Consider the following 144179-nt stretch of genomic DNA (forward strand, 5'->3'; position numbering starts at 1 on the left):
AATTCTAAAAGGGATCGACCACAGTAGGCTGGAAGGATGCCGAGGACTCTGTTCTTAAAATACTGATGCGAAAAGATGCAAGAAGTCCAATCACTAGATCTGAGTTTATCTGTCTTGGAGCGATATGTGGGAGAATTGAACTCTAGATATGGCACCATTTTCAAAGAGTTTGATAATGAAATTTCAGAGAAAGACTCACTCCTGGAGAAAATCAGATCAGATATAAATGATATTGTGGACAGCAAGGAGATCATTGCACCGGATTTAAGGTTCCGAAGTAAAAATCTGTCTGTCTCTGTCTCTCTCTCTCTCTCTTCTTATCCATCTCAAATCCAAGTTCTGTGAGATGCATCTCTCAACGCTGAAATTGATGTGGCTGCTTCCCTTTCATCGTTTGAAATGAATGAAACGATTGCCTCTGATGCTGTAATTTCTAAAAGTTTAATGGCGGCTCTGTTTTGTAGGAAAAAATGGGTTTCTGAGGCTGCAGCTGCATGCCTCCATTACCCTCCCATTCCAATCGCAACCCCACCGTAACACCAGTCATTGCCCATCGCCAGCTACGCCAACTGCTGGACTGCGCATCACCGCTGCAACACCAGTCGTTGCTTCGACTTAAAAACCAATCAATTTAGTTTAACATTGTTAAACTGTTGGACCGCCTCTGATGCTGCAATTTCTGAAAGTTTAATGGTGACTCTTTTTTGTAGCAGCTTTTGGAGATACAGTAGGAAGAAGAAGAATGGTGGGGGCGGCATTTTGGTCACTCAGAGGTGCAGAGTGGAGGCCGGTGGGGTTACTGGGGGAAAGAAAAAGAAGAAAGAAGTGAGGTTAGAGATGAGGGCAATATCGTCTTTTGAACTGCTGTTCTAACACATTTAGCCACTTAAGGCACGGTTGATAGAATCTTTCAAAATTAGAGGTAGGAATTATCATTATTCAAAACATGGGGAAGGGATTTGATATTATGGATACTTAGAGGGGTGGGGGATGATATTTACTCTTTTTAATTTTTATTTTATAATTAGGTGCTCAATCTTTGTGAAAAGGACCTTTGGGATGCCCCCTTCTTAGAAAAATGTCGTTTGAGGTTCCTTGTGAGCTTAGTTCTACCCTAATTTAGGTGCATTCCCAATCGTACCCATCAATCTCATTTCCACCTCTAACCCATCTTCACTTCTACTTCGGCTTCCACCTCTGTCGCCGCCACCACTAACATCGTCGCCATGTCTACTCACTCCCTCCCTCCCCTACTTCTTTGCCCTCCCCTGCAACCCGGTGCACCCTCTTCGCCACCCCTCTATGCTCCCTGCCTCTGCCCAACCCCACTTCTAACCCTATCCCGCCAAGCCCCAGCCCAACCCCTAATTCGTTTACTGTTTAATTTGTCTGGTTGTTGTCACTATCGACCTTGAGATTGAGTAATCCACAATTCAGTGGTTCCAATAGGAGCTAGAAGCTAATCGGCTCACCGTCAAGGAGTGAAACCTCCTCTCTGACGCTTACAAGAACATAATTAGTGCAAGCTACCCACTCATAAGATCAAGTTCGAGTTTACCTTGATCTGTGATGGAATCTTGCGTCTCCTTGATTCAAGACTCATTCCTTTTGCCACCTCTAGTGATTTCAAGGTTTTTTTTTACCTCAAGATGAAGGGAGATAAACACTGTTATCTTGCAGAGTTTAAGACTTGTGCGGAGCACAAAGAGGTTGCCAAGAGTAGCCTCGCTGAAGTCAGCGTAGGGTATTGCAATTGTAGAGCTAGCTCCAACCAATCTGTCGATTGCAGGCTTCGCTTAGCTGCTACATCGATCGTGCGCATTTGCCAGCCCTTCCAATTGTCCAACCCAACCCCATCCATGCAACATTCCACAACCCAACCCACCACACACCAAGAATACCGAGATGGGTGGGGCGGGGAATGGGGCAAGAAGGTGGGGGCGGCAGAGGAGGGGAGAGTGAGAATGAGAGAGAGGGAGGGGTGTTACAGTTGATGGCAGAGGATGTGGTGGTGATGAGGTGAAAGCGAAAGTGGACTTGAAGATGGGTGAGGGGTGTTTTAAGTTATAATATTCGGCAAACTCTGTTGGGGATAAAGCTTGACACTTGAGTAGCGGACACAAGGGACTATCGGTCCGCAAAATGTGGTCCCATTATGCTTTGCCACGTGGAAGAAAGAGATGCTTGTCATGAACATATCCCAATAGATCCATCTCAGATAACATCTACATCGCCCATGAGCTCTTCCACTACATCAATCACAAGAAGAAAAGAAAACAGAAATCCCTTGCGCTCAAACTGGACATGAGGAAGGCTTATGATTGAGTGGAATGAAAATTCATTGATAAGATGCTCCATCGTTTTGGCTTTGCAGATCATTGGTCAGATGGTGTTGTCATGCTTGCGGTCGATTTCCTACACACTAATGATAAATGGTGCGATGTGTGGCAAGGTAATCCCTTCTAGGGGCATAAGGCAAGGTGATCCTCTCTCCCCAACACTATTTATACTATGTTTACAGGCGTTGAGCAGCCTCATAGTAAAAGCAGGAAATGAAGGTCTTCTCAAGGGAATCCGTGTGCGAAACCGATCAGAATCCATTACACATCTTTTCTTTGCTGACGGCTGCTTCTTGTTCTTTGAGATGAAGCTTGAAGAGGTGTGCCATCTTCGAGAGTGTTTGGATATCTATTGCAAAGAAAGTGGCCAAGCAGTAAACTTGCAGAAGTCTACTCTCTTTCAGCCCCAATGTTCCTTCTAAGTTCTGTCGGTGGTTTTCCCGCATACTTGAGGTTAAATATGGCAAAGGACCGGCTAAGTATTTGGGTCTACCAACGGACTTTGGGACTTCAAAGGCAAAGCTATTTCAAGAGATATCAGACTAGGCAAGGAAACAGTTTGAGGGTTGGAAGAATCGCTTTCTATCAAATGCAGGTAAGGAAATAATGATGAAATCAGTGACTTTCTCTGTACCTAATTATGCATCTTCCCATTTAAGTTACTTGGCTCCCACCATACACACTTGAAGAGGGCAGCAACAAAATTTTTGGGGCGATGGTTCTGATAAGAGAGGTTCACTGGATATCCTGGCTTCGCTTATGCTTATCAAAAGAAAAAACAGCTTGGGGTTTAGGGACCCTGCATTGCATAACAAAGTGCTACTAGCAAAAGTGGCTTGGAAATTATGGAGTGATCCAGATACTCCTTGGGCCAAAATGATGAAGAGTATTTATTTCCCAAGCAGAGATTTTATGGAGGCAAAAGTAGGCTCAAACCCTTCTTGGGTGTGGAGAAGTATCCTAGTTAGTCGCTAGGTTTTAAAATTAGGTCTTATTTGGCATGTTGGTACGGGTGAGCGTATTCGTATATGGGAGGATGATTGGATCCCTAATGTACCTGATTTTAAGTCACAATACCCGCCTATTGAAGATTGCCCATTCACTATGGTACGATTGTTGATTGACTAGGAAAATCGATGTTGGAGGAAGGAGCTTGCGGAGCACTATTTCGTTCTTGCCAACTATGTAGCTATTTATCAGATTCAACTTAGCTTATTCCAACCTAAGGATTGGCTGGCTTGGGGAGTCTCTAAGCAAGGTATCTTCTTTGTTAAGAGTGCATACCATTTGTTATGTAATCAACGGTTGTCAACAGAGAAGGCAAAACCCTCTACTTCAAATACACATGTTTGGGAGGATGTACCAGATATGGTGTGGAAGCTGTTTTGGAATTGTGACACTATGACCAAAATTAGGAGCTTTATGTGGAGGGCTTGTGCAAGGGGACTAGCATCAACTTCGGCTTTGCATCAATGGCAGATTCCCATTGATAAGAAATGTCAGCGATGTGGTTTATATGCTGAAACTAATGCACATTTTTTTTATTAACTTGTCCTTTTGCACGAAGGGTGTGGTTTGGATGTAGCTTATCACATATGGTGCCAGAAGGAGAGGAAGTAAAGCTATACAAATGGATAGCAGATTGGTCGAAGTTCTCCATACAAGGTAAGCAGAAAGCTAAGAGGATTACCACTCTATGTTCTATGATTATGTGGTATCTGTGGACGACACAGAATGAGTTGATATGGATTACCACTCTATGTTCTTTTATTATGTGGTATCTGTGGACGACATAGAATGAGTTGATATTTGGAAAGAGAACCTGGGCATCAGAGGGAGTTTTCCTAGCAATTGAGAGGGCATGTGATGAGTACCTAGATGCTAATCATTCGTTAGTGGCTCAGACTCCTACAATGAGGCAAACAGCAGACAAGACCTGGAATCTCCCACCTATTGGTTACTATAAGTTGAATTGTGATGCATCCTACCATATGGATGGTAACCGTAGAGGGGTGGCTTTGTTCTACGAGATCACCAAGGACGATGTAAGTTAGCTGTGTCTAATCCTTTGTGCTTTACTGATGTTATGTTGGGGGAGCCGTTAGCAATAAGAAGTGGTTTGCTTGACCATAAGGGTGGAGAGCGATAACCAAGATGTCATCTTTGCTCTGCAGAATCCAAAGGAGAACTCTAATCTCTCCATCCGACCTATTGTGGAAGATATGTTGTATCTTGTGGAGATACTTTGGACCTTCAAACTCCATGTAGTGTTGGAGGTTTTTCAACATAATGGCATTGAGAATAGTCCCACATCGAAAATGTAAAGTTGATTCTTTGGTATATGTGCGAGGACTTTCGTCCGAGCGCGCACACGCAGTGGGCTGTAGAGGCGTTAGTGACGACGCTCGAGAGGGTGCCGGAGAGCGGCAAGAGGGATATTTGGGTTTACTTCAGAGGGAAGATGGATGAAACCACTCTGATTCAAGTAACAAGGGAAGTAGAGGTTGTGAAGTTAGGGATGATGCCCTATGGGCAAAATGGTACGTTCACCCTAAAGGGAGTATATTAGTCATTTGAGGGTAGACTTAACCAACATTGTAACACCTAACTAACGGAGTGGGAATTTAGGAGGTGCGGCTGTATAATTTAGAAACATAGGGGGCCACTCTGTATTTAGTACAAACCTCCGGGGTGGCATGCCACGTGTCTTATGGATACAAAGGATCTGACTTCCAGTGCACAGTACAGATTAGTTTTCCTTGTAACAAACACTCTCGTTGTGCGCCGATTGCTCCGATTGTTTTTACTGGCAAATTCATCAACTTCCATGATTTGACAATCAGAAACGAGTACTCCCTCTGTCCGGCCAACCAAGACTTCTTTGATTAAATGGTAAGTGATTGACTCTGGCGGCATGCCCAGCCTCCCTTTCCCTCCCTCCCTCCCCCTCCCCCTCCCCCTCCCCCTCCCCACCCCCACCCCTAAAGAAAAAAAAGAAAAGAAAAGTTTTTATGAATTTCAGAAGTATTGATATCATCAAAAACTTCTAACAATCGCAAAAGGAGAATAAGAATTGTTCCTCGACATCTGTGGCCTCCAATAGTCAAAGAACAACGCACTATTTTCCTTTTCTGTGTATTTACAAATTCTATGAATTAACCTACAGGATGAAATGAAAATAATCATCCTACATTCCTACCTATGACATTGATGTAGCATCGAAGTGGATACTCTGATCTGAGCGATTAATGACAAATGGATTTCCAGCAGCATCCACATCTATAACAGCGTTGTCACCAGGCTTGTAATCGCCTCCAAGAAGCGCTTCACTTAAGACATCCTCGATTAGAAGCGTGACTGCCCTTCTGAGAGGCCGTGCACCATAGCTCTGGTCATAGCCCTGCTGGCAAACAAGGTCCTTAATTGCTTCCGACACCTCCAAGCCAATTCCCATAGATATTAGTCTTCCCCTCACCTCTTTGAGCATTATGTCTAGAATCTGTAGCATCTGAAATGAAGCATCCCACAATGGTGCAATGGAATTGAGAAAACTTAAGTTACTGAACGAACACCTGATTCTAGAGATTCTACACCATGTTCACTCACCCAAGATTTTGAGCACCTAGGGTGACAGACAGACAGAGAACTGTTCTCATGTACAACCAAGAAAAGAGACAAACCTGAGTCTTATCAAGGGGCCGGAATACGACTACTTCATCTATCCTGTTGAGTAACTCTGGCCGGAAATATGCCTTTAACTCTTCCATTACTAAAGTTCTCATCCTAGCATATGACCTTGACTCACCAGCATCTGAAATCAAGAAGCCAACAGAACCGCTTCCACCCCTTGTAATGGCAGTAGACCCGACATTTGATGTCAGGACAATCAATGCATTTTTAAATGATACTCTTCTTCCCTGTTGAATCCAAGTATTGTAGAATAAGAAGTGGTACACATTTGATTAAATTGAGTAAGCCTGCCCAACAAAAAATTTGGAAGCTTTCCCTTGACTACCAAGTCAAATTGTTTAATTTCATAAATGCGAGGAGGACAAACCTGAGAATCAGTTAGGTGGCCATCTTCAAAAATTTGGAGGAGGATGTTGAAAATATCTGGATGAGCTTTCTCAATTTCGTCAAGCAATACAACTGTGAAAGGTTTTCTTCTAATGGCTTCCGTCAGCATGCCTCCCTCTCCATATCCAACATAACCTGGTGGTGACCCTATCAACTTGCTCACAGTGTGTCGCTCCATATATTCGCTCATGTCCAGTCTAAGCATTGTTGCTTCCTACAGTAATAATATGGTGAACCATTTGCAGAGCAATAAAAAGAACTAATCTATCAAAAAATGCAATAAAAAGAAGTTTTGTAGTAGTAACAAAACTTGACTTTCCAAGAACTGATATCATAGTACACATTGGAGATGATTTGAGTAAAGAATATGAGTTTTGGTGTTGTTGAGCATTGCATACGGGATTTGTATCCCATAACTGATTTCTTCTCCTCTTCTGCTCTCTTCTTCCTCCCAAGCAGATCAATCTCATCTCTTTTCCCTCCCCTTAACAACGCAATTGCTTCCTTCTTGTCAGATCTGATCACAGATTGATCATTGGGTCTGCTTGCATCTGAGATCCAAAATCTGGATTTTCAGGTTGCACTATTTGATATCAGAGCCAAACCTCAACTCGTGCAAGAGAACTTGTGAATAGCTGAAGCGAATGTTGAAAACTTGGTAACAAAGCAAAGAATTTAAGAACCAATTTCTGATCACATCTGGTGATATGGGATCTTCGTTAACCGAGGGGGAATTGATGCAGTTTCATTGGACATTAATCCCATGTGGATGCCTATTTGTAAGTTTAGAAGGCCCCCAAGGAGCAGTTGGCAGTCCAATGACCTTTCTTTTATAAGTCAATTCAGTATGTAATACACCCTCTATCAATTGGAGATGATTTGAGTAAAGAATATAAGTTCTTTCTAAGAGTTTTGGTGTTGTTGAACAATGCATAAGGGAGAAAAAAATTCAGACAAATTAAGTTCAACAGGCTTGCTTCAGTTTCTGTTGTCCTGTATATTTTTTTTGTATAGAGGAATTTGGAACTGTGGTTTTTTATATAGATGACCAGTTTAACGAGTTCAACATTGTGCCAGGATTATGACTTCTCAGCCCCATGGATGCATAGTCTGACACTGACAGAACCAATACTGTGTCTGGAAAGCGTCACCTTATGGGTGGCACTTCTCAACCTGACCTTTTAAACCCAACCAGTTAACCAATACTGTGTCCGGAAAGCGTCACCTTATGGGTGGCAGTTCTCAACCTGACCTTTCAAACCCAACCAGTTTAATACCGGCTCAACTGCTTAACAGGTTAGGTTAAGGATAAGGCTCTGGCTCATCGGATTGTTGCACCCAAGCTCAACCTGCATGAACCCACCCAACAATATCCATTTGATGGGGTTAAATCTTCACAAAGTGCTTTTATTGGATTTAATCTAGCCCATAATTTACCAAAACTGCCCAATCATACCTGATTATACCCAAATATGGAGGATTTTAAAAATCATTATCTTGGATGAGTCCAACCTGAACCAGGCTGATAATTAATGGATTGGCTTCGGTTACACCTCTAACAACTGATATTACAATAAATGACTTAGGGATGGACCCATACCCCTTGATACCCAAGCTCAACCCATGCGGACCAACCCAATTGCCGCCCTCATGAAGGCAGGGATTAAAACCTGCCTGCCGTAATGAGCCCAAAAGTGGAAAACAGATGTGGAATTAACCCAGATTCAAATGTTCAGATCTATCACTGTAAAGTGACAGAAGAAAAACTGTAACCAACAGAAATGAGAGTCATTCAACCACGTTTCCATAAGGTGATAAAATCATATTCATTCATCTAAAAAAAATCAAATTACACCAGTATATAGACCATGATTAGACTGATGCCTAAACTCTAGGACTCTAAGAAAGACCAAAGTCATACTCTAACCTACTGAGTACCGACATTAAACAACAAACCTATAACCTCCCACACATAAAGAGAGAAGTCTCATCCTGTACAAAAAGAGTATGTAAAAGTCTCCCTTATCCAGCAACTTAATCAAATTAAATCTACTGCTAGGCCTCACGGTATACCTACTAATTAAAATTTGTGCTCTCCTTTTAGACCCCTTATACAGGCTTTATAATTCAGCGAGATACAATAAAGAACTGTTTACAACAAATCCAATAAAGGCTAACATCAAATAATCCATCATAATACCGTAGCCCCTGAAAACATCAAATGCTAGAATTAAAAAAAAAAAAAAACAAAACAAAACAAAAAGGAAAAGAGAGAGAGAGGATCTGAATTTTTTCATATTAAGCTTCGACAAGGACCCCATCTAACAAACATTATGTGTCAAAAGCAACACTTAGTCAGAGATGTAATCATAACAGTGAGAAAATTTTTCTACACTACAGTAGGTGTCAAAGGGTTAAAAAAGATCGAGCTTTTCCATGTTAATTTTCAAGTTAAATGTAAGAAGTCAATAAAGAATACACAAAATTTTCCATGATTGTCAAAGGGTTAAAAAAGATCGAGCTTTTCCATGTTAATTTTTGTTGGAATAGGCTGCTTACACGATTGGGGTAAGCAGTCCTAGTTTGATTAGGATTAGAGCTACTAGTCCTAGCTGATTAGGATTAGTCCTAGTCATGTTAGGAGTAGTGCTAGTCAGATTAGATTCTTTTCTTTTATTTTATTTTTATTGTTTTACACTCAGCCGAGTCCTATTTTGGCATTCCTAGTTGTATTAGGAATTCCTAGTAGGACTAGGACTGAGGTGTTATTATTCCTATTTGTACTTTGATCAGATGTACTTCAAGTTAATATAAATAAAGGGGCTTGGGTGATCGATACTAATCACTCAAGCATTCATTCCAAGGCTGTTAACATGGTATCAGAGCAGAATCTGATCTAAGAACAGCTTTCTCAATTTCTGGTTCTCTCCTCAGTTTTCTCTTTTTTTTTTTTTTTTTTTTTTTTTGTCTGATCTTCTTCACTTTTTTTTTGGTTTCTTCTTCTGAATTAGGGCAGATCTAATGAGGCGATCTGTTGTTTAGATGCTGCCCTAATTAATCACCTCATCCCTTGATGCTTTAAGAAGCCTTTTTTTGGATCGATAGCTGCGGCACCTTCCTCTGCGATTTTGTTTGGAGTTCTCCCCACCTGCAGATCAGTCTCCTCTATCAATTTGACACTGGTTTGATTATTGGGATCCATTCCTGCAGTTACTATTGGACAGCTGCTATCACATCTACTTCATCAACAATCAGTACCATCAATGCAGATTTTTTCTCAGCCTTTGAAGACTTTATATCTGCAGATTTTTCTCAGCCTTTGAAGACCTTATATCTGCAGATTTTTTTTTCTCAGCACTTGAAGACCCCTAAAACCAGATCGATTACCTTTCTTAGGGTTTTTGTTGGTTGCTGTATTCCAGCCTTTGTTTTTGTTACCACAGGGCAGCTCTGATTTTTTCTGCCTGGCTGAATCATGGGTGACTCAGAGATGACTACTGCTACTTCTGGAGGAGATCAAACTAGGTCTGATTTTCTCCCTTATGCTGCTGCCATCAAGCTTGATGGTACAAACTACTTAATTTGGGCCAGATCATTATCCCTAACAGTGGCTGGAAGGGGACTCACTGGCCAACTTACTGGCACCACCAAACAACCTACTGAAGAAGGGGCTGCTCGTACTAAATGGGCTGCCAATGATGCAATGGTAATGTCCTTTATTCTCAACTTTATGACCACTGACCTCTCTAGTCAATATCTTCTCCTTGACACTGCTACACAGATATGGACAGCTGTCAAGGGCACTTATGGTCGTTCAGGTAGTGGTGCTCAGGTTTATGAAATCAGGAAGACACTCCAAACCACTACCCAGAAGGAGATGACTGTCACCAAATACTATGCTGCCCTCAAGTGTTTATGGTAGCAATTGGATCACTATGCTCGGTTCCAGCCTACTACTACTACTAATATTACTGCCTACCACACCTATGTAGACCAATTCCGTGTCTATGATTTTCTGGCTGGCTTCAATGATGACTATGACCCTATTCGGGTGCAAGTCCTTGGACGGGTTCCTTTCCCTATACTAGAGGAGACTTTTTCTTATGTTCACAGTGAAGAGACACGAAGGGCTGCCATGATGAGTACTCCCAAAGTTGAGAGATCAGCCTTACAGACTACTGGTTCCACTCCTGTTGCTTCTGCTAACAGTGTTGCTACTTCTACTACCAAAGAGCCTGTTAAGTGTGAGCATTGTCACAAACCATATCACACTAAGGCTCAGTGTTGGAAATTACATAGAAAGCCAGCTGATTTTGAGACCAAACGTGGTCGTGCTAAGTCTAAAAACAAAGCCAATCATACTGAAAGTGTAGCTCCAACTCCCACTGCTGACATTGGTTTCTCCCAGGAAGAACTCCAGGCTTTGCGTCGTATGTTGAACACATCAACTGCCTCTACTACGTCTGCTGCCAATTCAGGTTCCTTCTTTACCCGTACAGGTATTTCTTTTGCTGGCCATTGTGCATCAGTAGTATCCACTCCATGAATCATAGACTCCGGTGCTACTGATCACATGACAGGTTCTTTTAGCCTTTTTAATACATATTCTCCTGCCTCTGGTAAGGATAAAGTCAAAATTGTTGATGGTTCCCTCTCCTCCATCTCAGGGAAAGGATCCATTGGTTGTTCTCCTTCCCTTACACTGTCATCTGTGTTGCATATTCCCAAATTTACAACTAACCTTCTTTCCATTAGCAGTATCACTAAATCCCTGAATTGTAAAGTGACCTTTTTTCCCACTCACTGTGTTTTTCAAGAGCTGGACTAGGGGAAGACGATTGGATCGGGTAAAGTGCATGGCGGATTGTACCTGCTTGATGGCGATCCTCCTCAGGCTTTACCTTCGGCATCTTTCTCTTCTGATTTACATAAATGGCACTCTAGACTAGGCCATCCCCCCTTAGGTACTTTATCAAATTTATTTCCAGCATTAGTTAAAGACTGTAATAAGGAAGAATTTTTTTGTGAGCCTTGTGTCTTGGCTAAACAGACACGTTCAACTTATCCTATTTCTAATAAAAGATCCTCTTCCTTATTTCATATTGTTCATACTGATGTGTGGGGGCCTAGTAGGAAAGCTTCCCTGACTAGCCATCGGTGGTATGTCACTTTCATTGACAGCTATTCTAGGTTCACCTGGGTATACCTTATGCACACAAAAAGTGAAGTTTTTTTATGTTTTCAACACTTTCATCACATGATTAAGACCCAGTTTAATGCCACTCTTCAAATTTTGAGGAGTGACAATGGAAAAGAGTATATGGAAGGTCAGTTCCAAAAATACCTTGCTGCACATGGAATCCTCCATCAGACCAGCTGTGTCGACACTCCAGCCCAAAATGGTGTAGCTGAGAGAAAAAACCGCCACCTCTTGGAGGTGGCTAGGGCCCTTATGTTTGCTCGAAATGTCCCTTCCCTTTATTGGGGGGATGCTGTCCTTACTGCAGCCTATTTAATTAATAGGCTGCCCAGTCGGGTTCTTATTTCAAAAGCCCCTAATGAGCTATTACTTGGCTCTCTTTCCTTTATAGTCCCACCTAAGGTGTTTGGCTGTGTTTGTTATGCTAGGGATACTAGGTACCCTAGTAAACTTGACCCACGTAGCCTCCGCTGCATTTTCTTAGGTTACTTTGCTACCCAAAAGGGGTACAAATGCTACTACCCTCCATCCCGCAGGACTTTTGTCAGCATGGATGTTGTCTTTCATGAAAATGTTCCATATTTTATGTCCCCACCTCTTCAGGGGGAGAGTGTTAGTGAAGATGTGCTGACTATTGACTCTCCACCTCCACTTCAGTCTGTTTACCATGAGTTTGAACCAGTTCGGCCTGCCCCTAGTACTCCCCCTGAGTCAGGGGGAGAGGTTCCTATACAGGGGGAGACCATTTCTATTCAGGGGGAGCAATCTACCGCGGTCCAGACTCCTATCCAGAGGACTATTAGTGAATTTCAGAGGAGGATTGATGCCAGTAATGTGAAGACCTATGCAAGGAAACATAAGCAGGTTCAATCAACTGTTGCTCCAGTACCCATCCAATTGCCGGACCCAGATCCAGAACCTACCTCTCCACCTGGTAATGATCCTGACTTACCTATTGCTCTTCGCAAAGGTGTCAGAACTTGCACTCAGCATCCCATATCTCATGTTGTTTCTGATGATTCCCTTTCCCCATCCTTTCGTGCCTTTGTTTCCTCTCTTTCTTCTGTTTGTATTCCTAACAATTGGCAGGAAGCTTTATCAGACGAAAAGTGGAAGGCAGCTATGATAGAAGAAATGGACGCTTTGAAGAAAAATAACACATGGGAGCTTGTGGTTCTTCCACCTGGGAAGAAAACCGTTGGATGTAAATGGGTGTTTGTGGTGAAACAGAAGGTGGGTGGCACTGTGGATAGGTATAAGGCACGACTCGTGGCCAAGGGGTTCACTCAGACATACGGCATTGATTACCAGGAAACTTTTGCACCTGTTGCAAAGTTAAATACTGTTCGTGTGTTTTTATCTTGTGCAGTCAACCTTGGATGGGATTTGCAGTAGCTAAATGTAAAAAATGCCTTCCTAAATGGAACACTGGATGAGGAGGTGTATATGGACATTCCACCAGGGTTCTCTTGTGACAGAAACCAAGGAAAAGTATGCAGACTGAAGCGTGCACTTTATGGGCTGAAGCAGTCACCTCGAGCATGGTTTGGCCGGTTCCACAAGACCATGATTTCTGTGGGCTATAAGCAGAGTAATGCTGATCACACACTCTTTATAAAGAGGGTTGGTGAAAAACTCACTGTTCTTATAGTCTACGTTGATGATATAGTAGTTACTGGCAATGATGGTGATGAGATCAGACGGTTGAAGACCTTCCTTGGACAAGAATTTGAGATTAAAGATCTAGGGAAACTACGATACTTTCTTGGGATTGAAGTAGCCAGATCTTCTAAAGGCATTTTTCTCTCCTAAAGGAAGTATGTCCTAGACTTATTGACTGAGACCGGGTTGCTAGGCTGTCATCCTTCAGATACTCCTATGGACCCTACTGTTCGACTCAAGGAGAAAGAGGGTGAGCTTGTTGATAAAGGCCGGTACCAAAGACTTGTAGGGAAGCTGATTTATCTTTCACACACACGTCCTGACATTGCTGTCGCCGTGAGTACTGTGAGCCAGTTTATGCATGATCCCTACTCTTCTCATATGGAGGTTGTTCTTCGTATCTTGCACTATTTGAAGTCAGCTCCTGGAAAAGGAATTCTTTTGTCTACGCATGGTCATCTACGGATAAAAGCATACACTGATGCTGATTGGGCTGGTTCTGCAGATCGAAAGTCTATTTCTGGGTATTGCTCCTTTGTAGGTGGAAATCTTGTCACATGGTGTAACAAGAAGCAAAATGTGGTTGCTCGTTCTAATGCCGAAGCTGAGTTTCGAGCTATGGCACAAGGTATTTGTGAGTTACTATGGCTTAAAGGTTTGCTACAAGATCTTGGTGTTCCTATTCGTCTTCCTATGATGCTGTACTGCGACAACAAGGCTGCCATCAGCATAGCACACAACCTAGTACAGCATGATCGTACCAAGCATGTTGAGGTAGATAGGCATTTCATCAAAGAGAAGTTAGAAGCTGGGCTGATTTGTATGCCCTTTGTGACATCTGCGGATCAACTTGCTGATATCTTCACCAAGGGATTGTCTGGAAAATTGTTCCATCCCAATCTAGTCAAGTTGGGCATGATCGACATCTTTGCTCCAACTTAAGGGGGAGTGTTGGAATAGGCTGCTTACACGATTGGGGTAAGCAGTCCTAGTTTGATTAGGATTAGTGCTACTAGTCCTAGTCATGTTAGGAGTAGTGCTAGTCAGATTAGATTCTTTTCTTTTATTTTATTTTTATTGTTTTACACTCAGCCGAGTCCTATTCTGGCATTCCTAGTTGTATTAGGAATTCCTAGTAGGACTAGGACTGAGGTGTTATTATTCCTATTTGTACTTTGATCAGATGTACTTCAAGTTAATATAAATAAAGGGGCTTGGGTGATCGATACTAATCACTCAAGCATTCATTCCAAGGCTGTTAACAATTTTCAATGTTAATTTTCAAGTTAAATGTAAGAAGTCAATAAATAATACACAAAATTTTTCATGATACCAAGTTCAGGTGGATTTTCAAGGAATCTAGATATTGCAGGAGACTCGCAAAAATGCCAAAGTGCTGGGGTAAAGGAAGAAGCAGCAAAACCAACAGGCATACATCCTAGCCAAAGAGGGGGATGGGGAGGGGGAAGCATGGTATCCATAAAGCAGAACCCATAGATTACTTCACTGTTTTACAAATAAATACAAATCTTGTTTGTGTGTGTTAATACTTACCGATCCAAAATAGCATGCTGCCAAGGCTTTTGCAAGTTCAGTTTTACCGACTCCAGTAGGGCCACAGAAAAGCATAGCTGCAATGGGTCTGTCAGGGTCCTTCAGGCCAACACGGGACCTTTTCATCGCACGAGAGATAGCAACAATGGCATCATCTTGACCAATAACACGTTTCCTAAGCTGCTCATCAAGTCCAACTAAAAGCATTCGTTCTTCCACCGTGATCTGCTGAACTGGGATCCCTGACCAAAGTGACGTAACTGCAGCTATTTCATTCAGTCCCACCACTGCAGGTCTAAAAAGAATCAAAGCAAGAAACTGACTTTAAAATCGATCCCAGGTTACTCAGGAGTTAGGCTTTCTAGTTCCTTAGTCATTACAAAATTCAGGAACCCAGAATCATACTCATCATCATCAAATGCGGGAGCCAAAAGGGGATCTGATATGAGTTTGCCCTCGTCATCGATGACTGAAGCATCATCATCATAATTCATTTTATTCACCAGCACCTGCATCTAAATAAAAACAAATACAGATGAATCTAACAGATCAAGAAAAAAAAAACTATCCCAATCCAGAAGCAAAGCCATTACCATATCATGCATGGCCTGAACAGCTCTTATTTCTTGCCAATAATCATTTGGTGACTTAGTGAGTATAGAAGTTTGCTGCTCCTTCCTCCTTTTGAAGGCATCCATGCTAGCTCTACTTCCAGCCTCATCGATGAGATCAATAGCTTTATCAGGTAGGTACCTATCTGGTATATATCTAGCTGAAAGATATACAGCAGCATTTATAGCTTCCATAGTGAATCTGCATTTGTGATGAGACTCATACTTCTCTCGTAGGCCCAACAATATCCTCACTGCATCCTCCTGCGACATGTACCAAAAAGTATAAGTGGCTAATCAAGACTGTCTAATTGAACAGCTCTCATTTACCGGTTTAGCAGGACCGGCAGCTTGATCTGTGGCCCATCAACACCACTGGATGGATAGAAAACCCTCCATTAGGCATATGTCAAAGTTCAGGCCTCCCTTCAATGACATAAGCCCACCATGCATGTGACCCTTCCCTTTTATATTTTTGGTCTTGACTTCTTTACATCAAAACAGCCAAAAAAGAGAAATTTACTTTCACTTACCACCCAGGGAAATTTTTTTTTTTTCCTTTCAGTACATGTCATAGTCATTTCGGGCTGAAAATTTGACGAGAGGGTAATGCAACCGGGTTCCAAAACCTTAGTTCTGGGTCGCTATGGGCCCACCAAAGCAATAGAAATCCAATTATAGAGGCGTGGTAATTCTGCAAATAAATGGAAGTTTTGGACCCCTGGAATATAAATGAGAATGGGAACAAAAACAGAACAGAACTAATGAAAGGAGGGGTTTTGTGCAATTTACACAACATATGGCCTTTACTTGCAAATATGAAGGCTGTATGTCTTCTTCCTCATATTAAACAGAAAATCAGCTGTAACACCTATCGATTCCAATCCATAAAACTCCCTCAACAGCCAACATCAAAGCCAATTGGGTTCAAATTTTAGGATATGATCCCTCACCATCGTCGACATTGCAAGATGAGGCAAACAACAGATCAGATTCCAACAAATCTGGGAGAGATCACCGTGTACCTTCTCGCGGGCAACTTGACCTTGGGGACCATCCCAACCAAATCAGTAATGATCGAGAGCAATCTCAACAGCAGGCACTGGCTGGAAACGACCAACAACAAAATCACCAAAAGGAGACTCTTCCAGAGCAAACTTCAGAAAGAGAAGGCCAACCAGATCTGGCCAGAAGAATTCAAGAAGAGCAGCTCCAGAAGATCCAACAAGTTCAGAACCCCCAGCCAAAGGAGACCAAGGAGGTAAACTTCTCCACCGAGACAGCTTTGTCTGACGCTATAGTGAAAGGCATGCTCCCCAAGGTTTCAAAATGCCGACGATCGGGAATTAGGACCGAACCACAGATCTTATGGAGCACCTCAAGAATTTCAAAACCGTGATGCTACTTCATGGAGCTGTCAAACCAGTCATGTGCAGAGCCTTCCCAGTCACTCTTACGGCAGGGGCTAGAACTTGATTCGATCGCCTGGAGCCGGGATCCATAAACAACTTCGCCAAATTGGGGAAGACCTTTGTCAATAACTTCCTGAGTAGTAGGAATCACAAGAAAAATATCTCAAGCTTGATGATGATCAAACAACAGAAAGGAGAGTCTCTCCACTCCTACTTGATGCGATTCAACAAAGAAGCTATGGAGGTGGATTGTGGAAGACCTGAACCTTATGGTAAGGTTAACAGCTCTGAAATGCGGGATCACGAACAGATTACTCAACGTTTAAAGAAGAGTCCAGAGAACATGACGGACCTCATGGAATGCTGTGATAAATACATCAGCGTGGAATAAACTATAGCCGCCATGAATGAACAGGAAGGAGGTCAAAATGTGAAAAGAATGGATCGGAACAATAAAGAGGCCCGATCCAGTTACAGAAAGAGGTATTCACCTCGATCCAGGTCCTGGCCGATACGAGAATCCTCCTTGGCTGGAAAGGTTTACTCCTCTCAACTAGAGAAGATCAAAGATCCTGACGCAAGTAGAAGAAGCCAACCTCTTGCAACAATCGGAGAGGATGATATCACATCCAACTAAACGAGACAAAGGTCTATATTGCCGATTCCAGCGGGATCACAGCCACGACACTGATGGCTAGTTGAAAGTTGAAATAGTGAGGCCGATCCAGAGAGGATATCTGGAATGTTTAAAGAAAAGTCCAAAGAACATGACGGACCTCATGGAACACTGTGATAAATACATTAGCATAGAATAAAATTTAGCCACCATGAATGAACAGGAAGGAGGTCAAAATGTGAAAAGAATGGATCGGAACGATAAAGAGGCCCGATCCAGTTACAGTAAGAGGTATTCACCTCGATCTAGGTCCTAGCAGATACGAGAATCCTCCTCGGCCGAAAAGGTTTACTCCTCTCAACTAGAGAAGATCTAAGATCCTGATGCAAGTAGAAGAAGCCAACCTCTTGCAATAACCGGAGAGGATGATATCACATCCGACGAAATGGGACAAAGGTCTATATTGCCGATTCCATCGGGATGACGTTCATGACACTGACTACTACTACCAGTTGAAAGTTGAAATTGAGAGGCTGATCCATAGAGGATATCTGAGAGAATTCGTCGGCAATCAAGATTAACGATGGGGTGATCGAGACAATCAAGGACAGAGAGATACTATCGCCCGGATCGTCGAGAACCAGCTCGTTAAGGACAGGGTTATGACCAGAGAAGAGATAATAGAGGGAGACAAGGAAAAGAACACAAACAAGGAAGAGGCGTGGATGATAGAGAAGGACGAGCCGAAGAAATAGCTTGAGAAGCCCCCGCGAGGGTCATCACAACCATAAGCGGAGGACTGGCGACAGGAGGAAAGTCAGGCAACTCAAGGAAGGTCATGCAGACCCGGGTTCAAAACCCTTATTAGGTTGCTTGTGCGTTAGAGTTTATGTTATAAGGGGTATATTTGTAACTGGCTTGTTATAAGTAAGATTAAGTTGTATTTTTCATCTTTTGTTCTTATTTCCTTTTACCTCCTCAGGGAGCCATATGTAATTTCAAGAATATTGTTAATGAAGAAAATAGGTGAGTGGAGAAGTCTCTCCCTCACAATCGATTCTCTCCCAACTCCTCTTCTCCTCTTCTCCTCTTCTCCTCCTCCTAGCTGTAAACCCTTGTTCCTTTGCTAGAATCATCCATTCTCCATTTCCAACTTGGTATCAGAGCAGGTTTGAGAGTCGACCAAGCTCATTCGTTGTCCTCACCTCTCTTTGGAACCCTAGAAAGGTAGAGGATTCCAAACTTCCAATAGAGGCTATACTATGTTAAATACTACACATAATAGATTTAATGGAGTCATATTATTCAAACCAACATACAATGGAGGGAGTTTAGGAGCTGCTGAAGTGGATTGAAAAAGTTTGAAGTTCAAAAAGGAACCAGTCAAGTTACCGCCAGCCAGTCACTATTTTGTTTGATTCTCAGTCATCTCTCTACCATTTGAGATGAGACCAGGTGCATTTGGATCGCCCACAGGTACCCTTTCAGATCCCCAAGCACTTGATTAGTGAAAGGAGCTGGTTGAGGAGCACAGCTCCACATTTTTCTGCCGCACAGGTACCGCCAGGTTGTGTTTCTTTCTCCCTATGTGAATGTTATTAGCTGTAATGAGTAGAATGGTTAATTAATATCAGTTGAAGGTTTCTACTATTTGAATGTCATTGATTGTTGAGGACTGACGTTATGGTGCATATTATGTTCTTCCTTTGGTTATCATAAAAAAACTGCTCTCGGTTTGCTTGCTGTTGGGTGTTTTAGTTGCTGGTTTGTCTTCTTCTTTGGGTGGAGTGTACTCTCCATTTGTACAAGGTACTACATTGATTTGTTGAGTACTTGCATACCATGGCTACCATGTCTGGATCTGAATCTGTGGTCAGTGGACCTTGTTGCTGGTTTGTCTTCTTCTTTGGGTGGAGTGTACTCTCCATTTGTACAAGGTACTACATTGATTTGTTGAGTACTTGCATACCATGGCTACCATGTCTAGATCTGAATCTGTGGTCAGTGGACCTTTGGAAGCTTCAGCTAGTGTTTTGGGTGGTATTCCTTCCACTGTGACTCCATTTGATAACCCCAATACCCAAATAGCTCTTGTGAAGTTGGATAATACCAACTATTTGGATTGGTTGGTCTCATTCTGTGAAGTTGTCTTTGAGAAGTAGGGGGAAACTGAGGTATATTACTGGTTCTATCAAGGCGCTTGAAATGACTGATCCAGGATACCTGAAATGGGAGACTGAGAACTCCACCGTTATGACCTGGTTGATTTTCTCTATGAAACTTGAGATAGGTAGGAGATTTATGAGGAAGGAGACTGCAAAAGAAATTTAGGACAATGTCTCCAGGACATTTGATCGAGTAGGTGACATAGTTATCAAGGCGTCTGGCGTCCAGGCTCCTTGGTTGCCTTGGACGCCTTGGACGCCATGGCGGGCGCCTTGCCGCCACGGCGTTGTCGCCTTGATTTTTTACCCTCTAAAACGCCATGGTCGCCTTCACGCCTTGATAACTATGGTAGGTGATTCAGCAAAGGTTTATCAAATCCTCCAAAAGGTCATCACTATGAAACAGGGTGACCAAAGCATGACTATTATAACACTGTTATTGGTCTTTGGGAGAAATATGATCACTACAGGGATCTCCATTTGACCAACCCAGAGGATGAAGCAAAGGTATATAGGACACTTGAAAAGGAACGTATCCTTATTTTATTTGGTGGACTTAACCCGGAATATTAGCCAATCCAACTACAAATCTTAGGGTGATCACCTCTTCCATCCTTAGATTAAGTGTGTAGCTACTTACAAAATGAGGAGACTAGAAGAGTATCCATGGATATTGCACCATCCCTGGAGAGATCTGCTCTTACTTCTAGTTCTCACAGAGATTGGCGAGGTGGGGGGAGAGGCCAAGGGCTAACCCGTGGAGATAACAGAGAAAGATTTAGATGTGACCATTATGGGAAGCTGGGGCACACTAAAGAAAGGTGTTGGGTACTTCATGGCCAACCCCCTGGTATGCGTGGTGGATCCAATGGTTCGCGTGGTGGTAGGAGAGGGGGTGCTAGAGCCCATACTGTGATAGCTGAGACTGAGTCATCTGGACCAAGGTTCGAGAACTCGCGAGATCTCGGTTTTTCAAAATCTCGAGTCGAGATCACATACGCATTCTAAAAGTGCATTTTCTCGGCGAGATCTCGGCGAGATCTCTCCGAGATCTCCGAGTTTCTCGGTTTGACATAGGAAAATGCCCATCTAGGTCCTTTACATGAGTGTCAGATCTCGAGATCTTGCTGGAAATTCTTGGTATACAGACACCTATCTATGCCCGGAATCTATGCCAGGAACCAAGACAGACACTTATTTATGCCTAATACACTTATTTATGCCTAATATCATTTAAGTAACTGCTTTTGTATTTGTATTTCATTTACTTAAGATACTTAAGATATTATTCATAAATAAGAAAATACCCCCCATTTGAATCCAATAAAAATAGTTAAAAAATCAAATTCCAAAAGGAAAAAAAGTCAACTCCCCAGTTCAAGAACAAAAACTGGATTTTCGGTGGTAGGTGCAATTTTCAACTTTCTAATGCTGGGGTTTTTCTCAAATAGAAAAATTCCATAAATCTTATTATGGTAAAACATTGCTAAAAACCAAAAGTGCGGTAAAATATTCATTTGTTTTGATGTCCAAAAAATTATTTCCATTCAAAGCAATTTTGACAGCATTTGCGCACACCGAATTAAGTTTGACCGGTACATAACTCTTTCAATATAAATCAGATTTTAGCAATCTTGGACTTGTTGGAAAGCTTTCAAAACAAAGCTTTCCAACAAGTCCAAGATTGCTAAAATCTGATTTATATTGAAAGAGTTATGTACCGTCAAACTTAATTCGATGAGCAAGAAGGTCACAAAATCCAATATGATAGAAAGTTTGAAAATTGCACCTATCACTAAAATCCAGCTTTTGTTCTGAACCGGATGACTTTTTTCTTTTGGAATTTGATTTTTTAACTATTTTTATTGGATTCAAATAGGGGGGTATTTGCTTATTTATGAATAATATCTTAAGTAAATGCAATATCATTTACTTAAATGATATTAGGCATAAATAAGTGTGTTTGTCCTGTGTCTGTCCTGGTTTCTAGCATAAGTAAGTGTCTGTCCTGCTTTTCTACTAACTGAAACTCCTATTTGGACTTAGTTTTTGCAAAATCTGATAGTGTCATTGTGTTTAAATGGCCTAAAATAGGCTGAATACCAAGTTTCAGACCCAAACTAGGTCTAAAACCCACCGAGATGAGGCTTCGAGTCGAGAAAAAAAAAAGTGCAACAACTCGGCGAGATCTTGACTCGACTCGGTTTTTCAAGGGTCCGAGTTGGCACCGAGACCCGAGTTCTCGAACCTTGATCTGGACTACAGACTGACCCTAATTATCTTTCCAGAGAGGATATTGCAACAATACGTAGGATGATGTCTCGCCTTGGCCACTCCTCTACTACTCCTGCAGAGTCAGATTCTTCTTCAGCCTCCGCCTTACAAGCCTCTACTTTTGCACTCTCCATTGCTCCTTAGGTCATCGACTCTGGTGCCACCGATCACATGACTGGTATGTCTCAGTGTTATGATTCCTATTCTATATGCTCTGGTAGGGATAAGGTTAGAATTGCCGATGGTTCTCGTTCTTCTATTTTTGGTAAGGGTAATAATCGAGTCACTCCTCTTTCTCTTGACTCCGTTCTTCATGTTCCTAATTTTGCCACTAACCTATTATCTGTAAGTCATCTAACCAAATCCTTAAATTGTTGTGACACCTTCTTCCCTTCCTATTGTCTTTTTCAGGATTTAATGACGAAGAGGATCATTGGCAGTGGACGTGAGGAGAGAAGCCTCTACCTTCTTGAGTCTCGGACACCTACTTTGACACCTGTTTTGCCTATTGCTCATTCTTATGTTTGTGGCCAAAGTGACAACGGTACTATGGATTCTGTGATGCTTTGGCATCAACGTTTGGCCCATCTCTCTTTTGCTGTTATGAGAAAACAATTACCAAATTTGTTTATTTCTTTTTCTTCTTTGTATGTGTTTCAGTGTGAACCATGTAATTTTGTTAAACATTGTTGTTCATCTTATCCTTATCATGGTAATAGATCCACTGTTCCATTCAATATTGTTCATTCTGATGTTTGGGGACCTTCTCCCACTACTTCTTTGTCTGGATATCGTTATTTTGTTTCTTTTGTTGATGACTATTCCCTGTCTACTTGGATTTTTTTGATGAAACAAAAGAGTGATAATTATGATGTACTTAATTCAGTACTCACATTCAAATCATTCGTTCTGATAAGGGGGTGAGTACATGTATGGTGGGCTTTAACAATTTTTTACTGACAATGGAATCATTCATCAAGTTGCTTGTGTTGACACTCCTCAACAGAATGGGTGGCTGAGACAAAAAAACTGTCATTTGTTGGAAGTTACTAGAAGCTTCTTTGGCATACATGTTCCTAAGACTTTTTGGTCCGATGCCCTTCTTAATGCTGCCTTCCTTATCAATCGAATGCCAACTCAACTCCTTGGCTCCAAATCCCCTTTGGAAATCCTTCCACCTCAAGCTTCTGCATTTTCTCTTCCTCCTAAAGTGTTTGGGTGTGTTTGTTATGTTCATGTCAACAAATCAACTCGAACAAAGCTTGACCCCAAAGCACTCAAATGTATTTTCCTTGGCTATTCAGCTTCTACTAAAGGGTATAAATACTACCATCCTTCCTCCTGAAGGTGACTTCTCTCCAAAGATGTCACCTTCTTCGAGTTTGTTCCTTTCTTTCTTCCTCATCAGCATCCTCTTCAGGGGGAGAGCCATGAAAGTGAACAGGCTGCTAATGCCACTCCTTTTCTGTCTCCTTTGCCTACCTCCACCTCCCCATTTCTTCTTGGCATTGGGAAATACAAAGAAGTGGATGTTAGCATTGGTACTCATTCAGGTGTTTATGCTATTGTTGATGCTAGCAAAGAAAAAGAGTTGGTTATGTACAAAAGAGGTAAATGCTTGAAGGGAAAGGGAAAGAAGACCTGCCAAGAGTCCTCTTTGGATCCACATCCTGAGCCTCAACCTCCTCAGTCAGGTAACACTACTTCCTCTCCTTCCTCTGAGTTAGATCTCCCCATTGCTATTCGAAAGGGGAAAAGAGCTTGTACTAATCTCATAGCCAAGTTTGTTTCCTATGATGCTATTTCTCCTATAGGTATTGCTTTTTCCGCTGCTCTTGCTTCTTCTTCCATTCCCAAAAATGTTATAGAGGCTATGTCTAACCCAATGTGAAAGGAGGCAATGTCTCAGAAAATGATGCCTCTTGACAAGAGTGGTACTTGGACACTTTAAGATCTTCCTAGGGGGAGAGTTCCAGTTGGATGCAGGTGGGTCTATACCATTAAGTACCGATCACAGATTGTACTATGGAAAGATACAAGGCTCAGTTGGTAGCTAAAGGGTACAATCAGGTGTATGGCATTGACTACCAAGAGACATTTGCTCCTGTGGCCAAGCATAACTCAATTAGAGTTCTCCTATCAGTGGCAACCAATAGAGACTGGTCATTGTACCAATTAGATGTGAAGAATGTCTTTCTCCATGGTCACTTAGAAGAAGAAATGTATATGCAACCTCTACCCAGTTTAAGTTTCCCTCAGCAGAAGGGAAAGTGTGTCTTCTAAAAAAAGCACTTTATGGCCTCAAGCAATCTCCCAAGGCCTGGTTTGAGAGATTTAGGCAAGCCATTCTTAGGAATGGGTATTCCTAGAGCCAGGCTGATCAAACTTTGTTTATCCGACGAGGAAATGGTACGGTCACAGCTCTCATTGTTTATGTTGATGACATTGTAGTGACTGGGAATGACAATGTCGAGATAAGTAGATTGAAATCTTACCTGGCCCAACAATTTGAAATTAAAGATCTTGGACTTATAGGCTGGTTCTCATCAAATCAGTTTTGGAGTCATCCAATATTTATTGGTCTAGCATATATGGTCTCCCCCAAACCACTATCAAATCCATGGAATCCCTCTTGGCTTCCTTTCTTTGGAAGGGTACTGAATCTTCAAGATTTCTACATCCTCTAAGTTGGGCTGTTGTTTGCCTCCCTAAGAAGGAAGGTGGCTTGGGTATTAGAATAATCAAAGAAGTAAACTTGGCTGGCATCATCAAGCTCATATGGAAGATTGTTACAAAAAAGAAAAGCATTTGGGTTGACTGGATTTACTCGGGCCTCCTTCGTCAAGACTCCATTTGGACCGCATTGCCCTCTTCAAAATGCTTCTTGGGTTTGGCGAAAGATCCTCGCTACTCGCCACTTGGTGCTACAGGTCATTCGTTCTCAGATTGGCGATGGGCTCTCTTCTTTTCTTTGGCTGGATCTTTGACACCCAAGGGGGATCCTCCTCCATTCTGTTTCCCCTAGAATCATTTATGCCTCGGGCCTCCCTCGGCTCTCTTTGGTGGTTGACATCTTGAATCAGGCCGGCTGGGCTCCTCCCCCTACTTCTGCTCCTTTGCTTAACATTATCTGGAATGACCTCCATTCCATCTCCAGAAGACCTCTGGGAAAGGGGGATTGTATTACTTGGTCGTCTAACAACTCCAGCTCTTTCTCCTCTAAAGCAGCTTGGGATTTCATTCGTCAGAAAGGTTAATTGGTTACTTGGAGGAAGCTTCTTTGGTTCAAGCATCACATTCCCCGCCATTGTTTCACGGCCTAGAGGGTCTTCACCAACTGTCTTTCAACCCAGTCTTTACTTCGCAATCACCAGATCTCAGTCTCTCCCTCATGCTGCCAATATTGGAACAATGTGGAAGACTCTAATCACCTCTTCTTCGACTGTCCTACCTCGGCTGCCATTTGGAAAGGCATTTTGTCCAAGTGCTGGCCGGCCCCTAGAAGAATCCTTCCTTTCTCTCGTGAGTGGATCTGGATTGATATGACATTTGCTGGCTCCTCTATCTGTGACACGGTTGGAAAGATGGCTTTTTGTGCTACTCTCAATCATATTTGGATGGAGCGTAATATCAGGAAATGGACCTCCAACTCTCGGTCTTATCAACAGATTTGGGACTCCATTTCTTTCGAAATTCAAGTGAAATTGTCGTCAACCCCTCCCTCTTCTTGTCCTGACACCCCAAGGAACAGGCTCATTGTTGTATCCTGGGGTCTCCCCTCTGTTTCTTTTGTTGGCCCAGCCTCCTCTTAGTTGTGGCCTTGGATTGCTTGTTTGTTGCTACCTCTAAGGGGCTCTAGTATTCTTGTTCCTCTTAGAAATTTAATTCTTTTATTCACCCCAAAAAAAAAAAAAAAAAAAAGATCTTGGACTTCTGAAGTACTTCTTGGGTATTGAAGTATCAAGACCAAAGATGCTAGAGAAAGTTTGTCTTGGATCTATGGAAAGAAACAGGAATGTTGGGGTGTAAACCAGCAAACTCCCCAATTGATCCAAGCTTGGAGACAAGTGTGGTTCTCTTATGGAAGCAGGTAAGTACCCGAGACTAGTTGGGAAAATGATTTATCTCTCATTGACTCGGCCAGACATAACTTATGCAGTTACAGTGGTCAGCCAGTTCATGCATGCTCCCAAGAGTAGGCACTTGGATGTTGTTTATCACATCATTAGATACTTGAAATCTTCCCCAAGAAAAGGTCTTCTATATGCTAGGCATAATCATTAGAGGATAGGGGGTTACACTAATGCTGATTGGGCTGGTTCAGTTTCTGACAGACGATCTACATCTGGTAACTGTACCTTTATAGGTGGTAATTTGGTTACATAGAGGAGTAAAAAACAACCAGCTGTAGCTAGATTCAGCGCTGAGGAATAATTTAGAGCCATGGCTCATGGGGTGTGTGAACTCATTTAGCTGAGGTGGTTGATTCAAGAGTTGGGATTTGACATCAAGGGACCTATGTGGCTTTATTGTGATAACAAGGCTGCTATAAGTATTGCTCATAATCCCGTGCAACACGACCGAACGAAGCACATTGAGGTTGATAGGAACTTCATCAAAGAAAAGTTGGATTCTGCCATTGTGGTTACATTTGTGCTCCCTTTGTGAAGACAGGTGATCAAGTGGCAGATATCTTTACCAAGGGTCTCATCCCTAACCAGTTCAGTACCCTCTTATGCAAGCCGGGAATGCAGGACATTTATTCTCCAGCTTGAGGGGGAGTGTTAGAGTTTTTGTTATAAGAGGTATATTCGTAACTAGCTTGTTACAAGTAAGATTAAGTTGTATTTTTCATCTTTTGTTCTTATTTCCTTTTACCTCCTCAGGGAGTCATATGTAATTTCAAGAATCTCCTCAAAGTTTATGGCAAAACAAGTAAATATTTGAAGTCTCACGAGAAATTGCAGAATGGTAATTAATTGAAAGTCTAATGGAATGACAATATTTTAGTTTTTAGTAACTTAACTTGAAAAAAGACAGAATATGGGTGTGAGTAACGAATGGTCAAGGGACGAACTGGGAAATAAAACAAATCTGAGAAGTAAAGGAGATGATGGTAAAAGGGAGGGTATTAAGGGAAACTAAAATGCACAAGAGGGGAAATCGAATTGCAGCCTCTGGAACCATCTCAAACAGTTCGAAATCTCCAGATTTCGTGTCGCCTAGGTCTCTGGAACGATCCAAATCACCACAGCTCTAGAAATCAAGTGGTCTTTGGACTACATATTTCTGAAATTGAAATCAGCGGTAACTGCAGGCTTAGTTTCGGTTCTAGTAGGTTACAGATGTTGCTAGAAATTGGGTTTCTAATATCGAACGAACGGATTAAGAGAAAGAGTAAGGGACGAAGAGAGAGGAGATGATAATTGCGCACTCAGCTCTTGGCAGCAACATGGTAAACCTTTTCATTCAATTTTCAAATCTCAAATCTGTCCCCAGTTGTTGGGTTACATGCCCTTTTATAAAATAAAATTCCTAATCCTATTGTGAAACTGAAATCAAAACTAAACTCAGTTCTATCTAATCCAAAACATAAGACAAAATCAAATTGGACTCTTACCTTCCTACGATTCTAATAACATTAATAAGATAAGAATGTCGCAATGCGCCAACGAGGTGACTAGGCAAGGCACATGGTACTGTAATGGCCCAAACTGTAGGTGTATTCAAACTACTGCAGTGACCTCTTCTCGAGCTGTAGGTCCAAAACCCCGCACATGAATGTTCTTGAAAAGCTGCTTCTGTGGATAGTTATGTGCTCGAACAAAATCAGCAGAGATGAAATTGGCTTCTGCCCCGGTATCAACAACTGTATGAACATCTGTAGAACCAGTACTGTATAGAACCCTTTTGCCTGAAGAAGGGAGCTTTATCAACAAGTTCATTTGTGAATGATGTGAGGCTGGCAGAGTGAGCTTCAACTTCATCATCATCATAAGTATAGTCATTCTCATCAAAAGGGTAAGGGTATAAGTTTATATCATCAGCATCATCCTTCTCTGTTGGTTGTTTCTCTGCTACATTTATGGGGAGAGTTCTATTGGGACATTTGTTGCCAAAGTGACCCTTTTCACCACAATTATGGCACACAATGTTCTTCACCCAATCATTGCCTTTGTTAGGTTCCGGCTTATTTTCTTCCACTCTGCGGGCTTCAGGCTTCTTTTCTTCGATCTGTGGTGGGGGGTTTACAAGCTGAAGGAGTCTTGAGCATATTCTTCATATAACTATACTTTTCTTCAGTTGTGTTGGCATGAGCTGCAGCCAAATCAACGGACCTGAATTCTATGTTAGCCAACTCTAATCAAATCTCAGTATTTAACCCGTTGATATATCTCAAAACCCGCTGTCGGTCTGTCTCTTGGAGTCGGCACCTGAATTCAATGTTAGCCAACTCTAATCAAATCTCAGTTCTATCTCCTGAACTCTAGAGTGTAGGTATCCACATCCTTGTTTGCCTTGCTGGAAATTGAACAATTTGTGAAACAATTACTTCTCATTATTAGGAGGAACAAATTTCTCGTTCAGAATCTATTTCATGACCTCGCAATTGGTAATGGGTCCAAGTCGCCTAATAAGCCTCGAGTGTAATACATCAACCCACCATGTGTTAAGAATGGTTGTATTGTTTCAGAGGTATATGTGTAAATATCCCCTTGTATTATTTTCTTATTTTTTGTCATTTGTATAAGGCCAAGGGCCTAGGTGTAATTTACTATTCTTTTCAATATAAGCATGTTAGTCTCTAGGTTAGAGACATAACACTTGAACACCAAAACCGTGGCTGCTCTCTTCTCTTTCTTCAACCTAAAATCTAACATGGTATCAGAGCTGTTTGCTCCTGGAGTTTGAAGGTGATTGAAGATTGTTTGGAAGGTGAAGAACAGTCTCTGTGAAGGAAAATAGCATACCTTCTCAGACCTGTTTCTCTCTTGTCTGCAGTCCAAATACTGAGCAACCAAGTGCTCTAGTTTCGTGCGGAGGTGTTATTTCTTCTCATTGTGTCCTCCCACATCTCTTGGAAGCACCCAAGGAGTAGAAGGAAATCTCGGCCAGGCTGTTCTGCCTCTGTTTTCCGCCAGCTGCAGTGTTTTTTGGCTCTTGTTGCTTCAATAGGTTCTTGTTTGACCAGTTTCTTTGGTCTATTTGAATTGTTTTTTGGTAAGGAACAATACTCATCCTTACTCCATGGTTGTTTGATCAGTTTTTAGGGATTTAAAGGCCTATTTTCAGGCTATGTATCTCTGTTTTTCCTGGTTTTCTATTGCTGTATTTGTGGGACTGTTGTTGTGGTTGAGATATTTGTTATTTGGGCCTATCAAGTGTTTGATTAAAGGTCAAAATGGGTGACAAAGATGCTGTAACACCCCTGCCTCTTGTAGACACAGCCCAAACAGCCCCATTTCTTCCTTCCTCCTTTGAGAGTCCCAATATCCAACTCCTTATTGCCAAACTTGAGAACCACAACTATTTGGATTGGTCCCGGTCCATGAAATTGATTCTCCGGTGTAGGGGAAAGATGGGTTACATCAATGGTAGTATACAGGCCCCTCTTCCGACTGAGCAAGGGTATCCCAAGTGGGACTCTGAGAATTCCCTGGTGATGGCCTGGCTTCTTTTCTCCATGAAGCCTGAGATTGGAAGAAGATTTATGGGCAAGGAGACTGCCAAGGACATTTGGGATAGTGTGGCCCGTATTTTTGATCGGGTTGGGGACTCTACTAAGGTGTACCAACTTCTCCAACAGATTGTCAGCTTGCGCCAGGGTGAGAGAAGTATCTCTGAATACTATAGCCTTGTTGTGGGCCTGTGGGAAGAGTATGACCATTATAGAGATCTCCAGTTATGCCCTACTGATGAGGTCAAGGTGCATCGGTTGTTTGAGCGAGAGAGGGTCTTATTTCTTCTTGGAGGTCTTAATGCTGATTTTGAGCCTCTTAGGGTGCAAATCCTTGGCCGTCCAAGTCTTCCCTCACTAGAGGAGGTGTGTGGATATCTACAGAGTGAGGAGACCTGTAGGGGTGCCATGGGGACTGCCCCCACTGTTGAGCACTCTGCACTTGTTTCTTCCATCCCTCAGGACTCCACCAAGGGGGCCGATAAGGGGGTTGCTAAGGGAGTTGTGAAGGGTCGATTCCTATGTGACCATTGTGGCAAGAATGGGCATACTAAGGATTTTGCTGGGATCTCCATGGGAAGCCCCCTGCTGGTTCATCTGGAGGGCGAGGACAGCGGAAGAAAGGGCCTAAGGCTCATGTTGGAGTTGTTGAATCTGATGAATCCTCTCTTTCCAAGGAGGACATTGCTGCATTTCGCCGGATTGTGGCTCATTTGGATGGTTCCACTGCCACTTCCTCAGGTTCCTCTGCCACCGGTTCTTCCACTGCATTGCAGGCTTCCTCCTCCGGCCTCACCTCTTGGGTCATTGACTCAGGTGCCACAGATCATATGACTGGTAGGTCACACCTATATAATTCCTATTCTGTTTGTTCTGGGAAAGATAAGGTAAAAATTGTTGATGGTACCTTCTCTTCTATTTCTGGTAAGGGAGATATCCATGTTGCACCTTTTTTACCCTTGAAGTCTGTTTTTCATGTTCCCAACTTTGCCACTAACCTTCTTTCTGTTAGTCAATTGACTAGATCTTTAAACTGCTTTGTCACCTTCTTTCCTACCCATTGTCTTTTTCAGGATTTGGTGACGAAGAGGGTGATTGGCAGTGGTCGTGAAGCTAATGGCTTGTATGTTTTGGAGACTGGTACTTCCCTGCTGCAAGCTCAGTCCTATGTTTGTGGGCAAGACGGTGGACGAACTCAGGAGGATATTCTGCTATGGCACCGTCGCTTGGAGCACCCCTCCTTTTCTGTTATGAGGAAACAGTTGCCACATTTGTTTACTTCTTTTCCTGTCTCGCATGTTTTTCATTGTGAACCTTGTCTATTTGCCAAAAGTTGTAAAACAGTTTATGCATCTAATGGTAATAGATCTACTGCACCTTTTCATCTTATCCATAGTGATGTTTGGGGGCCCTCCCCTGTTACTTCTTTTCGTAACTTCCGCTACTTTGTTTCTTTTATTGATGACTTTTCTCGGGTTACTTGGGTTTTTCTTTTGAACATAAGAGTGATGTCCATGTTGCATTTACAAACTTTTATGAGTTAGTGTATACCCAATTTCAAACTCGGATCCAAATTGTCCGCTCAGACAAAGGTGGGGAGTATATGTATAGTGGTTTGGAAACCTTTTTTTCTGACCATGGCATTATTCATCAGGTGGCTTGTGTTGACCCTCAATAAAATGGGGTGGTTGAAAGAAAAAATCGTCATCTCCTTGAAGTAGCTAGATCACTTTGGTTTACCATGCATGTTCCAAAAACTTTTTGGTCTGATGCTTTACTCACTGCTGTCTTTCTTATTAATCACATGCCTTTTAGTGTCTTGAACTTCCAGGTTCCTCTTGATCTCTTGCCTTCAAGGTCCTCTTCTTTTTCTCTCCCTCCAAGGGTGTTTGGGTGTATTTGCTATGTCCATATTAGCAAATCTGCCCGCACTAAATTGGATCCTAAGGCCCTGAAGTGCATCTTTCTTGGGTATTCCTCCACCTCAAAGGGGTATAAATGCTATCACCCTCCTACCCGTCGGTGGCTCCTCTCCAAGGATGTTTATTTCTTTGAAAACATTCCGTATTTTCAGTCCCCTCTTCAGGGAGAGTGTGGTGGTGGTGTTGAAGGTAAAGAGGTTCCCGAGTTTGTGTCATTTCCTCTCTCCTCTCTTGTTCCTATTTCTCCTTTTCAGCTTGACAAAGGGAAGAAAAATTCTGTGGATATTGTTGTTGAGGGGGAGCTTCCTGTTGAGGGGGAGCTTCCTAGTGCACAGGAAAACAGAGAACAGGGGGAGTTATTGGTGTATACGAAGGATAGGAGAAATCCTGCTTCATGACTTCCTATAAAGAAGACCTGCCAAAATCCTTCTTCGTCTCCTCATCCTGGGCCTTCATCAGTTGAGACAGGTATACCTTCCTCTAATTCTCCATTCTCAGACTTAGATCTTCCTATTGCTCACCGAAAGGGAACTCGGGCATGCACCAATCCTATTGCCAAGTTTGTTTCCTATGATTCTATCTCCCTTACAGGTAAAACCGTTAATGTGGCTATCTCATCCATCTCTATTCCCAAGAATGTAACAGAGGCTATGGCAGATCCAAAATGGAGAGAAGCAATGAACACAGAGATGTTGGCTCTTGAGAAGAATCACACTTGGGATCTTGTTGAACTCCCTAAAGGGAGAATCCCGGTTGGGTGCAGATGGGTATTCACAGTCAAGTTCAAGTCTGATGGTACTGTGGAAAGGTATAAGGCAAGACTTGTCGCCAAGGGGTATACACAAGTGTATGGCATTGACTATCAGGAAACCTTTGCTCCAGTGGCCAAGCATAACTCCATCCGTGTACTTCTCTCAATGGCTGCAAATCTTGATTGGCCATTGTACCAACTTGATGTGAAGAATGCATTCTTACATGGTGACCTAGAAGAAGAAGTATATATGTACTCTCCTCCTGGGTTCAAGCATCCTGGTGATAATGGGAAAGTGTGTCGACTTAGGAAGGCTCTCTATGGACTCAAACAGTCTCCTAAGGCTTGGTTTGAGAGGTTCAGACAAGCCCTCCTACAGAATGGCTACACTCAAAGTCAAGCTGACCACACATTGTTTATACAGAGGAAGGGCAGCACTATTACAGCTCTCATTGTTTATGTTGATGAGATTGTGGTCACGGGAAACAATGAAGCTGAAATCTCAAAGCTTAAGCTTTATTTGGCTCGGCAGTTTGAGATCAAAGATCTTGGTCTATTGAAGTATTTTCTGGGGATTGAAGTTTCAAGATCTAAGCAAGGGATCAATGTTTGCCAAAGGAAGTTTGTTCTTGATCTACTTAAGGAGACAGGCTACTTAGGATGCAAACCAATCTCCTCCCCTATTGAGCAAAACCACAAACTAGGGGAAGATTGTGGTGAACCTTTGGTGGATGCTGAAAAGTATCAGAGGCTAGTAGGTAAACTTATCTACCTTTCACTCACCCGACCTGACATCACCTATGCTGTTGGAGTAGTGAGTCAGTTTATGCATGCACCCAAAGATGGGACATCTTGATGCAGTTTATAGGATCCTCAGGTATTTGAAGTCATGCCTTGAAAAGGACTTCTCTTCTCTAGGAATGGTCACTTTGAAGTCATGCCCTAGAAAAGGTCTTCTCTTCTCTAGGAATGGTCACTTGAGAATTGAAGTATATACAGATGCTGATTGGGCTGGGTCTATCTCTGATAGGAGATCCACATCTGGATCTTGTACCTTTGTTGGAGGCAATTTGGTCACCTGGAGGAGTAAGAAACAACCGGTGGTAGCGGTCAAGTCTTGAAGCGAGTTTAAAGCCATGGCTCATGGTGTGTGTGAAGTCTTATGGTTGAAGAAGCTTGTCCAAGAATTGGGGTTTGAGACAACTGAACCTATGAGTCTATATTGCGACAACAATGCAGCCATCAGTACTGCTCACAACCCAGTTCAACATGATAGGACAAAGCATGTTGAGGTTGACAGACACTTTATTAAGGAGAAAATAGACTCTAAGGCTATTTGTACTTCCTTTGTGAAGACGAATGAACAAGTGGCTGATAACTTCCCCAAAGGACTTGGCTCCAATCACTTTAGTTTTATGTTAGACAAGCTGGGTTTGTATGACATATACCACCCAGCTTGAGGGGGAGTGTTAAGAATGGTTGTATTGTATCAGGGGTATATGTGTAAATATCCCCTTGTATTATTTTCTTATTTTTTATCATTTGTATAAGGCCAAGGGCCTAGGTGTAATTTACTATTCTTTTCAATATAAGCATGTTAGTCTCTAGGTTAGAGACATAACACTTGAACACCAAAACCGTGGCTGCTCTCTTCTCTTTCTTCTCTTCTCCTTCTTCAACCTAAAATCTAACACCATGAACATGCATACCCCTTAAATTTGGTGAGGATAAGTTCACACTTTTTCTCGTCCGGAAAGGATTTATAAGCAAAGATCCTTTCAACCTTGGTAAGCCAATCAAGAAATTCCTCTGGCCCCTTCTCACCACTGAAATCTGGAACCTCAACTTTGATGCCATAGTCCCTATCAGAAAATTGTCAATGATGTTCTAGGGTATAAGTGGATCAGGTTGTCTTTGAGATGTACCTTCAATTTATAAGGTATGAAACTGAGGAGTGGTGCAGACGTTCCTACTTCAACTTGTTTGTGGATTCTCCTCATAAAAGCAAACATCTCTTCCATAAAATTGTCAAGTTTAGCCTCATTCCTTTCAAATCTGGCCTCAAGCTTGGCTTCACCTCTCTCAATTCTAGCCTCACGTCTGGCCTCACTCTTCTGTTGATTCTCAGCCAATTCCCGATATAATTTGTGCAACTCAGTGTTTGTGATGTGACCACCTACCATAGTTAGTAACTGCCAAAAATTTGGCTCTGATACCAATTTGGTGCAGACCTAGGTTCAAAATAACCCTTATTGGGTTGCTTGTGGACCCACCCAAGCAAAGGAGCACTCAAATTCAAAGTTGATGGCAAAATAGTAAATATTAAAAGTCCCACAAGAGAAATGGCAGAATTGTAATAAATGGAAAGTTAAATGGAATGGCAATATTGTAGTTTTTAGTAACTTACCATTCGTTACTCACACCCATAAATGGCATTATGTGTTTTGTCTGCACACACAGAGTATGGGAGGAAGAGAGAGGAGCAGATAATTTGCACTCAGCTCTTGGCAACAACACGGTAAACCTTTTCATTCAATTTTCAAATCTCAAATCTGTCCCAAGTTGTTGGGTTACATGCCCTTTTAGAAAATAAAATTCTTAATCCTATTGTGAAACTGAAATCAGAACTAAACTTTAACTCTATCTAATCCAAAACAGAAGATTGTAAACAATAATGGATTAGAAGAAGAGAAGAGAAAGAAGAAGCCGATGGACTGTAATCCTTTGGGGAGAACAATCGAATGAATTGTTCTCCCCTCTTCACCAATATTATTAATAATAGGGTAGAGCTAACACACAAGAGAAATTCCCAAACTGCCCCTGACTAACAACTCTCATCTCTAGTTACTATTCACGTAAACAGTGTATGGTACTGTTCACGTGAACAGTACCCAAAACACATTAACACTCCCCCTCAAGCTGGAGCATAGATGTTAATCATGCCCAGCTTGTTACAAATGTAATCAATTCTCCCAATCCCAAAAGACTTAGTAAAAACATCAGCTAGTTGCTCTCCTGTATGAACATGTTGAGGGGGCAATTAGACCTTCTTGTAGTTTTTCTCGAACAAAATGACAGTCAACCTCTCTGTGTTTTGTTCTTTCATGGAACACAAGGTTGGAAGCAATGTGGATAGTAGCTTGATTATCACACCACAACTGTATAGGTGTCTTGTCCACAAACTTCAACTAAGCCAACAACTGCTTCATCCACATCAACTCACAAATAACCTGGGCCATAGCCCGATACCCCGATTCTGCACTAGATCTGGCTACCACTGGCTGTTGCTTACTCTTCCAAGACACCAGATTTCCTCCTACAAAGACACAATACCCAGTAGTAGATCTCCTATCCACAGGGGAACTAGCCCAATCAGCATAACAAAATCCCTCAACACGCCCATGACCATGGTTAGTATAGAGTAGACCACAGCCTGGGGCCATCTTAAGGTATCTCAAAATCCGAATCACAGCATCCCAATGTGATGTCCTGGGAGAGGACAGAAACTGACTCACTACACTGACTGGAAAGGCAATGTCCGGTCGAGTCACAGTGAGAGAGTTTAATTTACCAACAAGTCTTCGATATTTTTCCGGATCATCAAGAGCATCACCACTGTCACCTATTAACTTCAAATTCTGATCCATTGTAGTATCCAAAGGTTTAGACCCAAGCATACTTGTTTCTGTAAGCAGGTCAAGAACATATTTTCTTTGGGAAAAAGAAATACCTTTGCTAGACTGAGCAACCTCAACTCCAAGAAAATACTTCAACCTACCAAGATCCTTGGTCTGAAACTTATGCTGCAAGTGTATTTTCAGCTGCTTAATACCTTCAGCATCATCAACAGTGATGACTATATCATCAACATATACTACCAAAAATATCCTGCCACCCTTGCTATGTCGGTAGAACACCGAATGATCACTACCACACCGAATCAGCCCAAACTCAAAAACCACATCAGAAAACTTCACAAACCAGGCTCTAGGAGATTGCTTCAAACCATACAATGATTTCTTGAGTTTGCAAACCAGACTAGACTCCCCCTGAGCAACAAACCCCGGAGGTTGCTCCATATAAACCTCCTCATGGAGATCACCATAAGGAAACGCATTCTTCACATCCAACTGAAAAGGAGGCCAGTGATGTGAAGCCGTAAGAGAAATCAAGAGACAAATGGAGGCAAGCTTGGCAACCGGTGAAAAAGTATCAAGATAGTCAATCCCATAAACTTGGGTATAACCCTTTGCAACCAACCATGCCTTCAAATGAGCCAAGGAGCCATCCGGATTCACCTTCACAACATATACCCACCGACAACCAACGGCCTTTGCACCTGCAGGTAAAGACACCAAATCCCAAGTGTGATTTTCAGCCAAAGCTGACAATTCCTCCTCCATAGCTATCTGTTAGAATATATGGGCCAGAATACCATAGAGGTATTCTGGACCTTTCCCACTTATATTTTTCCCTTTCTTTTTCCTGGTTCATATTATGTCGGCTATGTAAGGGCATATATGTCCATGTAATTCTGGTTCTATTATTATAAATAAAGGGCTTAGGGAATCATATCGATTCACTTAAGCATTATTCTCAAAGCTGTTTTGTTAACATGGCATTAGAGCCACGATTTCTCTGACCTGTTTTCAAAACCCCCACCCTCCCATTGTTTTTCCTTCTCTTTCCCTTCTCTCGATTTTTTTTTTCTCCCCTTTCTCCTTGCTTCTTCTCCCTCTCTAAGGGCAGCACTGCAGAGGTGATCAGATGATCTAGTTGCTGCCCTATTCCCACCTCTTTTTTCCTTTTTCAATGTACTAAATATTCTGCTCGATAGCTGGTGGTTCTCTCTTACGATATTTGGAGTTTCCAGATTTTGAAGATCAGGCCACGATAATTATTGGGACTGATTCTCCCTCTATTGGAGACTCTTTTGCGACATTGAATTGCTGCTATCAAGTCTACCACAGGTGCTGAAGACCCCTTCTCCCAATCGATCGCTTACTTTCAAGGCTCTTGGACAGATTCCCTCAGGCTTCTATAGCAACAATTTTTTTTTGGTTCCACTCCCCACACCGATCTCTATTTTTGACACCATCGATCTTGGGGAAGGCTCTTCTATTGCTGCTGCTTTTTTGGGAGGTGTGTTTCCCATCACAGAGGGGCACTCGGCTGCCCTAGGCTTGGCTTCTTTGTTGGGTTTATCTACCCAACAGCCCTTCTCTGCACTATGGGTGACTCCACTGCTACTTCAACTGCCACTTCTGATCAAGGTAGCCATGACAAATCAGACTATCGTGATCTTCATCCTAATCCTATCAAGTTAGATGGCAGCAACTATCTGTTGTGGTCTCGATTTGCCTCTTTTGCTATTGCTGGACGTGGCCTCACTGGCCATATTGATGGCACTATACCTATGCCGACTGCCCCTGGTGCTGCTTAGACTAGATGGCTTGCCAACAATGGTATTCTTATGTCCTATTTGGTTGGCTCTATGAATTCAGACCTTGCACAGGGATTTCTCCTCCTTGATACAGCTTCTCAGATTTGGTCAGCATGTAAGGAGACATATGGGCAGCTTGACAATGATGCTCAGGTTTATAAACTTCGCAAGAAGGTCCTTCATACTACTCAAGGGGAATTAACTGTCTCTAAATATTATGCTACTCTCCGCAGCCTTTGGCAGCAATTGGACCATTTTTCAAATTATCACCCTAATACAGCTGCCAACATAGCTGCCTATAAAAAACATGTTGACAAAATCAGGGTTTATGACTTCTTGGCCGGGTTAAATGTTGAGTATGACCAGATTCGTGTTCAGGTGTTGGGCCATTCTCCTTTTCCCACACTTGAACAGTCCTATGCCTTGGTCTCTTCAGAAGAAAACCGCAGGGCTGCTATGTTACATCCTCCTGTTTTGGACAGATCTGCTCTCCAGACTGCTGCCCAAGCTCCTGCTGCACCTGTTGGTACTTTATCTGTTGGTGGTTCTACTCCAAACCCTGTTACTTGTGACCATTGTCACAAGCCTTATCACACCAAGGACAAGTGTTGGAAGCTACATGGGAAACCAGCTGACTTTGAAGCCAAACGGATTGCCAAGAAGAAGCCGAAAGGCAAAGCAAACCAATCGGAAACTATTCCTACAGCCCCGGCTACAGACATTGGCCTATCCCAGGAAGATCTACAGGCCTTCCTACGTGTACTAAGGTCTTCTGCTGCTGCTGCCTCTACTACTTCCACTGCTACTGCCAATTCCTCTGCCCCTTCAGGTTCAAAAATTTGCCCGGTCAGGTATCCCATTTAGTGGCCATTGTGCTTCTGTAGCTTCCCATCCCTGGATCAGTGATTTCGGGGCTACAGATCACATGACTGGTTCCTCTAGCTTATTTCATAGATATTCTCCCACTTCTAGGAAAGACAAAGTCAAAGTGGCTGATGGTTCCCTTCCTTCCATATCTAGAAAAGGAATCATCAATTGCACTTCCACCCTTCCTTTGTCTTCTGTTTTACTTATTCCTAATTTTACTACTAACCTTCTTTCCATTAGTAGTATTACTCGTGATCTTAACTGCAAGGTAACTTTTTTTCCTTCCCATTGTGTTTTTCAGGATCTGGCATCTGGGAAGACGATTGGATTGGGTAAAGTACACGATGGTCTGTATCTGCTTGATGATGGTCGTCTCTCTCCATCGGTACCTGCTCCACTACATCAGAACTCCTTGCTCTCTTCTGAACTTTACCAATGACACTCTAGATTAGGTCACCCTCCATTAGGAATTTTTGCCCATTTGTTTCCATCTTTGGTCACCAAATGTAATAAGGATAACTTTATTTATGAGGCTTATATTCTGGCCAAACAGACACGTTCAACTTATTCTTTATCAAATAAAAGAAGTTCTTCTTGTTTTCATTTGGTGCATTCGGATGTTTGGGGACCTAGTCGTAAAACCTCTATTTCTGGCCATCGTTGGTTTGCCTCATTTATTGATTGTCATTCTCGAAATACTTGGGTTTATCTTCTTCACACTAAAATCAGGTTTTTTCATATTTTCAGCATTTTCATAAAATGATCCAGACCCAGTTCCAGGCTACTCTCAAGGTTTTACGGAGTGATAATGGAACTAAGTATAAGGAATCTCAATTCCAAGAGTACCTTGCTGATCATGGGATTATACATCAGACTAGTTGTGTTGATACCCTGGCCCAAAATGGTGTGGCTAAAAGAAAGAACCGCTACTTATTAGAAGTGGCAAGAGCATTAATGTTTGCTCGGCATGTTCCATCCCAATATTGGGGTGATGCTGTCCTTACTGCAACTTACTTTATTAATAGCTTACCTTCACGGGTTCTTGATTTCCGTAGCCCATCTGATATTTTACTTGGAGATTCCTCCTCTATGGTACTTCCCAAGGTATTTGGCTGTGTCTGTTGTGCTAGGGATACTAAATCCCCTGGCAAGCTTGAACTCCGTGGGTTACGGTGCATTTTTTTAGGTTATTCTCCAACCCAGAAAGGTTACAAGTGTTACCACCCTCCTTCCCGTCGTACTATGATCAATATGGATGTGGTTTTTCATGAAAACCTTTCCTATTATTCTTCTCCACCTCTTCAGGGGGAGAGTTCCAGTGAAGATGTGGTTCCCGCTCTTGAGTTTCCCCTCCCTTCATCACCTATTGTTACTGCCCAACCTTCCCCGACTGATGACCAGCCTCCCTTGGCTACTGTCCAGCCTCCCTTGGCTGCTGTCCAGCCTCCCGTGGCTGCAGTCCAGCCTCCCGCGGCTGCTGTCCAGCCTTCTTTGACTGCTGTCCCTTCACCCGAGGGGAATCCAATACAAGGGGAGATCATGGAAACAAGTGGTGGTAATGTTCCTATTTAGGGGGAGCTGACTCCAGTACAGAGGACCATTAGTAGGTTTCAGAAGGCCATTGACAATTCCAACATTCTCACTTATAACCGGAAATGTTCTAGCAAAGGGCAGCTTCAGTCCACCGTAGCACCGATACCCATCCAGTTGCCGACTCAGGATCCAGATCCTCCTTCTCCTGGTGAGCCTTCCTCTTCTGATCTACCCATTACTCATCGCAAAGGTACTAGGACCTGCACTTTACATCCCATTTCTCGTTTTGTTTCTTATAGTTCTCTTTCTCCTTCTTTTCGTACCTTTGTTTCTTCCTTTTCTTCTGTTTCCATTCCTAAAAATTGACAGGAAGCATCTATAGATGGAAAGTGGAAGGTAGCAATGTTGGAAGAAATGAGCGCATTAAACAAAAATAATACGTGGGATCTTGTAGCTCTTCCTCCAGAGAAAAAACCAGTGGGATGTAAATGGGTGTTTGTGGTCAAGCAGAAGGCAGATGGTACAGTGGATCGGTACAAGGCACGTCTGGTTGTTAAAGGTTTCACTCAGACATATGGCATTGACTACCAGGAGACTTTCGCACCAGTAGCAAAACTCAATACTGTAAGGGTATTGCTATCCTGTGCCATGAACCTTGGATGGGATCTTCAGCAGTTGGATGTGAAGAATGCCTTCCTCCATGGTGAACTGAAGGAAGAAGTATATATGGACATTCCTCCAGGTTTTTCAAGTCCTGCTACCAAGCGTAAGGTGTGTAAACTGAAGCGTGCCCTCTATGGCTTGAAGCAATCACCTAGAGCTTGGTTCAGTAGATTTCACAAGGCTATGCTTTCAGTGGGATACCAGCAAAGCAATGCTGATCATACCTTGTTCATCAAACGAGTGGGTGATAAGGTAACTCTCTTCATAGTCTATGTTGATGATATTGTAGTAACCGGCAATGATGGTGATAAGATAAAAAAGTTGAAGCTATTTCTTGGTCGTGAGTTTGAAAGCAAAGATCTGGGGACTCTAAAATATTTTTTAGGGATAGAGGTTGCTCGCTTTTCAAAGGGCATTTTTCTGTCTCAAAGAAAGTATGTCCTGGATCTACTGTCTGAAACAGGGCTGCTAGGGTGTCATCCTTCAGACACTCCCATAGAAGCTACGACAAGACTCAAGGAGAAAGAAGGCACACCAGTTGACAAAAGTCGTTATCAGAGATTGGTGGGCAAACTTATCTACCTCTCTCACACTCGACCAGACATTGCCATTGCAGTTAATATGGTCAGCCAATTTATGCATGACCCTTATTCCTCTCATATGGAGGTAGTCCTCCGTATTTTACGCTATTTGAAGTCTGCTCTGGGACAAGGAATACTTTTATCTCCCAATGGTCATCTGAAGGTTGAAGCGTACACTGATGCAGATTGGGCTGGTTCAAGTGGTAGGAAATCCATCTCTGGATATTGCTCTTTTGTAGGTAGGAACCTTGTCACCAAGCGTAGTAAAAAACAGAATGTGGTGGCGAGATCCAGTGCTGAGGCAAAATTCCGTGCGATGGCTCATAGTATCTGTGAATTGTTATGGCTTAAGGGGTTGTTGCAAGACATTGGGGTTGCTGTCCAACTTCCAATGCTGTTATATTGTGACAATAAGGCTGCCATTAGCATTACTCATAATCCTGTCCAGCATGACCGAACTAACCATATGGAGGTGGACAGACATTTCATCAAGGAGAAACTTGAAGCTGGACTAATCTGTGTTCCCTATGTGAAGTCTACTGATCAGCTGGCTGATGTGTTCACGAAGGGGCTGAGTAGCAAAGTATTTCATCCTTTTCTAGCCAAGTTGGGCATGTGTGACATTTTTGCACCAACTTGAGGGGGAGTGTTAGAATATATGGGCCAGAATATTGTAGGGGTATTCTGGACCTTTCCCACTTATGTTTTTCCCTTTCTTTTTCCTAGTTCATATTATGTCGGCTATGTAAGGGCAATTATGTCCATATAATTCTGATTCTATTATTATAAATAAAGGGCTTAGGGAATCATATCGATTCACTTAAGCATTATTCTCAAAGCTGTTTTGTTAACACTATCCTCCAGCCAAAATGGGATAATGCCTCTGTAACAAACTTAGGAGTAGGATAAGACTCAATAGTAGAAAGACAAGAAGAGAAGTTAGTAGACAAACCAACATAAGACACAAAATGAGACAAAGGATGTTGAGTACAGCTACGAACACCCTTATGATGGACAATAGGAATATCCAAATCTGAAATAGGAATACTTAACTGAGGGGCTGAATTTGTAGACAAAGCAGGTGCCGGAGGAGCAGCAGAGGTCGGGGGTGCTACATCAACATGAGGTCGACGAACAAAAGTGAACTGAACCGGAGGAGGTGCTGGCCGAACAGGTGGAGGTGGAGGTGGAGGTGGAGGTGGGGGAGGAGGTGGGGGAAGAGGTGATGGAAGTCATGGAACCACAGTCGGTGGAACCTGTGAAATAGAGCACTGAACCACATACAAAGTGTTGAAATAGGCTGCTTACTACTTACCCGATTGGGGTAAGCAGTCCTAGTTCCACTAGGATTGGTCCTACCTGTCCTAGCTTACTAGGATTAGTCCTAGTCGAGTTAGGGTGGTTAGTCCCACTTTATTTATGTTTCTTTTTCTTTATTTTTTAGTTCCTTTTATTGTTTTTCCCCAGCCGAGTCCTAGTTTGGGATTCCTAGTTGTATTAGGAATTCCTAGTAGGACTAGGACTGAGTTAAGTTTCTATTTTCAGTTGTAATTCTGTTCTCTATATAAACAGGGCCTGAATGATCGAATTAATCATTCAAGCATTCTCTACATCTCTCTTTTAACATGGTATCAGAGCTAGTCTCTCAGATCTAGCCTGGTTCCTAGCCCACCACCCTCCTTCCATTATCACTCGATCTCCATCTTCCCCCCCCCCCCACTCAACTCTCTTCACTTTTTCTGGTTTTTTCTCCACTTAGGGCAGATCTAATGAGGTGATTTGTAGATGCTGCCCTAATTTTTCACCTCAACAATTGATGATTTAAGAAGTTCTTTGATTGATAGCTGCTGCCCACACTTCTGCAATTTTTTTTTGGAGTTCTCCCTTATTGAAGATCAGATTATCTTACAATTACAGGCTGGTTTTCTTGGGATCCAACACTGCAGGTTTTTCTGGACAGCTGCTGTCTCTGTTTCTCTTCCTACCATTGAGGCATATATCCATATCACTCTCCAGGTTTTTTTGGAACAAATATTCAAGACCTGCTGCTTCTCAATCTGGTTTATTTCTCCTCTCTGCGTGGGCAGTGTGTTGCACAGATCTGCATCAACTTTGAAGACAGATTCTGCAATTTTTTTTTACGACTTGAAGACCCCTGAATCTCAATCGACTTCTCTTCTAGGGTTTCCTCAAAACCCTAACTATCGATTTTTATTTAGGGCTGGTTCTTGTTACTACAGAAGGGACTCATCTTTCAGTTTTTATACTGTTTTGTCTGCAATATGGGGGACTCAGATGTAACCACGGCCAACTCTGGAGTTGATTCTCAGCCGTGGACAGAATTTCTCCCTTGTGCTGCAGCTATTAAACTTGAGGGATCAAATTACCTCATCTGGGCCAGATCTATCTCTTGACTGTGGCTAGTAGGGGACTCACTGGCCATCTTACTGGCACCACCACACAGCCTACTGAAGAAGGTGCTGCCCGTACTAAATGGGCTGCCAATGATGCTATGGTGATGTCCTTTATTACGAATTCTATGACCACTGACCTCTCCAGTCAATATCTACTCCTTGACACTGCTACTCAGATCTGGACTGCTGTCAAGGGAACTTATGGCCGTTCAGGTAATGATGCTCAGGTGTATGACATTAGGAAGACACTCCAACATACCACTCAGCAGGAGCTATCTGTCACTAAATACTATGCTGCCCTCAAGTGTTTATGGCAGCAATTGGATCACTATGCTAGGTTTTCACCTACTACTACTACTAACATCACTGCCTATCATTCCTATGTTGATAAGTTTCGGGTCTATGATTTCCTGGCTGGCCTCAATGATGATTATGATCCTATCCGGGTACAAGTCCTTGGTCGGATTCCTTTCCCCACTTTAGAGGAAACTTTTTCTTATGTTCACAGTGAAGAGACAAGAAGGGCTGCCATGATGATTACTCCCAAAGTTGAGCGATCAGCATTTTTGACTGCTGCCTCCACTCCCGTTACTTCTTTTGACAGTGTTGGTGCTACCACTACTAAAGAGCCTGTGAAATGTGAGCATTGTCACAAACCATATCACACGAAGGCTCAGTGTTGGAAATTACATGGCAAGCCTGCTGATTTTGAGGCCAGGCGAGGACGTGCCAAGTCTAAAAGCAAAGCCAATCACACTGAAAGTGTAGCCCAAACTCCTACTGCTGACATCGGTTTCTCTCAGGAAGAACTCCAGGCTCTCCGTCGTATGTTGAACGCATCCGCTGCCTCTACTACGTCTGCTGCCAATTCAGGTTCCTTCTTTGCCCGTATAGGTATTTCTTTTGCTGGTCATTGTGCATCGGTAGTATCCACTCCATGGATCATAGACTCCGGTGCTACTGATCACATGACAGGTTCTTCTAGCCTTTTTGATACATATTCTCCTGCTTCTGGTAAGGATAAAGTCAAAATTGCTGATGGGTCCCTCTCCTCCATCTCAGGGAAAGGATCCATTGGTTATTCTCCTTCCCTTACCCTGCCATCTGTGTTGCATATTCCCAAATTTACAACTAACCTTCTTTCCATTAGCAGTATCACTAAATCCCTAAATTGTAAAGTGACTTTTTTTCCAACTCACTGTGTTTTTCAGGAGCTGGACTCGGGGAAGACGATTGGATCGGGTAAAGTGCATGGCGGATTGTACCTGCTTGATGGAGATCCTACACCTACTCAGTCTTTACCTTCGGCATCTTTCTCTTCTGAAATACATAAATGGCACTCTAGACTAGGCCATCCCCCCTTAGGAACTTTATCAAATTTATTTCCAGCATTAGTTAAAGATTGTAATAAGGAAGATTTTTTTTGTGAACCTTGTGTCTTGGCTAAACAGACACGTTCAACTTATCCTATTTCTAATAAGAGATCATCTTCCTTATTTCATACTGTTCATACTGATGTATGGGGGCCTAGTAGGAAAGCTTCCCTGACTGGCCATCGGTGGTATGTCACTTTCATTGACTGCTATTCTAGGTTCACTTGGGTATACCTTATGCACACAAAAAATGAAGTTTTTTCTTGCTTTCAGCACTTTCATCAATTAATTAAGACCCAATTTACTGCCACTCTTAAAATTTTGAGGAGTGACAATGGGAAAGAGTATACGGAAGGTCAGTTCCAAAAATACCTTGCTGCCCATGGAATCCTCCATCAGACCAGCTGTGTTGACACTCTAGCCCAAAATGGTGTGGCTGAGAGGAAAAATCGCCACCTCTTGGAGGTGGCTAGAGCTCTTATGTTTGCTCGTAATGTCCCTTCCCTTTATTGGGGAGATGCAGTTCTTACTGCAGCCTATTTAATTAATAGGCTGCCCAGTCGGGTTCTTCTTTCCAAGGCCCCTATTGAGCTATTACTTGGCTCTTCTTCCTTCATAGTCCCACCTAAGGTGTTTGGCTGCGTTTGTTATGCCAGGGATACAAGGTCCCCTGGTAAACTTGACCCACGTAGTCTCCGCTGCATTTTCTTGGGTTACTCTGCTACCCAGAAGGGGTACAGGTGTTATTACCCTCCTTCCCGCCGGACTTTTGTTAGCATGGATGTTGTTTTTCATGAACATGTTTCATATTATGTGCCCCCACCTCTTCAGGGAGAGAGTGTTAGTGAAGATGTGCTGACTATTGACTCTCCACCTCCACTTCAGTCTGTTTACCACGAGTCTGAACCAGTTCGGCCTGTCCCTAGTGCTTCCCCTGACTCAGGGGGAGAGGTTCCTATACAGGGGGAGACTATCTCTATTCAAGAGGAGCAACCTACCCCGGTCCAGACTCCTATCCAAAGGACTATTAGTGAATTTCAGAGGAGGATTGATGACCGTCCTGTGAAGACCTATGGAAGGAAACATAAGCAGGTTCAATCAACTGTTGCTCCAATACCCATCCAATTGCCGAACCCGGATCTAGAACCTGCCTCTCCACCTGGTAATATTCCTTCTCCTGAATTACCTATTGCTCTTCGCAAAGGTGTCAGGACTTGAACACAGCATCCCATATCTCATGTTGTTTCTTATAACTCACTTTCCCCATCCTTTCATGCTTTTGTTTCCTCTCTTTCCTCTGTTCGTATTCCTAACCATTGGCAGGAAGCTCTATCAGACAGAAAGTGGAAGGCAGCTATGATGGAAGAAATGGAGGCCTTGAAGAAAAATAACACATGGGAGCTTGTGGTTCTTCCACCTGGGAAGAAAACCGTTGGATGCAAATGGGTGTTTGTGGTGAAACAGAAGGTTGATGGCACTGTGGATAGGTATAAGGCACGGCTCGTGGCCAAGGGGTTTACTCAGACATACGGCATTGATTACCAGGAAACTTTTACACCTGTTGCAAAGTTGAATACTGTTCGTGTGTTATTATCTTGTGCAGTCAACCTTGGATGGGATTTGCAGCAGCTAGATGTAAAAAATGCCTTCCTAAATGGAGCACTGGATGAGGAGGTGTATATGGACGTCCCACCAGGGTTCTCTTGTGATGAGAAACCAAGGAAAAGTGTGTAAATCAAGCGTGCACTTTATGGGCTGAAGCGATCACCTCGAGCATCGTTTGGCCGGTTCCACAAAGCTATGATTTCTGTGGGCTATAAGCAGAGTAATGCTGATCACACACTCTTCATAAAGAGGACTGGTGAAAAACTTGTTGTTCTTGTAGTCTACGTCGATGATATAGTAGTTACTGGTAATGATGGTGATGAGATCAAACGACTGAAGACCTTCCTTAGACAAGAATTTGAGATTAAAGATCTAGGGAAATTACGATTCTTTCTTGGGATTGAAGTGGCCAGATCTTCTAAAGGCATTTTTCTCTCCCAGAGGAAGTATGTCCTAGACTTATTAGCTGAAACCGGGTTGTTAGGCTGCCATCCTTCAGATACTCCTATGGACCCTACTGTTCGACTCAAGGAGAAAGAAGGGGAGCCTGTGATAAAGGCCGGTACCAAAGACTTGTAGGGAAGTTGATTTATCTCTCACACACTCGTCCCGACATTGCCGTCCGTGAGTACCTGCAAGCCGCTTTATGTATGATCCCTATTCTTCTCATATGGAGGTTGTTCTTCGTATCTTACACTATTTGAAGTCGCTCCTGGAAAAGGAATTCTTTTGTCTATGCATGGTCATCTACGGATGAAGCATACACCGATTCGATTGGGCTGGTTCGCAGATCGCAAGCCTATTCGGTATTGCTCCTTTAGAGGTGGAAATCTTGTCACGTGGCGTAGCAAGAAGCAAAATGTTGTTGTCGTTCTAGGCCAAGCGAGTTTCGAGCTACGGCACAGGTATTTGTGAGTTACTCGGCTTAAAGGATTGTTACAAGATCTTGGTGTTCCTATTCGTCTTCCTATGATGTTGTACTGTGACAACAAGACTGCAATCAGTATAGCACACAATCCTGTACAGCATGATCGTACCAAGCATGTTGAGGTGGATAGGCAATTCATCAAAGAGAAGTTAGAAGATGGGCTGATTTGTATTCCTTTTGTGACATCTGCGGATCAACTTGCTGATATCTTCACCAAGGGATTGTCTGGAAAATTGTTTCATCCCAATTTAGTCCAGTTGGGCATAATCGACATCGTTGCTCCAACTTGAGGGGGAGTGTTGAAATAGGCTGCTTACTGCTTACCCGATTGGGGTAAGCAGTCCTAGTTCCACTAGGATTGGTCCTACCTGTCCTAGCTTACTAGGATTAGTCCTAGTCGAGTTAGGGTGGTTAGTCCCACTTTATTTATGTTTCTTTTTCTTTATTTTTTATTTCCTTTTATTGTTTTTCCCCCAGCCGAGTCCTAGTTTGGGATTCCTAGTTGTATTAGGAATTCCTAGTAGGACTAGGACTGAGTTAAGTTTCTATTTTCAGTTGTAATTTTGTTCTCTATATAAACAGGGCCTGAATGATCGAATTAATCATTCAAGCATTCTCTACATCTCTCTTTTAACACAAAGGTATCTCATCGTTTAACTCAGAAGAAACAAAAGAATCAGCAGTATAGGAGGTGGACTCAAAAAAGGAAACATCGGCAGTGACAAAATATTTTTGAAGAACAGGAGAATAACACCGATTACCTTTTTGAGTCTGTGAATATCCTAAGAAAATACACTTAATGGCTTTGGGATCTAAGTCATCTAACTTGGACAGCCCTAGAAGATGATCATGAATAAAGCAAACACAGCCAAAAACACGAGGTGGTAAAATAAAAAGCGGTTTAGTCGGAAATAAAAGAGAATGAGGAACCCCCCTTGTAACACAGAAGATGGCATACGATTTATAAGAAAACAGGCAGTCAAAACAGCATCAGCCCAAAATATTTTAGGAACCTTCATTTAAAAAAGGATGGAGCGAGTCATCTCCCTTAGATGTCGATTCTTCCGTTCAGCCACACCATTTTGTTGGGGCGTAGCTGGACAGGAAGATTGATGCAACATACCACGGTTAGCCATAAAAGAATTAAAAGGTGTTGAAAAGTACTCAAGTGCATTATCACTATGCAAAACACGAATATTAGTATTGAATTGAGTCTGAATTTCATTAACAAAGGTATGAAAGATGTCAAATAACTCAGAACGATGCTTCATTAAATAAATCCATATGACTCTAGAATAGTCATCAACAAAGGTAAAAAAATATTTAAGGGAAATTTACACATACCACCCCTGAGGTTTGACGAAAGGATATTTTTACCCCCCAGTTTTGGAAAATTCTTGCGTACCCCCCTGAGGTTTGCAAACAGTAACAAATAAGCCCATTCCGTCAGTTCATGACTACCAGTGTTAAAAACATGGGATAAAATGACAAAATTACCCTTACCAAAAAAAAAAAACTGCAACTACTCATCTTCCCCAAAAAAACCTGCAACTCGTTCACCGGCGCCGATGCCATCCCACTCTTCCATTTCTTCGATTTCTTTCTCTTAGGCCTCCGTTATGCTTAAGAGAAATATTGAGCTCTAATTCTTCATCTAGTTGTACTTCAATAATACATCATAAAATGGGGCTTGTGAAATTGCAGAAGCCCTTTTTTTGAAATTGCACCTCACTATAGTCAGGTGCACGCCTTGCTACGTTCGTTGCACTAGTCACTCTCTCTCTCTCTCTCTCTCTCTCTCTCTCTGTAGTTCTCTACCTACCTAGGGTTACATGCTTTCCTTAATTATTATTGTAGGGTTACATGCTTTCTTTAAACGAATGAGCCCAGTGATTTTCGAGGGATGGAAAGAAGAAATCGAAGAAGAGGGTTTCAGATCCTTAAACGAATGCGCCCAGTGATTTTCGAGGGATGGAAGGAAGAAATTGAAGAAGAGGGTTTCAGATCCTTAAACGAATTCGCCCCACCCCCAACTCAAAGCGAAGAAATACAGTTTCCCCTTACTGAGCAGAAAGAAGAAGAATGGGTTGAGTTGCAATCATAGGTGTTCTTCTGGTGGCCTTAATGGTCATGGCAGAAGCCTAAGTGCTCATCGTCACCGAAGAGGGTAACCAATCCCGCATAGGGAGGTGTCGTGAGGAGTTGCGTTGCCACTTGCAGAGGTTTCTCTCTTTTTAAAAGAATAAAAAAAAAATCACTGAAAATCATTGCTTTATTTTGAAATTGGAATCTGAATCCAAGATTTTGTTTTTATTGTTTTCTACGTGAAGTTGCCAGCGATACCTGCAGAGAGGAGGAGGAGGAAGAGGGTGGGTGATGTACAGAAGTGGCCGTGAGTACGAAGAAGAGTCACTAGAAGACTGCTGCAGAGAGCTGAGGCGGGTGGACGACAGGGTGGCAAGGTGCAGGTGTCAGGCCATAGAGAGGGCACTGGACGAGGCGCAAAGGGAAGGGGAAGAGGACGAGGACGAGAAGGGAAATTGTATTTCTTCGTTTTGAGTTGGGATCTTTTGAGTTGCAGGGTTTTTTTTTCTTTGCAAGGGTAATTTTGTCATTTCATCCCATGTTTTTAACACTGTTAGTCATGAACTGACGGAATGGATTTATTTGTTACCGTTTGCAAACCTCAGGGGGGTACGCAGAATTTTCCAAAACTGGGGGGTAAAAATATCCTTTCATCAAACCTCAGGGGTGGTATGTGTAAATTTCCCAATATTTAAATCCCAACTTAGAAGTTACAGGACAAAGTCCCCATACATCAAAATGCACTAAAGAAAAAGGGATCACAGACCGTTTATTGACTCTAGGGGAATAACTCACACAGTGGAGCTTTCCAAACTAACATGACTCACACTCTAAACTAGAAAGAGAACGAACACGACGATCCAACTTCTGTAAACTTTGCAACGATGGATAGCCTAACCAACAATGAACTTGGTGTGGAGACAGAACACTACAGCAAGCAACGGAAGGAGACTTGTCAAGAAGATACAGCCCCCCTTTCTCACGTCCCCTACCAAGCATCTTCTTCGTCGTAAGATCCTGACAAACACAAGAATCAAGAAAGAATATCAAGGAACAATTATAGGCTTTAGTGATTCTACTGACAGAAAGTAAGTTACACGGGAAGTCAGGTAAATGAAGAACAGAAGACAAGGACAAAAAATTAGTGGGACAAATAGTGTCAGTGCTAATGACTTTGGCAAAGGAACCATCAGCCAAGGTAACACTAGATTCGGTAGATTGAAAGGAAGAAAAATTACCTGATACACTAGACATAGGATCAGATGAACCCGAATCAATGATCCAAGAGCGAGAAGAGGAGAAACACACAGGGGCATTACCTGTCTGGGCAAAAGTAGCAGTGGAGGATGTAGAAAGCTGAGATATCGAAAACTGAGTGAACCGAGCATAATCCTCATCTGACAACCTCACCACCTTACCCTCAGAAGATGGAATAGAAGCCTCGGTATTAGTTGCTGAATTGGCATATTGTTGCTGTGGTGGTTTACCATGAAGCTTCCAACAAAAATGTTGGATATGTCCTGGGCGACCACAATGATTACAGGTCTTTACAGGACCAAAAATCTCACCACTCTGACCACCATCATTACCACCACTAGTGCCTCTTCCACCACCACGACCACCAATGCCACCACCGCGGCCCCCACCATGGCCACCATTGCCTCTCCCTTGGCTAGATGCAACAAGAGCTGAACTCTCACCATTACCAGGGGTTGGTTCATGAGAACTATCACGAGAAACACGCAGAACACGAGAAAAACTATTAACAAGGGAGGCAACTCGATCACCTCCAAGAATGGTGGACCGTACGGAGTCATATTCCTGATGCATTTGTTCCACATCAAAACTGATAGGCAGCAGTGCATTTAACTCTTCAAACATCCTCTTATAATCAGCAAAATATCGGGTCAATGGACGACCCTTCCTGTCTGAACGATTGAACTCCTGCGATAGTTCATAAATACGAGACAAATTATTCTGTCCAGAATACAGAATATGCAAATAATCCCACAACTCCTTTAAAGTATCTATGTGAGTCACTAAATCAACGAACTAGGAAGCCATACTGTTCAGCATCTGGCCCAAAATACGCGCATCAACAATTTCCCAAGCTTCATCATCCTCTGGTTTGGCTTTGATAAGATGTTTCTGTTGCCCACAACCAGTTAGAACCACCCAGACAATCTTCCTGCAATGCTGGAAATTACTAACACCCTCCAATTTCTTCTCTATGATAGACTTGAAAGAACCCGAGATAACCTCGGCAACAACCTCCTTCGATTCTCCACTTGTATCAACCATCTCGATCAAATAAAAGAAATGTGCAGCTGCAAACAACGTCCTTCCAAGGAGAAAAATACTGATTTCAAAAAAAAATCAGATCTTCAACAAGTCAAAATCGAGCCTGAACATCAAATCATCAATTGATCCAGGGAAAAAAAAAAGGTCGAACAACATCAATTGAATTCTCTATCAAACAACTTCAATTGATAGCCCTGAATCGATATCAACCACCAAAAAAAGGAGACCTAGTTCTTCTTATATCTTCATGAACTAGTCTCAAACATCCTCCAAAAATCGCAGCATAGGGTGCTTGCTGCCTCCCCTTCAAACAAGACCCACAAAAAACTTCAAACCTGGAAACAAAACTTTAGATCACCACTTCAATGAGAACCAAAAGTGATAGAGTAGGTCCTAGGAAGTTAATCGATTCCTAAGAGCCTAGCTTTGATACCATGTAAACAATAATGGATTAGAAGAAGGGAGAAGAGGGGGAAGAAGAAGAAGCCGATGGGCAGTAATCCTTTGGGGAGAATAATCGAATGAATTGTTCTCCCTCTTCACCAATATTATTAATAATAAGGTAGAGCTAACTCACAAGAGAAATTCCCAAACTGCCCCTGACTAACAACTCTCATCTCTAGTTACTGTTCATGTGAACAGTGTACGATACTATTCACGACACCGTTCACGTGAACAGTACCCAAAGCACATTAACAAAGACAAAATAAAATTGGACTCTTACCTTCGTACGATTCTAATAACATGAATAAAATAAGAAAATTTTAAAAAAAAAATCCCTATTTGATCCATCTTCTAACTGCATCAGAAGACCTATGCGAGGGGCATCAACGTGACTGAATGGTAGAGTAAAAGAGTGAAGAGTCAGTTTGCAGTATCATTCACAGAATATGACCTTGAAGATGTTCAATTTCCACACAATGACACCGTCGTAGTGACAAGGTGAATTACGAACTGTGATGTTCAAAGAATTTTGGTCAACAGTGGAAGCTCTGCAGACATCCTCTTCCTTTCTGCTTACGACCAAATGAAGCTCGGAAAGGACAAGCTCAAGCAGGTCGACTACCCCCTACAAGGATTCTTTGGAGCCCCGGTGAAGATCATAGGATCGATTGAGCTCCTAACGATTGCGGGGGAGGCCCGTTGTAAGTCCTATGTCATGACTAATTTTATGGTAGTTGATGTACCCTCGGCGTACAACGCTATTATTGGAAGGCCCAACCTGAACATGCTCAAAGTTGTGGTATCAACATACCACCTCAAAATGAAGTTCCCAACCAATTCAGGGATCGAGATATGTAGGGGAGACCAAATAGCATCTCGATGATGCTACGTTAATACTCTGAAGGTGAAAAGTAAAGCAGAAGAGGGGCGCCCCGAACAACCACCACCGGAGCATGGGGAACGAAGTAAGGAACTCGTGTTGGCTGAATCATCCCCCATCAAGCTCTAAGACCTTCGGGATGGGAGGAGCTAGTGGAGGAGCGAACCTGCCTAGGAGATAGTCGAAATTGAGCTCAAAGAAGGAAACAAGAACCGAAAAGTCCAAATTGGAGTGAAGTTAAAGGGCATGCAACATCAAGCCTTGATCAAATTCCTTCGAGCCAACACAGATGTCTTTGCCTGGTTGGCAGCCAATATGCCGGGCATCGACAAAGACGTAACCGAGCACAAATTGAGTGTCAATCAGAAGAGGAAACCGATTCAATAGAGAAGGAGAGCTTTCGCCCCTGAGATGCAGGCTGCCATATACGAAGAGGTCGACACTCTCCTGAGGGCAGGATTTATTCATGAAATCTTCTATCCCGAATGGATAGCTAATGTTGTAATGGTCAAAAAACTTAATGGGAGATGGAGAATTTGTGTTGACTACACCAACCTTAACAAAGCCTGTCCAAAAGAAAACTACCCCTCCAGCGGATTAAACTTTTGATTGACGCAACCTCGGGACATTAACTGTTAGGTTTCATAGAGTACTCCAGCTACAATCCCATATGAATTATCCTACTGAAAAACTCCATGGCTACAATGTTGTTTATTTTTGCCCTAACGATTTCAGCTATTAAAAAAAAAAGCTGAAGCCAAACACAGATTTAAAAAGAAAAAGTTTATATTTTTCCATGCAGTCACTAATACAGCAGATACAACAAATGCACACACTACTATATTTATACACCAAGCATTACCTGGCTTGGTTCACTAATCAGCACAGGCTGGAACCGTCGAGCTAGTGCTTTATCCTTCTCAAAATGCTTCCGGTGTTCATCCACAGTAGTAGATGCAATACACTGTCAAGGAATGAACTGTTAGGGTATTTGACTCCGATGTGAAATACAGAACATGCAGAAACTGAATAAGATAAAAAAGGTCAAACTAAGTAGAGGGAAGGTGATGACTACCAAGAAATAAAACACAAGCTCTAGGATAGAAATCACCACCAACAAGAAAAGGAGCAATATATAGAAACATTAAATGGAAATAGAAATCACCAGCAACAAGAAAAGCACAGATAGCATGGCTGCATGTCTCAAACAGCTGCTGCCTAGCAGTGAAAACAGTTGCCCCCTCTCATTCCAACCCCAACTTCAAACATACAGAAACTTTTTTTTTTTTAATTTCTCATGTCTGTTGTAAGAACAATCCATGTGTGCTGCATCTACAAGCACCAAGATAAGCCTAGGCTATTACCTGTAATTTGCCTCTCCCAAGAGAAGGCTTGAATAGATTGGCAATGTCAAGACCAGATCCCCTGCTTCCTCTTCCAACCGTGCCAGATCCGACAATTGTATGAACTTCATCAATAAATAGAATGACGTTACCTGCAAATTTTCACAAAATAAAAATTTAAGACATAGCATAGGGCATTTAAATTCATCGGGGAAAAGCAACGAATATGATGACCTGCTTTTTGTATCTCACTGATTAAGGTAGTAACCCGTGCCTCTAGCTCTCCCCTCTCCTTTGCACCTGCCATCAATAGACCTATATCCAAGGACATTATGTGTTTTGTCTGCACATAAATAGTGAAGTTCAGCAAGCTAATTTTATGCAATTATCTTTTAAAAATCAGATGATGTCTAGAGATGATCAAAGAGTAAAAGCAAAGGAATATAAATAACTCACGAAGGAGAACACCCACCAAAAGAAAAATTGGAACATCACAGTTTGCAATACAAATTGCAAGACCCTCTGCAATGGCCGTCTTACCCACCCCTGGTTCACCCAGAAGAATTGGGTTATTCTTGGTTCTTCGACCAAGGATCTCAACAACTCTCTGAATTTCACCGTTGCGACCAATTACAGGATCAATAAGTCCTTCACTAGCTCGAGCGGTAAGATCCACACAGAATTGGGCCAGAGCACTTTTCTCTGAGGGAAACAGTCCACTAGTTTAGCATTTCACAAGATGTTGTAATTAGTTAACTAAACATTAACCTCAATAAATAGAATAAGCAAACAACCTTTTCTTTTCTCGGAGGGTCTTGAAATTGTTGTTTTTCCAGAAGAAGATTTTCCACGCATCCTTCTGGCTGCTGAAAATGGTTCTCTACCATCTGTGGCAAGCTCCCCCTGAAGTCTGGACACTGCCACAATTGCTAAATGATTGGCATTTGCTCCTAATCTGTAACCGTTGTCATCTTATCTCCATAAGTTGCAATAAAAAACCTTCATCAATCATGAACCTTGAAGCATTTACACATTATAACAAATTCACCACATGTTTGATCTTTTAAAAGGTTGTCATGTTGGGCAAACACATCAATTACACATCAGAAAAGAAGATGTTAATATTTTTAAATTGACAAGCTTGATCCCAGATTGTAAAGGAGGTTGAATCCAGTGAAATATTAAAATCATTAGATATTTGTCCAATGAATCACATGACAGACATTGGGTGGATCCATGTCATACACCATGCACCCATCTCATCGTTCAAATTTCAGCCAAAATTAGGTTAATGAGCATGCCACAAATGTAGGTCCATGTGCATCCAAAATTGCAGAAATTACAAAATGTCAATAACCTCCACTAACTTTTTCTGGCCTTCCGCAAAATTTTATCAACTTCAAAACCACATTTCACTCCCACTAAATAAAAAACAGTAGAACTGATAGGGTTCTAGTACAACAATCAACAAGTTGTACAATTAATGCAGTCCTAGGTTTGAATAGTCAAACTAGGAGCCAAACCATAATCTTTTATCAAAAGATGAATCAGTTTTAGGGTAAAACCAGGAGAACAATGGGGTGAGAAATCGTATGAGGAAACCAAGAGAACAATGGGAAATAAATCATATGAGGAAACCAAGAGAACAATGGGAAATAAAACATATGGGGAAACCAAGAGAACAATGGGAACCCAATTATATTAGGTTAGGGATGGGGTAATAAATCATAGATTTTGTTAGCAGAAGAATTACCGCCAACCTCAACCATAGAGTCAAATTCTTCAATGGAAGAGAGCTGCAAAAAGCCTTTTCATTAAAATTATATTAGGTTAGGGATGGGGTAATAAATCATAGATTTTGTTAGCAGAAGAATTACCGCCAACCTCAACCATAGAGTCAAATTCTTCAATGGAAGAGAGCTGCAAAAAGCCTTTTCATTAATCAAAATTCGTGTTCAATACTTGCCCCCCTTACAACCTTTATATAAAAGACTCAAAAATCGACTCCACTAAAAATGGAAGCCCTAACCCAATCCTTAACCTATTAGGTTAAGTATGGAACTAAAACAACTAATCCCACATGCAACCCTATTACCAATACTTTAGGTCCATAAAAGTGACCTATTACATGGAAAACCCATGGGATCAAAGGCCCAACATGTATAGAACCCAACCCTAGACTTATTCCTAATAAAACAAGCATATTTCAGTGATGAATCTGCATGAAGAATCCTCCCACAGGGTATATACAGAACCAGAATAGAAGACATTCTGACATCTAACAGAATAGATGGTACAGTACCTATAAGGCTGCTGCCAAGATCGAATCTGGTTCTATTTTTTTATAACCGAAAGGAAAAAAAAATAATGTATATGTAAGGTTTCCAAAGTCTTTCTGGACATTTTAGGATTGAGATGATGAAAAATCTTACAAGAATACATTAATATATACTAAAGTGCCTAGGGCCTAGGCAGGCACCTTGTCCCTAGTGCTTAGCTGGCCCTCCAACACCTAAAATGCAAGCCTTCGAGAGGAGTCTGACCATATAGAGGAGGAGCCAGACCCTATCTGATTAACAGGAGAGACTCAGTTTGATCATGCTACCCAAGATGCCAACCATGGTGCATGTGCCCCTACACACGCAGGTTATACCAGAGGCTCGCGTAACAGGTTCAGACCAGATGAGGAGCATGACAACGTTAACATGCAAATAAATGTTTATTTCCTATTTGACACACTTGGAGGCCTCAGTCTGGAGGGTAGTAGTGGGTTTGGGCAGCCAGAACAGCGGCATGCACCACATTTCCCCCAGACACATCCAGTATCGGGTATGGTGAGTATGATGGGCATGGCTCTTCATCATCTTCATTCCGCACTACTAATGATGATCAGTCATAGGGGGTGGTATCATTCATCGATAGAATCTTCTCCTTCCCAGGTCCCCAACAACCCTATCAGTCCGGTCCACCGAGCAACTACAGTGGAGGCACGTTCACATCATCTTCCAGACCCGGTGATATATCCGAGGTTGATGTACCTACTACCTAGAGTATGTAGATGATGAGACATATCAGGCTGTTGTGATGGAGTTTGAGTGTTGCTTCTCATAGTTTCTTCTCATATACCATGATATGGCCATCTTTTGTGATCGAGTCAAAGGAAATGTTTCGTTGGCGGCAGCAATCTTCCTCATATTTCAAACCAGCCCAGAACTCTTTGTCGTGGTATTGACATAGAGTAGGAGACTAGGAGGAAGGGTAGGGAACTTTTGCTTATTTGCACTTTTGGGCTTTGATGTGAACTTGTGAAGTCAATGGTAGTACACTTGCACCATTGATGTAATATTCTGGAATTTAATAATATTAAATGATTTTTCTCCATTTGTCACTCGTAATTGCATATTTTAATTGGTTTCTTTACATTTTGTATGTTATAGTACTAAATCATGTGTAGCATAGGCTATCTTTGAGAAATATAAAGGCAAAGGTATGGCGTACACTGCCAACCTAGGGTATGAAACCAAACTATCAATTTGAGTGTGTTTTTCAACAATCTAGAGGATTCACTGTGTTAGGGATGCTTAATTAGGGTCTCTACAAGTATCAGCCAAAAATATGGCTGTTTGACCACCAAAATTGTCAAACAAAACCAACCACCGTCCCCTGCAGAATTTCGACCAGTTCAAAACCCAAAATAAATTTGGTTTTGACCAGGAAACCGACTACTTGAATCTTGGTGTTGGTGTTAACCTCAAAAACCTAACACACGGACATTTCTCTATATGTACAGGAAAGTTATATTGATGTAGATCACAAGTCCATATGTACCTACAGGAACAAGCCCCAAAATCAGCCCAGCAAGGTTGTGGATTCGACTGCTGTGAGAGGCAGCTTGGTCTGATGATGTGGCAAGCTTTTGTTGGTTCGATGGAGCATCACCTAAGGCAGCCCCAGCCCAGAGAGAAGCATGAAGAACAAGACAAAACAGACTTACAAAAAAAAAAAGTTACTGTTCACATGAACAGTATCCGAACTACTGTTCATGTGAACAGTGTTGTGGGTCCATAAGCCTTGTATGGAGAAGGAAATCCAAGCAAATATTTGAGATTCTGTGGGGCCCCCTGAAGATAGCAAGACAAGGCAGATTTTATTGCTGATTTAGTTAGTATTTACTTAAGTTTCTATTTTTAAGAGGGTGGACCTTGGTGGAACAGTTAAGTTGCTCCATTGTGACCAAGTGGTCACAGCTTCGAGTCTTTGGAAATAGACTCTCTGCGAAGTAGGGTAAGGCTGCGTACATTATGAACCTCCCCAGACCCCGCAGTGGCGGGAGCCTCATGCACTGGGTATGCCTTTTTTTTTACTTAAGTTTCTATTTTTGTCTACTTTCTAATTTTATTTCAGTTTACTTAGTTAAGTCTTACTTAGTCAAGTCTTAGATTACTTGATTGGTTTGTTGGAAAGCAAACATATAATTGGCTGATCATGTCCTCTTGAATTGTCAGTCCAGCTCTGCTGCTTCTAGTTTCTAGTTTCCATTGGGTGGAAGCATTTTGATATTGAGTTAGTCTTATGTCTAATTTTCAAACGTTCCCATATTATTACTGGTATATGAGTAGCATTTTAAAAAAAAAAACCTTTATATATTCTCATGGAGATGACAGATACTGAACCAAGAAGCTCATGCTTCTTTGAAATGCACTTAAAGGTTACCTCAAGGAGCGTCTACAAGATTTAAATTGATTAACTACAAGACATCCACAATGTGCCATCAATGAATATACTGTTGTTTTCAAGTTGATACTATCACTTCTAAATACATCTTTGTATGAAGTTAGTAAAGAAAAAGGAAAGTAGCAACAAAAGAGGAGAAATGGAAAAAGACATGGTGTTGACTGAGAGCGAACTATTTCTATCCAATCCTGCATGATAGAGCACATGGGGTTCCTTAAACATCTCAACTGTTGTAGCTCCATATACAATTCCGATCATAATCATGTAGATGGACTAAATGGGTCAGCTGCACCCTCAAACATAGTTATGATGGACAAAACAAAGTATCAGGCTGGAGCAAACGTATAACTAATTCCACCATGTGAAATATCCTTTGAAATGGATTATTGCCAAGAGTTTCAGCGACTTCACAATGGTGATCTCTTTACAAGTAACTTCTTCATGAACAGAGTGGTCATCCACTTAACTGTGTCATCCTTCCGTTGGAAATGGGTTTCTACTTTCTAGCAGTAATTCCATAATACTAAACTGCACAACCAAGAAAGCTACAACTACTTCTAGGTTTTCATCAGATGGGGATCAAAATCTATTAAATCAGTGCACCTTTCAGAACTTAATAGAAAAGTATATGTGCCATAGTTGTCACGGCGGTTAGGCGACCCAAGGCGGTGGAGAGGGCCAAAGTTTAAGGAGACACCAACTAGGCGAACAAGGCGTCCAAGGAGCCCACATAGGCGACCAAGGCGCCCAAATCGACCAAGGCGCCGCCTTGACAACTATGATATGTGCAGATCGCCAACAGGTGGATACAAGCTTATTTGAGGTCTTTGGCTTGTTGGACCCACATGCATGCCCGCTGGATGTGGTTTTTTGTCAGTTCTAAATGCTTAGTTAGTTCTATGTGGTTCCAGCAGGTTCTGAAAATAGTTGGTAGTTGCCTAGTTGGTATTTAGGTTCAATTTAAGTTGTTATTGTTCGACAGGCAATAGTTGGCGCTTAGGTTCAATTTTAATTTGTTATTGCTTGACAGGCGATATTTTACTAGGGGAAAATTACTTGTACACCCTCTGTACTTTGCCTTAAGTACAAATCGACCTGAGGTTTCACAAAATGAACGTGTACACCCCTCGAACTTTTAAAACCATGCTAAACTAACCGTCCGTTAGGCCAACCACGTTAAGTGATGACGTGGTGTTTATAATGGACATGGAAATACCTTTTTAGCCTTGGATACCCACTAACCTAAGCAGTGGGTGAAGAGATTCCCCCTTCTTCCATCTTCCTTCCCACAACCCTAATTTGCAACTTTTCGAATCACACAACCCTAATCTGCACATATGTTGTTGAGGCTCATGCCTAAAGTTGTAATCATCGGCAAAAAAGGATTCATGAGCACAAAAACCATTGTCGATCAAAATATCAGGAATCGTAACTTAGCTACTGCATTCCATTAAACTGCAAGATAAAGCCTTCAGCTCTGTTTTGTTAGCAAAAGAGAAGCGAAAGTGGAGAGATAAGGAAAAGAAATAAAGAGTGTTTTCCTCAGAACCATATAGTTTTTTGCCATTTGATCAGTGAACAAATCTCGTGCTAACCCTAGGAAATCTGACAACCACAAGTAATATTATCAATAGATTATCCCCAGATTAGCATTTTGGCACATTCTTCCTTACCAGCAACAACCCAGGTATGAAGCCACCCTGCTGCGCAAATTTTGTTATGACTCATGCCCAGTGTTGTCATCATCGGCAACCGGGTTCATTAGCAATGAAATGCATAAATCTTCAGGTGTCAGTTATGAAGGTTGGTGAATGAGCTTCCTAAGAACACTGAATACTTGAAAACGTGGTCTCTGTTATAAGTAAATGGTGAAACTTTATCTCAGTCCCTTTATTCAAACATCTGCAGGCCGAGGGTAACGCCACACCTACTTTTTGTCTCGATCTCAGCTATATGAAACGGGAAAGGAAAACAATAAAAGGGGGGAAGAGATGGAAAGGTTGGAAGGGATAGAATCAAGAAAAAAATCCAATCAAGTCAAAAATTGAGAGGAAAACCAGTTATTTCCTAAGCTCGGAAAAAGAAAACGAAGGAGAAGAAGTTGGGATGAAAAGAAATCTCTTGTGCGGACACCATTGATCTGCGACGAATTGGATGACACCATAAAGATTAAAGAGAAGATGGTAAGTGAGATGACGCCACAACCAATCGAAGCTCGAGAGTATATTCGAGAGAATAGGGTTGTGTGATTCGAAAAGTTGCAAATTAGGGTTGTGGGAAGGAAGATGGAAGACAGGGGAATCTCTTCACCCACTGCTTAGGTTAGTGAATATCTAAGGGTAAAAAGGTATTTTCATGTCCAATATAAACACCACGTCATTACTTAACGTGGTTGGCCTAATGGACAGTTAGTTTAGCATGGTTTTAAACATTCAGGGGGTGTACACATTCATTTTTTGAAACCGTCGGTCGATTTGCACTTAAGGCAAAGTACAGGGGGTGTACGCATAATTTTCCCTTTTAATTATGGGAACTGAGAAGTGGAGCAACCTTATGGTTACCTCCAGTCTTCTGGTTATATTTGCAATTTCCTTTCCGTTTAACCAAATTGGAACATAGGGACAAGTATCGAACTAAAGTGCTCCAAGGAAGTCTCAAGGAGGGTTTCAGTTAATGGGGTAATCTTATGGGAAAGCTGTTAGAATCAATTGTAGAACTCCTTCATTGAGAGGAGCCAATGCCAGAAACTTTACAGTCAAAAGTCCATGTAGTGCTTTCTTTGATTTATTCTATTTCTTTCTTCCTTACTTTTGGTGCTCTAGTGTGTGCCCCCAAAGAAGGTGAGAGAGGAGAGGTAGAGGATTATGGGCATCTATGTATTTTTTGCTGATCAGGTAGCAGGATGGATTAGCATTTTTGGGGGGGGCTGGAGGCCTGGAACTGCCATATGTATAAGCATATACTTTTGTTTACATTTTCTTTCTTAGCCAAGAATTTTTGCTCTCCTTAAATTGTATAGCCCTCCTTTACTATTTAACCAATGGTTTCATTTTCTTGTGTGTCTGTGGTCTTACATTTCGCATACATTTTTAGGGATTCGTACAGGTCCCCCCTCCCTGAGAACGCAAAATTGTATGCTAAGGAAAGAGATGTTTGAATGAGGATTCTACTTAGGGTGTCTAATTTTCCATTCTCATTATGAGTAATGCTTGGCTGCAAGAAATTGGCATTTAGTTGCTTTTAGTAAAGCTCAGGTGCAAATTTAAATCACTTTAAAAGGAATAAAATGGATTTGTATTTATCTCAGAAGAGAAAAAGGATATAAGGTGCCTGGTGCAATGGCCCACCTAGCTTTGGGCCTCATGGAGGATAATGTGGTCAATTTCAAGCATTGGTTCGGTGATGTTTGCTGGCTTGGACACATGTCAATTTGGTGGTTCAACTCAACCATATGTCCTGCCTTGTGTTGAACTTTTCCCTATAGACATATAGACATAATTAAATATATGTGTAATGGCATGGTGACTAGTGTGAAAACCGTGGGAGTCAGCGTAGTGAATTTCCAATTACAATTGGATTACATCAAGGTCAGCTTTAAGCCCTTAGTTGTTTGCACTTATCTTGGATGATTTAACCAAGGACATTCAAGATGAGGGGTCAGCTTTAAGCTCTTAATTGTTTGCACTTATCTTGGATGATTTAACCAAGGACATTCAAGATGAGGTCCCTTGGTGTATGCTTTTTGCTGATATTTTTTTCCCCGATGGGGGGAGAGAAGAAAAAGCCAAATAAATACAAAGAACCTGAAGCCTCAAACAGAGGAGGCAGAGGCTTGGATAGAGACAGAAGGAAGATCCCGGAATACAACAATACGTCTGTTCCTTGGGGGGTGTCACTACAAATAGAGGGAACAGCCGAAACTTTGACTTTAATTTTAAAAGAAATGGAATCCCAAATCTGATGGAGAGACCGAGAGTTGGAGATCCATTTCCTGATATTACGTTCCATCCAAGTGTGGTTGATGACATCACAAAAAGCCAACTTGCCAACAATATCGCATATAGAGGATCCGATGAAGGACATATCTACCCAAATCCACTCTCTATTAAAGGGCAGAATTCTCCGACTTCTTGGCCAACATTTAGTTAAGATGCCTTTCCAAATCGAAGAGGAGAGAGGGTAAGCGAAGAAGAGATGGTCAATATCTTCCATAGCATTCCAACAAAGACAGCACATAGGAGAGACAACAATCTGACAATGACGAAGAAAGGACTGCGTTGGAAGATAGTTAGAAAAACCTCGCCAAGCCGTAAAGCAACGATGGAGAATGTGATGCTTGAACCAAACAAGCTTCCTCCAGGGAGCCAAAGAGCCTCTAGTGCGAATGAAATCCAAGGCAGCTTTAGAGCTAAACGAACCTGAAGAATTCGGCGACCAGATAACACAATCACCTGTCCCAGGGGGTCTTCTAGAAATAAATGACAGGGCATTCCAAATATCACTAAGCAAAGGATGTATGGTGTAGGGAGGAACCCATCCAACAAGATCTAAGATATCAGCAACCTTAGAACATCTTGGAAGACCTGAGCAATAAATGGTTCTAGACCTGACCTAGTGGAGAAGGATTCCCATGGGGTGCCAATGGTCCAGCCAAAGAGAAGTAGAGCTACCATCATCAATACGAGAGCAGACAGCTCCAAGAGCAACATGACGAGTAACTAATATCTTACGCAACTATTTTTTACCCAAGACGCATCAGACGTGGCAGAGACTAACCATAGAGAATCAGAACGACGGAGCCCTGAGTAGATTCAATCTACTCAAATACTTCTATTTTTAGAAACAATCTTCCAAATTAATTTAATGATACCTGCCGAGTTCACCTCCTTGATTCGTCTTATACCCAAACCCTCCTCCTCCTTTAGAAGGCAGACTGAAGCCCAACTAATGGGATGAAGAAACCTTGAGGAGTCAGAACCTTTCTAGAGGAAGGAAGACATGAGAGATTCCAAGGACTTGATGGTAGATTGGGATAACGCAAAAATGCCGGACCAGTATATATAAGAGTATTCCAAAACAGATTTGATGAGCACCAAACGCCCAACATAAAAGAGAAGCTTGTCTTTCCAAAGTTGAAGCCTTTTCCTAATGAGATCCAGCATAGGAGTGCAATGATGAGTTCAGAGCTTGGTCAGAATCATAGGTAACCCCAAATACTTGACCGGAAGATGGCCAACAGAAAGCCAGATTTTTCAATCAAAGCAACTTTGTCCATATCAGAAATACATAATAGTCTCAAAGGATCTAATAGAGGCCTTAGAGAATATCATAAGATCATCTGCGAAAGCCAAATGGGAGAGCTTGAGAACTTTAAAGGTCGCCTCCTCTCTCTCTTTTGCTTCCTGGTGGGATGCCGTCATCTTCTAGGACCGCTTGCTCTCCTCCCCCTCTCCCCACTTCCCTTGCTCATCCATCTCCCCCTCCATCATCCCATGTTTCTCCACCCCATTCCCAGTGGAGTGACTTTTTTAGGCCTACTCCTACTTCTTCGTGTGAAGGCCTTCCTCTCGATTTTATTGCCCCTTCCATTGTTGGTTTCTCCAAAGTAGCTCTCTGTCCTCCTGGTCCTCTCCATCATCTCATGTTGCTCCACCCCATTCCCAGTGGAGTGACCTTCTTAGGCCTGCTCCTACTTCTTCGTGTGAAGGCCTTCCTCTCGATTTTATTGCCCCTTCCATTGTTGGTTCCTCCAAAGTAGCTCTCTGTCCTCCTGGTTTCCTTGATGATGAGGCAAAACTCTGGGAGAATTGTTTGGTTAGGCATTTCCTTGGCTCAAGGCCCCCTTTCCAATATTGTAAGCTATCTTCTTCTAAGCAATGGAAGGCTGTTGGGAATCTTGAAAATTTTCTTCTGGACTATGGTTTCTTTATCTTTAAATTCTCTGATGAACTTGATAAGATTTGATGATAATATTGTTTTGGTGGATGAGACAAAAGCAGGGATTGATGCTAAGTTGGAGTTATGGAGATCAACCTTAGAATCAAAAGGTTTTAAGATAAGTAGAACGACGACGGAGTAAAGTATGTAACTTTAGTTACACTAGGACAAATGAGAGATGGTGATAATTTGTGAGAGGGAGATTTCGCAAAGTGATTATTTTAGGTTTCTGGGCTCAATCATAAATAAAGAAGGTGATATAGAGGATGATACTTCATCGAGAATTAAAATAGGATGGATGAAGTGGTGAGGTATGTACGGAGTGTTGTGTGATCAATGTATTCCTTTAAAAAAAGCTTGAAAGAAAATTCCATATGACAATCATACGACTGGCTATGATATATGGGGCAGAATATTGGGCAGCTAAGTAGTGTCATATAGATAAACTAAGTGTAGCAGAGCTGAGGACGTTGAGATGGATGTGTGGCAAAACTAGGAATGACCATAGTAGAGCTGATTTGGGAGTAGCTCCGATACATGATAAGCTATTAGAAAGTCGCTTGAGGTGGCATGGCCATGTTCAATGGAGGCCTTGGGATCCTCCAGTACGGAGGAGTGATTTGATTCAGATAAAAGGACTTAAAAGAGCCAGGGGCAGACCTAAAATAACCTTAAGAGAAGTGGTGAGGAAAGACATGCATAGCTTAGGCCTTGTATCAAGTATGACTTCGAATAGAGCTGATTGGAGGGCAACGATCCATGTAGCCGACTCCATTTAGTTGGGATAAGGCTGAGTTGTTGTTGTTGCTGAAACTCTTTTGCTCTTCCCTAGAAATTTCAACAATTTTTTCTCCTTTTGGGCTGAAATTTCATAGGCAAATAGTAGAAAGTGGGGCTTAGTTGTGCACCAAATTTGTTTTGCTAGGTGAACTACCACATGGCTTGCATCTTACCAAAAAGGAAAAAAACTTGAGGGCTTTTATGGGAAAAATACTATCTGGAGGAATGAGAGGAAACAAAATTATAGTCATTCCTATGTGATTGCCTAAAAGAAAAATATATACTGCAAAAGTCGACGTTGAACCAAGGAAAACCAGCGAGAGATCGATCGCAGCCAGGATCAACACGATAAGGATCTATTAATGGTGTGCAATAGCAGCAAACCTCGAAGACAATTAGGAATTGAATTTGGTCTTCAAAGGGTATCTTCACAATACTTTATTGCAGTCACAGAAACAGCACAGCAGTGTATATCGAACAGGGAAGGTAGGAGAAGAGAAGGGGTAGGGGATGGGCTTTCTCAACCCTGGGTCTCTGACTCACAGCTATCCCAGCAGTTGAAAAGGTAATGTTCTCCCATAACCGATGACAATCATGGCCTCAAAATTCTATCATTCGATTCCGATTCCAGTACAACTGATGGGGCCTATTTATAGCTTGGCCTAAGCTTTACAAATTAGAAAGTTGAATATTAGAAAATAACGAATAAGGAAACTACTATAAGCCTCTTACAAGAGAATATTGAGGCTTGTACATCAAACCAATAAAGGGTAACATGGCAAAATGAAGAACTTATTAGAGACACAAATATCCATTCACAAAAAATTGGCCCAAAATGTCGAGGCAATCGATTCATGGACACGAGATTTGGAATTGAAATAACGATCACATGTACTCACCAAACAACGGCAAAAACAACGGCAGGAGGAAAACTAGTCATACCTCTTGAGGACCCGACCAGCGCTACCGTCATCGACGGTGAAGAGTCCAATAGCAATGTGTTCGGGGGCGATGAAGTTATAGCCCATACTCCTCGAATACTCCACGGCCGCTTCGAAGACACGCTTTGTGCTAATAGAAAAGGGAATATGAGTGGAAGAAGAAGGGCTAACGGATGAGTCATTAGACGCAGCAGCATAATCATCTTCGGTCCAAATGCTGCGAACGGCATCCCGGGCCTTGTCAATTGTGATGCCGGATCCAAGAAACCCATCAGATGAGCGGTCCTCTGCAACCAAACCCAACAAGAGGTGTTGGGTAAAGACCATGTCTTTCGCCAAAGCCTTGGCTTCTCTCTGTGAAAATATTACAGCCTTAATTGCCCGTTCCGTGAACCGTTCGAAGACCGCCGATATGGGCATGGGCAACCTCCGTCGGCTTTTCCGAGATGGCATGATGAAGCGAGAGATTGACATACCAAAAGTGGAGGAGGAAGTAAAAGAATACGAAGGCGGAGAATACGAAGAAACAGGGCAAACGGCAAGGACCCTACGGCGGCCATGACAATCGGATGCTGTCTTGAACTTCGCGGACAAAACAGAGGCATTGGACCGGCGATAATGAGTCTGAAGAGGAGAAAGATCCATCTGATGAACTGATAACGGTGAAGAGCAAGTCACTTCCATTTTCTTCCCCTCCCCCCTAACTTATGGGATATTACAAGGAAGGAAGCAGATTGACAATGGAATTCGACGATAATAAAATTCAAATGAAAACAGTAGCAACAGAAGGAGATTGGCTTCGTGGACTCGTAGTACTACGTACTGAGAGAGAGGGAGAGGTGCCTCGTTTGTTTCTGTTTGATCCCTCCCGTTAGTTTGACTTGGCATTTAAAAAGGCACCAGAAAAACAACATCCAACAGAAGCAAGAAAGTGCATGCAGAAGGAGGGAAAGGAAGCGAAGAAACGAATAGGGAAGGAAGAGTGGTCAAGCCACCGATAAAATATCAACGAATCATTCCTTCTTGGACAGAGTCGTTCACGGTACCTCTTCGTTCTTGTTGGTTATTAGGTTTTTTTTTGTTTTTTTTTTTTCCCGAAGAAAGGCTATTGGGTTTAGCATCAGCTGCATTACTACATTATTTGATTACTTTGTCAATTCCTTTCCCTCATAATTGGCAAAAGTTATCATGTATTTTTTATCTTAAAAAAAAAATTGGGAAAAAGTTCTCTGTCCAAGAATGTGGTCTACGCCAGCACTTCCATGAGTCTATCTCTCTTTTCATGTGAAAAGACACCTCTGCCCCCTTATTTTAAGGAAAAGAGAAATAGACACATGGGAGCGCTGGCGTAGGCCACACTCCCATACAAAAAACTGCTTCCCAAAAAAAATTTATCATGTATGGCGACACGATAAGGTGAGAAATGACTGCCTTACCCCTGCCCAAGTGTCTTGCTCGAGTGGGAGTAAGGCGGTCATTTCCCGCCTTCTTGTGATTGTGTAGCACAATTTTGTCAGGCGACTCGACAATAAAGGATCAGGATCTTATTTGACGGAGTAGATGGGAAAAATTCTCATGTTCAAATTACCTTCCTCAATGTAATTTGTCGATTCCAACTATTATATAGATGGACGGAGTTTCTCCTCACGTGAACAGTAATTTATCAATTCCAACCATTAGATATAAGTTTCTAAAGAGGCAAGATCACTAATCAGTTCCAAAACTAAGCTTCTGGATCATTAAGTAACGGGTGGGCCTTTTTTTTCAAGAATTGGAGAGCTTTAATGGGTGGGCCAATTCTAGTTACTAATCCGTTCCAAGCAATTCAAATTTAAAAAAAAAAAATTCATAACACATGTTACATATATTCAATAATATTATAATAAGGCATTAATTTTAATGACATAAGATATGCAATCCCCATCATTTTTTTGGGTAAATTATACGACACCCCTGGTTTTCAAACGAAACTCAACTCAACTCACCTCTTGGTTTTTGAAAATACTCAATCGTCCCCCTCTAAAGTAACGGTATCAACTTAAATCAAACAAAAAAGTGAAATGACAATCTTAACCTCAACCATAATAAGATAAACAATGACAATTGAGGTACGCAACGTTTGTAGAAAATGCACTTTTAGATATCTGATACCCTCTATGTTTCTACTGCTCTTCTTCTCCTTCTTCTTGTTGCCACAGCCACATGGTTGCAACCCCCATCCGAGGCAAATCAGTCACCACATGGAGATTGAACCGTTGATGGAGCTTCAACAGAGCTCTGTGACCATTCGTCAATCGTTTTCATGGCTGAATCAACTCCCGCAGGGATTGATATCAAAAACGTTGTTGTGGGCATCGGTGCTATTGATTAATATAACGACCTGTAATAAGCCCTTTGATTAAATAAAAAACCCTAATCCTAAACAAAAAAAAAACCAGGCTAGTCGCTGGAGGATCATCCATCAAGAAAACCCTAAACCTCATATTTTTCAAAAGCCCATGAAGCAAGAACTGCAGCTTCCCCAGTCCACTTCAAATCCCATGAATTCGATCACTCTCTTGTCTGGAATGTTTTGCACAGAGCCCGTAACTTTGAGCATGCTTTGCAATTCTTCAAATGGGTCGTTAAAGACTGGTTACGGCCATGATCGATGGACCCACCTGAAGATGATTCAAATCTTGGGCCGAACTCGGAAGCTCAACCATGCGCGATGCATTCTCTTTGACATGCCCAAGATGGGTGTTGAATGGGATAAAGAGTTTTTCATTATTCTAATCAGTAGTTATGGAGAAGTTGGGATTGCTCAGTTGGCCTTCTAATGACATATTAAAAACTTCAACATTATTTTCTGTGAACAATTGTGTTGTTGCAGGTTAGATTGAACCCTTTTCTATAACACTTTTGATCTCCAAAACCAAATGGGTAGGGAACTGAGATGTTGCCACATTTATCTTGGCAACCAGCAAGAGTGATTGATGAATCTAAAGCTGATGTTGTAGCTAGCCATACAACAATAAAGAGGAGCTCGTGAAGCACCACAACATGACCCATAGCTTAGTTCTTCATTCCTATGATTTTTCTCTGGTTACCTAGTATCTATATTTTTTAGTCGATTTCAATATAGGAAGAGCAACTTCTTCTTGATCTGTAAGCAATGGTTACAGGGCTTTCTTCACCGAATAGGGAAAAAGGGGCTTCGGGTTTTTCTTTTTGGGAAAAAGTTCTTTGTCCGGAAGTATGGCCTACACCAACACTCTCAGGAGTCTATCTCTCTCCTCCCCATGTGAAAAGACACCTCTGCCCCCTTGTTTTAAGGAGGAGAGAAATAGACACATGGGAGTGCTGGCGTAGGCCACACTCTCGTACAAAAAACTGTTTCCCTTTTTTTTTTTTGTTTTTTTGGGTTTCATCGGCATCTGAGAGTTTTCTCCATTCTCGGTTTAGCTATTTGGGGAAGAAGGAGAGGGAATATTCCCTCTCCGAATCCTTGTTTTAATTAAAAAATGAAAAATAAAAAGAAAAAAGTAAGACCTCCCATATCCTTTTAGGGTTTTTACTTTTTAGATTAAGGGTAAAAAAGTAACTTTACATGATCAAGGGTATTTTAGGGATTTAAAAATATTTAACTGGCTGACATCATCGTTTAATCGTATAAAACTAATGGTAGGGACTAATTTGTCATATTGGGGTCTAAACCAAGGGTGATTTGAGTTTCGTTTGAAAACAAGGGGTGATCTGAGTTTCGCTTGAAAACCATGGGGTGATGTGTAATTTACCAAAAAATAAATCAAACCTTGATTTTATAATCGAGAATTCGAGATGTAAAATTATGATAATAACCAAGGCTAAATGGAGTAGGCGGATCAGAACAGATGATACTCGACCCTTTTCATGGGATCTAGATCGTCTACAGCGCATTGCCCGTAGTGGCTTGTGTGGCGCAGACTAAGCTGCGCACATAATGACCGTCTTAACCCCACTCAGGCAAAGCGTTTGGACAAGGATAAGGCGATCTTTACGCACGAGGCCCAGTCTATACTACACATGCCGCTACAAGTAGCTGCACCGTAGAGGATCTGAATTGCTTTTCATGCCATGTGCATTTTTATTTTGACAAGTATATAGGTAGATATTTTGCACACGTTTAAGGTACAAGCAAGCATTGGGTACGTCCTATGAATTGCAATACCATTCCAAAATTTCAGGTCCTCTATTTTATTTTTTGGGTATATTCAAACTTCAAAGGTAGGGTTCTATAGGAATCTGAAAAATCGGGCCTAGCATAAGCAGTGGTCCACTTGAGAATGTTATGGGCTGGTGGCCCATTAATGGATCCAGATCCTCTACTTGGAAAGCTTTGGCAGCCATCGCGCTGTCACGCTCCCATTGTGTGCCACGTGTATATATGCATATCTAACGGTTTTTTGAGAAAATTTCAAATTCTAAAATCTTCACTTAATTATCTCCACAATAAACCCCAATCGATCCAGTTTATCAAATCAAACCAAACCTAAACCAAATGGGTTTTTAAAAAGCCTAAGAGAATCGTTAGATGAGAGAAACCGTATCCTCATCTTCTTCCTCTCCTCTCCTCTCCTCACCCTGCCGCTGCGATTCCTCTCCTCTCCCTGCGTCTCAAGTTCCAGGGTTTTGGCCCAGTTTGGATCTTGTACAAGATCCAAACTACGATTCCTCTCCACTCCACACCCCTTATCCTAATCCTATACAAGTGTCACTACCGTGAGAACCAAGACTGCAAATAGGTAAGTTTGTGTTTGCAGTTTTGTTAGATCATCTAAATTCTTAAGTATCCCTTGTTCCTGTTCAAAGCCATCAGTTCCCTATGCCAAACCCAACTTCTATTGTGTATCTCAAGTAAGTGTTCGTCTATGGAGAACCACTTTTTGTATGATGTTTCTCTGAGTACATTTTTAAATATTCAAGAGTTCATCAAGAAGCCAAGAACATTTATCAATCAACTGATTCCAACTTTTTGTATGAAGTTCTCTGCTTAAATATACAAATTTTCTTGTAATTTACTCTTAAAACTATTAGTAATTTTGTGAGTAATAGCAAAAACTAATCCTTGTTTAAAGAAATTCTTATTATTTCATAATCAGCTTGGGCCCATTACCTTGAACAAGTGTAACCCTAACCAAATTTGTAGGGGCAGTAGGTAATGATCGTTAATGCATTTTCAGCCCAACTGTTGAATAATAATAGATTCAGAAGTCAAGAATAGGCTCATGCAACCAAGTTCAAAGCTGGATTTGCAAAAATAAACCCAGAACTAAGAACCAATACAACTTATGTATTTCAGATTCAAAATACCATGCAAGTACAATGCTCAAGAGCCCCAAAGAACCCAAGAACATCAAATACCCATCGCATCAAAATCGTTTGATTGATAAATCAAACTTTTATAAAACCTCAGAACAGAGAGCATACATAGCCGGTGAGAAAGCATTTTTACCTATCTAAATAATCAATAGATTGGAAGTGCGAGAGAGAACCAAGTGAAACTTATAGAGGGCGTTGACCTTGGGACTATAGGCACTTTTGAGAGAGAGAGAGAGAGGAGAGGAATCGCAGTGGCAGGGTGAGGAGAGGAGAGGAAGAAGACGAGGATACGGTTTCTCTCATCTAACGATTCCTCTCTTAGGGTTTTCTAAACCCATTTGGTTTAGGTTTGGTTTGATTTGATAAACCAGATCGGTTGGAGTTTGTTGTGGAGATAATTAAGTGAAGATTTTAAATTGTGAAATTTTCTCAAAGAGCCGTTAGATGTACATATATACATGTGGCACACAATGGGAGCGTGATGGCTGCCAAGGCCTTCGAAGTAGAGGATCTGGATCCCCCATTAATGCTCATGTTAATGTAGCAGAAGAAGCAACGATTGATGCCACACCCAAATTTTAATGCTGCTGGGCTCTCTCCAATGCATTGGATTGTGCCATTGTGGGGTTGGAGGAGGAGGAAAAAGATGGACATTTAGTTAAAGCTATCGAACCAGGGAGATAAGGAGCGAAGGAGGGAGAGAGGTAGGGAAAAAGAAGGTGGAAGACAGGCTAGGAGAGGAGTACTGGTCAGTGGAGTGGACAAATTTTTATCTCCTCCAATTCTGACACTCCTCCAATTCCCTCCAATCCCTCACATAGGAGCTGAAATGACCACCCTACCCCACCTTGGGCAATGTGTTCAGACAGTGGGTAGGTGGTCATTTTAGCTCCTATGTGAGGGATTGTAGGGAATTGGAGGGTGTCAGAATTGGAGGTAATAATGATCCTGGAGTGGACCGCTAACGTTGTTCGTCAACATCCATCGCCAACTAATTAAAATATGGGAAGCAGTTTTCTGTACGGGAGTGCTGTGTCTATCTCTCTCCTCCTTAAAACAAGGGGGCAGAGATGTCTTTTCACATTGGGAGGAGAGAGATTGACTCATGGGAGTGCTGACGTAGGTCACACTCCTGGACAGAGAACTTTTTCCCCTTAAAATATATACGAGAACAGTTGAAAGCAAACGCGATCACAAGTGAGAATTTCTTGTTACCAAAAAATAAAAGAGTAGTGAGAATTTCTCATTAGGGAGAGTGAGAGAGTGGAGAGGAGAGGAGAGGTCCAGAGGAGACGAGAGGATCCTCAACCCATATTGCCTCTTTTTATTTAACGTTTCTTTTCTAGATTCTTTACTTTCGTTGATATGCTTTTAATGGACGTAGTTTTGCTGCTACACCTTTCCAATCCTGTTATAAGGTTGACAGCCAAGGAAATAGGATCTTAAAAAGTAATTTAGAAAATACTAAAACCTAAGAGAGTATTTATGAACCCAAAAAAAAAATGAATTATTCTATTTTCTAGGCTACTAGCCTTATAGCAAGAACATTCCTGCTACAAGGGTTAGCAGCAAAAAATTTTCAGCCTTTAATTTATAACGAAACCCAATTTGCATGCATCTGATCAATCTCATTTCATGGAGTGGACGATTTTCATTATTCCATTCCCACGACATAAGCCACCGGCCCATTATCTACCCAACACCATGTATATATTAGGGTTAGTTTCTTTCTTTCTCTCTCTCTCTCTCTCTTTGACCACGTTGACTCTAATTGTTCATATCCATTCTGTTTCCGAATCTTTACTTTTGGGCATCCAACTTGGCAGAAAAGATTTTTCTTCCTTTTTTTTATATTTTAAAGAGGAGAGTATGTGTGTTTTTTTTATTAAAAAGAAGAGTCTGATTTACATGAATCTATACACCAAGGGGGTATGGGGGGCAACAGCTAGAAAAGACCTAAGCCAATTAACAAGGGGTGGATTGGAGATGGATTTAAATATGTCAATAGATTTAGCAGATATCTTCAAAAAATAGTCTAGGATTTCAAGGGGTCAAGGCGAAAGGGATGGAGTTGGAAGAAGTCCTGGTAGTATTTTATTAAAACACCAAACTTCTTTCAGCTTCAAACCTATCAAGGCAACAAAATCTAGAGCAGTGAGGATACCATTCAGCTTAGGTTCCAAAAAATGGTGGTTTTTACTTCGACCAGCAGTCAGGAACAGAAGTTTTCCATCAATCAAAAAACCAATGACCCAGCCCGACTTACCTAAAACTTTGCTGTCAAACCTTGCGCATAACAAAATCGAAAAGTCTAACATGGGTAAATCAAAATTGGAAATAGAAGCATAGTTAGTATAATCCAACAAATCCAATTGAGATGAAAAGAAATCACTAGAATTCGAAGAGAGGGGAGTAATCCTTAGTTCCAATAACCACTGGTTTATTCGAGCAAGAATCAAACCAGGGTTAGGCTGTTGGTCAAACAACGGTCCAGGGATCAAACCATGGTACCGTAGGAAAACCAATTATAAACCAATTAGGGTATTGCACGCCCTGAGTTATCCCATGGTGTCCCATGGGTGCCCCATTTTAATTTTAGGGTGTCCCATGGTTTCCCATGGGAACCCTGGTGCATCCCTATTAGGGTTTCTCCTTCCCTATTGCGTCCCATAAAATTAATTATCACAATAGGGATGGAGAAATTTGTCTCTAGTCCATCACATGGCAAGAGGGATCCATCCCATACTCGAATGCGCAGGGGAAATTAATCGATTCGAGTTTCTTTCGCATCCCATAAATATTAATAATCAATGAACAGAAGGAATTAATAAAGAACTGCTAACCTGGTGAGCCTCAAGTGTTGCTCCTCCAATAGACAGTGGTTCTTCCTCTAATGAGTGCTCCAAGCAAACAGATCTGAACCTCCAATGGTGCTATCAAGGTTCTACACGCCAATCCCAGATGCCCTCAACCTCCTCAGCACATATCTAGGGTTTTATAAACCCCAACTCTCAAACACAGGTGAGAGAAGCAAGAAGAAGAAGAGAGATCACAAGAGGGAGAGAGAGAAACCAAAAATGTAGGAGAGAGAGTGTCTGCTCCAAAAACGTGGAGAGCTTCTCTTCTGCGTTTAATGGTCCCCTATTTATAATAATAGGGTTTAATTAAATCCTAGATAGATTTAATAGAGCCCTAGTGAGAGCCTGACTCTCTCTCTCTCAGTCTGGCAGTTCTGTTTAAACTCAAAGTGCTACACAGGTGAAGAAGCAGAATCTAATAGGGAAAGTATTAATTAGATTTTTTATTTAATTATTAATGGATAATTACAATTAGCACCAAATCCATTAATTAAATAAAGAGCCAATTAAATTAGCAAATTCCAAATAACTCCCTATATGATAACAATTTATCATATACAACCCCCCACTAATCAACACCATCATTATGGAATCTAGGGCATGTACACATGTACTGCCAAACCCCAATCCATAGTACATGTCCATATAAGAGCGTCTGTGCATCCGATCGGGTCCCGCAAAACTCGATAAAACACTTTATTTGAAATAACTATAAATAATGTATCATTTTATGTAAAATAAATTTTGCAAAACCATTTCCAAAACGGTACTGGATCCAGATTCTGATCCGACCATGCACAGACAGTCTCTATCTTGGTGTTCCCCAATCGGGCAGTGGTGACCGTGTTGGATAACTCCTTCACTCACAAAGTGTTCACGCATTCCCAGAACACCGGCTTTGACTTGCTTGAGTCTCAGTCATTGATGAACCAAAGAATGCGATCACACTTTGCAGTGACAGGGTTCCCTCAGGTACAGGGTGTCGGTGACACATGTCTATCCCTTCCTACATCTGGCAGTAATACATGAGGGAATCGACAAAGTAGATTCTTCGCCAATGCACACATCAAACATGTGAGCACTCGCATTCATACCCTGACATCACATGTCTAGGCATACCCAATGCGACAACCATATGATAAGGGTGCCCAGCCCAAACCCTAGTCGTGACTACCATTTTAAGTATAACTTATGGACATATAATGCTCAAAAAGTTTATATCGCATGTGACAATATTAAACTAAAATGTATAAATGTTCAATACAAAGGTGAACCGGGTTGAACCGGACTGAACCGGGTTTGATGGACACACACTTGTCCAACATAGGCTGCACTGAATTAAAGAGGAGACTATGTGATTTATAAGTTTAGTGAAAGAAAAAGTGAAGACAGGATTTGATCCCAAGCAGCAACTTTTGAAAGACTGAAATAAGCCATCTGGCATTTGATCCCAAGCGGCAACTGCTGAAATTATGAAAGACTGAAATAAGCCATCTGGCTGATTATCAAGTGATCCTTGCTATTGGATGGACGAAACATGTGATTAAATTGATCATCTTTAACATCCAGCGGTTAGACAGTCATATATATGGTATATTAATTTTTGGGAAAATGATTCTATCTGGGAGCATGGCTTTTGGCCCAGATATGGAAAAATTGTCGTGCCTGCTCCCATGAAAGGTGAAAACCAAGCCCCTGTTTGATGCTTTCAAGTGTGCTCCTATTTACCCTGTACTGGCATAGTTACCTCGCTCCTAGATAGAAACCTTTTCTCCATTAATTTTTTTTTCCCTCCCTCGACCATTCATGCATAAAGTGTTATTGATTCAAAGGGTGAGCGAAGGGGAATTTTTATCTCCTCCAATTCTGACACCCTCCTATTCCCTCCAATCCCTCACATGGGAGTGATGACCACTTACCCACTGCTTTGGGAAGTGTGTCCAAGCAATGGAAGTGGTCATTTCAGCTCCCATGTGAGGGATTGGAGGGGAATTGGAGGTGATAATGGTCCGAGGGAAGGGTGGTTGAAAAGATGAGCCACCATCCTAGGGTACAATCGTTAAACATCTTCTTCTTGGATGAAGTTGATAATAACCCCCTGATCATGCGTGATACCCTCTCTCATCCATTTAAAGGTCGTGATCAAGGAATTCTCCCTTGACCGTGGCTAAAGAAAAACTTGATCTTTTAAATCTTATCCGAGATTTCTTTCACCCATGATAAAAGAGAAATTCATCAAGGAGATTGATAGCGTGGGATGGCTAAAACAGAGGTTTATTTTTTAATAAAAAAATGGGGGATTAATCATCAGTCATGACCCAAGATTACAATCGCCTGGTCTCTTCACTTGTAGATTCTCTACTGGTGAACTAAAGCTTTCACCTTTGGATTATGCCACGCAATGCATTGTCGTCGAATGTCCATGAAATACACCCTGGTTGGGCAATAGGTAGTGTAGCCGTTGATTTCTGTCCAAGCTGAGGTAGATGACCTGTTGGAGAGATAGAGAATGGTTGGATGACTCCGGGATTAACTCGTGGTAACTTCGATTATTTAGTCAGTATTTAGATAATGGTAAATATGAGTGAATTATGGTAAGAGTAATAAATTTGCATACCTACCTCTGTCAGATCGATTGAATGGACGGTGAGTTGTTACGACCGACTGAGTTAAGTCGGTTGTATTGAACCGTCTTGGAAGAGAGTGGAAGATGCGATATTTCAAGTGTATTAATGATGGGGGACCTATGTGACCGTTTGTCATCAGTGGAACCATATGATATGCTGACATGTATATAAGTATGTTTTTATATATATTAGGCAGTGCTAGCGATCCTTTCGGCCCTGCCTGTGTAAGGTTGCACGCCGGCCACACGGGCGGGTTGTAGCGGAGGATCCAAATTGGAAATAAAGGCCTTGCTTTTGAAGCAGTTGAAAATGAATGACGTGGTTTGTTTTGTTCTAATAATTAACAAAACGTTTTTCTTTTTGTGGCAATTAACGATCATTCTCCTCTTATACTTAGCCTATATGTATTGATATTTTCCTATCTTAAATTCTGTTGCAGATATTCACTATATTTAAACTTTTACCTGAGTTAACCATTGCTTTCACTTCTTAACTGGTTACTTATTTCTATAATTTTTTATGGACTTGTAAGTTTCCCTTCACCTAAAAAGGAAGGTTCACCTACCATCTTAGGATTAACAAACCCCTCCTAGGATTTTGTATGTTCCAAAATACCCTTCCAATACCCTTTCCCGTTCTCTCCCGCCTCACTCACGGTGAATGGGATGACGAATGGAATTCCATTCACCGTGACTGGAGGGCAACTGGTCCATTTTTTATTCTTACAACCTTCTTCTTCTTTTCCTTATGCAAATAAGCTCCTCCTCCTTTTTAACAAAGGCAACTCGTCCCAACCCTCTCATGTTCTCAATTGAGAAAGGTTCATCTGCTTTGGTTTGGAGCTAAATCCAAAGCAAATTCGTTGCGAGAGGCACCGTCTACATGGTGCGCAACAAATTAAAAGGTAAAAGATCTGCTGACAAAGATAGAAAGTAGATAAATAAGTAAAGTGAATAAGTAAAGTAATTGGGGATGGATTGTCGAAATTCACCGGATTCAGATCTTCTATGGCACGGGCTGCCCGTCCTGTCGGGCTGTGCAGACACAAGGCGGTGCGCATTGACCGTCTTACCCCTGCCTGAGCTCCTTGTCCGAGCAGGGGTAAGGCAGTTATTGCAAGCGGCCTTGTGTCTGCGCAGCACAGGCAGGACAAGGCAGTGCGCCGTAGAAGATCTGTGTTGAAGTTCATCACAACGTCCAAAGTCTGAACTGGTATGAAGTCGCGAATTGTGAAGCTCGGAGCTTTTTTTCTCACTCATCATAGGTAGCTATTGGGAACTTGTCAGCGATGAGCTCCTCTCCAGGGAACCCAGCACGCCCAGGGTATATGACCTAGTTCATAGCACTTATTTTTTTAAAACCCAAATATTCACTGGGAACCGGGCTTGCCTCTAGAAATTTTATTAAAAAATAATGAAAAATTCGATTACACGGGGAACATAATCCGCCTAACCCCAAACCTACAAGAAAAACAATATAATTCTCTCACACAAAACACCCTGGTAGTTCACAACAAAGCTGACTTGTGGTTGTGGACCTCTCTTTAGTTCGCACAAACTTTGCCCAAGGGAAGCTTACCGGTGCTTATAAAAGGGGGACCTTTCAATGTGGTGTGGGAATGCAAGCTCTCAGCTGTGAAGCTCTTGTTTAATTAGTTCAAAGATGGTTAAGATGATGATGTAGAGGAATGAAGAAGTGAACGTTGCAGCTGTAGTGGAAAGCAAAGGTAAAGAAGATATTGAAGAAAATGGAGGGCGAGATATAGAGTAGACAAGAATATGGGAGGGTGGAGCAGGGTTGCAGACTTGCAGGGCAGGCGCAGGGGCAGGAACAGGGTGATGGTGGGTGAAGTTGTAGGGTAGGCGCAGGGGCAAGCTGAGGGTGGGTGAAGTTGAAGGGCAGGGGATGTCTGGGCGGGGCTGAAGAGGTTGGGGAGGGAGGGAAGAAAGGGGGTGGGGGGTTCCCTTCTCTAAAGGAGAAGAAGGTTGTCAAACAAAATATTAAAGAAATGAGTAATCGGTTAACAAGTTAAAGAAATGGTTAGTCAGACTTTCGTGGTCACCATTTTTTTTGATGAAATACTTTCGTGATAACGAGTCTCATCATAATTTAGCCAATCTATCATGAAAGCTAAAAAAGGGTAAAGCAACCCTCTTTTGATTGTCCTGTAACTAAATGTCTTCTTCGTGGGACCTGGTTCCTGTTCAATCGTGGCGGGAGCTAGACGTAAGGGTGTCAAAACTAAATCGAAATCGTTTATTGAAATCGAACAAACCGTTTAAATAAAAAACTAATAGGCTGTTTAGTTAAATGGTCCGGTTGTGATTTTAGAAATGACACCATTTATTAATCGGTTTGGTTCAGTTTAGACCGATTAATCCAATGGTTTCAAACCGTGTAATCCAATTAAAACTGATTATAACCAAACCATCTAACCATTTAAAAACCCCAGTTTCAGGGGAGCTATTGATTCGTACTGTTATGTGTTTCTGGGTCTTTGTATTTTGAAGGTCTAACAATGGCTTCCTTTGTTCCTATTTCATTCTTAATTTTTATATGCATCTTCCTTAATGGTTATGTGCACTCCCAAAGACTCTCATTTTCTATTAAAAAATGCAGCAGGTAACCAATGTAAATTAGACTTAGTAAATGGTTTATGAAACCATTTAGTAATCGTCTAACCGAAATCGTGTAAAATCGTTTAAAAACCATTTAATAAAACCGTTTAACCGAAACCGTTTACCAAACGGTCCAGGTTTCGATTATGAGACCGTTTAGTTAAACGGTTTGGTTACGGTTTCCACCCTCAAGTAGCCAAAATCGAACCGAATCGTTTAACCGAAACCAGACTGTTTAACACCCTTAGCTAGACAGTCCAATGCTCGAAAACCACTCCAAAAACAGGGGGCGGTCATTTCACATGTGGGACCCACCTCTGAATGACCACCCCACCCTGTTTTTGCTGTCGTTTAGCGGGGTTGGACACTCTAGCTCCCGCCACGGTTGGACAGGAATCATTTTCCCTCTTCTTGTGCGTGTAGAAAGGGGATAAATAAATCAATCAAATTCTGAGAGATTTCGTAGAGTACTCCATTGAGTAAGAAAGTTACATCCCATTGCTGAAAGAGAGAATCTCTTCACCATGAGTTACAGCAAAATCCTTGTAAATTTTTGGCAAGTAAAACACAAAGAATAAAGTCTTTCGACATATCCAATGTGAATCTTCCATTCACCACTGTAATCTCATGGTTACTCTTCTATTATAAAAATTAAGTTGAATTGAACTTGATTTATTGAAGGTAAGGGTGTCAAACCCTGAATCGTACTGGTCAAAACGTTCCGATCTGACTTGACCCTATTTAGCCTGATCCAAATTGAACCGAGCCCTTATCGGGTTAGGCTCAGTTTATTATTAAGGGTACCATTTGGTTTCGGCTCGGCTCTAGCTAAACCGACATACCACCAATTAACCTGATCGATAGACCCAAATCTAAACCAAAAACTGAGCCCAACCCCCGAACCCAAGGAAATCTGCCTAATCCCTATCGAAAACTAATCCATACCCGTTTTCAAACTGCACGATCTGAACCCAACCTGCTAATACAAAACAAACCGAATTGAACCCTAAAAATCCTTAAAGGTTCGGGCTTGATGTCCCTAAAAACCACACCGAAACCAAACCAAACCGCCCAATTAACACCCTTAATTCAAGGTATGGGTCAAGTGTCGATTTCCCAAGCACAAAGCATGGGCCCAACCACCAAGAAGATTACGTGCTTCAGATGAAGCAGGGATCTACCCAGGTTTAATTATACGCGAGGCACCTGATCATGTTTCCCACATAATTAAAGTAGGATGGATAAAGAGGAGAGGTGCATCGGAAGTGTTATGCGACAAACGCATGCCTATTAAGCTTAAAGGAAATTTCTACAGGACAGTAATAAGACCAGCAATGACTTATGGAGCCGAATGTTGGGCGGTAAAGAAGAGTAACATAGATAAGATGAGTGTAACAGAGATGAGGATGTTGAGGAGGATGTGTGGCAAGACCAAGAGAGATAGAGTAAGGAATAATTGTATTAGAACCAAACTTGGAGTTGCACCAATCCAAGACAAGCTTCGCGAGAGCCGCTTGAGGTGATATGGTCATGTCCAACGAAGACCTTTGGATGCACCGGTAAAAAAGAACGATCAGATTCAGTTTGACGGAGCTAAAAGAAGTAGGGGCAGGCCTAAAATGACTATTGGAGAAGTGGTAAGAAAGGATATGCATGTGGTAGGGCTCGATCCTAGTATGACCACAGATAGAGTTGTTTGGAAGACAAAGACCTGTGTAACCGACCCCTTGTAGGGGAATGTTCTTGGGATGCTGCTTTGACAACTGCTTTGACTTTTTTCTTTTCTAGTTTCTATGCTTCTTCCTTTTACTTTCTTTTACTGTTATAGCCTCTATCGGATCCATGTAGCCGACCCCATTTAGTTGGGATAAAATTATGATTGTTGTTGTTGTTTGCACCTGATCATGTTCTTCGCACATCATCAAGTCATATCTCTCTTACCAAAAAAAACATCAAGTCATATCTCCACAATGCAATTATGACAATGGTTTTAAAAATCGCAATCAAATATTTTATGATTCTAAATGTTTCAAAGTGATCTATCAAAAAAAAAAAAAAAGGGAGTAAATATCATCCCCTCCCCTATAAGTTTTCTTAATATCAATCCAATACTCAAGTTTTGAAAAATTCTTATAAAAAAAAAAAAGTTTTGAAAAATATCATCCCCTCCCCTACTTAAAGTTACTATCAACCGTTCCCTAACAAACTAACGCTGTTAAACAAAAAAATTGAAAAGACAAAATCACCCCCGTCTTCTTCTTCTTCTTCTTCTTCTTCCTCCTCTGCAACCCCAACGGCCTCCACAGGCGAAAACCTTAGCAGTTGCGGCAGTGGTAAATCTGCAATTTTTCACCCTTACATGGAGCTCATCGACGGTAAAAACCTCCCCCTCCAATCCTCTTCCACCGCCACCACCACCACGAGCTCCATCTCTTCACTCGCATTCTCCTTCTTCCCCAACCGAAACCCACCTTCTACTCCATCTCTAACTGTTATATTTTTTTATTTTTTTTTTCTAAAATCTCAACCCAGCCGAACCCATCTCCTTTTCCAATTTTTTGAAACCCACTCTCTTCTCCCATTTCTGGAACCCCCTCACCGAACCCAATAGAAAAATCATGTGAAAAACCTTGCTTTCTTGATTATTTCTTCTTCTTTGTTTACAGAACCTGCCCTAAAAAAAACGATTGACTGGGGATTTCTATAGTCTACAATAGATAAATTTAATTGATTTACTGCTATTTTACCAACTAAAAGAGGGAAACAATGGCTAAAAGCCTAAAACAGAAGATCAAACATAAACATGGTTCGCCACTGATTTAAAAGGGGGAATTCTGTTTTCATATGAATTTTTGATCTGGTCTTTCAACAGGGTTATGTGTTGACCGAATCATGTGGAGTTGCAACATTAGAGAATCCAAATGTAGGAACTCGAATTTTGGTTCATCTGGGCAACTTGCTTCAGAAGTTGGTAGTGGTGGTGCTGGCGGTGATCTAGTCTTGATAATTGTTGCAGCCATTCGGTGTGATTCCGGTACTGGAAGACGGAGATCTAAAACTATTCGAATCTAGGGCGATAACGGTGTACTTGTCGAAGAAATACAAGGATCAAGTGAGGATTTGCTGGGATTGAAAGGGGGAAATTTGAAGGAAGAAGCCATGGTAGGGGTATGGATTGAAGTGGAATCGCAGCAATACACTCCTGCTATTACACCTATCATCTCTGAATACTTCTTAGCTCCTATGCGAGGCAGAACCCCTGACCAGAAGGCGATCGATGATGGAATCACAACAATAGAATGCCACTAAAATCGCTGGAGGTCAGATCAAGGTGTTGAAGAAAAGAGATTTGAGAAATCGATTTTGGTATTTGTCCATTCTTTGTTTCCACTCAAATCAATGACTTCAATTTGGAGTTTCTGATTCAATAAATTGCAGATCTTGCTACAATAGATAAATTTAATTGATTTACTGCTATTTTACCAACTAAAAGAGAGAAACAATGGCTAAAACAGAAGATCAAACATCAACATGATTCGCCACGATCTTAGGGGGCATTTTATAGTCAATTCTTTTTTTCAGTTTCAGCTTCAGCTTCAGAAGAAGAGAAGAAGAAGAAGAACGATGAAAATGGGCTTTGATTTTCAGGGGAAAATGATATTAAAAAAGATTAAGGGTTTTTTTTTTTTTTGGCGTAGGAGATTAAGGGTACTTTGGGGTTTTAAAAAAATTGGACATGTCTATACGTCATCAATTAATGATGTTTTTTACCGGTTAGGGTACTGTTGATAGTATTTTTATAAAGTAAGGGAGGGGAATGACATTTTTCAAAACTTGGGTACTGAATTGATATTAAGGAACCTTTAAGAGGGATGATATTTACTTAAAAAAAAATGTTTCAAAGTGGCCAATTTTTTGGACATGTATACGATAATTGGATTTCAGATTTGCGGGGCCATTTTAAACCGGATCAAAATCAGTAAGAACAAGCTATACAAGCTCGTGTTGGGGCAAACTCTCTTAACTTTATTAATTATGAGATGTGGTTATTTATGAGTTCCGTTCTACACGTACCAACAGTATATGTGAGAGTCAATCACTTGTCATATTTTTGTCAGTTACAAGGAGAGGGGGGGAGGAGTGGTTTTTATGAAAACAAAATTAAAATATAATGGGCTCTAAGATGTATGTTCACCTGTTGATACGTCCAGATGATCCATTCTCGTTATAATGGAACTGTCGTAGGTGTCATCTGTGGTAGAACAGAAGCCATACAAGTTAAATAATAGGGAAAATATCATCCCCCTCCGCTCTAAGTTTGCCTAATATCAATCCAGTACCCAAGTTTTGAAAAATATCTGCCCCCTCCCCTACTTTATAAAGATTATGTCAACCGTACCCTAAGTATGCAACGGTGTTAAAAAAAATCTATGTAAAAACAAAATTACCCTTTTTAATATTTATTGAAAGGATATGTCTTTCTCCCTTTATGAAAAGAATATATTACCTTACTCACATTTGTGGAAAAGAGGTTAAAATCTCAGAGAAGAAGATCTGCCAGAGAAGAAGAAACTAGAGAAGCAAAGGAAGAAGAAGAAATGGGACATGCAGCTAGAGACAAGAAGAAGGTGGGGCCAGTTTGTTCTTTGCAACTATTTTTGTCGTCCATGCCTTTGCCGTGTAAAAAAAATTATCTACAACAGCCCATCTCCCCAATCCCCCCCCTCCCGATTCCAACAGTAACAATCTATTCTCCTTTTATCACCCCTGCTGTAAATCTTTTTTTTTGTTTTTTTTTAATATTCCACGCAAAAAGACATCAGGAGCAGCAGAAGAAACACAATGAAAACACAAAGCACAAACTAACAGGCGAACAACACAACAAAATCAAAAGGAAAATACAGAACAAACACACCTATGCTCCCGCACCAATGCATGTCGATTGAACTTATAGATCAGCACCAAAGTAGCAAAAATAATGGAAATTACGGCTAAGGAAAAAACAGACAGAGAGAACGGAGAGTGGGACGATGATACTTGATGAAGAACCCAAGGAACCTTTCCCCTAATGGCCAAAGACACCCTCATCGCAAATCCGAACTGTCTTCTTTTTAACTGAGGTGGGATGAGAGTCAATCTTTGTAGTCATCTCGCATACCATGGCATGCATCCGATCAGAACCAACCTTGGGGTCACGAGCATAAGCAAACAACTCCCATGATTCAAGAACTCAGCTGAAACTGGCAGTTTCGACTGGGGAATCTCGATTTCGCAAGAAAGCGAGACAAAACCAAGGGTCAAAACCCGACCCCTACTATAAACCTGTAACAGCTAACAAACAAACAAGCAAACAAAAACACTCAACTTCCACAGCAAAACACTCCTCCCTTCGACTCTCATTCCCATCCAATTACTTGACCCCAAACCAGATAACCTCTTCAATTTTCACTAAAAATCACCCCATCCATTTGACTTTAAAAAAAAAAAAAAAAACCACTGGCGATTCCCAGCGAAAACGCCCACCACCCTTTTTTTTTTCCTCTGAAAGTTCGATTAACCCCTTCTATGCTTCGACCCAATAAAAAGAAAAAAAACAAGAAAAGAGAAAGAGCAAAGAGAAGAGAGCGAGAGATAAAACCAAGAGAAAGATATGGAAGAAGAAGAACAATTGGACCTCGCCTTGCAGTTCTCCTCGTCAGCCTTCTTCGTCAAAGTCCAAACGATAGATGAGCTAATCCAGATGAAAAAATAATTGCAGAGAACGAAGCAAAGGAAGAAGGAAGTTGTTTCGTTTTTTTTTTTTTAATTTTAATTATTGTATTTTTTTACACTTATTTTTAGTAACCGTCATATTAAAGGGATTTGATTTGAGAGAAGGGATTGGAGGGGTAAAATTGAAATTAAAATAACTTAAGGGTAATTTGGGGTTTTAGATAAATTAGACCTGTCCACGCCATCAGTTAATGGTCGTTTTTAACGATTAGGATACGATTGATATAATCTTTATAAAGTAGGCGAGGGGATAGATATTTTTTAAACTTGGGTACTGGATTGATATTAGGCAAACTTAGAGGGGAGGGGGATGATATTTTCCCTAAATAATATGAACAAACATTCCTTCTAACTCCCCACCCCACCAAAAAAATTTCCTTTTACGAAAATATTTTAGATTTGGAAGTTCATACCCTTCCTTATTTTTTATAAATTCTTTTGAAGATAGAAGAAAGACACATTTTCATTATTAATTCATTTTACCTCTTATATGCGGAAGTGGTTTCTTTTCTGTATGTATTTTGGATTGATTTTTTTTTTTGAAAAATGAAAGTGTAAAAAGCATTTTGGACCCGTGATAGGAAATGTGATTATGTGATCTCGACGGTGGGATTTATAAATTTATGTTGTTCTTCATGTTGGTAAAAACAAACTTTCTCCCATTTGTACAAATTAATGTATAAAGATAATTTCTATAAAAAATGTATAAATACAATAATTTTCTAAGAATGTGTATAATTTTTTGGTAAAATAGGAATGTATATAATTATAATACACAAAAACAAATCAAGTCAATCGCAAAAGATTCTATCAATTTTAATGTGGAAAAATCTTCAAAGGTGAAAAGGAAAACCATGAGGCCACAGCTAGATAAATCTTCTTATAAAATGCAAGTTCAAAGAGAAAATGTGAATTCCTTGTTAATTTCATTAATCCAAAATGCCTAATTTATAGGCAGAAAGTATAACAACACCGACAGTTGTAACTGTTTACATTAATTGGACTCTAGGCTAGCTAACTAACTAACTAACAAAACCAAGTGAAAACTAAAGATCTCATCAAAAAAAAAAACAGAAAGTGGAAACTAAAGAGGATTTTCCACAGCCAAACCCTTCTCTCTTTTCATTTATATAACATAAAGTGGAGAGAGAGATATAAAGGAAGTCTTGTGGCTATTTAAATTTTAGGAATATCGAGGGTCATCATTCTCATCCCATTCTCAAAAATTTAGACCAAAAAGATGCAAAAAAAACAGGTCGACCAGTGCCGCAACAACCATTTTATTAAGTCACTAAGGGTACGTGTGGTAAATTTTCAAAAAATTGTTTATCGGATAGAAATAAAATAGATCTTGCATGTGTAGTTCGGTCTTTTTTTATATTTTTTGAAACGAATTGGATAATAGACATGGTTCTGGTACGATTTTGAGAAACATAAAAAAGAAGTTCAAAAAAGACAAAAACACAAATTGAAAGAAAAAATGTGCACGATACAGACTTGATATTCATGAATCACCACCACCACCAACTCCATCGCCACCACCACCACCAACTCCACCACTGCCACCACCTCCAACTCCACCACCACCATCCCCAATACCACTCCTCTACCATCACCACCGCCACAACCACCTACACCACCGCCGCTGCCACCACCTCCACCTCCACCTCCACTTTGTTGCCACTACCACCGCCACCACCACCACCACCACCATCGCAAAATGTAAGAAATTCTTCTCTTAATATGCAATCAATTCATGTTTCTATTTTTTTCTAATGGCACAAACAATTTTTTTTTTAGTTATATCATACATCATTTGTTAATACAAAATTACTCATAAACACAGAAACACAAAAATCTATTTCTGACTCAGAAACAGTATTTTGGAACAGAAACATTGCCATACAAACCCTAAGCATTCTCCCATAAAAAAGATGTCACTATGCATTCACTTCAAAGGAAAATTATTCCTATACATCTCATTGTAGGAATTTTTACTATAACCCCTCTAATTTTTGCTATGTGGGTTAGATGGTTTGGCATTTGACCATTGGATATATAGTAAGTTCACTTGATAGGTTCATAAACAAATTCTCTATCCACAGGCTTATATTTGTCATGTGGCATATTAGATTGAATTGAAATTTTGTAGACAAGAAGACTCCAACATCCTCTAGTCACATGCCAACTTTAATTTAAACGAAGTTTGCCACATGACAAATCTTTTTTTTTTTGGTAAAGGGGAAATTTATTGAGCTGGAGGGTGTGTACAAGCAGCAGCCTCATTCACACATAGGTCATGAAGCCACAGAGTGGATAACGGTCAATCTATCACACACACAAGTGACAGGGCTTTCTGGGCCAGGACGTGAGCAACATTATTGACAGCCCGTGGGATACAAAAGAACGCAACAAAAGAGAAAGCAGTAGAAAGTCTTCTGATGTCGGATAGGATCACAGTTGAGTGAGAGGGGGGAAGACGGTTCTGGTCCAGTATGCAATCCAAAGCTTCCTTGCAATTAGTTTCAAGTTGAATCTTTGTGAAGCTTGACTCCAAAGCCAACCTGAGTGTGAAGCGAATAGCCAACAATTCTCCTTGAGTTGCTGATCCAAAGTTGCGTGGAATGAAGAGACATCTACGTTGCATACCTGCATGATCCCTATACACCAAGCCCAACCCACCCTTGGAACTGTTCATTAGAAGAGCAGCATCACAGTTAACTTTGACAAACCCATTAGGTTGCCACATGACAAATCAAAGCATTAAAAAGTGACGGGAGATACATTGAACTATAATATGCCAACACAAAATATGAAATTCGATTAATGAAAAAAGGTTGGGTACACCATTGGTATATCGCAAACTAGCACTTGCTATGTCTATCTCTCACCTCTTTCTTTAAAATGACTCCCTTGTCCCTCTTATATGATGTCGTGTTTGGTGTCCCCATTGGCTCCCACTAGTTTATCGCAGTGTACCTATCTCTCTCCTTGATTAAGCCGACTAGTTTATCGCACAGTGTACCTATCCCTCTCCTTCATTAAGTTAGGCTTTAAAATTTCACATGTAACTCCTCCGGGCCATCCTCTCTCCAACTGTAGAATGACTACATCACCCTTCACGTGGTTCAGATAGGTGTAAACGTGTGATAGACCAATTAAAGGTATTTTGGTAAAATGGCAACAAAAGAATTTTCTTTTGAAAAAAGCTCGAACGGTCATGAGCCAATATTCTCTCTTTGTAATATTCCTTTCAAATTGTCTCGGGTTCTGCGTTGAGTCATCTCTGTCTCCCCACCCCAACTGTCTCGCATACCCTGCATATATATATATATATGACTACCATCCAGAGGGGAAGGAGAGTAGAGATCGAGCAAGACTTAACACGACGGTAACGGAAAGGGTAGAAGGTCTCCTCCAGTCATTCTTGCATCCGTGAACTGAAAACTCTTCCTCTCCTCTCTCTCTCAGGTTCTCCAATAAAGGACCTGAACTTCCTTTGTGAAGCCTGGAAGAGGGAGAGAGACGGTCTCCCTCTTCCTAGTCATCCATCTCTTTTCATCTGCTAACAATCTGCAATGTCAGTGGAGTTTATTCCCTGGGTTTGGCTTTCTCTGATTTTGATCCATCGAAGGGCTCCACATTTCTCGATCTAAGTTGTTCCTTATTAGGAGTCGAAGAAACATTCAGAAAAGGAGAGAGAAGAGGAGGGGAAAAAAAGAGAGAGAGAGAGGGGGGAAACTTTTCTCTCTTTGTCGATCTGGTGATTCTTGTTACGGTCGATTCATTCAGGCGTCGCAGGGCACAAGGTTGGAATGGGGACGTATGAGCTTATAAAAGGAGAGGACAACGAGATCGCGGATGACAGTAAACACGTTGTCACAGTTGAGGATGGCTACTCGGATATTAAATTGGAATCTAATCAGCTGATCTCCGTGTCGAAATCCAATGCCGGTGACAACCAGAGGCCCGTCATCTTTTCGGGAATAGGAGGAGACCAAGCTTCCAAGCGCCGCCTTGCTTCTCTGGACGTTTTCCGTGGAATCACCGTCGCTGTAAGAGATTTGCCTACTATTGTTCTGAATCTGAAATCCGTCATATTTCTCTTTCTGTTTTGGTGCATTTGCTTACTGTATTATCAAATTAAATCTGCTCGTGCATACTGATTGCATTGCGTCATATGATTTCCCTTTCAGAATGAGAAGTATATATGAGTGTATCGCGACACTCTTGAGTTTTTTGACCAGGATCCTCTGCAGTGCCGGCGGGGGTGCCTGGCCTCTGCCGGGCCGCCGGATGTGCACCGCCGCCCCGCCGGTACTGCAGGGGATTTTAATTCGTTTTTTTGTACTGTATAAAATTTTATATTCGATCGGCGTGCATACCGTGGAATTCTGTCGTCCCTCAATTCTTCAAAATATTTTCACCGCCCCGATGGATCTTTCAGTTAATAATTTGTTACTTTTTTCCCCCTTCTTTTTCGGATGGATTACTTTGTTCATTTTCCATGTTTAAGCTTCGGTTATGCGAACAGATTGGCAACATATACGCAAATCTAGGCCTCTCCACTGTCTTGCCTCTTTTGGATGCAAAATTCTTTCCATTCCTAGATAGGGATGGGAGGAATTTTCTTTTTCTTTCAACAGTGCGAGCACTGGATATTTTTCTCTGCCTTTTTTACCGCCTCACAGTAAAGATTATGCTCGGCTTTTGTTTTCCAAAGAAAGGAGAGAAGATGGAAGATATCTATCAATATGTATGATGGAATAGTCATTTTGCGAGTCTCTTTAGCTTTACTTGGAACTCTGAGAACCGCACCCTTCAGTAATTCAGTTTCTTGAAATCTTTATTTATGGTCTTCTATCTTTTGAATTAATTCATCTGCCGCCAAAACCTCCTGTATTTTTCTTCGCCGCAGCGTATTCCTATCCCCTCGCGATTCGGCGAAATCTCTCTTCACCGCATCGGGGATTGCCGTTGCAGTCACCTGGGTGGGGAGGGGTAATACGGGAACCCAAAAAATTGGCGGACGGGTGGGTAATTAGGATATTTTAAAGGGGAGGGTGAACGGTTATCTGGGTGGGACTGGGGGTGCCCGCAGGCAGTTTTGCCAAAAAAACTGGCGCTGTGGTGACCCCTTTATTATTGAACGTTATTTTTTAATATTCCCCGTTTTTATCTGTCTTCTCCTTGCATGAAATGATCTTGCTGCCTCCTATGTACGGAACCAATTTGCCGCGTGCATGTTTTTGTTTTGACTTGGTCTTTTTTTTTTTTTTCCCGATGATAATTGATGGGTGGGTGCAACTCTTTTGCCACATGGAAGAGTGATGCAGGAATTCTAATCATTTCATAATTAGGAAATGGTCTATAAATAGTTTACATGCCAAATTTCAGCCTCAAATTTAATCATTTATCCTGTTATGTACTTTCCTGTATGTCTATGCTCCCCTGGTGGTTCTATGCATCCCTTTGGTAGTCTTGGTTTCTTCCATGCTTTTGTTTTGCCACATGGCCAATTTGGATTGAGCTAAAACTTGACATGTGAACAGGAAACCTTGAGGTCCCCATCCACAGCCGTTGTATGAGTGTGACCCACAATGGATCCCCACTGATTCAATGGCTTGGATGCTTGTGTGTCGTTCCCTTATCATAATTAGTATTATGAGCTTCTATTGACAGTTGGCAGCGTAATGACTTGCCACATCAGCAAAGTGATGGGTCTGTGCTAGACCCCCCGGCCATTCACATTTCCTCCCAAAATAAGGAATTCAAAATTATAGTGATTTAGAACTTATACAGTATTCAAATTATAGTGAAATGACTTTCGTGTAATGTTACAAAACTTTTGCTGACTGTTAACATTTTATTTATTTATTTTTTTTAATTTGACCAGTGAGATGGGTGTGGCATTCTCCTATCATAAGATCCACACATGTCCATTCTAATCTGTCATGTGGCAAAAAATAAATACATAAATAAATAAATGCTTGTGACAAAATCAAATATCAGTAAGAGTTCGTTACATTATGTGGACCTATTTTTTGGTATCGGGAAAGGCCACATAGGCCTTTATTGGGGTAAAAGCGTGTTATTCCATCCTGGTCTGGGCTATGACTGTCCACAAACCTTACCAGCAGAGCGCATCGACACCTTCAAACTTAAAATCAAACGCCACATTGCGTACAATTAAAGGATCTTTCTTTTTGGGTTATTATGTTTTAATTTCTTAGGACTTGAGGCTTTTTAAGAAATAAAATCTAAGTGTTCCAATCATCCTATACTCTTCTTCAAATCCTGCTGCATCAGTGTGTCTGTGGTGACACTTCTTCTAATCATTGTAATCAGTGGGAGCTCCCACGAGAAAGTGCTCTTCTGCATGGCACAGTTGAAGATCTGATTGTTGCTTTTTTCTCAAGAGACAGCAAATAGCCAAAGAGTGCACAACAATCCTGAGTGAGAGTTCTGATTGATTTGAGGGATTGTGGTGGTCTGGTTTCCCACTTACTGCCTAGTCATGGACTAGATAGGATTCAGATTTTTAATGAGAATTGACAGACAACCTGGTGGACTGAAGTTTGACCTTAGTTTTTTTGGGATAGACGAACATAGTTAACAGAGGCGCACGGATTCTAATGGCATGGGGCACAGTTCTTCACAACTCCATGGCATGAAGTTGACCTTGTGGTTTCTTCCTACATGGTTTACACACAAGCTGGTGTTCTGACTTCTCTTCCCTTGGGAGAAAAAAAAAAAAAAGGTCAACCTGACCCTATGCCTTGAAATGACATGAAATCCAAAATGGAATGCTGTCATCTCATGTGGTTGTAGTTCTATACTTGTATTACTATTTGTTAATTATGTTGTATTCATGCATAATATGTATTAGTCGGACCTTTTGTACCTGAATTAGATTACAGTTTTCCTTTCTTCCCAAGCACAGCCACTTGCACCCAAAAAGATGTTGGCATGGAAACTATAGGTTCAAGCATAGAAAGAATTGGTTTATCGTGAAAGAAAACAAGGGGGATAGAAATGCTATTCAACCGAACATGGGTTTATATGTTTGGTGTTCGCATTGCAGGAATGTTGCACAGCGTACTCAGTTTCTCATGTTAGGGGGTATTCTTATCTTATTCTTATCAGTCCCGTTTTGTTGCTGCAGTTAATGATACTAGTTGATGATGCTGGTGGAATCCTTCCGGCAATCAACCATTCACCGTGGAACGGTGTAACACTTGCAGATTTTGTCATGCCATTTTTCCTGTTTATAGTTGGAGTTTCTCTTGGACTTACATATAAGGTATAATTCTGCAACTTGAGTTCATATTCATATTTTTGTCAGCTTGTATAATTTAATCGGCCTGCACTTGCTGGCTTCTTTGGTAATTCCTGTTAGTCATGACAATTAAAGCACTTAAGAACAAAATTTCCCACCCACTTTACATATTTAAAAAGCAGTCTCATGGCTTTGATAGAATGGGTAATCATTTTGAACACTCCATTTGAGTTTTAAAAGGTTCCTCATTTGAGAGGCATTCCCTTCTGTTAACTTCTGCCTCAATCCACTTCACAGCTTTCGAAGGACATAATAACTATCATGAATAGTCCATCCATCCACTTCATAGCTTCCAGAGGAAATGATAACCATCAAGATTAGTCCATCTATTAGTCAGGATAATCATTCAACAAGCTACTTTGTATGTATGTCTATGATCCTGCACAGCTAATAACAAGTTTTGAATGCAGAAAGTACCTGCACAGCTAATAACAAGTTTTGAATGCAGAAATTATCATGTAGAGTTGTTGCATCTAGGAAGGCCTTGCTGCGGACGCTGAAACTATTAGCCTTAGGTCTGGTGCTCCAAGGTACAGTTTATCTCTCTGTAGTTATTTATATGTATGCCTGGAATTTCTCCTTTATCAGAGATGATCTTTTCCTTTGTTAAAATTCTCGTCTTCACAGGAGGTTACTTTCACGGTGTTAATGATTTGACTTACGGAGTTGATCTGGAACAAATTAGATGGATGGGTATTCTGCAGGTATGCTTTTAATGTGCCTTGGTTTTTCTTTATTTATTTTCTCATATTGTTTATTTTCTATTTGCCCTTGAAATGCAAGTATACGGTTTGAACTTTAATTGGGTCAATCACAATTTCATCAAGTATTCCTATCTGGCAGCAGATCATTTGATCCACTCAGCAAAATGTGCAGAGTTCTCTCTCTCTCTCTCTCTCTCTCTCGGGGAAGGGGAAAATTTAAATATTAAACATCTGATTTCCTGCAGAGAATTGCAATAGCATATCTGTTGGCTGCACTATGCGAGATTTGGCTAAAGGGTGATGATGATGTTAATTCAGGATTATCCTTACTGACAAAATATCGATTCCAGTGGTTAGTGTTACTTCATTTGCTTCTTATATATTTATGCTATAAAATTTTATGTTTTATCGCTTGTAATTCTTCTCCTCTTTGGAGATATTTTGTTGGTTATTATGTTTTGGACACTTTTTTCTCATATTTTTTTCATGGTGTCTGCGTGTGTTGTGTCAGACATGCATTGGACATTCTCTTGTTTCTCTTGCATAAAAAGCTGTTCTTGATCACATATCATTTTCCCAATGACTTGCATTACCAACTCATGAACCTTGGAATCTAATTCCTGGATCTAGACCACATCTAACAGCTGACAGTTAGTGTTCTTTTGGAGATTTTTTAAACCTTTACAAAACACAAACAATCTAGTAGGAAATGATAGTATAATTGTGAATTTCTTCTGTATGCTATGGAATACTCATTTAGTTACTGTCTATCACCTCTGAGGTAACAAATTCAGGTGCAACTTGGATGGTTTGGGAGTAGTAATATAATCCCAACCCTTGGAACTAAGCATTTGATTCATAATCCAATATCCTCAGAAGTTAGAATCAAGTTGAGTTTACCTTACCCTTGGTCAACCTGGTAGGCTTAGGCTATGGATTTAGTTAAGATTGAGCTTTATAATTTTTGAATCAAAGTCTTTCCACTTTTAAAGCAATATTAACACCAACCACTCTGTTCACATATCATAGCTACTGATTTCAGAGGATTACTTACATTGTTAAAAAATGCAACCGTTTAATGCATTGGCTCTGGACTTTATTATGTTTATGGGTAATAAACTAATGATTCTCATGGCTAAATTTCTAATTCTTTGCTATCTCATTATTTGTACAGGTTGGTGGCATTTGTGCTTACTAGCACATACCTGGCTCTATTATATGGTTTATATGTTCCTGGCTGGGAATATCAAATTCAGAGCAAAAACTCTTCTGCCACTCCAAAGTCATTCTCAGTGAGTTCCTACTTTTCAGTTTTTTCAAATTTGTTCAAATGGGATTGTAAATTTGATTAAAGGAGAGCAGCATTTTAGTTCTACTGGCAAGCGGCCTAATATTATTACTAACCCCCTCACCACCCCCCCCCCCTCCCAAAAAAAACATAAAAATTTGGAGGTCAAATGTGGAGTACGTGGGGACACTGGACCTGCTTGTAATGCTGTTGGAATGATTGACCGTAAAGTGTTGGGTGTTCGACATTTATATAGACGACCAGTCTATGCTCGGACAAAGGTTTGTTTGAAGTAATGCCATATTCTTGTTGAATTTATGGTGTTGATAACCAACCCAAACCCTTCAACACCATCACCTGTCTTAAGTTTTTCCTTGTCCTTTTGACAGCAATGCAGCATTAGCTCTCCAGATTATGGTCCACGTCCTCCTGATGCTCCTTCATGGTGTCAAGCGCCATTTGATCCTGAAGGACTTTTAAGGTGTTTTAAAAAATTTTCTTGGTTTCTATACCGGATTCTCCCTCCTCCAAGAACCTCAAAATGAATATATTATTTTTTGGTATCTGATGTCCTTTTCTGGATGCAATTCTTATCTATTATGTTGCAGTTCAGTCATGGCTGTTGTTACTTGCCTCATTGGACTGCACTATGGGCACGTTATAGTACATATTAAAGTAATCGTTTCCCCCTCATCCAGCGTTGTTTTAATATAATTATTATTTTTCTTTCATCCTCCTTTTTTGACTTGGTAATTAAATGCAGGACGACAAGGATAGGATCCTGCAATGGATTATCACTGCCTCTGGTCTTGTAGTCATTGGCTTTTCGCTGGATTTTTTTGGTTAGAAAATATCTCTCTTTGTCCTTTGTTCCCCCTCCCCCCTTCCAAACTTGGATAATGGCAGACTAGGTTTAATTCTATTGAGCGTCCTTGCTTTTGTGTTACAGGAATTCATGTAAATAAGGTCCTCTACACATTTAGTTACATGTGTGTCACAGCTGGAGCAGCAGGCATCCTCTTTACTGGAATTTACATTCTGGTCCGTTCTCCAGTCATTCTCTTCTGGGACCCTTAATTATTTTCTTTTATTGTCTGATTTTAGTTACTTTTTTTTGTTTCATTGCCTTTTTCTGTTGCTGTTGCTGTTGCTGTTGCTGTTGATGTTGTTGTTGTTGTTGTTCTGGTGTTGGGAGGGGGGTCGTTAATGGGCTCTCGTTTATCATCCAGGTTGACGTGCATGGCTACAGGCGCCCAACTATTGTGATGGAGTGGATGGGGATGCATGCATTGATGATCTATATTCTTGTAGCCTGCAACTTGCTTCCGGTTGTCCTACAAGGATTTTATTGGAGGGACCCTCGTAACAATATTGTGAGTTTTATCCTCCCTATTCTTTTTCAAAATTTTGCATTTTTTTCCTGCTTGTAAATTGCAATGCAGACATATAGTAGTACTTGTCTGACACGCTAATTTCTTTTGAAACAGTTGAGGTTGATCGGAATCGGATCATGATGGCATGATTAAACAGTTGAAGTTAATTACAATTGGATCATGATGACATGATGGTTAGAGGGTAAAGTTTGTGATTGGCTCTTGTGTACTGTACAAGCGGTTTTGGTGGGTCGGTCCACAACATCTTCAATCACATTCGACGTGGTATCATTCTTCTCATTTTTTCAGATGGGGAGGTTGGTTTAAAGAATCATAGTTTCTAGGCTTTTTGCAGTAGTAAGTGGAGGTTCACAGCATGTTATCTTCTCCCTAATACAGATCTTTTGGAGACGATGTAGTTCCTGGCTATCTATTTTTCTTAGTTTTCCCCATGAAGCGTCGGCCTTATTTCATTGGAGATTTTGTACAGAACTAGTTCTATATGGAGGTTTGAGCATCATTATGATATTACGCAATAATGTATATTTGTATCCACTATTGGTGTGCATGGTGTAACTCATTGATGAGTGCGCTCATTTTTGGCTTGGCTTTGGATTTGCGAGAACGTGAACCGTAATACATGAAAACCATCAGATGCAGCTCTCTTGGCAAAGAGACTAAGAAGCAATTACAAATTACAATGGTTTCTAACTTGGATTCTTGTGGATGAATTCTTGCCTTCGGAATAGGAATTAGAGCTCGCTGTTAATACTGCTGAAGGAGATGATATTAGACCTGAATCGAACTGCTCGCTGCTTGTTTAAGCTTTACAACAGAATCCAGACACTGGAGACTGACAATGTCGTCCCTGTGTATTATTGAAACTGTGGTGGGCCATCTCAGAATTGTTGAACCTCATTTTCGAGGTCTACCTACCTACCTGCTCCTTTTTTCATCTTAAAAGGGAATGCAACTAAGCTGGACATCACATCACCTACCTAGAGGCGCGACCACTTTGTTTTAACTCTTTGGCCCCTTTCTTTGCCAACGGAAATCATCAAATATTTTGTATATACTGTTGCAGCCATTGCCGTTGTGGAAAATCCATTAACCTATGAAACCTGATTGGCAAGGTGGGCTCAACGGCTGAGATAGGCTACCAAGTTTTGATAGATGGCCCTATAGGGGAACCCAACCCCAACTCTCTATCAAATTGTGAAATCATTTATCTCATGATACGCCCCACATTAAGGGTCACATTTCCTTGCCACTTGGCATAATTTGAATAGACTAAAGTGGTCCATGTCCATGTATGGAGTGGTCAAAAAATGAGTTTTACAGTTTCATAAATTGTAAGAATTTCATTCACTATTTAGAAAAATAATGCCCTATCTATAGTTTATTGTCACTTTCAACTCAATTTTACCATACTTCCCCTGCTTGTTTTGAGCTTATACTTTGCCAAGTCTTCCATCTCATGCAACCCACCCATGTTTGCTAATATTGTAGTTTTGTGATATGACTTGCAAATCGATCCACCTCCGCCACCCTAATCATCCAACATCCTCCACCCCCCCCCCCCCAACCCCTAAAAAAAAAAAAAAAAAAAAAAAAAAAAAAAAAAAAAAGAAAGAAGAAGAAAAGAAAAGACGAGAAAAAAAGAAAGCAAGAAAAACAATAGTGTTTGTTGGTGTTCTTTTACTTTATATTAATAGGGGTGTAGATGAATAGTCGAAAACCGTTTCCGTATCCTATTCGTATCCATTTAGCATTATCTGAATCCGTCCGAAAGCTAAATGGATAGGCTATAGCAATCCAAAAAGCTATATTTACATGTAAACGGATAAAATATACGATCCGTATCTGTTTAGCACTATCTGAATTCGTCCGAAAGCTAATTGGATGCGGATGCGGATATAACACTATCCGAATCGAATTTGATCCGTTTACATCCCTAGATATTAATAGGTTTTAGGATAAATTACACTTTGGGATACCTGATGCTTGTGATTCTTCATGTTTGATATATTATGTTTGGAGTATCTCATGCTTAAAAAAGACTATTACATTTCATAAAGGCAAAAGTTTTCCTTCACCCACTTGGGTAAGAAGAATCCTTTGCTCATTAGTGATGTGTCCATAAGATGGGACTCTTGTCCCATCAACAAATTCTTACCTTTTATGTGCCTATGTTGGGCTCTAGCCTAGCATGGGACAAATTAAAGAGTTTGATTTAACGTGTTTCATCAACTCTGAAGCTTGTGGTGTATTGGTCAAGTACCTAACATTTGGTATCAGAACCATAGTTCGAAAACCTTTTGACTCGGACGATTGGCTCGTCAAGTAAAATAGTAGTACAATCTGGTCAAAAGTCATGTAGACTCGTCCAGTTATAAAAATGACTAGACTTGGTCCGAATTTGTCCGAGTCACAATCGACTAGGTGTTTTTATCCAGTCAAATGAAACTCAACCAAGTCTGGTCAATGTTTAACCCCTCTATATATACCACCCATTTGGAATCACTATTAGATCAATGGTTAGTTTTCTTAAAAATTAACCAAAAGTCAAAACCATGAGTATAGGTTTTTGTTGTCTTCGTTATCCCCCAATTGTGTTCTGCAACTCAGCGTTTATGCTTGGTACAAACACCATGGAGAGATTATTGACGTTCCAAAAGACCGAATCTCTTGAGGCAGTTCATCAAACAACTGATGGGCATCTCTAATCCTCTCATGGAACTCTTGTTCTACAACCATTGCAAGATTTAAACTCTCACTTTGCTGCCCCGGGCTCAAGATTGAAGCACCTATCAAGCATTTCAGCAAGTTCAAACCACAATCAAGATCTAGGTACTTCAACAACAAAATTTTCTGAGAAACTGATCATGCTTGATTATCTATTTCTCCATTTTACTCGTCGGGTCAAGTCTTGAAGAATATTCTGTAGTTCAGATCTAAGAGAAGATACATGGGTAATCGCAACACATTAAAAGGAGAGGAGTTGTTTGCAAGTAGTAAACAGCCCACTTTCGGGAATTGATATATTTAAGGCCTGCATGATAACACTTCTGAATCTCTATTTCTCTGTTTTTAGGTTCTTAGGAACAAAAAAATTATAGCAATTTGTTTGTTAAAATCGATTCACTTTTTTGTTCCTAAGAATGAATCGGGACAAAAAAATAGCTGAGAAATAGAAAATAAGAAACTCCAATTTGAAACTTCTCTATTTCAAAACTATAACAAAGAAATAACAGGGTAGGGGTGTTTGACCAATCTCCATGACTCCGGGACACCTTTGCCACTAACACCTCCTCCACCACTTCCACCGCCATTGTCTCCACCACCACCACCACCACCACTGTCACCCCCACTGTCACCACCACCACCAGCATCTCCACCACGCCATCGCACCTTTACCATTTCCTCCACCACTACCATCACCATCATCACCACCATCTCCATTACCTCCACCGCCGCCACCACCACCACCACTACCATCACCACTACCTCTATCAAATTTTCTATGCAATAACATTTTTGAAAATTTATTGAAGTTCTAGAAACAAAAATTCCTACGCATAACAAACGCATTTCTATTTCTTTTCTGGCCAAGAAATAGAATTTACTAGGCGTTACCAAACAAGTTTTTTTGTCAAGAAATTTGGCCCAGTAATAGAAATTGAAAAAGTTACTTTTAGAATAGAAACATGTTCGAGAAACAGAAGTGTTATAACGCAGACCCTTAATGTCCCACCACTCTCTTTTTAATTAAAAAAAATTCCAAAAGTCTTCCCCACTCTAAAGACGAGTTGAGTAAAAAAACCTAGTTTTCCAACTATGATTAGAATCGGGCATTACGTCACAGGTTCGAGTCACAAAAAAGGCTACCTACCACCAGTGTATGGTCGCTAGATTTTGACGTATCGACAAAGTACCTAACACTACCCCTATTAACGAATTTGAAAATAACCTTCCCCTTCGTCATCTAACGATTTTGATGACCATGGGCAAGGGATTATCCCTAAACTGTGGATGTGGGGAAACTTGGTCCTTTCATAAATGTCATGTTTGAGATATCTTTTCTTTCTCATTCTAATTTTCCTCATAGATAATACATTTGGAGGCAGTCTTTTTCCTCTTCTTCCTCGGTCTATTTGCAGCAACACACACCGTGGTGGGGAGAGGAATAAAAGGGGAGATAATGCAAATAACCGGAGTGGGTTGGGGTGGGGGGGGGGGGGAGCGGGGAAGAAAAACAGGTTGTGAGGAGAATGAAAGAGTGAAGTGGAAGAGAGAACCAGAGTGGGGGCTCGCAGGGCAGGCAATAGCCGGGGGCAATAGGTAAACTATCACATGATGATTCATTCCCTACCAGAAGAGATCCTCGGCACAAGCATATTCATTGTCCCTTCGCGCATTGTTTCTTAAATCACGTCACCAATTAAAACCAAGGAGGGTTGTTGTGGTACATGAAGATGCGGGCATCACATCCAACTTGTGGTGTAGATGTGAACAAGTGCCTAGCCTACTTGGTAGCATGTGGTGTGTGGAGGCCCATTGCTATCAGGCTGTCTTCAAGCCTCCTGATTTCGCCCCTCTCCTCCCTTATAGAAGAGGATACAGTAGGACTTCACCAAAAAAAAACTTGATGTCTAGATTTAAATTTGGGATCGGCTTACCTCAACCAACTCATCAGGCGGAAAGAGACTTTGATTTTCTGGTGCGTCTCATTTAGGGACGGTAGTATCAAAGGTGAAGAATAGAGAAAGTGAGAGAGAGAGAGGCAGCACTGGATGGCCACTCAATAAAGTGCTTGCCAGCAAAATTAAACATTTTTTTTGGAATAAAGAATGCTCTGCTTGGTCGCATGGCTCTTATGTCCAGACACAAGAGTGCATGAAATCACCGCCTAACCTCTCTTAATACTCATGCACACACTCTCATTGGCTCCCGCACTAATGCAGAGGCTACGCAACCAAGCAACGATCTCTTGCAATTTTTTTGAAGTTTCAGTTTGCAAACTTTTCACAATAAACTTTAGTTTTGACAATTATTTCCTTAATCACACATTCACACCCTAGGGGATTCAAAGCATGGGATTAGTCCCTACCAAAGCCCAGTGATTCTAAAGGTTTCTTGCGTCCAAGCATCTGGAATCGAGATAGGTCCCGGCCGATTTAACTGATCCGATTCTAATTATTGAAACGGTGATTATACATGTAGTCCGATACAAAGCACTCTGAGGACAAACAGAGACCTACGAAAACTAGGATTTAAAAGTTTTTTTTATATTTTTTTAGGATAAATTACACGTCACCCCTGGTTTTTAAATGAAACTCAGATCACCCCTTGATTTTTGAAAAAACTCAAATCACCCCCTCTACAGTAACGGTGTTAGTTTGTTGTTAGTTATTGGTGTGAAAGGACTATTGTACCCTTGTACTAAAACATTAGAATTAAATTTACAATACTATCTTTCCTTCATCTTCAACATTAGTCAAGGGTAGTTTAGGGATTTTAATTTATTTAACTGGCTGACATCATCATTTAACAGCATAAAGCTAACGGTAGGGACTATCATATTGGGGTCTAAACCAAGGGGTGATCTGAGTTTCGTTTGAAAACCAAGGGATGACATGTAATTTATCCACCTATCCCCGATGGATTCGGCTCTTGTCCTGCAGTGGCGGGAGCTGGAGAGTCTAGCACCACTTAAGATAATGACAAGTGTCATTTTGTTAATCCAATGGTCAACCTTGGAATGGGCAAAATGCAGATCCATTTTTCATCCCTCTCTCATTTTACCATAATCCGACCCGAACAAAATTTAAAACCCAAAAATTCGATTAAAATCTCCCTCGTTTTTCCTTCATCTCTTCCCCCTTTCTTTCTGAAAAAATCGATTAAAACCTTAGGCGAGCTTCCATCGTCCCTTTAAACGGTGACCGGCGATCGGTGACGACGAGGCTAAATCAGTGCTCCTATAGAGCGAGAGCAAGCAAGCAAGCAAAAGAGGAGAACTTAACGAGAAGGATTAGGGGGGGGCGTGGGAGAGAAAAATTCTATCTTTTGCTTGCTGTTCAGTTATTTAGGAGAGAAAGTGTGAAAGCCTCTGGTTCTGTACCTTTCTTGCTCTTCTAATTTTGGTCTCATTGGGTGTTTGTGCTCTCTCTCCTCTTTGATTCCTATCTGTTTGGTGCGAAGAGAGGCATTGGTTCATTTTCCTTTTCTTTTGGTTAGTTGTATCCCAGATTTTCAGCTAATATTTTTTCTTGAATCACAGGGCTGTGATTTCACCGCAAGTTTGGGTTGATCGTTTTATGAGATTTTTCTTTGGTTTGCTGGTTTTTTTTTTCCTGTGGGACTTTTTTGACTCATGAAATTATGGGTATTGAGTATCTTTTGGCTTGTTCTTTGATAGTTCTTTGATCACTAGATAGAGTTTCGTTTTTTGGGTTCTGGGATTTCAGTAGGTTCATCTGTTTGCTGAAATAAAGGTGAAGGTTTGGGTTCAGTACATTCATCTTTTGGGCAAGTTCTTCAAGCACAGGAAAAGGAAAAACCAGAAAGGGAGGAAGGAGAAAAAGGAATGATGAAACTCGGTTTCGAGGTTTGGTTTTCAAAATTTGAACTCCACGGGTCGGGTTAATCAGGGATTTGGTCGGGTGAGAGAAACAAATGGGAGTAACTGGATTAAAATAATCTGTATGCATTTCATGTCGTTGGATTTGTTGCTATCCATGTGGAGGAATCTCAGGGGAGGTGTTGGACGCTCCAGCTCCCGCCACTCGCAGGACAAGAGCCAAATCCATCCCCGATTCATGATTTTATTTCCAAAATGATACACCCTTTGAGGGCGGGCCTCGGTGAGTCTGTGTGATGGTTAAGGTTGCTCCATTGTGACCAAGTGATCATGGGTTTGAGTCTGAAAACCACCTCTCAGTGAAAGTAGAGTTCAGGCTGAAACGTTTTTGGATTCCCTCGTGAAACATAGATTGAGAATGCTCCTGAAACTGGCCTCCCCTCTGACCTTTTGAAATCCAGACCTCAGCAATCACCGAGTGCTATTAGCTGATCAACCACCCTCGGATCAGAAAGCGTGCTCGTATCTCCATGTTCACCCAACTGTCTAGATGCAATTTTCCTTAGAATCCTTCTCATTCTCTGCCCACTCCTTGTTTTTTGGAAGCCCAGGTGCCCACTGAATTTTATCAGGAGCGGCAAATGCACCGATCTGATATATAAACCGTTCACACAGTTTCAGGTTATGTTCTAATTTTTCAATAATGAACGGATGGTGAATGCACCACTCACCCTAGCAACTTGCAGTTTAGGCAAGTTATGTATCAAGCATTCCTTAGGTGACGAGACCACCAAATATATGAAAAATAAGAGAGTCATCTTCTGAGGCCAAAGGTCGTTGATTCCTAATTGAGCACATTCTTTAGAACAGAAACTAATCGCATGCCCCAAAATAAATAAATAAATAATCCCATTGTCACGTACAGAAAGAAAAAAATGAATTATTAAAAATAGAGGACAAAGAAATGCTCCAAACCATGCTGTAAATTTTGGTTCATTTAACAAATTCAAACAAACATATGGTGGTATCAACAGCCCTACGGTTCGAGTATTACAGAATTCGTATTGCAAAATAAAATCGTAAAAGGGTTTAAAAGCTCACATAATCAACAGAGTATGTTTTTTTTTTTTTTTTGAGGGGATGGGGGAGGGCTAGTCAATAAAGAGCTTGTCAACTAAATTAAGAACACAAATTTATTGTAGACAAATCTTTTTTAAGTATCAGTTCAAAAACTTGTTACAAGAAACTTACTTTGAAGGGCTGCACCATAAAAAAGGAGAAATTTTTTGGCCTGACACAAGAAAATTTTTGAGTTTTGACTAATAAATTCCTTGATCACATCTATTGTAATAAATTATGTAGTCCGATACAAAGCGCCCCAAGGACAAAAAGAGACCTGGAACGTTTTTGGATTCCCTCGTGAATCCTAGAATAAGACTGCTCCTGAAACTGGCCTCTCCTCTGACCTTTTGAAATCCAGACCTTCAGCAATCAGTGAGTGCTATTAGCTGATCAACCACACTCGGATCAGCAAGCGTGCTTGTATCTCCAAGGTCATCCAACTGTCTAGATGCAATTTTCCTTAGAATCCTTCTCATTATCTTCCCACTCCTTGTTTTTGGAAGACTAGGTGCCCAATGAATTTTATCAGGAGCAGCAAATGCACCAATCTGATATACAAACCACTCACAAAGTTTCAGATTAAGTTCCAAGTTTTCAATAATGAATGGACAGAAAATACACCAATCACCCTAGCGAGTTATGATGCAAGCATTTCTTAGGTGTAGAGACCACCAAATATAAGAGAAAATAAGAGCCACATCTGAGGCCAAAGCTTATTGATTCATAATTAAGCACTTTCTTTAAAGGGTGCAACTTCTTGTCACCATAGTGGTGAAATAAGAAGTTGTAACCTTCTTTTAATTTCCCCATGTCTTATTCCCAAAACTTTTTTAATTAATATTTAATGTAGGGGTAAAAAAGGGTTTTCAAAAAGTGAAAGTTATTTAATATAGTATTTATGTGAAATAACAGGATTTACCCTCATCAAAATAAAAATGTGTTATCCTAAAAAAAGGGAAAAAATGTAAGGTTACAATAAGATTTTTCCTTCTTTAAGACAAAAACTAACTACAAGAAAAAAATGAAACCTCAGAAAAAATATTCCCAAAATAATAAATAATTCAATTGTCAAATACAGAAGGGGAAAAAAAAAATGAATATAAAAAAATAGAAGACACAAAGAAATGCTTCAAACCATGCTGTAACTTTTGGTTCATTAACAAATTCAAACAAACGTATGGTGGTCATCACCGGCTCTACGGTTCAAGTATTATGGAACTCATACTGCGAAACAGAATCCTAAAAGGATTTAAAAAAGCTCTCATAATCAACATAGTTAGTATTATTTTTTTTTTGGGGGGGGGGGGGGGGGCGCCTTGAGGGGAAGGATGGGGGCAGGGAAAGGCTACTCAAAAAAGTGCTTGTCGACTAAACTGAAAACACAAATTTTTTGTAAACCAATCTTTTTAAGTTTCAGTTCCCAAACTTGTTACAAGAAGCTCAAGTTGAAGGCACACCATAAGGTGTATGGTTATGCACTACTAACGGTTTTGCTGTTGGCCTTCAAGGCTGCTTCGCAAATCATTTCCCTTCAGTCCCTCAAGCCTCACCTTGAGGAGAAACCTCTAGATAAACCTTACATACCTCTTGAAATGGTGTTCAAGCAATCCCCAAAGATTTGAACCAACAAATGATTTTAAATTTTCACCAAGATGAATTTCGAAAATGTATGAGTCTTGGGAGTACCATCAGGGAAAAAAGTGTACCAATTAATGAAATCCAACAAGTGGAATGGAAAGATAAAAAGTCATCACAATCAAATATGCTCATAACCATCGGAACTGTCAACCTTCTTCCAGGATCTTAATAGTACTAGGAATGCTGGAAATTTAGGGTTTCAGGCTCAATCGAGTTAGGGTTTTAATGGATTTAAGTGGTGGAAGTAGGAATGGAAGGTGAGAAATAGGGTTTTAATGGAATAGAACTAGGGTATATGGGTTGAACTGAGCCCTGGAATGGGGTAACTTAATTTGTGTAGATCACAAAAGCCAAATCAGCTAGGATTGATGTAGCATGGGATGTGGGGTGGTAATGGAGGCTTAGCAAATATAGGTGAATGAGTAAGAGCCTGATGGACAACTAGTGGAGAAAATTAGGCGTGCTGTAAGGATAGAATTGCCATAGAGAATGTAAATGAAGAACAGAAGAGAGGGCAATGGAGAAGAAGAGACAGGTTCCAACCACCTATGGTTGAAAGACTCCACATTCTGACATTGTGAAACCATAGAGCAGCAACCAGATCAGAGAGAAAATAAAAAACTCCTATAGTCAAGCCCATGCTTGGGGTGCATCTGTCGCTTTCTAGGAGTTATCATATAAAATTGGAAATACTTGCTAAAAACCAGCCTAATTCTTGCAAAAGAGACTCCTAAAAGCTGCATAGGCAACCCTATTTTCCATATTTTGTACCCATGTTTGTTCAAATTCTGAATATTCACAGATAACATGATACTTTCTTCACTATGATAAATATTTAATGGTGTGATTGCATTTATGCAACTATCACTCAGGCTTATAATAATTCTGTAGATACATATACCATCACTAATGATAATACTATCATATAAAACTCGTTTCCCCGCTCTTCCCGTGAGTGTTTCCCCCTCCCTCCTTCCGGCTGCCATGGCTGGAAGCCTTTCTGCGGTTCAGCCACCCCTCAGCCCACTTCCTACTCTTTCTTCACCCCTCCCCAGCCCCTCCTCCCACCAGTGTGGCATGGAGCTCCATCTCCACCAGCCTCCTTCTCTTCTGAGGGATGGTCTCTGACTCCCAAGGTGGCTCGCTGCCCCTCCAGTCTCCTTAACTCTGCAGCCTCGAGATGGTACAGCTCTCTGGTAGGCCACTTCATTGATAGCCCCCCTCCCCATAGTCAAACTATCTCCCTGTCCACGCTCCTCCTTACACCTCCTCCCAGTAGTCACTGTTGTACACCTCCACCTCCCAATTAATCAGTGCACTATTTAGAATATCAGGGGCCTCAACACCCCCACCAAACAGGCAGAAGTCCGCTCCTGAATCAAAGCCCTCCATCTTTCTTTTGCTTGCCTCATCGAAACTTGCATTACAGATCCTAACACCCTCCAAATTGCCACCTCAGTCGCCCGCCATGGTTCCTCTGCTCAAACTATCTCCATCATCCCAATGTCCTAACACCCTCCAAATTGCCACCTCAGTCGCCCGCCATGGTTCCTCTGCTCGAACTATCTCCATCATCCCAATGGTCGTATATGGTGTCTCCGAGATCCCTCTTCTCTTCTCATTTCAATCCTTACGTCCTCTCAATTTTTGCACCTCAAAATCTCTGGTCCTGCTGAAAATTTTATCTTCTTCACCTCCATTTATGCCGCCAACTGTGCTACGGAGAGGTCCTCTCTCTGGTAGATATCTGCAACCTTGCTCCCCAAATTGGCTGCCCTGGGCCTTGGTTGGAATTTCAATGTCGTGAGGTATGCCCATGAAAACATGTAGGTATTCGCCTTTGATTTTCCATCCATTGAGGCTCAAAATGAGGGTATCAAAGATATTGGTCAATGAAGCATGGTTCACTTCATTCCCCTCATCCCATGTCTCATTCGATGTGCCCGGTACTTTTAACCATAGTCCCATCTGGTCCTCATTCAACCTTATACCTCCTTTGGCCCCAAACTATTCAAATTCTTCGACATGTGGTCCTCCCATCCCGACTTTCTCTCCATAGTCCGTGATGACTAGAGTCTGCCAGTCCATGCCCATTCCTCCCCCCTCATTACCTTCTCCAGAAAGCTCTAGAATGTTAGAAGTGCTCTTAAGGCTTGGAATTCTTCCTCCGGAAACATCTCCTCCAATGTAGTAGACTGTCGTACCATTCTCTCGGATATCGAGCTTCGTCTTCAATCTGAAATCCTCAATGCCTCTTAGGTTGCTGAGGAAAAATCCATTTCCTCTATTCTCTTCTCTTTGTTAGTCCAAGAGGAGAGCTTTCTCTGCCATAAATCCAGAATCAAATGGCTCACACTTGGAGACTCCAATTTTGCCTATTTCCGCTGTTCCTTAAAGGCTAGAACTAATTTCGAGAATACCCCAATCTTCTGTCCTCTGAAGTCTCTCTCCTTCGTGGAGGAAATCAAAGCTGAATCTGTCAGCTTCTCCAATATCTTCAACCCTTCCATTGTTTCTCCCTCCTCTGCCATTCCTGACGGCCTCCTTAATAAGTTTATCCCTCCCTCGTTGTTCGCCTCCCTTCATTATATCCCCTCTAAAGAGGAAATCCTCTCTATTGTTCTCTCCCACAAACCTAATCAGGCCCTGGGTCCGGATGGCTTTATTGTGGGCTTCTTCTCCTCTTGTTGGGACGTCATCAAACCTAACCTTGTTTTGGCCATCCACAACTTCTTTCTTAACCCAAGTCATGTTAAAGGCATAAACCAATTCTTCCTTGTCCTCATCCCCAGACAAGATGGTGCCTCCTCTTTCTCAGACTTTCATCCCATCTCCCTTTGTAACCTTCTGTATAAATTCATCGCCAAAGTTCTAGCCAAACGTCTCAAAGGGGTGATTGATTCCCTTGTCTATGACAATCAAGGTTCGAGAACTCGCGAGATCTCGGTTTTTCAAAATCTCGAGTCGAGATCACATAAGCATTCTAAAAGTGCATTTTCTCTGCGAGATCTCCGAGTTTCTCGGTTTGACATAGGAAAATGCCCATCTAGGTCCTTTACATGAGTGCCAGATCTCGAGATCTTGCTGGAAATTCTTGGTATACAGACACCTATCTATGCCAAGGACCAAGACAGACACTTATTTATGCTATGCCAAGGACCAAGACAGACACTTATTTATGCCTAATATCATTTAAGTATATTATTCATAAATAAGAAAATACCCCCCATTTGAATCCAATAAAAATAGTTAAAAAATCAAATTCCAAAAGGAAAAAAAGTCAACCCCCCAGTTCAAGAACAAAAACTGGATTTTCGGTGGTAGGTGCAATTTCCAACTTCCTAATGCTGGGGTTTTTCTCAAATCTAAAAATTCCATAATTCTTATTATGGTAAAACATTGCTAAAAACCAAAAGTGCGGTAAAATATTCATTTGTTTTGATGTCCAAAAAATTATTTCCATTCAGAGCAATTTTGACAGCATTTGCGCACACCGAATTAAGTTTGACCGGTACATAACTCTTTCAATATAAATCAGATTTTAGCAATCTTGGACTTGTTGGAAAGCTTTCAAAACAAAGCTTTCCAACAAGTCCAAGATTGCTAAAATCTGACTTATATTGAAAGAGTTATGCACCGGTCAAACTTAATTCGGTGTGCATGAATGCTGTCAAAATCCGATTGCGTTAGAAAGTTTGAAAATTGCACCCTTCGAAAATTCAGTTTTGTTCTTGAACTGGGGTTGACTTTTTTTTTTTGGAATTTGATTTTTTAACTATTTTTATTGGATTCAAATAGGGGGGTATTTGCTTATTTATGAATAATATCTTAAGTAAATGCAATATCATTTACTTAAATGATATTAGGCATAAATAAGTGTATTTATCTCTTGTCTGTCCCTGGTTTCTAGCATAAGTGTACGTCCCGCTTCCTACTAACTGAAACTCCTATTTGGACTTAGTTTTTGCAAAATCTGATAGTGCCATTGTGTTTAAATGGCCTAAAATAGGCTGAATACCAAGTTTCAGACCCAAACTAGGTCTAAAACCCACCGAGATGAGGCTTCGAGTCGAGAAAAAAAAAATGCAACAACTCGGCGAGATCTCGCCGAGATCTCAACTCGACTCGGTTTTTCAAGGGTCCAAGTTGGCACCGAGACCCGAGTTTTCGAACCTTGGTGACAATCATTCGACTTTCAGTTCCAGTAGAAGCATTTCTAACGACATCCTTCTCTGTAACAAGCTTGTCAGAGGCTTTAACCACCAATCTCACCCCCTACTGTCCCCATGAAGATTGACCTCTATAAAGCTTTTGACTCTCTATCTTAGGATTTTATTGTCAGTTCTAAATAAAATGTCCTTACCTGTTGCTTTCGGCAAATGGATCTTTCATTGCATTTCCTCTCGTTTCTCTGTACTCATTAATAGCCGCCCAGCTGGTTTCTTCACCTCCTCAGTTGGGATCCATCAGGGATGTCCGCTCTCTCCTTACATCTTCTCCTTGGCCCTTGAAGTGCTCTCCAGAAGCCTCCAGTCCAGTATGGACCAATGCCTCATATTCCCCATGCCAAAATGTAAGGCCCTCAAACTCTCACCTTGCTTTTGCCGATGACCTCATGATCTTCTCCAAAGCCGACCCCCTCCATTGATTCCATTTTGTCTTGTTTGCACCAATTTGAATCCATGTTCGGCCTTTGTATAACCAATCAAAATCCCTCCTTTTCCTTGCTGGTGTCCCTAAGGCAGTTCAGGATGATCTGATTGCGAGATTTGGTTCTCCTCAGGTTCTCTCCCGGTGAAGTATTTGGGGTTGTTGTTGATTCCCTCCAGGTTTACCGCTCATCATGTCTCCCCTATCCTGGTCCTCTTGCATAAGAGGCTCCAACTTTGGAAGGGCAAGCTGCTCTCTTATGCCGCCCATCTTGAGTTGATATGTTCTGTGCTACAATCATCTTATATCTATTAGTCTGGTATAGTTAGTCTTCCATATCCATCATTTCGAAGTTGGAATACCTCATGTGTGCTTTCCTTTGAAAGGGTTGTGAATCTTCCAGGTTCCTTTCCCCATTCAGTTGGTCCTTAAGCTCATTTGGAAGATTGCAGCTAGGAGGAAGAGCATTTGGGTCGATTGGGTCTACTCCCGTCCTCCTCCGTAATATTTCTATGTGGATAGTTTCTCTTCCTTCAAATGCGTCCTTGGCCTGGAGAAAGATTCGGCATCTCAGGCCCCTCATGATTGGGGCTATCTCTTCCCAAATTGATGATGGTTCCTCTATTCGTTTTTGGTTAGACAATTGGCACCCCCTCGGAGTCCTCCTCCATCTAGTTGGTGACGACAACACTATTTACATGTCTGGTTTTAACAGGTTGGATCTGGTCTCAGACATCATCTGGTTCGAAGAGTGTACCCCCCCCCCCCCCAATTCCCCCTTCCTGGTGCTATTTGGGGCGCTCTTCCGAGTATCCGTAGAAGGTCCGCTGGTTCTGGTGATTTGGTACCATGGACAGCTTCTTCTTTAGGCTTGCTTACTGCCAAGTCTTCCTTGCTCTTCCGAGTATCCGTAGAAGGTCCGCTGGTTCTGGTGATTTGGTACCATGGACAGCTTCTTCTTTAGGCTTGCTTACTGCCAAGTCTTCCTTGGATTTTACAAGGACCCAAGGATCCCCCATTGCTCGGAACAGGATTCTTTGGTTCAACAGGCACATCCCCCGTCACAGCTTTAAAGTTTGGAGAGCTTTCACCCACTGCCTCCCTACGCAATCTTTTCTCATTGGATCTCTGTCCCCCCCCCCCCCCAAGCTGCTGGCTCTATTGGAACGCTACTGAGGATGTGGATCATCTTTTCTTTGATTTCCCTTTCTCTTCCTCGGTATGGAAAGGCCTCCTCTCCAAGTGCTGGCCCGGTAGAAGAAGAATCCTGCCTTTGGCCAAAGATTGGATTTGGATGGATATGTCCTTCGATGGGAAGTCATGTTGCGATGCGGTAGGTAAGCTGGCATTTGGTGCTGCTATCAATCACACCTGGTATGAGCATAACCTTCGCAGATGGACTACCAAGTCCAGGTTTATTCAGCAGATCCAGGACCCGTTCTATTTGAAGTCAAAGCTAAAATTGATGCTACTCCCTCTTCTTGTGCTGCCACAGTTGCCTCTTGGGGTCTCTCCTCTTCTATTCTTCAGGCCACTGCCCCCCCCCCACTTTGTAAAGGCATGGCCTTGTATATTGTATCCTTCTTTTTCTCCTATCGTTAATGAATTATTTATTCACCTAAAGAAATATCATATAAAACTAGTAATATAAATTATTGAGATAAGGTACAATTAATCCCACCTTCCCACTTTTTCTTCTCCTTTTCTTTTCTACCGAAATCCTACCCTTTCAACTAGAAACATTAAAGTAGGAAGGGACAAAATTTTGAACCAAGCTCTCTCTGGTTTCTTTTCCAGTTCCAACCCCTCCCCCCACCCCCCCCACCCCCCCAAACCAAAAAAGAGGGGGGAAAAAAACTAATGGAAAAACATTTCCACTTAATTATATTCTTTTTTCTTCTTTTATTAAAATGCAGCTTTAAAATCTGAAATGAGGACGTTAAGAGAGGAGCATTGAGCTTTAATAAACTTTATATGCTTTGGTGTAGTAACCTTCCTCTAGCTTTTTTCTTTTCTAGTCAGGGAGCAAGCATCAGCTAAGTAATATGACTCAAAATGAATCAAACAAATCATTCTGCTCTATGTAGATTATTTATTCAAAAAGTATATTTTCATGTTAATGAGCAAAGATCCAAACCTGGTTTCGGACTGCAGCTACAAGGCTTTTCCTGAGTTCCTCACTGTAAGGAACACCCTCAACCAAGGTAACAAATGCATAGATGCCCTGCCCTTTGACCTAGGAGCAAACAAAGTGTAGACAGTTAAAAAAGAGTTAGAAGAGATACAGTCTGGATGTGTCTGTCATGGACAAAGTCAAGAAAACAAGCTTTCTAAACATGAATGCCGACACACATGGGAGAAGACTTGTGCAACCTTTTTTAAAATATTAACAGACAAAGATTCCGCCAGCAAACATAAAACTCTAAGAAAAAACCCTCGACCAACAAATCTTTCCTTCAATGTCATGTGTGTGTGCCATTTCTGACCAATCAAATTTGATTAGTTTACGCTACAAATATGGGTACGTAACCAACTGGTAAACCATCTTGGTGGTTTTTTTATTGGCTCATGCATCTCATTCACAATTCACTTTTCCATAAGAATCTTCCCCGAACTCATCTTACCAAAATACCCCTTTAGAGGAGGAAACTTCAACCTATTAACATAGTGAATCACACACACACAACATGTGTTTACATTACCCTTGATAAACTCTGCCAGTGTTTTATGCAGCCGGTCTCAAGTCCGGATAAAGGAGGAAGGTATTTGAATAAAGTCGGCAGCCAGCATCGTAAAAACTATAACCAAATTGTTTTGCATGGATCCTAGAATTTTATATTTTCGACTTTAGGTTCGAGTATCCCCAAGAAGCAACACATTGTACTATGACCCAAGTGTAGTGGATAGTGAGCAAGGGTTAGCTAGGAAGTCCCTGTAAGCGACATGCTGTTTCAGTGCCCGGTTGTGGTGAGAAGTGGGAAAGGGTTCTCGCACCATAGATGAGTATGAGTAAAGAAGCTAGTCCAAAAGTATAAGATTACATTAGCATCTTGGAATATAGGAACTTTAATGGGAAAGAGTCTAGAATGTATAGATCTAGTGAGAAGAAGAAGAGTTAACATAGCTTGTATACAAGAAATTGGATGGAAGGGTAAAAAAGCTAAGGACTCAGATTATTATACACTTTGGTATACTGGAGACAAAAATTATAGAAGTGGAGTGGGAATAGTAGTAGATAAAGATTTAAAAGATGATGTTTTAGATGTTAACAGAATTGGTGAGGATAATATCCATCAAGCTTGTGTTAGGAAAAGAACTGATCAATATAATTAGTGCTTATGCACTCCAAATCGGATTAGATAAAAATACTAAGGAACAATTTTGGGAACAAATAGAAAGATTAAATCAAGGAATTAGTCAAAGAGCAAATATTATTATAAGGGGAGATCCAAATGGAAATGTTAGAAGAAATAGTAGAGGTTATGAAAGAATTCATGGGGATATAGTTTTGGAGATAGAATGAGGAGGGGACTTCAGTTTTAAATTTGTTATAGCTCATGATTTATCAATAGTAAACATATGCTTTGAAAAGAGAAAAGGACGTTTAATAATATTCAAAAGTGGGGAAACTAGTAGCCAAAAACTTCTTTCTAACGAGAAGGGTTGATAGGTTTTACGTAAAGATTCTAAGGTGATACCAGGGGAGAGCTTAACCACACAACATAGATTAATGGTCATAGCTATGTGTTTTAAAATGTTGAAGTGTAAGAAATGAGAGATTATTTTCCCTAGGATAAGATGGTGGAAATTAAAAGGAGAAAACTTGAAGACATTTACTGGTAAATTATTAACACATGATGGAAGGACTTCGATTAAGAAACTAATTTGATGTGGAATGAAATGGCTACTTATATAAAGGAAGTTTCAGTGATTTCGACGAAACTGAAACGAAATCTCAAGCGAATTAAGGAATTGGCACTGTTTCGGCGAAATTTCAGTCATTTCTGCTGAAATTTCGGTCATGTCCAGATTGTAGACAAAAATGCTTTGTTTTGGCGAGATTTCAGTCATTTCGGTCTTGTCTACATTGTAGACAAAAAATGCATTGTTTTAGGCAAAATTTTGACCATTTCAGTGAATTTCGGTGAGTCCAAAATGAGACCGAAACTCGAGTTTTCGAACTATACTTTAGACAAATCTAAAGGAAAGCGACATTCATTGAGTGAAACTTGGTGGTGAGATGATGAAGTTCAAGCAGCTATTCAAGATAAGAAATCTAGTTTTAAAACTTGGCAAAGGACCAAGGATTATGAGGATTTAAAAAGGAATAGATGTGGTAGAAATGAAGCTAAGAAATGTAGTAGGGAAAGGAAGAGTAGATATTTCAACCATATTAGATGTGTACATTACAATAAAAACCTTAAAATGATGATGTACTTATATATGACGAGGAGATTAAAGAGAGATGAAAAAACTACTTCTACCACTTACTAAATGAAAACAATGCGTAATATTGTTTTTAAAAGTTGTAATAACCATCAAGAAAACACAAATATCAGATTTTATACAAAAAATTAGGGGGTGTCTGAAGTAAAAGAAGCTTTAAAGAAGATGAAAATAGATACAGTAGGTACAGATGGTATCCCCGTAGAGATGTGGAAGAGCTTAGAAATTTATGGAATAACTTCGCTAACTAAATTGAAGGAGAAGCATTGTGGTTCCATTTATAAAAATAACGATGACAATCAAAGTTGTAATAACTATAGAGGAATAAAACTTATGAGTCATACTATGAAATTATTAGAGAAAATAATTGAAACCCGCCTAAGATAAATATTTTGGATAACCAATTTGGTTTATGCCAGGAAGATCAACCACAAAAATTATTTATTTTAGATAACGAATTTGTTAGAGAAGAAAAGTATTTTCAATAAATATGTGGACACAGTTAAAGATATGTATAATGGTGTAGTGACTAGTGTAAGAACTAAGAATTGTGGGGTGACAAGGTAGTGAATTCCCAATTACAATTGGATTATATCAAAGATTAGCTCTAAGCTCGCATTTTTTTGCACAAAATCATAAATGAACTAATTAGAGGCATATAAGATCAGATCCATTGGTGTATGATTTTTGATGATGATATTGTTTTGGTGGAGAAACTAAAGCATAGATAAATGAAAAGTTGGAATTATGGAGATCAGCCTTGGAATCAAAAGGTTTTAAGATAAGTAGAAAAAAAACAAAGTATATGATGTGTACATGTTTAATAATAATAGGATTGATAGTTGGGTGGTGAAAATTGATGATAGGAAGACACCGCAAAAGTGAAAATTTTATGTACCTAGGTTCGGGAAAAAAAACACACAGAGAATCCTAGTGCACAACACTCCCGTTACTGCAGGGTCTGGGAGGGGCAAATGCAAGCAGCCTTACCCCCACTTCGTGGAGAGACTGTTTCCATGTTTCGAACCCACAACCATGATTGCACGAGGTTGAATCATAAATAAAGAAGGAAAATAGATGATGATGTTGCACAAGGAATAGAATAGGGTGGATGAAGTGGAGGGGTGCACCCGGACTGTTGTGTGATCAACATATTCTTTTAAAACTCCAGAAATTTTTATAGGACAATTATACAGCCAGCAATGATGCATGGAGTTGAATGTTGGGCAGTGAAAAAACAACATACTAACAAACATAGTGTAGCTGAAATGAGGATGTTAAGATTGATGAGCAATAAAACTAGAAAGATAAAATAAGGAATGAACAAATTAGAGCTAATTTAGGAGTAACTGATACATAATACGTTGTGAGATATTGTTTGAGGTAGCATAAACATGTGCAATGGAGGCCTTTGAGTGCTCGAGTACAAAGGGATGATTTGATTCTGATTGAAGGAGCTAAAAGAGCCAAGGGTAGGCCTAAAATGACACTAGGAGAAGTGGCAAGGAAAGACATAAATAGCTTAGGACTAGTAACAACAATGGCTTCAAATAGCGTTAATTGAAGAAAAATGATCCATGTAGCCGACCCAATTTAGTTGGGATAAGGCTGAGTTGTGTTGTTCCCGAGACCCTTGATAATATGAGGTATTTAAGTGCTAGGTGGGTTAAAAAATGGGTCGAAACCGAGACCCGAACCGAGATCCGAGATCTCGGCGAGATATTGCACTTTTGAGACTCGCAGGCAGTATCGTCTCTGTTTTTTCAAAAACTGAGAACCTCGGCGAGATCTCGGGGAGATCTCGCAAGTTATCGAACTATGCTTGGGATCAATGATCTTAGATGGTCGGGTTCTCCCTTTACCTGGCAGAATAAGAGAATTGGACCAGATAGGATTGCTTGTAAAATTGATTGTTTTCTCACTAATCATGCTTGGCTTTCCCTTTTCCCGAACTCTCATGCCTCCTTCCTCCTTCCTGGTATGTCTGATGACAGCCCTTGTCACCTTCTCATTCAACCCTATACCTCCTTTGGCCCAAAGCCATTCAAATTCTTTGACATGTGGTCTTCCCATCCCCTCTTGAAATTTCATTCTTTTTGAGCCTAAAAATAACATATAGTAGACAAGAAACAGGAATCCATGCAACTTTTACAGTTCCCTTAAACTATTGGTCATTTGGTCTAGCCTTTGTTGACCAAATTGGTCAGACAGGTTGCTTGGTTTCCAAAATACACTTTTCATCAATTCAAGCAAGGTAAGAAAGAAATTTCATCCTCCCATTGGCCATGATATATTATTCCTACACAACAACAACAACAACTCAGCCTTATCCCAACTAAATTGGGTAGGCTACATGAATCCTATTGAAAAATATTAGGATCCACGGATAGGGTCGGCTACATGGATCCTTGCCCTCCAATCAGCTCTATTCAACGTCAAATACTATTCCTACACAAATGTATATAAAGAAAGACATACCTCATGCTCAAACCCAACCACAGCTGCTTCAGCACATTGGGGGTGTGAGACGAGAGCAGATTCCACTTCTGCTGTGCCAATTCGGTGTCCACTGTGAAAACATCAAAAAAGATAAAAACAAACCCTTGAAAAGAAGAAAGAAAAAGAAACAAACAAGTACAACCAATAAATACAATAAATGAAACCTACAGCCGATATCTATCCATAAACTAGATTATGCCCTCAAATGCAGCCATCTGAAAATCAGAGAAAATCTAAAAAGAGCTGACGAAGTCCAAAAGGCACCTGACATTAATAACATCATCAACTCTTCCAGTGAGCCAATAGTAGCCATCCTTGTCCCTAAAACATTAAAAACAGCCCAACTTGCAAAGGTCATTCAAATTTAATATGAAAAAAAAATCAGCATTTGGATCAAGAAATCAAAGTGCACAAGGAAAATCAGATGGCCAAGCAAGAACTAAAGTACTTCAGGTGCATTCAATAAAGATTCTCCAAATATCAAGAAAAGGGAGACTCTGTGTCATGTCAAAACACCACAGTCCAATACGCATTGACAGGTTTATAGCATAGTTATAGAAACTAAGAGATTGAGAAATAAGTATATGATTTAAGTCAGTGATGGGAGGGCCAGCAATTCCTAACAAACCTGGCAACCCAAGTCAATAAACAAGGTTCAAGTAAGCATTGTCAACCTGCCCAATAAATGGTCCAGGCTCCTGCTTTTAATCTAGCTTTTTGAAATCTGGACTGGACAGTCAGATTGCCAACCCAATATGATTGTGAATCAATTTCTGAACACAATGAACCACCCGGTTTTACAGGCAAATTGTAATCCAGAGAGAAACCATGAAGTCCAGGTTAGCACATTATATACTTGGCTGATTTGGAAATGTTGAGGAATAGAAAAGAATAAATATTCTTGCTCAATTAGTCGGGCTGATTAATTGGCCCCTTGATTGGTGTGCAGAAGAATTAGCCACCAATTAACAGTTCAATGACGAAGTTTCCAAAATTTACTCTGATGAATGGATAGTAGCAATGTCAAAACTTTGAAAGCTTTACTGTAATTTTTATTGAATACATAAATCTGTCAGTAAGCTGTAACCATTAACAGTTGTGAAACTAAAATTAAATTTAATAAGAGAGATAATTGGTAAGCTACTACAAATATTTAGTTTATAGTAAATTAATTTCTTAGCACAAAGAATAACTATGAAATGGCATGGCATAAATAACATAAACAGAAGCTGACAAATAGCATGTTATCTTAGCTGCCAGCATCCAGTCAACCCGTCAAAACGGGTCAACTGACCAGGGACCCTTTCAGGTCAGCCTCTGGGCCAGGTTTTTAAAGATTTCTAGGAGTGAGCAAGATTTTAGTGAGTCATAATTAAGGCCAATAACATAGATTAGGATGCAGTTTTGTCTCTGTGACTCTCATCAATGAGATTGTGACATACTCCACTTTCTATTGGTTTTAATTCTCGCCTTTCACATCTAATATCTCTGGAGGGTAGAACAGCAGACTTTTGGGTGAGAGTCTACCCCTAGATCTTCCAAGAAGTGTGTCTACATCATAGTTCTCGAGGCATACGCTGAGTTGGGAAAATAGGACTTCTGTCAATAGAGGACACAGTCATTCTTATTTATAATAAAGTGAGGAATGTTCTAGAATGTGTACAGGACAGATATACCTCTAAAGACAATTCTACCCTTTAAACCAAAATTACAAAACTCCCCCTCAAGTTGGTGCATAAATATCATGCATGCCCAACTTGCAAACAATAGGATTAAACAGTTTACTAGGTAGCCCTTTTGTAAATACATCAGCCACCTGATCTTCAGATTTGACAAAAGGTGTGCAAATCAATCCTTGTTCGAGTTTCTCCTTGATAAAATGCCTATAGATCTCGACAAGCTTCGTGCGGTCGTGTTGGACGGGATTGTGTGCAATACTAATGGCCGACTTATTGTCACAATAGAGCATCATAGATAATGGCACTGGAACAGCCAAGTCTTGCAAAAGACCTTTAAGCCACATCAACTCGCAGATGCCGTGAGACATGGCACAAAATTCAGCTTCAGCACTTGATCTGGCTACAACTGATTGCTTCTTGATTCGCCAAGTGAGTGACCAAATTACCTCCGACCAAGGTACAATAGCCAGAGGTGGACCATCTATCATCAGGAGAGCTGGCCCAATCTGAGTCGGTAAAAGCCTCAACCCGAAGGTTATCGTGAGGTGAAAAAAAGATCCCTTTACCAGGTGCTACCTTTAAGTATCTCAGAATTCGAACTACAGCCTCCCAGTGTGAGGTGTATGGATCATGCATAAACTGGCTGACCATACTAACTGCAAAAACGATGTCAAGTCGTGTGTGGGATATGTAGATCAGTTTCCCAATCAGGCGTTGATACTGGCCCTTATCAACAGGTTCTCCTGTCTGACTAGATAGACGGACATTAGCCTCCACAAGTATGTCTGCTAGTTTACACCCTAACATACCGGTTTCAGTCAACATCCACGACATACTTCCGCTGAGATAGAAGTACACCCTTGGTTGAGTGAGTCACCTCAATACCAAGAAAATATCGTAACTACCTTAAGTCCTTGATCTCAAATTCTTGGCCAAGGTAAGATTTGAGGTGTGCTATCTCCACGGCATCATCACCAATCACCAGTATGTCATCAACATCTACAATCAGGATGGCAATCTTGGACCTAGTATGCTTGATAAACAAGGTGTGATCGGCATTAGACCGTGAGTAACCGAAAGAGACCATCACACCATGAAACCTACCGAACCAGGCTCGGGGAAACTGCTTCAAACCATACAAAGCACACTTGAGCTTACATACTTTTCCAACAATTGTCAGACTAGAGAAACCAGGAGGGACGTCCAAGTACACTTCTTCCTTGAGTTCCCTATGTAGGAAGGCATTCTTCACATCAAGTTGTTGTAAAGCCCATCCAAGATTAACAACACATGATTACCCGAATAATGTTCATTTTTGCAACAGGTGCAAATGTCTCCTGATAGTCGAGGCCATATGTCTGTGTAAATCCTCGAGCCACTAGCCTTGCCTTGTAGCGGTCTATTGTACCATCAACATTTTGCTGGATTGTAAAAACCAATTTGTAGAGGAAGACTCACCAAGTCCCAAGTACGGTTTTTCTCCAGAGCCTACATTTCTTCTACCATTGCTGCTGTCCACTTTGGATCTTTAAGAGCCGCTTGCCAATTCTAAGGAATGGAAACAAAAGACAAAGAGGACATAAAGGCACGAAATGATGGGGAAAGACACCTATACGACACCACCTTAAAGATAGGGTGTTGTGTATAGGCTCTAGTCCCCTTACGGAGAGCAATAGGAAGATCAAGCGAAGGATGAGGAGGAGATTCCGATACAATGGACTCAGGAAAGAGATTACTAGTATCAAGAGGAGCCGGATCTGCCGTAGGGGTTGGCAATTGGCTAGGTAGAGTTGGTGCAGCTGTGGTAGGCTCTATTTGCTGCTGTCGAGGCCAACGATGGTAGACTATGTGATACGGAGAAAGAGGCACATGGGCTAAAGGTCTACGGCCTGAATCCTCCCCCTGGATTGGAGGATTGAATGGAACAGTCATAGGAGCAAAAAACTCATCATACTGCAGATCACCACCAGAGACCCGAGAGACTCCCCCTTGAGGAGATGCCGAAGAAAAATATGGTGTGGACTCATTGAAGACCACACCCATTGTGACATACATGCGCTGCATTAGAGGATGGTAACATCGGTAGCCCTTCTGAGTGGGAGAGTACCCCACAAGTATACAGTTCAGTCCCCTTGGTTCCAATTTTCTAGGATGTTGATGGTTCCGAGCATAGCACACACAACCGAAGATCTTTGGGGGAACAATGAAGGTCTTCAAACCTTGAAGGGCCTGAAGAGGTGATATAAAATCCAGCACATGGGTTGGCATCCGATTGATTAAGTAGGCGGCAGTGAGAACATCTTCTCCCCAGAACTGTAAAGGCACATGCATCTCAAAAAGTAAAGAGCGAGCCACCTCAAGTGACGGTTCTTGCGTTCAACCACACCATTTTGAGCAGGTGTAGCGACACAACTGGTTTGATGTAGGATGCCATGGTCATCAAGATATGTTCAAAAATCACCATCAAAGTATTCCTTCCCGTTGCCACTACGGAGAATCTGAATGGTGGCCTTCAACTGAGTACGTACCATGTTGTGGAAGGACTGAAAGCAGTTAAACACCTCACTTTTGTGACACATGAGGTAGAGCCAGGTAACCCGAGCGTGGCAGTCAATAAAAGATACAAACCACTTAAATCCAGACTCCAGAGACAGAATTATAGCGGGCCGGACCCCATACATATGAATGTATTAACATAAAAGGAGATTGACTTCTATTATCTGAAACAAAATATGAAATATACGTTTGCTTGGCTAAAATGCAAGCTTCACAATTTAAATCCTTGGAATTACAACCAAAAAATAAAGTAGGGCATGATTTAACTAAGATCCCCTCAGGCGGGTGACCTAAACGCCTATGCCAAATAAGGGAAGAGGGAACAGTTGAAGCAGATTCGGTTTGGTGAGCTTGAGGGGTCGGAGAAGCCGCTGCCTTGTCGAGCAAATAAAGACCACCACTAGCCCTACTAAAGCCAATCATTTCCCCCGTTGCCACATCCTGAAACAAACAATGAGAAGGAAAAAATGTTACCTTACAGTTTAAATCAGCAGTAAGGCGACGAATGGAAAGAAGGTTGTTAGCAAAATCAGGGACATGGAAAACATTGTGCAAAGTTAAACGAGAGGTACATGCAATGGACCCCTGATCAGAGACGGAGGAAAGGGACCCATCTGCAATGCGAACCTTGTCTTTACTAGAAAGAGGAGAGTAACTGGAGAAAAAACTAGATGTATCGATCATGTGATCTGAGGCGCCCGAGTCAATAATCTAGGGACGAGGAGCCACAAATGCACAACCAGCAAAGGAAATACCTGAGGGTACCAAGGTAGAAGAGGATGCGGTAGCAGGGTTGGCAGAGGCAGGTTGATCCAATTTTGTTACCAATTGTCGGAGCAGCACAGTAACCTCAACGGGCATAGAGGAAGATGCAATAGAGGAGGCAGCAAGGGCTGGCAAGTCAGCCTCCGTAGTTTTAGACAGATGTGCAGAGGGCTTGCCACAACCACGGCCACGACCCTTAGTAGTACCATCGGTAGGACGACAGTGAAGCTTCCAGCATAATTCTTTGGCGTGTTTCTCTCGGCCACAATATTCACATTTGATAGGAGGTCGATCTGAGGTAGGGCGATCAGTTGATCGAGTAGTACTGCCTTGAGATGGTACAGTTCATCCAGAGATAAGAGCTGATCGCGCTGGCGCAGGAGGTACAGAAGACGGAAGCATAGCAGATCGGCAAGTATCTTCAAGTTGTACCAAAGCATAGGACTGCTCCAAAGTGGGAAACGGGTCTTGGATAAGAATCTGTGCACAGAGAGGATCATATTCCACCTTAAGGCCAGCCAAGAAATCATAGACACGGAACTTGTCTTTCCGATTCTGAAAAGCAATAATATCGGCAGTTGTGGAACACTGGAAGTCATCATAGTAATCCAAGGATTGCCAGAGAGAGCGCAACTTAGAGAAATATTGAGACAAGGGTCGATCACGCTGCTTAGTTGCATGAAGCTTCTGTCTTAGTTCATATACTTGAGCATCGTTACCGACTTGGGAATAGGTTAAGCCGCCTTCCAAATCTTGGCAGCAGTGACTAAGAGCATATAGCCATCAGCAATCTCTGGCTGCATGCTGTTAAAGAGAAACGACATAACCAGGGAGTTGGCGGAGCTCCATTTTTCTTGTTCAGATTCAACAGTGGGTTTGGACTTAGCACCAGTGAGATAACAAGAGTACCCACGAGCATCAATGGAGAGAAAAACTGACCTGGACCATCTCAGATTATTTCCCCTATCAAGCGTTACAGCACAAGGGGGAAAGGTTGGATAATGAGAACCAACACTGTCATCTCCAGAAGAGCCACTAGAGACCTCCGAACCACCAGTCATCTCGGACTGGAGAAAAGAATCAATTTTGAAGAAATTGATAAAGACAGGTTTAGATAAAAAATTCGATCCCAATCAGAATGTTGGGAAAAACAATACCAAACAAGATCTGAGAACCAGAAAAAAAAAAAACCGATTGTAGGAAACCTGTGACAAATCGATTAAGCAAGGAAAGTCTGGATCTCAGAAAAAAGGTGAAACAAAAGGGATTGGTCCTTCACTTCATCGCATATTAGAAGGAACCCAAAAAAAAAAAAAACAGAGGGAAAAATAACCCTCGGTGGCTTAGAGAAAGGCCACCGAGGTAGGTGGAGATGAAGGCGCTAGGTCTGAGTGTGGCTAGAAGCAGGCGATAGGAATGAGAGGATGACGCTAGCTGTGAAAGGTGGTAGGTGGCACAGAAATCGAGAAAAGGAGAGAAAGAAGAATCGTTGAATAGGGTTAGGGCTCCCTAGATTGACCTTTCCCACTCTGATACCATTCTGAGTTGGGAAAATAGGACTTGTGTCAATAGAGGACACAGTCGTTCTTATTTATAATAAAGTGAGGAATGTTCTAGAGTGTGTACAGGACAGAAATACCCCTACGGACAATTCTACCCTTTAAACCCAAATTACAACAGCATAACCTAGTGTCTAGGCGCTTTGTTGGTGTCAACTTGCATCTAGGCCCCCTACAATGCCTTGGTTCGCCTAGACACCGTGAAAACTATTGTCTAAATAATATTCTAGTCTTCCTTGATCTATTGAAATTTTCCCATATTTAACCAACCATAAGTTTCGTTATTTCCTCCCACTCGAAACACTTATTTTCTGCTTCATTATAAAACAAGCAGTTTACCTGCTGCAGCCATCACCAGAGAAATAATAGCCTGGGAATGGCTTGAAATAAGTAGTTTCATATCTTTCATGATCACCATAAAGAGTACGAAAGGCCCCGGGCCATGAGCTCTTTACACATAGGTATCCACTGCACTGGCCTTCAAGCTCATTACCCTTCTCATCAACTATAACTGGCTGCAGTTTTATATAAAACATTAGAAGGAAGGTAATAGAAGTGAAAATTCTGTAAATACATTAGCTTTGTCAACACACACCTGGACACCAAAGAAAGGGAAAGTAGCAGAACCAGGTTTCTGTGGCCAGGCACCCGGCAATGGAGTTATCTGCAATGCAGAAAGGGAAAACCTTGATATTAACTATAGCTTCAAGTTTCTGAAATATTTTGCTGTTTTGTTGACAGATTGCAGTACCGACAATGCCTAAATTGAAATCATTTGCAGTGATTTTGATCCAAATCTACTTGAGCCATTTCATGATTGCAAGAACAGGGATTTTTCTTGCAATAACTCCACTTAGAAATCGAAATCACTAGCTACGTCATAGTTCAAAGTAATGGAAAAAAGATAGAATTTTCTCAGATTTAACTAATGGAATTTGTCAAAAATTTGTGTGCTTCCATATTTACCAAATGGAAAAAAAAGGGAAGAAGAAAGCCTTGGCCTGTTAAATCCGCCTAAGGAAGCATAAGGTTAAGTTGGATCTTAAGAAACTAAACAGATGAAAATTGGTAAAATTCACATTGAATTAGGTGAAGTGACTCAGCATCAATAGAATTCAAATGAACGCCTAACAAGTAGACATTTGAAGCCCCATGAAACTTCAGAATTACCTATCATGGTTGGAAACTAAAGTTGAAGTGATTCTGAGTAACTCTAGTCTGGCACAAATATGGTTCTCCAAGTAATTCGTCGATTTCTTTTGCACTAAAGGAGTGTGTTTGTTGAGAAAATATTTCACTTTCTCAATTTCTAGGAATCATTTTCTCACTTGGGTGGGGATCATCTCATCTACAGTAAATATTTGTTTATCACCCGTAGAAATATAGAATGAAAGACATACTTCACAGAAGAAACAACTTAGAATATCAGAAGTGAGACCAACAGCAGCCTCAGAGCCAGGACTCAAACTCATTCTCACAAGCATTGATCCTAAGATCACAGGAGCTGAAATTCCAAGAATCCAGATTGACATTAAGGAGAGAAAATGGAAATTACCATGAAGCCACCAGTCTCAGTTTGCCACCAGGTGTCTGATATAGGGCATCTTGAATCTCCAACGACATTGAAAAACCACCTGTACGAAAACAAAATGTGTTTTATCTATTTAAATTCAAGATGAAGAGATGCACAGCATGCAGTAGAGGAAAGTGATGACCTCCATGCACTTGGATTGATGGGCTCTCCCACACTCGCGAGGATTCGTAATGATTTGCGAGAGTAGCGGGCCACATACTGCATAAACATCAACTCTTAAAAATGATATGGCAGAACACACACACACACACACACAAGAGAAGAATCATCCATGAAACAAGATCTGCTAAGCCCATATATTAGATGTGATATTCAAGATATTTCTTGCCTCATTCCCCTCCCGCATGAGGGATCGCACCAATGTGGGGGCAGTGTAGAAAATTGTTACTTTGTACTTATCAACAATGTCCCAACAACGTCCAGGATCTGGATAGTTTGGAGCCTGCAAGAATATATTAGAAAATGTAGTCAAGGGCGAAAGCATATCTTCTTAAGAACCAATGTTTCTTCCACTTAAAAGCATATCAGTAGCTGGGGCAACCACAAAGTGATGTGTCCTAACCCCAGCTTAACATACACCCTCCTCACCAAAAATTGAAAAAGCAAGGAAAATTGACACATTTGATGAATGTTTTCACTTCTTAAGCGTCCTTAATTGGTTGTCCAATTAACTCCAACATTACTATACTTTGCTGCCCAAACTTTGAAGTACAGAAAATTTTTTCCCTACCAATAACTAACCCACGAAGATCCTGAAGGTACTTTGCTGCTGCAAGATGTGAAGGGGTTGTTCAGCCTCCAAATTCAACCCTGTTGTGTCCTGGGCACTCCCTAAGGGGCCTGGGATTGGTATGCAATTTACTAGAGTTGTGGTAATTCTACTAAATGTTACCTATTTATTCCTACCTCTTTCTTATCATAGGAACGGTTCTAACAAATCCAATTATTTCTTCTTCAGCACATGAAAGTCCTGCCTGATTAGGAGAATCTTCTAGTCACAGCTCAATTTGAATTAGTATAAGCTTGGCAAGCCAACCTAGTCTATAAAAGGAAAATTCTCTCTATTGTAATCTGTAAATCTCTGAGGTTGATAAACATTTATTTTTAATCAAATCTGAGGTTTTTCTGCTGTGGTCGCAGCATTATTTCCTGGATGGTCTGAGAATATCTGAAACCTTGAATCGGATTGGAGTTATAATGTGGTCTGAAATCATGCAAAGATAAGTTTCAGAAACCAGCAAGAAGAAGGACCACAGACAAGAGAGTTCCCAGATTTCAAGAGAAAATAACACAAAATCAAAGAATCTACAAAGTTTGGTTGAGGACTCTCTTAACAGGACAGAATAAGATATCAAAATCTCAGTTGGATCCTGAGATCTGAGAGATCCCTACAGGTATACAGAAATTTCAGAACCAGAACATGGAGAAACCTAATAACTTATCAAGCAAGGGCTAAGAAATATGAAGATCTTTATAACAAGCTGAGCACAAAGGAAGGGGGAAAAGCTATCTATAAGGTAGCTAAGATGAGGGAAAGGAAGAATAGAGATCTCAACCATGTTAGATGTATTAAAAGTGAAGATGGTAAAGTACTAATTAGAGATGAAAACATTAAGGAGAGATGTAACGATTATTTCAAAAACCTACTAAATAAGGACATTTCGAGTAACAGTGTCCCGGAAGACTCCATTACCCATCAAGACAACAACAACAACAGAATGAGAAAATGACAAATGGGGTTGGCTACATGAATCTAAACAGAACAAGGTCAGGGAAACTGAGGTCTAAAAAAAGAAAAATGGAGAATGAGAAAATGACAAACGGAAGATGGGAAATAAAAAGAAAAATGAAAGATGAAAGTAAGAGGAAAGAGGCACAGCCCAGTAAGTCAGGAGAATCTCTGCTAAATGGGGTCTACTACATGAATCCTTGCCCTCCAATAGGCTCTATCCAAGGTCATCCTTGGAAAAATTAGGGTGCCTGAAATAAAAGAAGCTATAAGGAGGATGAAAGTAGGCAAGGCACCAGACCCATATGGGGTCCTAAGAGAAGTGTTGAAGAGCTTAGGAATTTGTGGTTTATCTTGGTTAACCAAGCTAATTAATAAGATTATGAGCAAAAGGAAAATGCCAGAAGAATAGAGGAGAAGTATTGTGATTTCGATTTACAAAAATAAAGGTGATATTTCGAGCTGCAATAACTATTGAGATATAAAACTAATGAATCATATTATGAATTTATGGGAGAGGGTTATTGAAACCTACCTGAGACAAGAAACTACTATTATAGAGGACCAATTTGGTTTCATGCCAGGAAGATCCACGACAGAAGCTATTTTCTTACTTAGGAGACTTATGAAAAGATTTAGAGATTGCAAGAAGGATCTCCATATGGTCTTTATTGACCTAGAAAAAGCTTATGATAGAGTCCCTAGAAAGTTAATCTGGCAAATACTAGAGAAGAGAAGTGTTTCAAGTAAATATGGGGATATAACTAAATATGTATGATGGTGTGGTGACTAGTGTAAGAATTGCAGGGGGTCAAGGTAGTGAATTCCCAATTACAACTTGATTACATCAAGGACCGGCTTCAAGCCCTTATTTGTTTGTGCATATGGTTGAGGTGGTATGGCCATGTTCAACGAAGCCTTTGGAAGCTCCAGTACGGAGGAGTGATTTGATTCGGATTGAAGGAATAAAAAGAGCCAGGGGCAGATCCTAGGAGAAGTGGTGAGGAAATACATGCATAGCTTAGGCCTTGTTGTTGTATGTAATGGCATGTTATGGTAATAGATAGCTTGAAGATTTACTTCACCTGTGGTTTTGATAGTTAGAGGTCCTCTAGTGGTGATAGTGTCCCACACTTGGGTTGAGAGAGTCCCCAAGAGACCCGGAGTAAGGGTGTCAATCAGTTAAGCATCAGTCTGAAGGCACAGTAGAGAGGTATGAGTAAGGGTGTCAATCGGTTCGGTTTTGGCTCAGTTTAAGAAACAAATGTAGAAACCAAAACCAAACCAAACCGAGAATAAGAATACATTTTCAAAACCAAAACCAAATCGACTCTATTCGGTTTCAGTTTTTATTCAGTTTTGTATTCAATTTCTTAGTAAGTTATAATTTGGTTTCATATTCGATTTAGGTCCTATTTTAAATGTTTGGGCCAACTTTTTTACATCTTCACCAATAAAAAACCCTTATTTGTTAGGATCATAGTCCACCAAACTTTTCCAAACACTAAAATGGAAAAGAATTTGTCATCCACAATTGTTTAAAAAATAAAAAAGAATATAATTTTATATGGTTCCTTATTTGGTTTGAAAATTGGTAATTCGGTTTGATTTAACGGTTTAGGCATGGCACTGAAACCAAACCGAACCTAGAAAAGATTCCAGCTTTGGAAACCAAAACTGAACCGATTTAGTTCAGTTCAATTCGGTTCGGTTTTAAACGGCCGGTTTCGATTCTAAATTGACACTCTTAGGTATGAGGCTAGACTAATGGCTAAGGGATATAGCCAAATATATGGACCTGACTATGAGGAAACATTTGCTCCAGTTGCAAAGCTGAACTCAATCAAAGTGCTTCTATCACTAACAGTGAAACAAGACTGGCCTTTATATCAATTTGATGTGAAAAATGTGATTCTTCATGGTGACCTAGAAGAAGAGGTGTACATGAAAACTCCACCTGGTTTCAAGCTCTCCACAACTATAAGTAAAGTGTGCAGACTCAAGAAGGCTCTCTATGGTTTGAAACAGTCACCAAAGGCTTTGTTTGACAGATTTAGACAAGCTATGCTGAAGAATAAGTACACTCAAAGTCAAAGTTGAACATACCTTATTCATCAAACATGACGAGAGAAAAATCACAGCTTTGATTTGTCTATGTAGATGACATTGTTGTGACAAGAAATAATCAAGAAGAGGTGAAGAGACTTAAAACTTATTTGGCATAACAATTTGAGATCAAAGACATTGGGACCCTAAAGTATGTTTTAGGAATTGAAGTGACAAGATCCAAAAAAGGAATTCACATCTGTCAAAGGAAATATGTGTTGGATTTGTTGGAGGAGACAAGAATATTGGGTGGTAAACCCGCTGACTCCCCAATTGAGCAAAATCCCAAGTTACAGGAAGACAAGGGCCTCCCTCTGATTGGAAATATGTGTTGGATTTGTTGGAGGAGACAAGAATATTGGATGGTAAACCCGCTGACTCTCCAATTGAGCAAAATCACAAGTTACAAGAAGACAAGGGCCTCCCTCTGATTGATGCAGAAAGATATCAAAGATTTGTGGGGAAATTAAATTAGCCCTCTCTCACGTGTCCTGACATTGCATATGCAGTTGGTGTGGTTAGCCAGTTTGTGCATGCTCCTAGAACAAGACATATGGAAGCAGTGTTTTGTACTTTTGTATATTTAGGTATTTGAAATCCAATCCTGGGAAGGGGTTGTTGTTCACAAAACATAGCCACTTAAGGATTGAGGCCTACATTGATGCAAACTGGGTTGGGTCTGTGACTGATAGAAGATCCACATCAGGATATTGCACATTTGTGGCTGGGAATTTAGTCACTTGGAGAAGTAAGAAGCGGTCAATGGTGGCAAGATCAAGTGTTGAAGCTGAGTTTAGGGCCATGGCCCATGGAATTTGTGAGCTCTTGCAGTTGAATCGATTAGTGCAAGAGTTGGGACTTAAGGTTGATAGCTCTATGAGACTATACTATGATAACAAAGTTGCTATAAGTATAGATCATAATCCAGTTCAACATGACCTTACATAAAGGAGAAGATTGACTCTGGCTGTATTTGTACTCCATTTGTAAAGACCGGGGATCAACTAGCTGGTGCTGACAAAAGGAATCAATTCTCAACCATTTCATACTCCTCTAGGCAAGCTGAGCATGCAGGACATCTGTTCCCCGCTTGAGGGGGAGTGTTGGAATAGTAATGTGTAAGGGAACATATAGAATTGTATTTATGAGTTGCTTAAGGAAGAATATGTTTGTAATTGAGGGCATATTTGGAATATCGGTTTAATTACATCAATAAGACAATAGCACTATGGAGAAGGAATCGATTAGATTCACTTCTCTATTCTCCCGTAACTTCTTCTTTCTCACTATCGTGACCTGCAACCTGCTCTTAATTGAACCAGCAAGGACTGGAATATTGAACTGTAAAGAACGACAATTCAGGAGGAAATGAATAACATTCAAACAATGATTCTGATCTAGACAGAAAGCTGGTCCAAGGTTACTCTAATAGGTAGGAATAACTCCTCAAAACCTGACTGAGATCTGACCGTTAGATCTGGAGTCGTGGGATTATCCTGTTGACACTAGCAGTCATTCATTTAGGGTTCCAGTTACAGCAACAGCAACAAAATCAGAGTTTTGAAGGTCTAGACCAGCAATTAACCAAGGATCAGAATAGCAGTCATATATCAGTACTAGGAGCAGAATAGCAATCTGAAACAATAAACAAAATCTGATCTTTAAATAGGATAAAACTGAGAATCCAACCTGAAGTACGATTCTAAGAAAGCAGAAACAAATCGAAATTCGAAACTGTAGAACAGTAAGCATGAGGTGTGGTTACTGTATGTATGATCAGGTTTGAAATCTATGGAGTATTGATGGAGAAAATCTAAAATTCGGAATAAAATAAAATAGGAAAGACAGAACAGGAAAAAAAAAAGATATACTGACCTGATCATTTGATAGGAGTTAAGTGCAGGAAATAGAAATCAGGAATCCATCTGATTGTCTTGCTGAATCCAGAGCAATAAGAAGTTAAGAACATCTGAATCCACAGATGCAACGCTCAGAAATCCATTGAGCCAGCCTGAAATCAACCGACCAATTGAAAGCTTCTTTGTAGCCCCTTAAAACTTATATAAATGACTCAAAAACATACTCAAACTCAAAAAAGGAAACCTGAACGGGTAAGGTAACATAAACTGACTTAAATGAGGACTCTAACTAATGAAGTAAATCCTGTATTCCTAAGTCCTACCCATATTTTAGACCCATTACAATAAATATCCATTAGACCAAAGGCTTGAAATGTAAAAAACCCAATTCAAGGCTTATTTCAGAGGAAATAAGCCTACTTTTGAGTTTTATCTGCATCATATATAAGGAATTAAAATGAGATAACATAAGACCTAATCTAGCACCCCCACAACCTAGTTTTTTAGGTGAGGTGCACCTGAACCACAAGCCTGCAAAACTGATCCAAAGTGAGCCAACCAGAACCGCAAGCTATGGATGGTCTGATCTTCCTCTGGAAAATTATCTCCTCCAGTTCCCCAGTGCCTCAAATAAGGGGGGGGAGGGGGGACCACACCCGAGCAGAGTGTTCAGGCAGGGGTAGGATGGTCATTGTGCCCCCCCCACCCTTGTTAGGGGCACTGGGGAACTGGAGGGGATAAAGATCCCTCTTCCTCCTGCATTTGTCCTTCAAGGAGAACTTCTCATCAACATCAACTCATTTCAGTATAAATCCAGTGACAATTCATTCCTCATATTTTCTATCTATGATGTAGATCACAGGTCCATGTGTAGCCGCAGGAACAAGTCCCCCCCAGTTTAGTTGTGGGATTCGGGGAGGCAGCCCGGTCTGATGATGTGGACTGGTTCTTGGTTGGTTTGATGGACCAGATCTGTAATTTTGAGGAGCATATCATAAGGAATGAGAAAGAACCTGTCCAGGGAGCATATATTTCCAGATTTGAAGAGGATATTGTCCAGCATGTCAAGCCAATATTATCCCTATATTATAGGGATCGACCAGCTTTCTTTTTGGGAAGTGATTGGCCATATTGACCAACCTTATTTGAAGAGATATTTTCAGAATCATACTCTGGCAATGATTAGCCATCGTACAGCCTGTCTAACAGAAATATTCTTCAGATTTTGGTGGGCCCCCCACAGCCAATATGTAGAGAAGAGTATAGAAGATTTGACAGCTTGCATTAGTTCTATATTTTAGGATGAAGTTCAATATGTGCGGGATTCCTTTCCACACTAGGAAGGCAGGTAATCAATTTTAAGTTTATAAATAAAGAAAAAAAAGGCTGAAAACAGCCAAGTCAAGTTTGAGAAAAAAGAATGAGCTTGGTTAAAGCTATTAATGGCTGTGCGAGACAGCTCCTGTGAGAGGCCGTGGGTGAGAGACTCATCCCTATTCCCCTTCTTCTATCCATCCATCTTCTCTATTTTCTATTTTCTTCTTTGTTTCTATTCTGGGTTTTTTTTTTTTTATTTCAATTCCCTGCAAATCAGAGATCAATTGAGGTTCCAACTACGGCTGGGATGCATGAATTCAATAGAATATTTCATGCTACCATAGTTGCTTACAGAAGAAAGCTTCAAAACACTCGGTGGATGCTGTTCTTCATTGAAGAGTGTAAGATCCTCTTGTATAATTAGTTGCAGCTTAGCTATTCTACATTTAATCTAATCAAGGCTTATTCATCTAGTTTTCTACAGGAGTACAGACTACCAAGGGCTGTTTGTTCCTGAGCTAGATTTCATTCACCCCCAAGGAATCACGACCTTATTATCTCTCCCCAGTCGCCACCCCCTGCAACCTCACCCTCTTCCTCCTCCGTCGGTTGCCCGTTTCCCTCTTCGGCACTCCCTCCCCCTCCCTCTGCCTCTCCTCTCTCTCCGCTTTCCCACCTCTGCCCTTAGACATGGTCCCAATCCTCTGCCCCCTCCAACAGCAAGATTCTAGAGCATTGTCGAGAAGATTTTGACGCTACTGGAGATTGTGTCCACTTGCACGGAAGGATGCAAGGTCATATGTGAGGACCAGATCTACATGGTTACTGGAGATGGTGTCCAACCCCTGCCCTCTTGATCCGGCATCTAAGAGTAGAATTTGGGGAAACCAGCTTCAAGACTGCAACTCTCTAATCGCCGTTGCAATTGTAAGATCCTTCCGGTCATGATTCCACCTCCAAGGTCCCCCCCTCCCTCTCCTGCTCCCAGTCTCACGGTTCTGCCAGATTTTTCCTGTTTTAATGGCTGAGAAAATGAGACGTGGCAAGCATGCTTTGAATGGAATTGGATCATATCAGACATTTCCATGCCTGATCCGATCTGCAAAGTGTGAATCGGATAGAATCGCGAATCGGATCCAGCCGATTCCAATCTGATTCAACCGGAATCAGCATTCCGATTCTTAGAACTATGGTTCCTATATCATCCTGCAAATATAAGTCTTTCCTGATGCATCTACAATGTTTTAATATGTGAATATACATCAAGATGAAAACTTGCAAAACAAGTGGAGAAAATTGTTGGCCCCCATAAAATGTCCTTGAAATGAAGAAAACAGCTAATGGATTTCTAGTTTTTTACTGAGAGTAGTTTCAATTTTCTAAATTACTACACTATAATTTAAAATGCCAAACTACAACAGATATTCCCAAAAAAAGGTACATAAATTTTAGGGGTACAGAAATTATAGATAATCCAGAGAAATTTATTGCAAATTACTATTCAATTTGTCTCATTAGAAATCAGTTAAATTGTGCAGACCATTAATTTCTCACATCCGATTTCAACTTCTACAGTTACAAGTTTGAGTAATTTACCCCTTCAAAAACTATCACAGTTGCTCCATTTAGCAGAGGACCATAAGTAACATAGCTATGTCCAGTAATCCAACCACAATCAGCTGTGCACCTTCAGTCAGTAAAAGATATTTGAGCTCTCAATAGATATGATCTAATTCAATTATAAAACAAATTCAAAATCTGTTCCAGCATACCAGTGTATATCAGATGGCTTGTAGTCAAATGCATATTTGAATGTTGTTGCAGTGTATACCATATATCCACCAGTCGTGTGTATAACACCCTGCATTTGCCATTTCAGTTTTAAAAACCTACAGCATAAAGAACACAATTAAAATGCCTTCACTTAAATCACCTTTGGTTTTCCTGTGCTCCCACTAGTATAGAGCAGAAAAAGCAGGTCTTCTGCGTCAACCCATTCCACATCACATGTTGTCGGATATTTAGGGACAGTATCCTGGAAGATAGCCCTCCATCGTCAAAAACACAACAGTAGATTGTACTGAAGACAATACACATTCCATTACTCTTGTACTGAAGATGCTTGCACATCATTGATTTACCACAAAAGTTTTGGTTTATTTTAGAATACTACTTTACAGTTATGAACTACAGGAACAAAGAACAAGAAGAGAAACATAGAACAAGGAGATTGATACATTAAGCATGAAATACACAGCAAAAACATGATTTGAGAAATTCCATCAGATGTTTGAAGAAATACAATCCACTAACCTGCCACCAAATGTCTCTTCCTTCCATCCAATTTGTAGATTCCCTCTTCATCACTGACTGGTTTTCATAAGTTAAACATACATCTAATAAAGAAAAGAAGGTGCCATACAACTTATCATTAGAAGGATTCAGTAAACACAAATTTACCACACAAATACACACAAAATAGGAAATACAGTATGCAACAATATTTATTTATAAAAAGGGATAGAGACTTAGGAAAAGGCTCATCTTGATAAAGACAAATACAGAAACAGCATGGGTATAAGTATACATCCACTTTCATCTGTTAGTTTATTATCAGTGGACTGCATTGCTCAATTCAACTACTCACAAGACAAAAGCAAGAAAACTATTTCATTTTATAAAAAGTAGCTCAAACACAAAGATGTCTCTGATGCCCAATAAAAGTGTTGTTAAGGATCAGCTGTACGCCTGTACCAATCTGGATCGGTATTGGCTGGGACTGATCCCCAGTGAAAAATAGAGCAGGATAGTCTGATTGAACATTATTTAAACAGAAAAGGGCATTGCATTGTTCAAGCCGTGCAGTTGGTGGTCCAAACAGCCCGAGAAACAGTCCAACCTGGAATATTCTCTAAAATCATGGACCAATCAGCACTTCTAATCCACAGTCCAAATCGTAAGATCATGATCCAATTATTCCAATCGCCCTGTCCAATGTTCCCTTAAAGCACATGTCCAACCCATTGGTAAGATCAGAATGATCCAAAATGGATTAGGTGATATGATATAGATCTGGGCTGGGATCAGCATGGAATGATCTGAAAACCCCCTCCCATTCCCGATCCTCGAAAGCTTGCCAATAAACATTTAGAAGTTTGAAGCAAATAAATATAATTTTCAATTGGAATCTATATTATATTCTAAAATGGTGCTGCGATGCCTCCTTGTCTTTACCCACAATACAACGCAATTTAACATGAGATTTTTTATTTTTCAAAAGAGAAAGATTTTGAATTGTGCTTTTATTGATCGCACATTTTGAAAGGTAATGAAAAGCATAAAATGAAAATAGAGAAATTGAGTGTACAGAAAAGCAGGTATTAAATGTAAAACTTTAGCGAATCGGATGGCTTCATTTCATTCCTACCATAGCAAGCAAACAATTTTTAGACCTTAGAAGAAAAGAGGGGTTTTTAGTCCCCAAGGTTTTTAGTCCCTAGAAGAAGCAGACAAATTTGATATTATAGTCCCATCTTTAGAGAAATTGAATCAAATCCCTCGGCCCAAATAAATGAAAAAAACAAAAAATAAAAGCGAGAATGATGAGGAGTCATACTGGAAAAGCAATAAACTGTCCCCCAAAGTACTACTTATAGAACCCTATTCACCTTCATTAATCAGTTAAGACACCCTCAGTGAAACACTACAGCTAACAATGAATGAGGTATGAACATATCAAAAGAAAGAAAAGACAATAGAAATCTATCCATTAATCTGGGGCGCTTTTTCTTCCATGGGAATTGAGTTGGGTAAGAATGGGAGGGAAGGTTTATATGAGAGTAACGTGTTATTTGCATCAGTTCTTTCTGGGACTATTTTTGGAAAGTTGAAACATTTTTGTTCAGTGTGGTTTTAGTGCCATTTTAGAAGTTTTTTCAGCCACCTTTCTGATGAGACCCAAATATTGTGATTCCAAGCTATAAGGGAAAATGTCTTATGCATCATTAGGGTGTCAGCCTGAACACTAGAGTAATTGGTTGCAGCTAAGTGGTTATATTTTTTTTCTACTTGAGTTAGATAAATTTGATTACTTTCCTTATTGTCTTTGAGGAGTTTTAGTTGATATTGTAATTGAAAATTAAAGAAATTTATTGTTCTTAATCCTATGTCGCGAAGAGAGGGCAATACTTGAAGAAAGTTGCACATATCCAGCACAGAGTGTACATTACCCATAGGTAATGGCATGGCCACAAGGGACAAGAATCACTAAGGGCTATTTAGCACAAATGACTTGAATTTTTACCTTAACGACTATGGCATTCACAGAGAAGGGGGATTGTGGACCATGTAGATTCTATTGAACATATTGTGGCCTATACAGTTTAACCAACTGAAAATTTAAGCTAAAGAGGTGGTCTGTTTGAAAACAGAAAAAATTAAAAGAACCCCCCCCCCCCCAAAAAAAAATGATAATCCGAAGGAAGACCCAAAGATGGTCTGTGCTTAAGTTAAGGATAGATGCAAAGAGGAGGGAGGAAAAAACCAATGCCGTTATGTGCCTAGTTGCACGAAAAAAATACTTCAAGTTATTTACCTACAGAGACCCCATTCTTGGCTGAGTCAACCAGTGCAGCATCTACTATGTCTTTGAGATGGATAACTTTGGAGCCCCTACGAACTGCATTGCAAGTTATCACAGCTTTTGGTTTGCAATCCATGATTCTCTGGGCAAGAGAATCGGCGGAGTATCCAGCAAATACAACCTAAAAGAACAGAACAATATTTAGAAGTTACTCTTCCAAGGAACTTCAAAGATAAAACGAGCAGAGAAGATTGAAGTCACGTAGTACCGAGTGTACGGCAGCAATGCGAGCACAGGCCAACATTGCAATGGGCAATTCCATCAGCATGGGTAAATATATGATGACGGCATCTCCCTTACCAACACCAATATCTTTCAAGTAATTGGCGAGCTATTCAGCGGATATGGAAACTTGGAATTAGGAATTAAACAGCTTGATCGAAAATTAATTTAGTCGTGAATAAAGTCAGAAAAGATAAAAGACAATCGAATTAATAAAAGAAGAGAGAACGAAAAAGAATGAAAAAGCCATGAAATATATTTACTTGGCAAACTCTCTCCAGAAGATCAATATAGGTCAAGCTGCCATCTTGACCGAGTTCATTGCCTTCCCAATAGATTGCAGTTTTGGCACCAAGTCCAGCCTGGATGTTTCTATCCAGTGCATTGTAGCATATGTTTGTGATCCCACCTCTGAACCACTGTGAAAAAACAACCACACCACACAAAATAAGTGCACTACAAGTCTACAATACTAGCCGTTATGGATTGCAGAGAAAAACAAATAACCTAATAACCCAGACACCCAGGGGTAAACGAAGAAGAACGGAGCTACCTCGATCTTGATAGTGCCTTCCCTGACATCCATGTTCTCGGAGTAGACTTTGTCGCTCCATTTCTGTTTCCAGTAGAATAGCGATGCAATCTCCGACCAGAATCCGGCGGGATCCACAATTGACTTCCTATACATTTCCATATACTGACCAAACAAAATACAGTTACAATTACAATTCCACTGGAAACCGCAAGAGGACATGGCCATGAGCCATCGCGTTGACTTTGTGATAAGGACTCAGATTATATCGCCAGAGAAATGGAGAAAATGGATCGGGGAATTGGATTGAAAAATTAATTCTACATTTTGTACCTTTTCGGGAGACGGGACGAGAGCGTGACGGGAGAACTCGGGGCTGGGAAAGACCATATCGTACTCTTCGGAAGCGAGGGAGTCCCCCAAGATGACGGCGTTCAGGTGCGAGATCCTGCCGGCGCCCGAGGGGAGAGTAGACATGGAATCCACATGCCGTAGACGATCGGAAGTCGTGATACTCTTCCGAGGAGATGAACCGTCGGGGCTCGTCGCCATCTGATACCCCAATCCAAAGTTGCCGCTGCTGATACTGATGTTGATATTGTTGTTAGAATTGTTGTTGTTTTGGTGATAAGAAGAAAGTATGGCGGGAAAAGAACGAATTGAATAACAAGTAATAGTTGTATTGGGATATCGGCAATTAAAAGAAGGAGACGACGTTGTTTTTTGATTAGGAAAGTGAAAAAGATGAAGAAGGTTGTAGTCGTGGTTGCGGGAGAGAAACGGAGACTTATGAGGAGCTTCAAATAAATGTAAATAAGGAGGAGCAGGAGAAGGAGAAGAACGTGCCATGTGAGTATGTAACAAACAAGCAAACGGCACTCTCCCTGACTTCCTCTGATGACCACCGACGATTATTTCCTATTTTTTATTTTTTTATTTTGTTTCTCTTTCTTTGTTTCCCTTTGGATTTGATTTCATTCGATTCTCATACATTCGGGTTACGGCCCCGGGGGTGTCAAAGAACGCCCTCGTAGTGGAGGGGCTACATAACCGTAGTAGTTGCACTATTATATAATCGAATGAGAGCGCATGTAAGGGCATCTTCTTATATGAATGAAAATTTTTATTTGATGCCCAGCCGCACGACGCGGTCAAGTGTGATAATTTTCCCTAAATTCACATTCTCCCTTACTTGGCTTTAGAGCCACGCAAATATTTTTTTTTTGGGATTAAGAGTGGGGAGAAAATTAGGTGATGGGGATAGGCCCAAGGTGGTTTGAATTCATGACCTCTTATTTGAGAAGTTGGTGTTTTGCCAAGTGAGTTGACCCCATTGGGTAAATTTTTTTCCTTATATTATTCTAAGTTTAAAATACATTTCTAGAACAAAAAAATAGAAAAGAATTCATGTTTCAAAATATGTTATAATTATTGACAATTCGAGAGTGGAAGAGGAAAGCATATCACATAATGAAAACACGAGTTCTATTTTTTCATTTATTTATGGGAGAAAGAATGCCACCCAGTTGCGCCAGACACGCTGTCCTTGCCTTAGTAAGTTTGGGAACGGCAATTGAACGAAAACGAATTCGTACAGCAATTAAACGAATTAGACTACAATAATACTTTTAACAAATTCGATATAATAAAACGCATATGACAATAATACAATATGTGTTTAATACGGCCACTCTTTTAGCAAAATATAGGCATATACACAATGTAACAGACTTTCACCACCTAATAAACAAAATAATAGCATATACACCAGAATTTTTTATCATTCTCTATTCTCAACTTGTGTGTTACTTCCACTAATCACAGCCTTAATTAGAGAGCTAAACTTAAATCTTCAGATTAACATTCAATATACTTAAAAAAAAGTAGCAAATCGAACCAATGTAAGTACACCTTTATTCTAGGTTAAAGTGGTTGGTTATTTTAGAATCTGTCCCGTAGCATAGCTTAACATGGTTATTTGTTCTACAAATCTTCAAATCTGCAATTGCCATTTCCAAATCACTAAAGCAATGGTATTTGATTTGAGCATAATTGATTAAACATTAGTCAAAACACTCAGGCCACCACCACCTATTCCCATTACTTAACCTTCAAATATTCTCAAACCGGAAAGTTATTTTAAGGTTGAAGAACTTATTGGATTTGAAATGATGATCAGAACATGGGTTCTATATTGACTAACACAACAATGGAATCGAGAGAAAAATAAAGGGGGGGGGGGGTTGGGGAGTAAAGAAATAAGAAGCGGCAAAAAGACATGAGACAAACAAAATAATTAACATTCAAATCAAAGACATAATAATCCTAGAGACAATAGTATAAACTTACAAAAGCAAAAGGAGGAGAAAGGAGCAAAGAATGGAAGAGGAATAGAGCTTGTCCGCCACTCCACCGTTGCAATTAATCTTGAACGGAGACGGAGAATAGGAAGGGGGGCAGGGGCCGGGGGGTATTGAACCTTGAATCTCGCCAGCCAGCGTTGAATGGAGACGGAGATGAAACAGTGAATGGAGCAGCAACCGCAGCACCGCAACAGACGACTAGGGTTCAAAAAGTAAAGTGAAGACGAGAGGTTTTTTTTACTTTTGGCATATAATACGCGAACTTACTAAGGTCCCTGTGCCTTGACATAAGGGTGTGCAAAATGACCATTGCACCCTTGGTCATTTTCAATGTTCCAGGGGTGTACAACGTGGTGTTTTTTTTTTTTTTTTTTTTTTTTTTTTGGGGGAGAGGGGCGGGATTAAGAGCTTATATAATAAGGGGATTAGGGGATGGGGATAGGTCCTAAGGTGGTTTGAACTCATGACCTTTTATTTGAGGAATTGGTCTTTTACCAATTGAACTGACCCCCTGGGGTACAACGATCATTTCATACACCCTTATGTTAGGATGAAGAGGTAGTGTGCACTGCATGACTGGGTGGTATTCTCTTTTTCTTTATTTATTTATTAAATGATCCGCTTGCAGAGGAAAACACACCACATGAGGAGAACGAGTTTTCCCATTTTCATTTATTGATTTAGTTTATTAAATGAACCGCATTTTGTTGCTTAATTAAGAAAATAACGTTTGATTTCTTTCACATTAAAATATAAACCATCCACATGTCTCTCTCTCTCTCTCTCTCTCTCTCTCTCTTTCTCTCTCTTGACCGAGACTAGAGTTGATGCTGAAATTGGATGACGACGATAGATGGATGGATACTCAGGCAGGCCCTGCACTAATTAAGAAAAGAAAGTTGGAATAAATCAAAGTTAGTTTGAGCATAGAAAGTTGGCGGCACTTCTTGGTTCGTTTTCTCCTCGAGGAATCCGCCTGCATAGAGACGATTTATGAAGAAAACCCTGCATGCCCTGGCCCATAATACAACACAGTCATGATGAAAGCAGCTGTAAGAAGAAAGAAGTAGATGAGATTCTCCGAGTCACTTCTAGCTGATTATGTCCGTCAGATTAATTAATTACTTCTGCCAAAATAATAATAAAAAAAAGATTAATTAATTACAATTCTTTTTTCCCATCATGTAATAAGATTTATTTTTATTAAAATAAATTACAGTTTTTTTTGGTAAATAAGAATTTATTGATGATGGTCATGTATAAATTCATGGAGGCAGTGAGAAACACAACTCACACAACCATGGAGAGAATAGGTTTTTCCAAAAGTTTTATCAACGGGTCACGGGTCACGCGTCACGGCTCCTATTGATAATAGAACATAATGGAAACCTCAAGGGATTAGCGCAGCTAGCTTGGAGGGGACATGAGACTCCGTCTCAGGAAGCGAGGTCTCGTCATCAAACCTTCGTTGCTACATAATTTCTTGAGGCCACCCGCCTAAGGCTCACTAACATAATGGATGAAATCATGAAACAAACTATTATGAATACGATTTGACCATGAAAAGAGAAAGAAAAAATAATTAAGACACAGAAGAACTAGGTAGGTATTCATTAAAAAAACAAGAAAAAAAAAGACCTCGGTGGGTAGGTAGTGATCGTGACTTTTAGATTTCTCGTACACCCACTTTGACTATGCTGCGAAGTTGGCGGATTTCTTTCAACAATCGATGTGGTCCATCCATCAGCGCAGACAGTTAGGAATTTTTTTTCTTAAGCCAACTACTCTCTAAGTACTTAAAATTTATTTCACTCTAGTCGATGAAACTATAAATTTTTCTAGGTTTAATTTCAAATGGTGTAGTAACAACACCTTATACAATACGGTCTTAAATTTAACTACAAATAGGATCTCTAGTAATTGTACTATTCCATACCACAGTGACGTACATATTTCTTTTTAATATAAAATTTTATTTTCATCAAAAACACTACTTTGTAAGTATTTGGCTAATATGGTGGACCCCATGCGTGAATATTAAGGACGAAGATGACAAACTAAGCCAAGCGTGCGTTGTCAAGAATGCCCTCTTTACTTTTTTATTTTTTGGCATCCATCTATTAATCTCATGCCACTGATGATCATACATGATATATCACAAAAAAAAATTGGTTTATAGATGACACGTGGCAAAGTCCCAAGTGATTTGCCAAATTATCCAATTAATATATATTTAATTAGAGAAAGTACGCTAATCGATACTGAGTGTGGGGGCATGTATTTGCATTACACCCTGACACAGTTTGTCACGAAAAGACCATACCTTTCCACCTTTGTAAAGGGTGCAACGGTCTTTTTGCGCCAAGTTTGTGTCCGCAGGTACATGCCCACACATAACACCTATTAGCATTCCTTTTTCCATATTTAATTTATCTCATAGAATTACCCAAAATAAAGATGTTATCATATTAGTAATACTACTCAAAACCATATATAGTTGAAAGACCAGGGTATGACTGGGGCAAGTTGCCCGAGTCGACTCAAAATTTTGGAAAAACTTGATCAAAAGTTGTGTAGTCTAGTTACTATCAAGATAAAAAATCACAAGACCGAATCATAAATCGTTTGAGTCAAATAAGACTGTGTTTTTACCTAAGTAATAACAAACTCAACAAGTTTAATTGTTTTTTAATAACCCTTTGAATTCAAAGTTGCCGACCACATGAGATGGGTAACCAATGAGGTGAGTATTATAGTTACTATTCATGACATCATTATAGTTACAATTCATGAAATCATTTTACTATTCATGACATCATCTATCACATTCTCTCACTTGAAGACTAGTTTTGAAAATAGTCTTCACAACTCTGATTTGCCCAAACGTGTCACCTCTGATCAAGTAACCACAAGCCCAAGAGAAGTTTTGCACCATATGAACTTCTCCCTCGCAATAGGCTTCGTTAAAATATCTGCAACGTTGTCGTTGGTCTGAATCTTCTGTAAAGAGATTACTCCATCTTCCACCACATCTCGAACAAAATGATATTTTACATCAATGTGTTTAGTCCGAGAATGAAACATTGGATTTACGGCCAAATGTAACGCACTCTGACTATCACAATGAACAATTATCACCTTCTGCTTGATTCTCAATTCATCAAGCAACCTCTTCAACCAGATACTTTCTTTACATGCATCTGTAGCTGCGATGTACTGTACCTCTGTAGTAGATAATGCTACCACAGACTGTAACCTGGACATCCAACTAATTGCACCTCTGGCT

At 40.8% G+C, this 144179-nt stretch overlaps 3 protein-coding genes across 4 annotated transcripts; 1 reads left to right on the forward strand and 2 right to left on the reverse strand.

The window, feature by feature from the left end:
• Positions 1-5411: 5411 nt before the first annotated feature.
• Positions 5412-67801, reverse strand: LOC122655568 (chaperone protein ClpD, chloroplastic). 2 transcript variants are annotated; one of them, XM_043849779.1, is made up of 12 exons: positions 67115-67801; positions 55516-55676; positions 55194-55423; positions 54956-55064; positions 54743-54873; positions 54241-54342; positions 15426-15707; positions 15238-15341; positions 14833-15127; positions 6397-6630; positions 6020-6256; positions 5412-5847 (listed from the first exon to the last, which is right to left on the reverse strand). In XM_043849779.1, exons 1-12 carry the CDS (start codon positions 67795-67797, stop codon positions 5539-5541), a joined length of 2877 nt encoding a protein of 958 aa, XP_043705714.1. In that variant the 5' UTR covers positions 67798-67801; the 3' UTR covers positions 5412-5538. The 2 variants fall into 2 exon arrangements, with proteins under 2 accessions (XP_043705714.1, XP_043705713.1); XM_043849778.1 differs by having other exon boundaries at positions 15238-15347.
• Positions 67802-90078: 22277 nt separating this feature from the next.
• On the forward strand, positions 90079-97276 carry LOC122657131 (heparan-alpha-glucosaminide N-acetyltransferase-like). Its single transcript, XM_043851909.1, has 13 exons — positions 90079-90383; positions 93494-93631; positions 94116-94197; positions 94295-94371; positions 94617-94723; positions 95546-95663; positions 95824-95940; positions 96049-96140; positions 96268-96334; positions 96423-96501; positions 96609-96700; positions 96889-97032; positions 97147-97276. The coding sequence occupies exons 1-13, from the start codon at positions 90144-90146 to the stop codon at positions 97171-97173; spliced, it is 1380 nt and encodes a 459-aa protein (XP_043707844.1). The 5' UTR covers positions 90079-90143; the 3' UTR covers positions 97174-97276.
• Positions 97277-104926: 7650 nt separating this feature from the next.
• Positions 104927-139196, reverse strand: LOC122654802 (acetyl-coenzyme A synthetase, chloroplastic/glyoxysomal). The gene is made up of 18 exons (XM_043849060.1): positions 138864-139196; positions 138552-138695; positions 138262-138417; positions 137985-138107; positions 137729-137897; positions 135448-135530; positions 135068-135169; positions 134907-134995; positions 134731-134821; positions 126452-126565; positions 126245-126321; positions 126085-126163; positions 125125-125193; positions 124869-125044; positions 118235-118291; positions 117950-118040; positions 113163-113261; positions 104927-105285 (listed from the first exon to the last, which is right to left on the reverse strand). Exons 1-18 carry the CDS (start codon positions 139080-139082, stop codon positions 105100-105102), a joined length of 2124 nt encoding a protein of 707 aa, XP_043704995.1. The 5' UTR covers positions 139083-139196; the 3' UTR covers positions 104927-105099.
• Between the last annotated feature and the right edge of the window lie 4983 nt (positions 139197-144179).

This window comes from Telopea speciosissima, chromosome 3 (genome assembly GCF_018873765.1).
Source record: "Telopea speciosissima isolate NSW1024214 ecotype Mountain lineage chromosome 3, Tspe_v1, whole genome shotgun sequence".
Taxonomy (NCBI): domain Eukaryota; kingdom Viridiplantae; phylum Streptophyta; class Magnoliopsida; order Proteales; family Proteaceae; genus Telopea; species Telopea speciosissima.

Bases quoted from the DNA above. Each gene is read 5' to 3' on its own strand.
- LOC122657131 (XM_043851909.1), top strand. From the start codon at position 90,144: ATGGGGACGTATGAGCTTATAAAAGGAGAGGACAACGAGATCGCGGAT. The intron at 94,724-95,545 runs GTTAGTGTTACT...TTATTTGTACAG, and splicing joins ACAAAATATCGATTCCAGTG to GTTGGTGGCATTTGTGCTTA. The intron at 96,335-96,422 runs GTAATCGTTTCC...AATTAAATGCAG, and splicing joins ACGTTATAGTACATATTAAA to GACGACAAGGATAGGATCCT.
- LOC122655568 (XM_043849778.1), bottom strand. From the start codon at position 67,797: ATGGAAGTGACTTGCTCTTCACCGTTATCAGTTCATCAGATGGATCTT. The intron at 55,065-55,193 runs GTGGGTGTTCTC...ATTTATGTGCAG, and splicing joins ATGTTCCAATTTTTCTTTTG to ACAAAACACATAATGTCCTT. The intron at 6,631-14,832 runs GTAAGTATTAAC...TTATTACTGTAG, and splicing joins CAGCATGCTATTTTGGATCG to GAAGCAACAATGCTTAGACT.
- LOC122654802 (XM_043849060.1), bottom strand. From the start codon at position 139,082: ATGGCGACGAGCCCCGACGGTTCATCTCCTCGGAAGAGTATCACGACT. The intron at 134,822-134,906 runs GTATGCTGGAAC...TACTGACTGAAG, and splicing joins AAGCCATCTGATATACACTG to GTGCACAGCTGATTGTGGTT. The intron at 126,566-134,730 runs GTAAATTACTCA...ATATTCTTGCAG, and splicing joins CTGTGATAGTTTTTGAAGGG to GCTCCAAACTATCCAGATCC.